General features: G+C 31.7%; 11 protein-coding genes across 11 annotated transcripts; 7 read left to right on the top strand and 4 right to left on the bottom strand.

Moving 5' to 3' along the window:
* Window positions 1–1,562: 1,562 nt before the first annotated feature.
* On the top strand, window positions 1,563–14,607 carry LOTGIDRAFT_172917 (hypothetical protein; the record flags this gene model as incomplete). The annotated part of the gene is made up of 5 exons (XM_009050100.1): window positions 1,563–1,774; window positions 10,732–10,814; window positions 11,451–11,533; window positions 12,364–12,499; window positions 14,522–14,607. The coding sequence occupies 5 exons, from the start codon at window positions 1,563–1,565 to the stop codon at window positions 14,605–14,607; spliced, it is 600 nt and encodes a 199-aa protein (XP_009048348.1).
* A 3,891-nt stretch (window positions 14,608–18,498) lies between these two features.
* LOTGIDRAFT_140112 (hypothetical protein) lies at window positions 18,499–18,861 on the top strand (the record flags this gene model as incomplete). The annotated part of the gene is made up of 1 exon (XM_009050099.1): window positions 18,499–18,861. One exon carries the CDS (start codon window positions 18,499–18,501, stop codon window positions 18,859–18,861), a length of 363 nt encoding a protein of 120 aa, XP_009048347.1.
* Window positions 18,862–20,174: 1,313 nt separating this feature from the next.
* On the bottom strand, window positions 20,175–24,131 carry LOTGIDRAFT_140110 (hypothetical protein; the record flags this gene model as incomplete). The annotated part of the gene is made up of 6 exons (XM_009050098.1): window positions 20,175–20,630; window positions 21,050–21,306; window positions 21,605–21,825; window positions 23,085–23,349; window positions 23,597–23,706; window positions 23,923–24,131. The coding sequence occupies 6 exons, from the start codon at window positions 24,129–24,131 to the stop codon at window positions 20,175–20,177; spliced, it is 1,518 nt and encodes a 505-aa protein (XP_009048346.1).
* Window positions 24,132–25,653: 1,522 nt separating this feature from the next.
* LOTGIDRAFT_172913 (hypothetical protein) lies at window positions 25,654–28,096 on the top strand (the record flags this gene model as incomplete). Its single annotated transcript, XM_009050097.1, has 5 exons — window positions 25,654–25,757; window positions 26,215–26,320; window positions 26,957–27,046; window positions 27,242–27,304; window positions 27,992–28,096. 5 exons carry the CDS (start codon window positions 25,654–25,656, stop codon window positions 28,094–28,096), a joined length of 468 nt encoding a protein of 155 aa, XP_009048345.1.
* A 1,621-nt stretch (window positions 28,097–29,717) lies between these two features.
* Window positions 29,718–40,176, top strand: LOTGIDRAFT_238397 (hypothetical protein; the record flags this gene model as incomplete). The annotated part of the gene is made up of 16 exons (XM_009050096.1): window positions 29,718–29,765; window positions 30,158–30,336; window positions 31,667–31,739; window positions 33,386–33,608; window positions 34,001–34,109; window positions 34,522–34,654; window positions 34,940–35,110; window positions 35,509–35,691; window positions 35,926–36,643; window positions 37,403–37,447; window positions 37,513–37,641; window positions 37,970–38,122; window positions 38,391–38,483; window positions 39,027–39,109; window positions 39,346–39,576; window positions 39,961–40,176. 16 exons carry the CDS (start codon window positions 29,718–29,720, stop codon window positions 40,174–40,176), a joined length of 2,787 nt encoding a protein of 928 aa, XP_009048344.1.
* Window positions 40,177–48,574: 8,398 nt separating this feature from the next.
* Window positions 48,575–52,713, bottom strand: LOTGIDRAFT_238396 (hypothetical protein; the record flags this gene model as incomplete). Its single annotated transcript, XM_009050095.1, has 3 exons — window positions 48,575–48,663; window positions 48,819–48,851; window positions 49,608–52,713. The coding sequence occupies 3 exons, from the start codon at window positions 52,711–52,713 to the stop codon at window positions 48,575–48,577; spliced, it is 3,228 nt and encodes a 1,075-aa protein (XP_009048343.1).
* An 18,645-nt stretch (window positions 52,714–71,358) lies between these two features.
* Window positions 71,359–76,240, bottom strand: LOTGIDRAFT_238395 (hypothetical protein; the record flags this gene model as incomplete). Its single annotated transcript, XM_009050094.1, has 3 exons — window positions 76,079–76,240; window positions 72,021–72,864; window positions 71,359–71,480 (listed from the first exon to the last, which is right to left on the bottom strand). Exons 1-3 carry the CDS (start codon window positions 76,220–76,222, stop codon window positions 71,359–71,361), a joined length of 1,110 nt encoding a protein of 369 aa, XP_009048342.1. The 5' UTR covers window positions 76,223–76,240.
* Window positions 76,241–76,999: 759 nt separating this feature from the next.
* On the top strand, window positions 77,000–79,656 carry LOTGIDRAFT_225546 (hypothetical protein; the record flags this gene model as incomplete). The annotated part of the gene is made up of 6 exons (XM_009050093.1): window positions 77,000–77,042; window positions 77,371–77,505; window positions 78,002–78,155; window positions 78,411–78,492; window positions 78,894–78,975; window positions 79,390–79,656. 6 exons carry the CDS (start codon window positions 77,000–77,002, stop codon window positions 79,563–79,565), a joined length of 672 nt encoding a protein of 223 aa, XP_009048341.1. The 3' UTR covers window positions 79,566–79,656.
* Window positions 79,657–82,016: 2,360 nt separating this feature from the next.
* Window positions 82,017–83,869, bottom strand: LOTGIDRAFT_172907 (hypothetical protein; the record flags this gene model as incomplete). Its single annotated transcript, XM_009050092.1, has 5 exons — window positions 82,017–82,034; window positions 82,429–82,475; window positions 82,829–82,993; window positions 83,392–83,546; window positions 83,835–83,869. 5 exons carry the CDS (start codon window positions 83,867–83,869, stop codon window positions 82,017–82,019), a joined length of 420 nt encoding a protein of 139 aa, XP_009048340.1.
* Window positions 83,870–86,587: 2,718 nt separating this feature from the next.
* On the top strand, window positions 86,588–89,780 carry LOTGIDRAFT_140139 (hypothetical protein; the record flags this gene model as incomplete). The annotated part of the gene is made up of 8 exons (XM_009050091.1): window positions 86,588–86,870; window positions 87,274–87,318; window positions 87,626–87,767; window positions 88,102–88,202; window positions 88,402–88,454; window positions 88,676–88,820; window positions 89,221–89,318; window positions 89,598–89,780. The coding sequence occupies 8 exons, from the start codon at window positions 86,588–86,590 to the stop codon at window positions 89,778–89,780; spliced, it is 1,050 nt and encodes a 349-aa protein (XP_009048339.1).
* A 3,962-nt stretch (window positions 89,781–93,742) lies between these two features.
* On the top strand, window positions 93,743–95,807 carry LOTGIDRAFT_172905 (hypothetical protein; the record flags this gene model as incomplete). Its single annotated transcript, XM_009050090.1, has 2 exons — window positions 93,743–94,732; window positions 95,757–95,807. 2 exons carry the CDS (start codon window positions 93,743–93,745, stop codon window positions 95,805–95,807), a joined length of 1,041 nt encoding a protein of 346 aa, XP_009048338.1.
* Between the last annotated feature and the right edge of the window lie 11,968 nt (window positions 95,808–107,775).

Genomic DNA, 107,775 nt, shown 5'->3' with positions numbered 1-107,775 from the left:
GAAACGCGGCATAATTATTGTAATCTTATTAATTATTAATTATGTTTGATTGGTTGTTTTGAATCCAAATTAGCCAATTAGGTATTTGTATTTTTGTAGGTCAAAATTGTTTTTTGCTCAAATTTGTGAAATCTAAACACATAAATCTAGAGAAATGTGTCCCTCAACATATCTGAAATGTTTTAATGCCAAAACTATTTAAAAACTTGATTTAAGTTTACTTAAACTTTTAGAGTAGAGAAATTTGTCTCCTACGTAGTCTAAAACAAATTGAGTTTGATCAAGTAGATACATAGATTTACATAGCATACTTTAGAAATATTTTCAGGTATAATTTACAACGTTTTTGAAAAATGGAAAATGTTTTACAAAAAAAAGTGGAATGCCCCTTTAAAACAACATGGTGTTATTCACTCTCTGTGCTCTATTTTGCTTTTATTTTTGCCTTGGAAATGGCCTGCTTTGAGAAAGATTGATGGTTATAGTGTTGAATTCATGTGAAGTTGACTTCCAGAATTCATACAACAGGAAAGGGACGGGTTCACCAATTTCCGGGTGTTGATTTGGTTTTGAATATATGTTGTTTTCAAAACTACTAGAACTGCTGGTAAATCACATAATTCCTTCAAATATGCTTCAACTTAAAAATATCACTTTTTTTCCAATGTGTTTCTGTATGGTGGAGTAGCATATCGAGAAAAGACAAGTGGTCATTTTACCTTTCAAATCCTGATAACACATGGATTTGAAAGCTTAAATTTCGATGGTGAGCTGTGAAGTTATTAGTGATCATCTTAGCCAAAAAAAAAATTCCCCTTTCTGAAACTAAAGTACAATTATTCGGAGAACTGTCACTTTAACTTATGAATAAGACAAGGTGAGCTTAATTGAATCTATGCAAGCAATTATCTTTCCATTATAATTTAAAATTGTTACCTTTCCCCATATTACAAATATTCTTCATTAATTTTATGTAAGCATGGAGTAAGAAACCAGCACAAGCCCTTTGAACCAAGGACCTCCCCCAAAACTTACCGATTGACCACAATTTCTCATTGGTTTTTTGCTTGTATTACATTTTTCAGAATGTTCAAATTTTAATGGTTCTTTTTATAACTCATTGGTTCTACCCCTTTGTTCACACCTGTATTAAAAAGTAGGACAAGTTGGAAGTGTATCTATTCAATTACTATTATTAGTAAGGACAGCTGAATTGCATGAGGATGAGGCAAATATCTACTATCAATCTTTTCTGTCATTCATTCAATAATTATTAGCCCTTCTTAGTTTATTTTGTCTCAAACAAGTTGTCAATCTAAATTAAGGGCTACATATTTGAATAAAATGCTATAATGCATTATGATATTGTTACTAAGGACAACAATATTAGACTTGATAAATTCCAAACATTGTAAGACAGCTGATCTTGTGACAGGATAATCGAGACTAGATAACGGTTCACGTAAATGTTGGGTCACGTGACTAAGAAACTGTAGATTTACCGGTATTTTGATGTACTCTAAATGGCAATGCAAAATGAAAATATAGGCTTAAAACTCGAGATGGAAAAGATTGAAAACCTAAATAGTAGTCCAACAAACTTTTGGCACGGACAATATGTGATGTTTGGATCCATCGTGTTCTTCCAAATAGTGAATATAGTTGTTCAAAAAATCGGTAAACCAAAATCTGTGAGAGAAGACAGTTGGCGATGGACGAACTTAGTTGTATCCTGGGTTCATGCAATGATTATAAGTATATGGGATATTGTTTGGTAAGTTTGAAAAATTAATCTTTTTTAAGCCGTCTGCCTTGTTGAAAAGTTAATAGCAGCCTTAAATACTTTCGAAAACAATCAATGTTATTGTAAATATTTGGGATGCTTCATGATTAATAATAGTGACCATGTGGTATAAATATTTATAACCTACAACACCCTATTTAAAGAGTTGAGTGAAAACTTTCCTCTTTATGATAGGAAATAAGATAAATAACACCCAATTATAAAACAATTCCAATTTCATTACTTGTGTCTGCTTCTCAGACAGTGAAATTTTATGTGGCTTAGGCCCTACTATCAAGTTACTTTGTGATGGATTAGCTTACTCTAGCACTTGATTAGTTTACTTATCATCACAAAAAAATATTGCTCTACTTTATTTCTATGATCTAGATATGGGTGTAATTCTGTCTCTTTCTCCACCCACACATTTGAAAATTACTCATATTGCATTAACATGATATCTGAGTAAAGTGTGTGGACAGGACCTCAAAATGTCAAATAAAAATTACGTCTCAGTTGACACCACATAACAATGGCCATCAAAATGCATTACAAGGGCTTGATATAATCTTAGATAGAATCAACCTTTCAACTCAATGCAAAGGGTAGTATGTTTGCTCAATGAATAGGTGGGTTGAAGTCCCGAAAGCACTGCTTATGGTACTGGTATTAGAATTCCTCATAGCTGGAGGAAGAATTAGAATCTGTGACTTTAAGTTAGGATCTCATATTAACTTTTTGTTTGTATCAGGGACACTGATAGCATAGATATGAGATGAACCACTCCAATTTTCAGTCAGACATGTGGATCTTGGTCTTTGAATCATGCAGAATGGTCATATTACACATTAAAAAGCTAGAAAACCTGTTTTATTTCATCATGGTATCTAGTAGCAGACCATTAAGCATACTATCCTAAGGTATTCAATCCATGGTTGTATCAAAACAATGTAAGGAACAATATGACCATGATAGTAATAGGTTAATATTTCAATGCTGTAATTATTATAGGGTCAATATTTCAATGCTGTAATCATAATAGGGTCAATGTTTCAATGCTGTAATCATTAGTAGGTCAATGGTTCATTGCCATAATCATTAATACGGTACTTCAGTATTTAAATGCTGTAATCATTTTTGGTTAATATTTCAATGCTGTATGTGATTATTAGAATCAATATTTCATTACTGTAATCATAGAATAGGGTCAATGTTACAATGCTGTTATCATCAATAGGTCATTGGTTAATGCTGTAAAGATTAATACTGTAATCATAGAATAGGGTGAATGTTTCAATGCTGTAATCACTAATAGATCAATATTTCAATGAACATTGAAACTACATGTATTTGTAATCATAGAATAGAGTCACCCTTTCAATCCTGTAGACCTAATTACCAATAGGTCATTACTTCAGTGTTGTAATCATAGAAAAGGGTCAATGTTTTAATGATGTAATCTTATGAACTCATGTTTTCCTGTCTGGTGGGTATCAGTTCATTGCTCTATTCTTAGATAAGGTCAGAGATACAACTGATAATAATACAATGTGAATAAGGATAGCTAAACCTTCTGAACTCTAGAATATGCATTTAAGGCTTAAATTGTATGTTCTCTTTGTGTTCTCTCCTCTTATTAGATGGCTAATGAACTCACTCCATGTCTACCTCAGTATTTTTACAAACTCCTGGACTTTGACTTAAGGATGGATTGGCACAATCAGTTTTTTTCATCTGATCAACTTTTATCTTGGTATCATTAATTTTTGAATCATTCAGACTGAATTTTAACTATCATCATCAACTTTTATAAACATATTAATGCTTGAGTGGACAGTTTTAAACTGAAAGTCCAGGGTTCAATCCCGCCTGTGGCAGAACTGATTTTCAACTGCTTGCCCAAATTGAAGGTTGGAGAAGCTGACAGTGAAAAAGTGTTCATTTGGTTAGATGGTTAAAAAATATATATAGAGAACTAATCTGGCTCAGGATGCCCAGAAGTTCCTTGACAGTTTGAACTAAAGAAATTTCGGATGTCATTAACATTGCTGGTCATGCTAACTTTTTTGGAACACCTGATAACACTGTGTGATTTGAGTTTATCAACTCGGCATCCTTTCCATAGACTTCACAAAGCTAATAAGCCATTGTTCTTTTATAACACATAAATAATATTGTTATAAGCTTACTGTATTTATTATAAAAACACTTATTTGAACTTATAAATGTATATGTAAGCTTCTATCAAGTTCCATGCCAGAAACCCAATAAGCTTTTATAAATTTGATATCATTGACAAGTCAAGGTGATCATAACAAAATTGAGACACAAATTGCTAGTGTGAGATTGTCAAACAACATTTAATCTTCAGATTAATATTCTAATTTAAGTACCTTATTGTTAGTTCACAGTAATATTATGTATCCAGGGACACTTTCAGCTTGTATCTGCACCATTCTTGACTCCAAGGTAAGCCACCTCATCTCCAACTCAATGAACTCATTAAACGTCTGATCAACAGCGAGGATTTGGACTTAAAAATCACCTTTCTCAGAAGCATGTGACGATTAACTTCATCGGAATGAATCTTTAAATAGCTTAATCAATTATAATGATGAAAAATATGATTAGTTTTGAGCTAGTGGGGTTTGAGTAGGAAACGTCGAGGTGGTAATTTTATGCAGTGCAGTGTGTTATGAGCCTTGTTCTGGATTCAATCAGCCGATGCGTGAATAAGTTTGATTGAATCCAATTTAATATAGTGATTTAGTCATTTTGACTTTCAGACAGCCTAGTTGTTTGTCCATTTGTGATATTTGAGCTATGTAGATAAGTTGCTAAGCAAGCCATTGATAGAAATTGTGTAAACTATGAGGAAAGAACTGTTCCGACTAGTAAACAACTATGACCTTTTCAACATTTTGAACTTTCACCTGTTTTGAGTTCAATTATTATATTGTTGCTACCTCTGATGGTCATAAGATGCACTTTTTTTATTTAATGTCCTTCAAACATTTGAAGTAAGCTCATCCTCCTGAGGATGTTTTACCTAATTATAGACATACCCAAAGCCAGACTTTCATTCTTGAAAGTGAGAGGTTGTTCATAAATTTGTAGATATTTAGATGATTATTTCATTGTAATCTAGTTAAGGACACACTTTGATGAATGTAGTGAATTTATGACTTGGGGCTAATAATTTCTTTTTGACATTTAGTCTGCTTTGGGCTGCCATAATCAATCATTTTTGGTCTGCATTAAGTTTATACTGTGTAGTAATGAAGACACAAATAGCTATAGGCTGGTGTACACTTTTTATAGAAACTAAACCAATAGATGAATAACATTATTCAAAATTCTGTTACTGGAACACCATAGGCCAGTGCTTTCATTGAGACTCAAAACACCCTAGAACAAATTTATTGCTGGTGGTCTGAAAGGCAGATATGAGTGCCACACCTTCAATTTTAAGTACTTAAAAAATGTGTTTGAAAGATGTCATGGTTACTTGCCTCAGTAATTCTGTTAAACAGAATTATGAATTATTCATGAGACTAGTAATTTTAACGAGTCAATTAAAGTATGCAATAGAGCATTACTTGTTATCCAAGTATTTATTGTTTATTTACGTTTGTTTTAAAATGTTTGTGTCAGCTTATTTGAATATTTGATTTGTTGACAAAAAATCATGTTGAGGTCAACACTAAGAATTCCTATAGTGTTGTTGTGTTTTGGTGTGCACGATGGTGTCCATTGTTGATATTTTTATATTTATTCATGATTTATTTTGGTTACTGAATATTTGGTTACCCATAACCATTCAAACTAATAATGATTATATGCTTGAATGATCTTCAATATCTATCTAAAGAGTACATGTATACTCAGTATAAGCTTAGTCAAAGGAAATATATAATGAATTCAAAATCATAGAAATTTATCCAATAAAGTCTGATATCTCTACCACTTGGCCCTCTTGAACCATATTTTATTTCGTAAGGATATAATGTGCCTGTTAAAAAAAGACCCTAGTTCCAGCCCTGAAATAACATAACATACCAAAAACACACAGAGTGCTTATTAATAACTTGTAGTAAATTGATATTTTAGTCTGTGATTTCCTTTCTTTTCATGCTCTCTTCTACAAGATGGTAACTGTTGATCTAGTTCATGGTTTACAGGTCTAGGCTACATTTGTTTAAAAGTTGAAAAGGGAAGCCAAGAATGTGATATTCATTATAAGGTCATACAGTCTAATGGGGTTGTCCATTTATTAGATAAAAAGAGGGTATGTGGACCCCTTTGATTTTAACCAACAATCAACTTCATTCATTCTTGCAAATTAGTTTATTTGTGCACATAATAAATATTTCTTTAATTTGACTTCAGTTTAATCTTAAAAGTCATGTCAAAATTCATCTCAAAAGTGATCAACAAATTCAGGTCGTTTGCATTTCTGGTACAACTAATACACAATACAAAAGAGTCTAATTGATGAAGTGTACCCCACCCCCATGTATGTAGTCTGCATCATCATGACACTATAAGTTCTGTTAAACTTGACATGATTTAGCTATCTATAACTTTTATCTCATTTTTCCTTTAGAGTTTGAGAACTTTAGACCTTGGCTAAAATATATTTTTAAGTTGCTAGTAAAAATCTGATTTGATGGCCTACTAAACTTGATTCAGATTTTATGATTTATAGCAATCTATTAAGTTATATTAAAGATGGGTTCCCCATTGAGTTTAATGTGATAGAAATGTAGTTATGTTCTGATACATTGTAAAATAATCAGCTTCTATTTTCCAAGATTTTTTTTTGTCAAACATGTTAATTTATGTAAAAAGGATTGATATATTTCGTTTTGAAGTGTTTCAAAGTTTTGAACTTAAAACAACCTTTGCGTGGGCCAGAAGCAAGTTGGTAATTGGTACAGCTAACAACAAGGCCTATTGAGTTAAAAGTTATTGATGACTTCAGAGCAGTTCAAACCTAGCAGAGATTTTGGTAGCTCTTTAAATATGTATTGCTATTACTGCCATCCATTCCTGTTTTAACATTATCTACATAGTTTCAAGTCAGTAGCCAGACTCAATTGTTTGGAGGGGCAAGTTATATAAATATATCCAAAGGGGCAATAGTGTATGGTATTTAGTTTCTGTAATGGAATTGCTTGGTTGTTAGAATTTTTTAGGGTGGTGGAGGGGTCTAGTTTATTTACGGAAGAGCATTGCTCCCCTTGTTCCCTGTAACTATGGGCCTGGTAGTGTTGCTGCAGTCTCTGCAAGGATATTTGGTTGGGTTTAATTTCCTATGCCCAGGAGTATTTAGGTAGAATTGTGATACAGTTCAAGATAATGTTATATGTTAGTATTTTCTAAATGATAACTAAATTGGTGAAATAAAATAGTTTTAGATATCATGTTAGTATTTTTACTATCTAGTCAGAAAGTTTTGTTAACGGAAAGCCATCTTTAATGTAACAATGAAGATTGTCAATAAAGTAATAGGTGTGGACTATGACATTATTAATCTAACAACTAGTTACCTAGCAAATGTAATCAGACCTGTACACAAACTCATAAGATCAATCTGACCTTCAAAAAATACTTATATATTATACAGTTCATCTATTTAGTTTTTGACCTACTTTTCCTCTCTGTAATACTGTGTCAACTAATTGCGCTTTCATATTTATTTCAATATCTCATACAAACAAAGGAAAATATAGTATGTAGTATAATAAGTGGAAGTAGACCAATTGAAATTGAAAATGATATTCCATTGTCATATAAGCTTGTAAACTGAATATCCATAACAATGCAAGATAAAGTTCAAAGTGTAGAAAAAAAAATTTTAATTACAGATATGGGAGAGATCAGTTGTGTGTTATTTAGCCAATCTAAAGTAGAATGTTTCCTTTCATATTTTGCTGAAGTTGACTCAACCTGCTACCATGATCTGAAGAAATTGTTAGCAACCATGAGTTCCATCCTATTGGGTATTAGCTTTGTTATTTAAGGTTCTTCTTTATGCAAATTTAATATCATCTTTCAGTTATCTAATTTTTCAAGAAATTTATAAAACCGCGCAAATTTTCATATAGGCTTACAGTTGGTGCTATTATAAAGCTGATATACTAATTCTTATGAATATAATCTGTAAAATTTGATACAGCAATGACCTTGGGAAAACAATAGTATCTGGTGTTGGCTAAAAATGTTCAAAGTAAACGAAACCTAAATGAGTTGTTTTGCTGTGGTTGAAGAAAAAAGAAAACAGACACAACTATCATCAAAGAATCTAGTGTTTATGTTGGAATAGTTAATCAACAAAGTCGCCAGAATAATGAGATTTTTTCAAAACAAAACATTTAAGATGTTATCCCCTTGTTTTCTTTTGCATTTCTTTTTTGTCATTAAATTTTCATCATGTAATTTTAGATCTTGTGTTTTTTTTTTAAATTTTCTTCTGCGCTGGCTTAAGGCAGATTAAGACAAACAAATTTGAATGTTATAATTGCAGACAGTTCTACTTTGAGGATACAATTTTATGGATAACAATTACCTGTATAATGACCATAATAGCTTGATAAGACATGGCAAGTCATTTATCAGAGTAATTGTTATTGACATTTTGTCCAGTTATTTACTCTTCAATTAGCATCTAAGATTGACTCAAACCTTTTCCTTTATATAACACTTAAACACTAAAATTCAATGTTGGGTTTGTCTGTCAATGTAAACTATTGAACGTAACTATGGACAAATTCAAACAACAACAATTAAACTTGATCTCCAACCTGCGTACCAACAGGGGGTGCAGAATAGACCTTGTTCATGCCTAGTTATTTAAGCACTGAAAATGAGTCATCCATTAAAAAGATGCTGAGGTCATAAGGTTGAATGAATCGCCTATATCAACAGGGTGAAAATGGGCTTAAAACTGCCCATGTGTGAAAATAGCTTAATCAATTCGATATTTAATGATATAAAATAGAAACTGATGAAGGTTAAAGGACAGTAATTTGTGAATCACATGACAGTTCCGACTGTTAAAAACTGTTTTATACATACTCTACTCACACAAATTAATCAGAGACTTTTAAATTTAATTAAAAAGAACAATAACAAAGTTATGTTCATCAAGTGAATTATAAGAAGAAATTGTAAATTTATTTTTGATCTAGGTCACATTTCTTCAGTTAGTTGTTCAAACTCTGAATCAGGTTTTCATAGGCATAGTGCCAGAGTATCAGGAATGCCATTCACAGAAAACAAATGTTCTTAGAAACATATGTAATATGTCTAACTATATGTAATACAGAAAATCTTAGATAAGTTTCATTTTGATGATGATAGTGTTTTTTTAACAAGTTTTGTATAGTGAGTAAAACCTTAAAGGAATGTTAGTAAGACTTATTTAGAATGACAAATTTGTTGGTCATGGTTAAAAAATTTAATTTTTAACACAGGTTACACAGGGTTATTAAGTTTCCTTAGGATATTTCAATTTCAAAACAATTTCATTTTTACTTTAACAAAATATTTTCTCTTTATTAAAAAAAAAGATAGTTCTGAATACAGGTATTGAAGAGCGATTTAGAAATAGTAAAACAGAACCTGAAACATGTTTTTTCTCAGAGTTTCACGCTGTGCGATATTATTCAACTTTGGCATTTACCGTACTAAAATAAAAATTATGGGAAATCGAAAATATATTTTTAAAGCATAATTGCTGATTTAATAAGTTTATGTCAAAAAATCATTAGATATCTAAGATAGCTTCACCCAACTCTAGCCCTCCAGCAATAATAATAATAATCATTGTCTTCATTATGAAAATACACAGCGAGGGGGCCAATGTTATCTAAGTGTGTTATATAGCTGAAGGGTATTTTGAAAAGCAGACTATAAGTTATCAAATACTTACTATTTGAGGAAGCTTAATTTCAGTTATTTGCTGATTCAAAATTAATGCAGAGCTGAAATTTGATTTTTTTTATTGATAGATCTCAATTTCATCTATCTTGATAAAATTTTCGAGTTGAAAAAGGACTTAAATTTGATATTAAGCTCTGTCAGCTGGTTATGCCAATATAAAGCAACTATAATCTTTCATGAGTAAATGGATGGTTCTTTCTATAGAAAGTTGTGTTGTCCTTTGTTGTTGCTTTTGTAAAGATTGCATCCAAAGTAAATTCTAAAACTATGGTCAACCAATGGTCCAAACCATCTCAAAATCTTCAATGACTAAACATATGCCACATAATGAAATTAAAGTTTTCTTCATTTGTCAATGAACAGTTAGATGTACAGATGTTATAAAGAAAGACTGTGTTTAAAACAAGATTTCTGACAAAATGAATCATTTTTATGCCATATGGTTTGATGATAAATTCTCTTTTTACAGTCATGAATACTATTATGTATTTCTGATTTAGACTCAAACAAGTGAATTACATGTGAACAAAGAAAATATAATTTTGTTTCATTCTCTAATGCAGTCCTAATCTAAAGATGTTATTTAGAATTAACATTTATTAATTTTTTCGATTTTAAACCAATCAAAGCATGCCATGTAGAACCAGTTTCTTCAAACAATAATGACCCAAAGAGGCTGTCATATTTCTCTACTTTTGGTTTGAAATCTTAGCTTAATTTCCATTTTTCTAAACCACTTTGCAGAGGTGGCATTAGGTGTTCAGGTTACTCAAATTACTTGAGCTTAAATTCAATAATGTTGCAATTATTGGAGCTGTAATTAATATAAGCTTGATTACATCAACCACATCCATTTTTGATAGAAAGTAGGAGCAACTGATAGCAGTAGATTAGTTGGTAGTTTGCTCAATGAAATCTTCAGATTCTCAGTTGCTAGCAGTATTTAAAAATCAGCTACTTTCACAAAAGTATTCACCACTTAATTAATTTGTATTTTTCAGTTTTATTTTATATCCTGAGTTGATGAATGATCTATTATATTATAAAAATAACTTTATATATTTCATGGTGGCTGCAACTACAGGTAATATGGTTTAATTATATATTTTATATCTTATATGTTAACTGTATCTATGGAAATGAAGATTACAAAATTGATAATGATTAATTCATAATGACTTTAAAGGTGTAGAAGAGAAGTTAACATTGAATAAATTTTGTACAATGTTTACATATAAGCCTATGTAAATTAAAGTTGGGGAATACACGATGTATCATCACTCATTGGTATCTGCGTTATGCCAACTGGTTCATTTTTGCATCCGTAAGGTGTTATATATACTATATTCCATGAAACAGGACTGATTATACTTAAGATGATAATTAAAATGTTCCTGAAATGAATTATTAATTAAACTTTTAATATATCACTTTGGTGGGTTTTTATTGTGTTATATTTCTCAAAAAACCATTGGTGGAAGTGTTTTAATGTTTTTATTACCAGCTAATAGACCTGAATTTTAGCAATTTGTATCACTTGTCAGACCTAAAATCTGAGTTTGGGTGGTCCTACCATTAAGGCTAAAACTTTTTTTTAACTAATGAATAATAATTTGATGGTTGTGACGTAGAACCATATAGAAATTGATCATTAATGAACGCCACTGCAAATGTTCTTTACTTCCAAGTTGTTATAATGATTGTTTTATGTTTATTTCAGGGTATTTTGTTTATGATTTTATTGATATGATAATCAATAATAAAATATTTAAATTATGGGAAATAACGTTACATCATATAGCTGTAAGTAGTTAATATGTATATTCAAGAGAGTAGACTTGCTTATGCTCATATGTTTCAATACAACCTGCAAGTCTATGATAAATTGAAATTCAAACTTTTATTCTAAATCTAATCTAAATTCATAGTTGAGCTATATGGACTAGACTCACACTAAGTGATAATTTCAATAGTAATAAAACCTCTATTATCACTATTGTATATCTCAGTAATAATGTACTAGTAGTTATCAGATTTGGCAATGGTTAATCATTTATCAGGTTATAGTTAACATTGTTTCTTCTATCAGGACACAGACAACAAATTCTTCTTGTTCAATAATATAAAGATCCCTATCAAATTTCAAACTTAATGCATTGTTTTTTGTTTTTGAGTAATTGCTCTTGTCTTGCCATCGGTTTGACATTAGTCTCAGAAACAGAAATTTTTTATCCAAGCTCATCAATAATAGTGTTCACAGTTCACCTTTGAAATTTCAACCTGTAAATTCATGTTTGTTCAGAATTATCTGTGTTAAACGTTAAAAAGACAACTGTCTTTCTTTGAAACTCTATATAGAAAAGACCTACCAGGCATATAGAAATAGAAAGTGAAATTCCTAATTTGAGATATTTTTGAAGAAATTATGCAAATGTACATTTCTAATACTTCTAAAGACTATTTACATATATCTAAGTCCCAAATCAACGTCCGAAAATATAATCCATTTTCTAGTATGGATATTCATATTTATGAAGATATGGAAAATTGTTGATGCTCTCTTTGCTCTGACATAGATGATGAGTTATTTCCCTTGAACCATAGATACATAATATTATTTGGTCTCATTTCAGGTTATTTCAATGTTTGGTTTAAATGTTTATGAAGGATCATACTTAGCCTTTACTTGTGTGGCCTTACTAGCAGAACTCAATTCCTTTTTCCTTCATTCAAGAAAACTCTTGCAGATGATGCAGTTTCAATATGATAGTAAATTTTACAAACTTGTGTGCTTTTTAAATCTTATGTCATTTTTCGTCTTTCGTGGAATTTCTGTCATATCCATAGATTTGTCCCTGTATTACTGGAGAGAAAAAGCGAAAGCAACAAATGTTTATTATTATTCCTTGTGTACTTCCATGATTTTTATGAATATCATGTCACCAATATTCTTTTGGCGTCTGCTGAAAAACGACTTTTTACGGAAACCTAAGAATGTCAATAGTGTGAATAATAGTGAAAAGATAAAAGTTAATGGTAACAACAATGTACTTCATTTAAATGATTTACATTTAAAAAACCAATGAAATGATATATATTGGTCAGCATGCGCACAAACTGTTTCATTGTTTACTGTTACATTTTTCTCAAGTTAGAATTTAAACACAATTCATTTTGTTATCATTCTAAGGATCATAACTAAGAAATGAACTAAGAACTTTGAATTGCCACATGTTAGTTATACACCCATTTAATGATATAAAAAAATGGTTTAGTTTATTTTAAAAGTTACAATATATTCGTAAATGATCACAAATGGTTTGTAAACATGTTTATATAGCCACACTTTACACCATTTTTCATTTTTCATGTCCAGGGGGAATTGTTTAACTGATATTGTGAATGCTCCAAAATTAAGCTTTAATTATTTATAATATTTAAGCCATAAATATCTAGTGCCATGGAAAGAACACAAACAAAACTCGGCAAAGTTCTGTTGAAACATCGGTGATTTCCTCTAAATATTATCTATCATAGACCAGAAAAAATCTGGGCATTGTTCAAAAGAAATTGGTTTATATTTATTGCTTTGGAATATGACAACTGCTGATTTTACTCATATCAGTTTCCCACAACTGGATCTAAATCTACCAAAGACACAATTGTAAAGTTTATATATTTATATCTTTTTTTGATTAAGGCATTAACATGTTTAGCCTAGACATAATTACGGGAGACTAAGCCACCCTAACTCCTTGACTCCTCAGGATCAGTTGTAGAAAAATTTATAGAATCACATAGAATTGAAAGGTTATCACAATCAAGTACTTCTGTATGCTTTGTAATTTGATAGGAAATGGGGTATGATAACCATTTGTATTTCATTAAATTTTGCAAAAGCATTTTGTTTGTATACAACATAATGCCAATTCTTCATAATTTTGTTTTGCCTTGTGCTATTAAGCTACATATTGTACATCATTGATTTAAATAAGCATTTTAATTTATTCATCAACTTCATCTCAGTAAGCTTAAAGAAATACTTCCTCTTACGATGACGGAAAATTTAAAAATTTTACACTTAGAGGAAATGAGCCTATATGAGACTTATTTGGTGTCATAACAATACAACAGAGTCCCTCTATAATACAATAAATCCATAAAACTTAAGTAATTATTCATAAAAATGCAGGTGATTATTGAAAATATTTTTTAAGTTTTAATCAATAATTACTTAGTTTAATGGATTTATTATCTGCAAAAACACATATAGGGATTCTGTTGTTTAGTTAACTTCACTGATAAATATACACTTATTGACCAAGTTTAAAATTGGAAATTTTATGTTCATTCTAAGAGGTTGTACATAAATTTTGAATTTTATGTTGGGATTGTTCCTACCTGGATTCAAGAAGATACAATTTAGTCATCTATAATATCTGTACAGTTCTTGTGTAAGATAGTATGATCATTAAAAGTCAGCCCTCATCATTGTAATCTTTCATTGGCACACAGTTGCTATATATATAAAAAATATCTATGTAAGATGGAGAGATAAGTTCCTTACAGTACATGTGACACAATTAATGCCATATTTGGTAGTACTTTATGTATATTGTTGAAGTACTTGACTGGCACAATGATATACACTTGGTAATTTATTTTTAAGTCTTTAGTTTATAGTTGTAGAAAATTATCCGGTAGCTTAGTTTTAGCAATCTTTTTTACTGTTTTATTTCGTAATTTATTCCCCTTTTTTTAATTTTTTTTTTCTATTTTTATTTTTTTTAGTTGATTTTAGAAAGACAATTTGTTTATTTTTATCTATTTTATTTTTAAAGTTGAATAACGCAAAGGAAGCGTACTCCTCAGAATAGCTCTGCTAAGCGATATGAAATACAATCAAGTAAATTGATGCATAATCCCACATGAAGTTAGCAGAAATATTTTTATGGTTTTTGATTTATCATTATAACATAATATACTCCAAAAAAGATATTTACTGTATGATTAAAACAAAAACTCGAGCAGTCCATTTTAATTTTAGGTAGTAAATAGTAAAAGAAACAATGCAGACTAAACTTACATTGTGTTGACTAATACTAAAACTACCTAACAATAAAATGGACTGTTCGTGTTATGTTTTGAATCACCTGGATGAGCAGAAATATCTCTGTTTAACTACACCGTCAAATTTAGACAAATCAAAATATTAGGTTCTTTATTGTTTTAGCAAAAGAATTGTTAATTGTTCACAATTAAATATATTAAAGTATTCACACATTTCTTTAAATCAAAATATTTGCTAATTGTTTTATTGTTACCATAGTTGTTACTTAAGAGTAACACTGAAGATTTTCAGGTTACTGAACTGTTTCAGCCTGTGTCCCTGCTGAATTTTTTACATTGTCAGGTTGTTGAATTAGTATTTAACCCTTTGAACCCTGAGTGCAAATGAAATAAAACGTCATATACCTTGAACTTCAATTGATATTAAAAAAGTGCATGACGTTATCGTTGTGTGACGTCACTTAGTAACGGCCGGTTTACCAGCTACTCAGATATTTATTGTGGTAGTGTCTGGCTGGTAAACCGGCTGTTGGGGTTGTAAGGGTTAAGAGTTAAAACTTTTATCTTATTTGAAAAATTGTTATGAACTGGTTGAACCACTTGTTTGAGTTAAAGACAATTTTGAGTCCTGTAGGTAGAGGTTTTCTCTGTTTTTAGTATCAATTTTCCATCAGATGTCTGCTGTTCATGTAGAAATACTTAATTGCACATGATGTCACTATCACAGCAGAAAATATAAGGGTCTTAGTGATTGCAATGTCAATAAAACGCTTACTTGTAGTGGGATTGCAAGAACCATAGAAATCTGATTGAAAATTGTAACTTTTTGACAATCCCTTTTTACCTTGCAGTTGATAAGTTGCTTTGATTGTTATAATTTTTGCTCAATGTAATCCCGCTGTATTTTTTAGCTTAATGAATTTGGTATGACATTTTTTAAATCACTGTATGTATACTGAATAACGTACATGCACTGCTGGTCAAGATTTTCTATTAGTATCTATAGTTATAAAAATATTTTTGATAAGATTTACTGAAACAGCAGTAGAAACTAGTTAGATATTGTCATCAATATTCACTTCTTGCCTTGTCTATTGCCTTATATTCATCTTGGATCTCCAAAGTCAATAAGCTATACCTTACTGTCTAATTGGTGAGGTAGTTTTACAAACCAACAATCTAAATAAAAAAGCATTGAATCTTTATAATGTTTATATGATATTAATGTTATTTTGGAAATATAGAATATATCATACTTTTTTACTCTTCTTGTCGAACAAGAAAGTTAAATTTTGTACAAAATATTATCTTAATATATTCTGAGTATAAACATATCTGTAATATAAAGTACCCACTGAAAGTGCCAACATGGAATGTTAGAAAGCCTAATTTGGTATTAAGCATACATATATTTTTCCCTCTGTCTTACTTTTTTGTATTTTTTTTACATCAGTTGGTTTGTAAATCTACTACTCTATATTTATTATATAATTTGTGTAAAATGTCATACCAGAGTTGTGTACTGAATTGAATTGTTTTGCCTTATATAATGTTTGTATAAGATCTGTTATATATTAATATTTTGTTTACATGTTTATTTACATGACAATAATGAACATTATTTATCATGAATCTGTCTGTTTAATTTCAATGGCGTTAAAATGTCCCAGAAAAGTCTCGGATCTGTTGTTAGTTTATTGCCTAATTATGAACTTATAGAACTTTGAACAATGATTGGTTGGTATTTTAGCAGGGAGGATATAGACCAATCAGATTTTATCTAGTTTTGACCTCAACACATTTCACAACCAGGACATCTTGATCTCAACACATTTCAGGACATCTTGATCTCAACACATTTCACAGCCAGGACATCTTGATCTCAACACATTTCACAACCTCAGGACATTTCACAACCATAGCATCTTCATCTCAACACATTTTACAACCAGAGCATCTTGATCTCAACACATTTCACAACCAGAGCATCTTGATCTCAACACATTTCACAACCTCAGGACATTTCACAACCAGAGCATCTTCATCTCAACACATTTTACAACCAGGGTCTTAATCTAAAAAAAATAAGCATTTGAACCCAAAATATCAAAATTTCGATCCTTTTCACAAAGTTATGCAGAGATTTTATCCTCTGGTTTTGCAGTCAAAAATACTTTTGACCAATGTTTTATATCCTGCATGTCTGAAAGGATAAATGATGAAACCGAATCTGACACAATGGTGTTTTTCCAAAATTATCTTATGTAAACGAATACCTTGGTGTAATCAAATTATAAGAGATGTGGTCTTCACCTGGTATTCAAGAAGGTTAACGCTCGTGACTTGATTGTGTTAACCTTCCAATACTTTGAACTCATTATTTTACTGGATTAGCACCAACTTGCTACATGTTGACAGTCACTTTAAAGTTATTCTCCATACCAATAATACTATTTTAGTAATGTCCAGTTAATGCCTAATTAAAGTTAAAAACCATCGTCTAAAACTACTCGGACCAAATACCTTCTGAGTGGGTTTGTTTATGATATTATACACCGAGCGACAAGAACTAATAATTCTGGTTTCTTCAACGTATCGCCATACCTTGAAGGAAAGTGTTTTAGGTAGATAGCTATTTATTAACTGGAAAATTACAAAATACCGCTGAGGTAGGCTACGTATTGTTTTTAAATATGTGAATTCGTTGCATTGTCAAATTCAGACGAGATTTCTGGAGCGAGGAATGTCCGAAATTAATGAAGTGACATAATCATTTAGCGAATGCTCATTTGCACCTGGACGCCAGATTAAGAAGACATGATTTACTTGTCATAATTAATCAGTTCCATAGAATCATTAATAAAACCTGGATAACCCAATATGACATCGTGTTATGTAGCAGGCCAAATTGTGTCAAAGTTGGCACTTATGACAATTTATCAAATTCCAAACTTGTGCCCCTCATTATCTACTGCTCAAGCCTTTTCTATTCTGAAGGACACGGGTAAGGTAAGGTTTTCCAGGTTCATAAAGCGTTTCATAAGTTGTAATTTTTTTTAATTTTTTGTCGGATTTTGTAACAATTCTAGAAAATCAAAAGAAGAGATTTCATCGACAACTTCGAATATTAGTTATAAGTTCTTTTCTGAATTTAAATTCTTTATATGCACATGTTTTAAATAAATGATACTGTTGGTCTGGTCTGCTCACCTTTGACGTAGATTTGTTAAAACATGGAGCGGGCCCTAACTGTTCATTATTTTTCAGGATCGTCGAAAACCAGTAAAATGAATTCTCTATTTTTGATTTTGAAACTATTAGTCACTGCAGGTAAGTCGGGTCTGATCAATTGAACATTATCGTATCTATACTGTCCGACCACTATCTTTCTGATTTGAATAATGACGTTTTTGAGTACCTATAGTGTCAGACCACTATCATACTTTCTGAATGCCAGTTACTCTCAAATGAATTGTAATTTCAACTCTATAAAATCAATATTGTGAGTCTAAGGGGTTGATGAAAAACTTATTTTCGTTCATTTTCAATCTAAAATATGTTCTATTTTTAATTATACAAAGTGTGTTTCAGATGTAACATTATCAAACCTTAACAGTAACCCTGGGTATAATAAGACTTCTAGTTCTAGGCATCTTGAACAAATCTTTATCTTTTCTTTTCTTACAGGTTGTATTGAGATGATCAACTCACAGTTTTACTGTCAGTCATCAAATGGTTTTTATCCGGATTCCAACGATTGTGCCTACTATTATCTGTGTTCTGGTGGAATACCACACCATATCATGTGTCCAACTGGAACTTTATGGGATCAAAGTGTCCTGACGTGTAACCATGCTTCGGTAGCAGAATGTTACACCAGATATTCCTGTCCAGAACCAGAAGGTTTATTTCCAGTAGATGATGATTGTGGGAAATATCTCAACTGTTATGAAAATATACCCTACATTCAGGAATGTCCAGTAGGTCTTCACTTTAACCCTGATGCTTTACTTTGTGATTATCCTATGGAAGCAAATTGTCAAAGCAATTACCGTAAATAAATTAATGTGATTTCTTTTCTAGTAGTCTTATTTCGCGGAGGTACACATAGGCGTGCAAGAAAGATTTTGAATCGCGGGAAAGTACATGCCCAAGGGCGGACTGAGTAGCTCTGAGACCTCATCCAGTTGCCAAACAACACAATCAGCCATTGTTCATGATGCCAGGGTCACATCATACTTTCCATATCACGTTAATTGCTGCAGGATAAGGCATTTCAGATAGCAAACCAAACTTTGAAATGATATAACAGAATGACTATGTCAGTAGACAAAAGCCTATTAGTACTATGTTCTGTAGACCTTGCATGGCTGTAGAAAAATGAAAACATACTAGATCAAAATTAAAACTTAGCCTTCTGATAGTTGAGTTCCATGAAACATGATATATATAGTAAGAACAAGATGTATTAAATAACATTTATTACTTAGGATTAACAATGACAAAAGAGGCCCTATATTGGTTCTCAAATGTTAGGTTACATTGTGTCTTACTGAATCATTACTATTATGACATAGGAATGTTGGTTTTACAATTGTCCATTGATCAGTATTTTCAATATTATTTTATGACTTTTCTTTTGAGACAATTAACATGTGTATAATTATTGACAAATATTTCACATCAAATGCACATCAAAGTTATACTAATATGTACCCAAAGGCTTAAATTCGATAGAATAGTTTCAATTATCTTTTTCTTAAATTTCACACTTAAAATTCCATAAACAATATTGTACACCATGAGGTGTTCACAGATATCCCTGGTTTGGATCCATAGACTGATGGTATATACTATAATTATACTGAAACATTTTACAAATTACTTGCAGTTTCTATTTGCTTAGATACACATGTATATAATTAATTTTCACGTCTAAAAAGCTAGAAATAAGTTAGCATTAGACTTGACCTTTTCCTTCAATACATAGTTCAGAGTAATTTTGATAACAGAACAAATAGATAATATCAATTGTAGATCTAGCTGTTTTTTTTATGTTCCGTGTTTACAGAGGATTATTGATCATACCGTGGATAGCTAGTGCAGTAACTCACAGAAAAAACATGAAACAAAGCAAAACATCTTCATCTGCATTTCAATTAGATTTCATATTAAATTCACTACCTCCAATAATCAGAATAATATAAACTTCTACAAAAATATAAAAATATTCCCTCTCCCAAATAAATTAGAACCATAATATATTCACATGAACCTGTAGCCTGGGACTTGATGATCTCGGATAGATGTAGTCTATGATGATTATCAACATCCAGACTAGTCAACCCCCAAAATTTTCAAAATATGATTAGGTTTATTGCACTGTCATTTGACCAGTTGAAGTGTCCATCATATTCTCTCCTCCCATAGCTGAAGAGTTCGCATCAAGAGGAGTAACTTGTTGTGGAAGTAAAGGTGAAGGAAGATTTAAATTCTTAGTGTCATCTGTTTCATCCAGGTCTGCTTTTGTTTTCCTTGGCTTTACAATTAATGGGTTACTCATGACAACCCTATGGATTTCTTTAATAAAGTTTTCTTTAAATTCCACCATATCTTGTTGTAGTTGCAGGGTTTCTGCCATCATTTTTTCTTGCCTTGTTCTCATGTCGGATAGGGAGCGTAAATTCTCATGCATTAATCGTAGTCCTTCACACATATATTGAGTATCTGATGATGGAGTTAGTTCCCCTGACATATATCTATCATATTCTTGTTGAGACAGGCTTAGAGAGTCAGCTGTAAGATTTTCAATAAATGCAACAACACAACACTGAAATTAAAACCAAAATTCTTTTTGAAATATAACGCCTTCAAGAAATACAACATATGTTCAAATTACAATATTCTATGGAAATTTTGGATGTACAAAGTAAAAGGCTTATTAAGGCAACCGATCTCATTTAGTGGGCAATGGCATTAGTCTGCTCTTTTTTAATTTTCATTAGGGCCCTCCAAACAACAGACACTTTTTCAAATTCTATGTAAATTTTTCATGTAAAGTCCAATTTTTATGTACCCGAAAAAATGTAATGAAGACAACCACAGCCATACAATGGAAAATAAGGACAGTTTTGCAGGAACACATCAAAGTAGCCTATGATGTTTCCACACAGCTTCCACATTTGAAATCTCAACACCAACAATAAGTCCCCCAATTAAATAAGTCTGTCCTTTTATGAATAAACTTACCAAATTGGTAAAATAATATCCAGCCTCACCACTCATTAATCTACTAGGGTTAGCAAATCTTGTGATATACTGTATATTGGATTGTAATAATGGTGGATTAGCTTTTAATACAATATAGATCAGAGCTGGTAAAAACTCATCTGCACTAGCTGGTCCTTGTTTAGTCTGACGTAAAGCCTCAAATATATGTTTACTACATTTGACTACACTTTCTAACTTGTCTTGAGTGGCTCTTTTAGAATCCATTTCTATTATATCTATAATAACAGACAGAAAAGATATTTTTAAATCTTAAGATGAAAAATGTATGCTTTTATGGAACAAAATTAGTCATGTAAACTAAAAAATAAGAATCTTGCCTCTTAGAACTTTAAGCTATTAGCTCATGCTTTTTATACTTTTGGCTCTTACCCCATGCAAAAAACTTCTTAAATATACCCCAGCTTCAAGCCCAATGACTCTTGCAATACTTTATGCTATAGATTTTTATAAAACTATTAGATTTTGGGTCCCAAACATATTTTGATTTACAATTCACATTAATAAAATAATTACCTGTGATAGCTTTGTCTACTTCAAGTCTAATATCAGAATCTTTTTCATTGATCATAGCATCTAGTTGTTGAGCTGTCACCCAGTGTAAACTACGTATTTTAGACTGAATAGCTAAATCTTTTTCTTCATCATTAGTGGTAGGGGGACAAAATAATATCCTATACAGTCTAGTTAATATATATCTTTCTGTAAAATCCATTATCTTCTCTATAGCATCATGACTTAAACCTACAAATAGATCAGTTCTCTATAGCATCATGACTTAAACCTACAAATACATGTAGATCAATTCTCTATAGCATCATGACTTAAACCTACAAATAGATCAATTCTCTATAGCATCATGACTTAAACCTACAAATAGATCAATTCTCTATAGGATCATGACCTAAACCTACAAATAGATCAATTCTCTATAGCATCATGACTTAAACCTACAAATACATGTAGATCAATTCTCTATAGCATCATGACTTAAACCTACAAATAGATCAATTCTCTATAGCATCATGACTCAAACCTACAAATAGATCAATTCTCTATAGCATCATTACTTAAACCTACAAAAAGATCAATTCTCTATAGGATCATGACTTAAACCTACAAATAGATCAATTCTCTATAGGATCATGACCTAAACCTACAAATAGATCAATTCTCTATAGGATCAAGATTAAACCTACAAATAGATCAATTCTCTATAGCATCATGACTTAAAACCTACAAATAGATCAATTCTCTATAGCATCATGACTTAAACCTACAAATAGATCAATTCTCTATAGCTTCATGACTTAAACCTACAAATAGATCAATTCTAAGGTGACGTGGAATTTAACTCAAATTGTGATTTGGATATGCACACATTAACATAGATAAACTACAAATTTCTTTATTTCTGTCTCATTGTAATCTAACAAGTTTTCTACTGCAGTTCCTTTCTAAGGACATATTTTTAACCAACCAAGCGTTTCATGTAGGACCTGTTTCTAGATAATGATGACAAATTGTGGTATATCAAGGCTCTCATTTTACTTTACTATGGGTTCTAAATTAGATTGAGGCAGTATAAAATATATCTAGTTAGTAAGACTAAAAAGACTAAAAAACAAACAAGACATTTTCGTTAATCAAAATCTCATCCAAAGTATCAAGAGTAGTGTACTCTACCAAAGAGCAGTACCATCAGGTGTTTTGAAAAGAGTTAGCATGATCTGCTTCACCCACCACTAATATATAGAAAGTAAGTAAGATAAAAATCAGTATCTGACATTCCAGGAATGCTCTGAAACAATTGCATTATGTGTTTTAGATTTTTGTATTATCTGTAAGCATTGTATAATTTCAGAATTTACAATGTTGTAATTTCTCTTTGCACGCAGCAAAGTATATTATTGTGCACTTTCAAATTGATACTTAATGTAAAAGAAGTATGTTCTCTTCTTGTGACCTTGGCCAGTGCTTCTATAACACACAACACTCACCCTTGAATACTGACATGGAATGTAATTTATCATTTAATGTTTGGTAGAAATCTTGCACCATCTCTGATACATCATCTATAGGATAATCACCATACTGTGGCATCCTCTCAATAAAACCTCTCACTTGTTTCGAGATTTCTAATGCTGCTGGTTTTCTCAATGATTTCAGAAAATCTGTGAAATCTTGTCCCACTTTTTGGCTTTCTATACTTGACCTGCGAGTTTCTTTCTTCACATGACCTGACTGGTCTGAAGATGTGTCTAAAAATAAATAACATAACATTTTGGATAAAAATTCCTGGTGGCTAAGTCTAATAGTGCCTCAGATTTATAATAATTACCGTACTTGAGGCATATAGGAGGGACAAAATGGGAAAAGTCTCTCATTTTATGCATGGGACCATAAAAAGCCTTCTGTGACAAGATGCCTACACAATTGGAAAATGGAAGGCAAATTGGTGCAAATGATTTTATCAACTTTTAACATAAGGTACAGTAGAAAACTAACCTTTGGTTGGTGTTTTCCTAAAAATAGCTTTAACAGTATTGGTTCTTTTATTACTCTGTTGAGTTTTCTTTTCAGCAAATTTATTGAATGATGCTGGTAGATCTATTTTTCTGCAAAAAAAAGACCACAAGTAAGTACAGGTTGTATCATAAAGTAAAGAGTTCTAATTAATTCTACAGGGCAGATTTTTACTCCAAAACAAGAAACAGGCATTGATTTCACTTTAATTCAAAGTCACCAAACTATCATCACATGCCGACTGAGGTAAAAACCTACAACCACCATTTGTTTGAATTTTTCAACAGAACCCCTCAAATGGAACTCACTTTGTTTTGGCTTCTTGTTGATATTGATCATGTTGTAGTTGAGCTTGTTTAGCACTTTGATAAACTTCTCTGTAACATTTGGAACAAAACCCCTGCCAGGCTGGATTACCATAAAATCCACAACCATTTTTACATAATAAATCTGACTTATCAAGATGTATCTTCTTTCCCTTTTTATCTTCTTTACTTTGTTTCTCTGCTGAACTCATCTTTGTATCTGGAATAAGGTAATACTAAAACTTTCAGCAACGTTTAGTGTTTATTTTTACCAGTTAATGTCTCACTCCAATCTCCAGATGACACCATTAAACTTAAGCTGCCTGTTAAATGTATGATGTTTGTCTACAATTACATAACATTATTGTTGCCAACACTATACAAAACAGTTCGCTTTTATATAAATTTTGGACCTTCTCTAGACAAAATATCTGAACAAAACATAATATTAAATTGAAATTAAAATCAGTTACACAGATTATACAAAACTCCTCAGTTCTCAAATATTATATAGCAATTTCAACATAATCCATTAAAACTGAATAGATTCTACTCTCATTGCCTTTGGCAGCAGCTGGCTCTAACTCTGATGTAAAATAGCCTATATATAGACATAAAATACAAAATGGACTAGGCCTATGGCTACACATAGTTCAGTAGCTGATAAAGTATTTGGTTTACACTAGCTGAAAAAGCAGTAGATGTTGTTCATTCTTCTCATAATTCATACATATTTAATAATGTTCAATGAATATATAAATGTGATTATGCCTAAGCTAGGATGCAAATGCTGATATTACAATACGCCTAGGCCTAGTGAACAATGTCAATCTGTTGTTGATGTTGTATAATAATAATAAAAGCCAAGGTATGAGTCTGAGTACTGACGTGTAGGCCAGACAGGAAAAACAATTTGGTCCCAAACTGTCAACTCAGCTAAATGATTTAAAAAACATTACCACTGATGCTATTCCAACACAGCCTCTGAACACGACCAAAGTAAAAGAGCTGGATATATTTGTTATTTCATTTAATCAATTCATCGTCTTGTGATCTGATCGACTTCCATTAGTAGGTCACTGTGACATTATATTTCTGACCTGATTTGGTTTCGTACTTTTAAATATTTCTGACATGATTTGGTTTCGTACTTTTAAATTTTCTCTTCATAAAAGTGTTACTTTCGATAGAAAAGTTGTATATTAAGAAATTCGTGCAAATTTTCTTTTTGATGTTTAAAGATTTAAATACTGGTTGTTAACTCTCAAGAAAGATTCCCCTTTTTTCTTCAATAGAGCGGTGAATGTAATTTGCCGACTTGCCGTCCAATGAAAATTAAATAACTTCCTAGGAATATCATCATCATATTCATAGGATGTATTTCATAACACGATAGTACAAAGAGAGATGAGCGCAACCCATATTTACTTTGAAATAGTCCATCAAAGCTTGCAAAGTCTAGACTATGAGCTTTGAATACAAGGGCAATTGAACATTCATTATATAATATAGTACTTTATCGGATCGATCCAGATATTCCTGTTCAGTGTTGAACACGTAATTTCGGTTTCTTGATGGCTACACAACTGGCTATCAAGTTAACATGGTCAGTTGGTTACTTTATAAAGTCAGCTCCAAACTGAATAGTTATCAATGTGATAATGACTCATCAAATCAACAAATTGTATAGTTCTATATAGATAGATAAAACTAATTGATAGACCTGGTTGAGAAATGGCGCGGTTATCTTTCAGTTGTATCTTTCAATCCGGAATACAAAATTTCATACGGCCTGGATGGTGTCCTGGGATACGATCTTTACATGGTCATCAAGAAACGTAAGCATATTTTGTCAAAAAGGGTAGTGCATCTTTAATAGGCCTATGTAACTTAGTCACAACTGAGTCACATTAGGCATATGTGTCTGCACTATGTCAATTTCAATACACTTTATTTCATATGGGCGTGAATTAGATAGACCAAAGGTCAGCCACAATACCAAGTGGTTTTATATATCCATGATAAAATCACATGTTTTGCAAGTACAAAAAAAAACAATCTTTTAAGCTTGTGATAGGGTGAAATCTGTTGAACGTCGCTGCAAGATCCTACATCCCTTATTTAGTAGCGAGTCAATACCCTTCATCACTTTTTAATTGAAATTTCAACGTACCGTCGTCGTTTATAATGATACATAACATGCAGCCGACAATGTCTTGAGAAATAGTGTAAAGTTTATAATTCCAATCACAAATCTTTATTGATTAAAAACTTTCACCTATGTGTTTATTTTAGTTGGAAATGTATTGAGAATACAGAAGAGAGGATGAGAGAAATATTGAATGGTTTATATAGATTGGTACAAGATGACGATACAGGTTCATTCTATGATGTTCATTTAGTAAGTATATCGATAATTTATAATGTTCATTTAGTATGTATAGTTAGTTTATGATTAATGATGTTCATTTAGTAATTATATCAAAAATTTATGATGATCATTTAGTATGTATATCTATAATTTATGATTTATGATGTTCATTTAGTAAGTATATCGATAATTTATGATGTTCATTAAGTAAATTTATCGTTAATTCATGATAATTTATGATTTTGATTTAGTAAGTGTATCGAAAATTTATGATTTATGCTCGTCATTTTTTAAGTAGCGGTATCTCATTTTTTATGTTCATTTGTTGCTCATTTCGTCAATATATCTATAATAATTCATGATTTATTGTATTCATTTAGTATGTTTCTATAATTTATGATGTTCATTCAGGAAGTAGGCATGGATAATCATAGAGGTATACAAAACACTTTCTATTCAGTAAGCAAGTGGTATTGTATGTATGTCACACCATTCCGATTTCCTGTCTAATGTCTGTGGTTCCCGTGTAATGCCAGAAAATGGTAGTGCGACTAAGGCATAGATATTCTGGTTGTACAAAGAGTGCTGTGCTATTTGAAGACATGTGGGTTTGCTATGCCGAACCTTCTGAGATTTCTAGTATTAAATCAGCTTTTTTTTTTTCAGATTACCAATGATTTTATACGTATTTTGGTGTTTACTTGGGCAGAATGGTTAGATGTAATAGAAATTAAATTACACCCAGAAATCACCTATGTATGTAAAATGTTTGTATAAAAGTTGTATTTGTTTTTGTTTTTTTGGTAATTTGGAATAATTTTGCCTCAAATTCATCTTCGTCCTTTTATGACAATGTTAACTAAAATATGAGCCTACTGAAAGTCAGAATATAAGGTTTTGAAATTATTTTTGAAGCGTATATAAAAATTAACATTTTACATTACCTTTCAGGTAAAATCATTTTCAACGGGGCTGTTTCCTCTCAGTATACCATTCGCCTGCCTTTTAAATGTGGTAGGCATACATATCGTAATTATATTGCATGTCGTTCTTTACACTTTCTCATTGAACAGTGGAAACGCTCCGAGAACAACACCCAGATAGGCTACAGGTTTTTCAAAAAGATGGAAGTAATTCATCGGTAACGTTGGATCCGCACCGTCACTTGCAGGGCGTTATAATATTACGACGTAGTAATTGTAAGAATATTAAATGGGCTCTTAAGAGATTTTCTAGCTTTTTTATGTGTAGGCCTATTGGAACTTCGTCTATTTGCATCATTCCAATTCCGCTCGATGTCTGTTGGTCCTGTAATATAGCATGTTGATTATATTTAAGGGCCGTTGCAAAGGCAACGTCTGAAAGCGTTCAGTTTTAACAGAATTACAAAATTCAGATATCTGAATGGTGCAAATCGATTCTATCAAAATCACCGATACCAAAAAATAATTTTACAAAACCACTTCACAATCCCTTTATTAATAAAAGTCTGGAATTCCTAATGGTGGTAGGCCAAACTATCACTGAACGTTATTGTTTTTATGCGGTCTTGAAAAGGTAACGATTTAGATTTTCTTTACTAGCAGATAGTGCATGGGAAATGCAATTTCTGCTTTTTCTCCGGATTCCATTTCATTCCTTAAATTTTTCGTTAAAAAATCTCTCTATAGGATTCCTGTTATTATGTTTTGTTCGTTACAGATATTTTTCTGGGTGCCATTCTTAGATAAAGGATTAAATAAAGAAAGAATTGAAAAACTGCGCCACAGAATGGCACTTCAGTTAGAAGTTGGTGGTATTAACTGATCAACAACTGAAAACCAATCACTACTTTTTTTTATGGTAAATGAGATGAGGCATCAACTCAGACTTTTCTTGTCTTCTATTAATGGTTTTTCAGACCATTCCATAATATGAAGATCAGTTTTACTGACAATGCATATGAATTTTTTAGTCAAGAAAGACAAAATAAATTTCTTTCACGTATTTGTTTGCATATAAATGTTACCTCAATATTTGTGTAAATGGATTAATGGATTATCTTTTTTTTAATAAAACAATTGCCTTATTTTCTTGATTTCCATTTCCCAATTATGTATTCTTCATACCCATAACGATCTATATCGTGGTATAGTACCTCTTAGTAAAAAAAAGTTTTGTGTTACCTGAAACTTATAGAACCGAAGATCTGCAATGAAATTGAATAGGAACTTTTAATGGTCAGAAATATCACATTAGGATATAAAAACCCTGTTGAACACTTAATGGGATGAAAGAATGAGGAAATGCTTAGGAGCGTGGAGCGTCTGAGCCGCTTCTCCCTCAAATATATTTTTTGGAAATATAGAATTGATTTGGAGCAATTTGACACATATTTCAGGACTAAAACGTATCTAAATCAAATTAAGATTATTTTAAGGTATGAACAACTACAAACCATTTTTCTACACAATGTAATACACGAAGAATTCTTCTACTTGGAGGAACATTCTAGTTTCTATTGAGCTTAATCTTCATAAGTAGGCCATAATGAACTGTTTAAATGAGTTGTTACTGTCAGTGCCAGTGGCAGTGGAGTTGCCAGAGAATTGTTGACACCGGTAACAGGATATCCATATATGGCATCTCAAATTCTCGAAAGTGTAGGGAAACTATTGATACATCGGATAGATCTGACGTAATCAAACTTCCGTTGGTATCAGCCCCGTCGCCAGGAATGAATTGGTGCTGGGGCTCAGATTTTGTACTAAAAAAATTTGAAGAATTAAGGGCCCAGAGAACTCATAATATGTGACATTTTTGAGCTGCCAAAAACGTATCAAAAACGATATCTTTTTGATTTTGTACAAATACACTGTAAATGAATCAATCTCTGTTGAACTGAAAAGGGTTTTGCTGGGGCTTAATTCTCACTTGCTGGGGCCCAGCCCCCATGGGCCCCACCCTAACGACGTGACTGGTTGGTATTTTCTGTGTATGATGAAAGGTTTGAAATGACAGCTATTCCCGCCATGTTAGGTAAAATCGTCCTTCACCCTTTCACTTCCGCTGTCGAAAATCATATGAAATGCGCAAGCGCACCAAAAACTAGCCCGGATGAACGCATGCGCTTTAACGCTGTCCGACATTTTTGCGCCAAGTTTTCTTGATTTCTTGCTTAAAAATTGAAAAAAATTAATATATCTCTGAAAATGTTCAATCAATTGAAAAATGTCGATGCGTAAGCTTTAGTGGATTACTTCATACGTCTAGATCATCAACAATTGTTCGGCAAGCTTATTTATCTTTTGGATAAATCGCATCTGAAGGAAGGTTCAGTGAAGAAAATTTTGTTCTCAAAGAGAAAAAAGAATGGATTTTCTTCATCTATGAACAGTTTGAATTATTTCTCAGATTTATATGGCTTACATTTTGATATAAATGTAAGATGACTACTATAGAGTATGATCTTGATCACTCAGGAGGGCTCATGGAGGTAAAATTGTGTAAACAAATATTTTTATGATCATAAAATGGTTTGGATTCTTTCCCCTTTCTTTCTTTCACAGATAAAGCCATTTTGTTTGTTTGATTCTTAAAGTTCTAGCTGTCAGCCATGACAGTTCGAGTGTAACCTCAAAAGAGTGTCAGTATTTCTGACTGATTTTGAATGTACTTTATCTTACAATGGTAGAAATATGGCAAGTCTTAAAGTCTGTACAGAACACATCAGCTGAATGACTTTTTTGTATAAAAAATGGCTGAAGAATCTTACAGACATGTAAACATATCACTAAGTAGATCTTGTCTGTGTGCTGATGATCTGATATATGCTTATGGTAGTATGCTTTTTTTGCTGATATTTTAATGTTCATTTTATTCTTTCAGCAAATCCAAAGTCTCGTTGCTCCACCTGTCAGTGATGAAAGGAGGAGGAGAAGAGATAGAGTAAGGGAACATAGAAGACATGGTCGAGCTATTAACCACGATTCTTGTGATAGTTGTAAAGAAGGTGGTGATTTACTTTGTTGTGATCGATGTCCAGCTTCTTTTCATCTTCAATGCCAGTATGTATTCATATTCCTAAGTATCAATATAAATTGCACAAACAATATATTGTGCTTAAATGCCTGTCTGTGGCTGTGATTTCGTAGCATTTCTTAACTGCAATGTTACATCCTCTGATTCGTAAATATACTGAAATATTTTTGGCTATATGTTTGCCATATCTGAGTCACAAACCATATTTCACATCAAAAGCTTGTAGACTATTTTGTATTCATTTACTAGGTACAACATTTTTTTTGTAGATATTACATTTTGGGAACAATTAATAGAATAGCTGCAAGACATTTTATCTTCAAGACTTTTAACGTGAATATCTAATACATCCTCTAAAAAATTATGAGTGTAAAAAATATGATCATCTCAATATTAGAGTCATCAGCTATTAATAAAAGTTAAATTTCAGCTATCCATAATACTTCCTGGCCATTATTAACTTTCTCACGTATGCAGTTATTAGCGATATCGTGAAGTCACTTGGTGAGAAAGTTAGTAGGGATTGATATTAATGGGTGCAGCATGCTATATTGATATTCACTTACCACGATATCCTCAGTCAGCATTTTGGGACAAAAATTAAGATAGGAAGTCCTAGATAGAATAAAGAGTGTATGGTTTAAATCATTCATAGTTGTAACTATTTTGTTATTTGATAATGTTTTCAAAATGTCTCTGAAATTGAAATGAAGGTGAATTCTTTCTGTTCTTATGAGAATGCATTACAATATTCATACAATATAGGAAGAAAGTAATGTATTACTACGGTATTATCTACCGCATGTTACAGCAGATCAAGTAGTAGAGTTTCTTAATCTTCTTTCAAGTTAGTATCTGACGTTACAAAGGATTTTTTAAATTGTGACCTGAAGGTTTGAGCTGTTGATGTTTAGGTGAAGTTTTCACATAAGCTCTGTCCAACTAATCTGACCTAGATTATTATAGTACATTGAAATTTATGTATGAAATTCGTCTCTTCAATGGCTTATATAGTAGATGTAATAATTGAAAAGTTTTAATTGTGATCTTACAATTGACAGGTGGAATTAGAGTGTTTGTACATAACAGCTGCACTGCAGATTTGATTTTATTATACCCTCTTCCAATTTATTTTATATTATGGTGTTTGCAATTTGAGGACTGTAGTCTGCAGTTTATTTAAGTGGGAGAGTTCATTTTAAGGGGGGATAATAAATTAGATTTTATTGTTGGTAATGAATCAAAATATTTGATATTTAGGTAAACAAAGCAACCTCAGGTGCAGAATTTCTTGAAATGTTTTCATTTCTTACACCTGATGCCACTCTGTAATTTGGTTTTTGAATTGTATTGTAGTGATCCACCATTAGAAGAAGACGAGTTACCACCAGGAGAATGGTTATGTCATAGATGTCAACTATCTCCAGAGGTAAGGAACTGTTTTTACCATAACCCATCTTGCTTCAATCTATCTATTTTGGCTGGTGATAAAGAGTGGAATTAGGATTATTATATTTGTATATCAGTAGTGGGTGATACTGACTTGTTATAAGACCAAGATTCAAACCATTTTAGAGATGTGAGTATTTTAATTCAGGTTCATTTTAAGGATTATCTAGGATGGAAAAAAGTTTGCAACTAAAGTCGAGCAAAGATATTTCTATTCATCCAGTTCAAAACACAAACACCATCTGTCAATTATATATTTAAGTTGTTTAAGTAGTAATCAACATGATGTAAGTTAAGTCTGCATATTAAATTTTACCCAAATATAAAGTGTATTGCCTGTGTTTATGTTTTGAGTCAGTACAGGATGAGCAAAAATATCCTTGTTTGATTACAGCAACATTTATGAATTTTACAGAATGCATTCTGGACCTCCTCTTGATTTATTCAGTTATAATATATATATTTATTAAATATAAGGATTAGAGTTTAAAAATTTGACAGGTAGATGAACTTATGAAAAGAATTTTTTGTTTGTTTTCATGAGTCTCAAGTAACTCGACCTAAAAATTGAGTTAATGCGTTATTAGATTGACTTGAATTGTTGGCCTGAGGGTCTTGAATCCCTGTTTTCTATTAAAACTGATCGTCATGTCATGATTTGTTCTTTTTGCTTTATGGAAAATTGGCATCTGTATCAAATGGCTATAAACTCAGCAACCATTATAACATTTATTCACACAAAGGAGCATGTTTATTTGCTCCAATTTATAATGTCAGTGAAAATATTGGCACAATGCCAGAAGAAGAGTCCATTAATGTTAAAAGGGATATTTTGTGAAGAATTAAATTGAGATATTGATTTATTTCCCTTGAAAACTTGAGTGGAGATTTTTTGTTTCATTGTACAAGATTTTAGTTTGAGTTTAATAACAAGTTATACTCCATTTTGAATTAAATTTCATCGTTACATTATACATTAGATTGCTGATCATTAGATTCTATAAGATGAATTGCTTGATCTAGGTGTATCTAATACATTTCATTGAGTTCAAAAAAGCGTGGCATTTATTTTTGTTTTTAGGTGTGTCAAATCCATTAATGTCCCTCCAAATAGCAATTATTACATGTGGCCTTGAAATGCCAAAATCTCTTTGATGGCTCAGTAATGTTATATAAGTCTTATTTACTTTCTCGAATTTCCTTTGAGGCCACAAAATATCTGTTAATTGAATCATTGAAACTAGACTGATCTACTGAGGCTTCTATTATGCTTTAATGTAAATACTAAAAAGATAGAAACAATATTTGGAGAACAAAGTGCATGATATAGTATTTATAGATTTTTTTTATCATTTATAAATGTGAATGCTTCTGCCAGTAATTGTGCTCTCAAAGACTGGCAACAAACTACTGTGTGCATTGAGGATAATTTTGGCGACACTGTGGTAGCCAACTCGATTGTTAAGGGATTTTACAAGTATATTGGTTTGGCCTCAGTTTATTCCAATTTATGTATGACTGAACACATTTTTCATGTCTGCACCTCTGACCTGCGACCTTTCTTGCTGACAGAGTTTACGGAAATTTGGTTAAGCCTTAAAATTATTGTTAGTATTTTTTTTCCAGAGCAAAGATGATGAAACTGCTTCTAATTGTTCTAATGCATCCTCAAGATCTTCAAAATCATCCACCAAAAACCGTTTAAAAAGGCAATATTCTGAAGAGGATACTTCACCTATATTTACAGAAAATGAGCATCCATTATTATCACTAGCTAAAGCTGCCAGATTAATGAACCCTGTACAGTTTGAACTACCTAAAGATATAGCATGTACCATACCCTTACCAGGTAATGTTTATTGTACATGGGTATTTTAGGGATTGTATAAAGGTTGTCAACTTTTTATGTGTATAGATAACACTTATAACATCTGCTACTATAACTTAACTGAAACCAAAGACAGAAAATTGGAATGGTGCACATATAGAAGCCATAGATACCCCCAATGCATACACAAATTTAGAATTCCCTTCACAATCCCTAAATAGATCATATTTGTCGTTCGTGTCTTGTTACATCCTAGATATAGTTTACAAACAAAATGTAATAAAAAAAAAGATAAAACAATTTTAAATGCCTATTTATTCAAAATGTAAATGGTTGGACCAAACAAGTTTTTGGTAGCAAGAAATCTTTAACATGTTTGTGGTAATATTATATAATTTTTTTTAACTGTGTAGGCTCTAGTAAAAGAAGGGTATCAACCCGAGGACCCCAGAAGAAAGTTCCTCATGAACTAGATAATGGTATAGTTCCATTACCTGCCAAGTTATGTTTTACATGTAGCAAGTAGGTATTTTATAATATTTAACTGATAACATGGTATCATCTTATGATCTAAGATGTATCAAAACCTGTTTTAAAGGAAAGACGACCTTGCTTCAAAGTACAAAAGCAATTTCAACAAGTCATATGTAACGGAGTAGGAGCAGTATCATTTCATTTATTTTTGATTATGGTAGGCCTATGTATCAAATTGTTCAGAAACTATTGACTACATATGACTCTTGTAACAATATCCCCCTGTGTTTCATTAAGAGTAGTATGAAATGACATCTAATAAATAACTTTGATGGAGAGACATGGTATGATATATTCCTTGTTGATTTGGTACATAATTGTACTATACTCATATAAAAATGTATTTATAGAAAGTGTATTTTGTGTTTGTATTTATAGAAAATGTATCATGTATTTTCAGGAGTTGTAGAGTGGCACCATTACTTCAGTGTGATTTCTGTCCATTGTTATTTCATATGGATTGTTTAACTCCACCAATGACATCATTTCCTACAGGAAGATGGATGTGTCCTAATCATGTTGAAAACGTTACTGTAAGTCTTGACAGGCAATTGCATCTGCTTATTAGATATGTGAAAACATAATATCCAGTTTTCAAAAACACATACTGGTCTTAGAACTTTTCTAAACTCTGTTTCTTAGATGAGATTGGAATTCTTGGTATCTTATGGCCAGAGAGATGATATTACCATTTTTCTAAATAAAAGAAAATTCTGTTATTCCATACGTTATGGCCGTACCAATCTTCATTCACCTAACAGGAGCAGCATAAGATGAAATAAAACACTATTATATTTCATGACTCTTTGAATTTTCAGGATGAAAAGTTATTGAAGTCAGTAAGTCTAGTAGAAAGAGTTAAATTGTGGGATAAATACTCAGGCCGAATAGATCAACATGCTGTCAAACTCAAATTTTTACAGAAAATTCACCAGAAAAATCCACCTTTTAGAAGGAAGTACACACATCCTCAAAGAAAAACAATAGCTGTAAGTGTTATTTTAGAAATTTGGATGATCTTGTTAATTGGAATTGCATGAGATATTACCTGAATACATTGGAATTGTAACTTGACAGACTGAAAGGATTTCTGTGTTTTAGAGAATTACAGTCGTGAACAAAACATGAAACATTAGACACTGAATGCACCTTTAATCACGTCAAAAAATGGCAGTGTTGGAGAGGGCAGAAATTTAATTGTCTGGCAGTATCATCAAACGAATGAATGTCTTACCTGTTTATTAGAACCTAACTGAAGTGGCTATATTGAAAATTAAAGCTAATAAAAAACAAAACAAAAGTTTGGTTAAATCTTAATTAAAACAGACAGAGTTAGACTGTCATTGGTCAAATGGTTATTTTGAAATTTTTTGAATTTTTTCTCCAGGTACCTCAAGCAATCATAGATCATTATGAAAGTCCACCGTACTTATTACCAGCACCTAGGGGTATAGTGGATCCATTTCCCCCAGATCTCCCCTCCCAGTCTACCACTACCCTTTTAACTAATAGTAATAATAATAACACTGATGAAGATATACATGAAGCTACATTAGAAGAACAAGAAGAGGTAAGGTTTTAATTCAATATTCAGAAATGCTAAAACTAGGCTTCACAACTAGCAGAGCCTTCTGATTTGCAGCATGGAAATGGTACAAACAAATGATGTTAATTAACAAATTTTACCTCAAAAACAGACTTTTTGTGGAACAATTCTGTTATTTGCCATACTCTTCCTTTAGAATATTTACATTTGTTAATATGTGTATAAAATTATATGTGATATTTTTTGTCTCTATTTCAGTGGTTAGCTGGTGTGGTAGCATTACAAACAAGTATTGCGAAATTATTAGCTCAAAAACAATTACATAAATCATCTGGTGATCTCAGCAAACCCGAGACACTTCTTACATCAAAACCTACAGCTTCAGTAGCACCTGTTGTTCAAAAAGACAGTGAATTCTCAGATAATGTGCCAAATAAAAAATCGACAGATATATCAGACTGTGAAAAGATCTTATTAAATGGTGCACCTGCTTGTGACAATCTGTTAAATGGACCGTACGGTGCTGTGTCTTTATTAAACAATTCAAGTTCAGTGAATGGTGACATTGACACCACTTCTAGTCCACGAATCAAAACTGATCCGGTTATTATTCGGACTCGTAGTAATAGTACGGATAGTATAAAAGGAACACTGCCTAACGAGCGAGGATCGTCAAGTAGTGCTTTATCAATACCAACTTCTTCTGGCAAAAACATCTTAATCAGTGCTATCAATAAAAACAATAACACAGTTGTCACCAAAGTTGTGCAAAGTTCAAGTCAGGGTAAAGTTGTGTTGCCCTCAAACTTTACAAATAAAAATGTTAGTGGTAATAATGCTACATCAATATTATCACCGAGAAGTGGACAATCTGTTATTAAAATACCTTCTACTGGTAATAATACTAGGTTATCATCTATATCAAATACCGGAACTTCTTCACCTAAAGTTATTACAGTTAGTGCTTCATCATTAGGTAGGCTCATTTCCAATTGAAAATTCTCTTATACCCAGAGGGGGTAGACTTACTTGTATTTATTAATCCAGTCTTGTTGTTGGGTTGTTTTTAAAACATCGTTAGATGATGTAATATACGCCACATACTTTGTATTTTTTTGTGTCTACTTATCTAGCAATATCAATTGGAGGATCTGAGGTGAATGAGTGACCTTGTGTGTTCGTTAATCTTAAGGTCAGGGGTTCAAACCTGCTATTGGTCGAGTTTTCATTCTAGTTATCTGAAGTTAGGTGAACAACACAAAAATATCTGGTCGTTCAGGATCAGCCATTAAACTGCCAATTGGAAATCAAATAAGAGTAGTCTAATGCTAAAGTTCTGGCAAAAATTCACTCATTGCACACTGCCTGTTTTCATTAACCTAAACAACTTCAGATAAGTAGGATATAGAAATTGATTAATTTCATTATCAATTGTAATAGAATGAATATTAATAAGCTGATGATTTTATATTGTATATATACAGGCAATCAGGTATCACAGCACAATTAAAGTGGCCCTCACACCATAGCAATCACCAGTTGTGAATAAAAATTGATAACAGACAACTGAGTTGTGAGTTGCGTTTGGAACTCATGATCACTATCATTATTCGCAACCATGCACAACCCAGAGTAATTGCTATGGTGAGAGGGCACCTTATAACTAGCAACAATAATATACTTGATATCACATCACAACCAGCTATTATTAAATTTAAATATTAATATATTCTAGGTAATAAAGGTGGTATAACAGGCCGCAGTAATACAATGAAAACAAGTAATATTAATAATAATATCACATCACAACCAGCCATTATTAATTTAAATATTAATATATTCTAGGTAATAAAGGTGGTATAACAGGCAGCAGTAATACAATGAAAACAAGTAATATTAATAATAATATCACATCACAACCAGCCATTATTAATTTAAATAATAATTTACAGCAATGTATAGACAGTAATACAGGTATAGTAAAAGTTATGCCTTCGTTAAGTTGACTAGACAGTTAGTCCTAATCTAATAAAAATTCAATTTCTGATAACAGTTGACAGCTGCCTACTGGAATTGTTCCATTGTTAAGCCAAATTTGAGCTTTCAGTCCATGTGTGTGCAGAATTATTCGCTCATTAAAAATTAGATTTTGGGTTATAAGTAATAAAACAGAACCTGAAATATGTTGTTTCTTAGACTGAAATCGACCAGTTGTATAGATTCTGTGCTAATATTTCTGTCTTGTCTTGTTATAAATGCATTAAGTTTACTTGTTTTAGAGTATTTTTTTTTGTTATTGTAGAGTTTGAGTTGAGTAAAATAGATGAAAAGCTTGTACAGATATTAGCTTGGCAAAGATTACAACATTTACTATCACCTAAACGACTATCATCACCATCTCCTACTAGTTCTAGTAATTGTAAAGGTGTCTTAAATACCATCTTAACATCATCAGGTATGTATTTATAAATTGGGCAGTTTAGCTGTATATACACTATACACTGTCCATTATAAGTAATAGCAAAATCATTAGATTTTTACTCACTAAGATTAGAACCTACAACCACCATATGATTGACGTAACCAAGCAAATTATGTCACTGTTTTTAAATTCTAATGGACGCACGTTTTTGCCCTTATAAAGGGGTTGAAAATATTGTCTTATTGATTGTATTAGAAGAGCTGGGTTATTAAAGACGTGTTTATTTATATTGGTTATATAGGTAATGAAGTAAGAGCTAGAGCTGTTTTATGTCCTTTAACTGGTAAAGGTCAAGCTGTACCAATGTCCTTTAGGTCACTCAGTATAGGAACAGGTAATTATACCCTTTTATCTGTGTTGAACTATAATAACTGTGTTTCCACCAAGAAAAAAAGCTGGTTTTAAGCTAGCTTACATGTGTTTCCACTAGGCAAATTGCCAAACTGTTACTGTTCAGGAACTGAAAACCTCTTTTTTTGCGTTCTGCAATTTATTAGAGCCAACTGAAAGCCACTTAACCAGTGGAAAGCCAACTTCTCGTTCGGCAATAGGGGGGGTACTGGTCTTTCCAGTCTATTGCATTTCTTACTGGTCTAAACGGTAGTCTTGTACATCATGAGTTGTCAATAATGTGCGATTTTGCCATCTAGGCTAAAGACGTTTGGCAATAAAGCTGGCTCTAAGCTTTACTTAGATTCTCAGTGGAGACACTGATGATGATGCTGACAAGTTTTTTTTCATTTGTTGACAATTGTCTAAGATGTATACATATTAAAGCCCTCACGGGATAGTCTGATACTTCTCTCTCTTTTGCCGATATCACCTACACCATTAGAGCAAGTGTTGATAAATTTGGGTTATATTTGTTAATTTATAGGAGCAGATATGGATGTGTGTTTAGGCCAGTTTGGTTTCTGTAATTTTATATCATCAAAACATGCTTGTATCTTCTATGATGAGGTTGGTACACATTTTACACTTTACAAATTTTCAAGCACTATATTGTTGTTTATTGCTGATGTTTGAAGTATTGACATCATCTAAACATTTTTCAGAAAAATTGCGAGCAAGTATTACAAAATGAAAACAACAGAATTCAGAAAATGTGATTTTGGGACTTCTGGATAATCTTATACAGAGCCAAAAATCAATTGTGATATTACACTTGTAGTAATTTAAAATTTGTTATTTTATAGATGACGAGGCATTATGAATTACTGAACTACAGTGAACATGGTACTACAGTTGATAACGTTCTGTATTCTTGTGATTTCTCTGATAAACCATCAACCACACCCCAACCATCCTCTATGGTGGCTGCTGTACGAGAGGTTATAGGTCGAGGTCGGAAGAAAAAACAGAAACCCGTTGAAATTAAACCACCAGTAGAAGAAAAAGATAAAATGTCAGCTAAAGCTACATGTGAGGTTAGTATAGATGGATTTGCCGAACATGTCTTTGGTACAAAAAGAGTCCAAAATTAGGAACAAAGTGTCTTAAAGTGATGCTGTCGGCAATCCTATGACATTTTGTCATCAAGTTAGTCCATAAAACTTTTACCAAGGAGTAAAGAGACACAATCAGGATAAGGTTAGCTTTATTGTTAACATGATGTTAGAAAATATAGTTCATTTAATTTTTAATTTTGCTACTGTAGGCAATTATATGTGATAGTTTTTAGGTCTGCAGTAATTTGAAATCTCACTAAAAAGGTAATTCCCAGCAAGAACTTCTTCAATATTTTCATTGATAAAGGTTTAAAGTTGCTTTTTCAACCAAATGACATTTATGTTCAAAAAAATTTTTTCTAGTTTCATCGTCCATGTGGTTGTAAAGTGAGTAGTTCCAGTTTAATAGGTGGTAGTGGTGCAGGCTGGGAAGGTACAGCACTACTTCATCATGGCAGCTATATAAAAGTGGGGTGTCTTCAGTTTGTCTTTAGTATTGTTGACCAAGCCACTGAGAGTGTCACTGAGAAAAAAGAACCCATGTCATTACTTAAAACTCATTTAAAAGCAGCACAGTGATTTTAACTCTTGCATTTTACTTAAAATATTGTTTCTATTTTCATGTTTTTGTATTGTTTAATAACAGAAAATTATTGTTTTTTTTTATATTTGTCTAATAGTATGTGTCTCATACATAGAATATTGTTATTACCAAATTTCTTTGATTATTGTAAATGAAAGCAGCTTAATTTAAAAGGGATGATTTTAATTGAGCCATTCATATTAAGAGATGAGATAAAATTTACAGCAGATTTTCATTCTGCACTATTCGCTTTTGTAAAAAACCATATCAAATTTTAAAGAAAAATCTTAAAATGGTGCAAATAATACTACTCAAATTAAAACATAAAGTATATTTTAGGGAATCCACAAGATATTTCTTTCTTATTTCATGTGCATTTAGGATAATTGTAGTGTCTGTGCACTGTTTTGATTTCCTAGTCAATGTTTGTGGTTCTTGCAATTCCAAATACTTGTCCAAATTATTTTGCCAATAAATATAACACTATTCAAGCCAAATGGTTAATGCTATAGTGAAGTCATCAGGCCATATTTTTTTCTGAAATTGCAGAATTCACAGACATTGAAATGGAGTTTTATAGTTAAAGTATAGGCATGAATATCCCTGAAACATGTACTTATCATTTGGTTTTTAAAAAATGTAATTAAAAGGACAATTAGTAACTGTTATTAAATTATAGAAAAATACATGAAATATAAGAAACTATTTTTTATCTATAAGAATATTGTTATTGTTATTATTTTTTCAATATGACTTAATGAGAATAGATTTTTAAATTGTGTTAAAATGTTGAATATAGAAGATAATCATGTTATTAATGTAATAATATTGTAAACGTTAGAGTATGTTATGGAATATCAAATAGCTTCATTTTCTGTTGCCACAATTCTCATTATTTAAGGGATATAGTCATCTAGTTATTTATTTCACTGATATACCTTAATTACCTTTATTACTTTTCAGTGTAGAAAATTCGGCATATAGTTTCACAACAATTAAATACTAGTTTTGCTTTGTCCTTGGTCAAAGATGTAAATTGAAAGAACTCGAACTTCACAGCTGGTTTCTATTTAATTTCTGTTGATTCTTAAAAAGGGATACAGATTATAATTAAAAGTTTTATCAGTGGTTGAAGAAAGTAACTAGGTGACTTAATCCCTCTACAGAATGCACTGATATAAACTTGTTTAATTTTACCCATAGTGTGTCAAGTGGGTTCTATTTAGGATAGATATTTTTTTACATTTCTAACAACCAATATGCCAAGAATTTGATAAATGAAAGAAAACATCTATTTTTGTTTTCTCTTCAAGTGAAATAAATTTTGAGTTGTCTAATCTTAGGAATATTTACTTACTGAAAGCATGATTCAAACAAATGCTGCATTAGAGATTTGAGCAATTAGCTATAGCCATTATAAATTTTTTTGGAAATTATTTATTTTGAATTTAAAGACACCAATCCTAATGGACACAATTTCTTCATGGAGAGAAGTAAACTGACATACTGAACCTTCTCATAAAACCATATTGATCGGACATCAAAATTGATTGAGAGTCAATAAATTCAATCACCAACTGATTATCATGCACTTTACAATTCTCTTTTTATTTTTTAAACAATATTCTATTCATATATAAGGATTGGGGAACAGGCTTTCGCCTATATAACCCCTCTCCTAAACAATTCTCTTTCATTGCCTGTGATTATCCCCAAGTGTTTCAATACCTTTCCTTTACCACATTTTTTGATAAAATATTTTGTGCATGAAACAAAAACGAAAAATTGATTGTGTGTCTTTTGAGGAAATCATTTTATGTTCATCATGTCTATTTTTTCACATTAGCTGCTGTTTTATCTCTTAACTACGCAATTCTAGAAATGCACAAGAAGGAACCCTTTGCAAAAATAATATGGGAAGTGCATAGTTTAACCATTTAATAACATCTTCAAATAAACCTTGTTGCAAGTTTTAACAGCATTTGATATAATAAATCTACATGTAATCTATGTGTTATTAAGTAATGTTAGGCAAGCATTTAAATATCCGTATGAATTTCTTGAAGTCAATTAGTACATTTAATTAAACTTGATACTTTCTTTGACGTTTTGTTTTGATGGACTATATTTCTTAAAGAAAATAGCAAAGTTTATTTGCTTCTATCATTTACATCCCAAGTAATATTTTTTATTGTAATCTGGGAAAATAATCTTAAGTTCAAACCAGCAATTAGAGATGTTCTAATCAAGGACTATTTGCCTTTAAGAAAATTAGCATTAGCATATTAGTTAGGCAAGTCTAGCAGAGATATTTTGGTCATTTGGGTCTGATTATACACAAACGGTATACTTTATTTTAAGGTATTTTTAGTAATCAACACAATGTTACTTTTGTTTCAATTACTATTTATTCTACCTACCAGTCAGCTGTGTTTGTGTTTTGAGTCAAACTCTGATGAGCATAAAAAAATTTCTAGACTAGAGTATTTAGGATTTTTCATTCACCTTAAATATTTAAAGAATAATTATATTTGCGTTACAATAAATGATAATAAACACTACTTATCAGCTGATCTATTTACCTGGTTTCTATTTTATATTCTTTGGAATATTTCTGCATATTATTTCCCCAACTAGCAGAAAGATCGAAAAAGTTTTTCTTCACAAGAGAAATCACTTTCTCCTTTAAACCTTGCAGACCCAATCAAAATCTTTACCTTCAAAATTGTTCATATTAATGAAAGTTATTTAAGAATTTTTTGTATATAAGATTTAAGCTAGATTTTAATTCTGTTTTTGGATTGTTTAGTTTGTTATCAGTTATTCACTTTTTAGAGCGAACTAGGAGTATTAATGAAGATTCAAACATTCATCTATTAAAGATTAGATCTTTTTTCATCACATTTGTGCCAAAAAGTACATGTAGTTTGAAAAATTAAGAACTGTAGTAAAGAAATCATTGTAGAAAAATTCTTTCATAAGACAGAGCCATGCACCGGAAAATGACTTAAGTTGTGAGAATTCAAGTTATTTCAAAATTAAGAAATTAGCTTCTAATATCTAGATTTCATGTTCTTTGAAACTCATTATTTTCAAAAGTATACTAAGATATTTTATGTAGAAATTCATTGTTTATAGTATATTTAAAATGTATATTTTGTAAATAGAAGAATAAATGTATACCAGTCTTAAAATCATTGTTGTTACCAGACATCTTGAGGCACAAGTCCCAATAGACCAATGACATCAGGTTTGTCTGCCCTTTTTTCACCTAGTTGAGATGTATATATATCTGTACTATTTCTACTTACTGTCAGACATTGCAAGGACTGTTAAGCTTCAATGATTTTTGTAGCAGTTGTAATATTACTAATATTTTAATACTGCATGAAGATCAAACACACCAGAAAACCTTTCCATTCCCAGTAAAGCTTTCATTTGTCACCCCCCCTTACAGCATTTAAGATAATATACCAATTATTTGAAGCAAAAAATAACTACATCTTCATACATAATATTTTATTTCTTTGTTTGTGCAAACTCCTTCACAGCCACAGAAAAAGTTGGCAAAATAATTGAGCATACACATCTCAATATATGAGTCGAGATAGCTTACAATTCAAACAAGCTGGTACAAGATGATCATATTGTTAGGTTCATATTTAGATTTCTTGGGTTAAATTGAAATCTTGTCTCCAAATAATTTTTTTTTTAATTTGGCCCAAATAATGTTGTAAACCGTATCAAAGCAAGTCTTAAAACTGTCTATTTTTAGTTTTATTTATTATTTATGTTCTATAATTCAAGATTAAAAAAATTCGTTTTTGTAATTCTGACTTTATGTGATGCATTTATTCAAAATCATTCAAATTTATATCCAAAATATTGTTATAAAACATAAATGAACAAACCCAAAATATGATCATCTCTTGATTTAACAAAACCAAAATGTTACTATCTTGTCAGTTTTAAAGGATATTTTTTATAATTTTTTCTGTCAACATAAGTAAACAGTTTATATCTTTTTTATAAATCTTTTTTTGGGGGAGAAGATAATGACAAATTGAATAATATCATATTGTCAATATTCACACACATTTCACACATTCTTTCTTACACACACAACAGAATAAACACAAATTATAGACTTCAAGGAAAGGAAAAACACAAAGAGATAAATACAGAAGCCTATTTCAAACCAAAACATTTAATTCTTTGTATTTGAAATCGAAAGAATGAAAATTATATTTAAAGTGCTCATTCTAGGGTCAGAATTTTTTTTAAGTTTTGAGACTCTAGTTGTCTTATTTTAAAAGTGACATTCTTGGTTGACATTTAAAACAACAATTTTTACCCTTAATTCATGTTATACTGCATTGGTTGAAGCTGAGTAAAAAAAGATTTTAATATTTTCAGATGAAATAATTATGGGCAATATGATGTATAGCTGATGTCTGTATACTTCTTGGCAGTATTGTCATTTAACTAGATTCTTTTCGATCAACTTCAACTTCAGTCTGAAATGTATAAGAATAATCAACATGAGTATTGCTGTGAACATGCCATGACAGGACTTTCAGTCCACTAAACGTCACAGATAATGTAAGTTCCAGTTCAGCAAGACATGGTCAGCTCAATTAAACTCAACACCTAAATGCACAAAATGACTTGGTATGTCAACTTCCTTTTCCAAGAAGCAAAAAAGCTTAGATATCGATTGGAACATTTTCTTTTGGACCTCATATTAATGTTCCGTTCTCATTCTTCAGTTAACCTTCATTTCTGATAAATATAAATAGCGATCAACAAGGTTACTTATGAATACAGACTAGTAATGAGTTGATATTGTACATACCTTATAATGTATGATGGAATACAGTTTGGTTTTTATCTAAACCATATATTAATATCCACATACATTATCTAGACATCTTCTTAAAATAAAACATTTGTATCTGAAAATTCTTTCAAACACAGTTCATTTCATAAGAAAGCAAACATTTTCTTAAAAATTCCAATAAAAATATGAAATAAATATTCAATTTTAACTGAATAATAATTTTTTGAATAAATAAAGTTATTCATTAACACAAAAAATAACTTGCACATTACAGCTTTTTCTGAAAGCTTAAAAAAAAACAGCATTAGGATAATTTTTTTTTAAAGAAATTTTCTATAATTCAATTTAAGTCACAATAATACTTTAGATATAATTCAAGGTGTTGTTCAGTTTTAATCATACTTTCAGAATACAATTTGAGATAGTGTTAATCTCTAATCATACTTGAAACGTTTAGAAAACTTTATGACTTTTATTTCAGATCATACTCTCAAAAATATAACTGAAACAATTTATGATGTTAATTTCAAATCATACTTTTATAAAACAATAGAAGATGATGTTCAGAACAAAATCATACATTCAGAAAACAATTCATGATAATGTTCAGAAAAAAATCATACTTTCAGAGAACAATTCAAGACGATGTTCATAACAAAATCATACTTTCAGAGAACAATTCAAGATGATGTTCAGAATAAAATCATACTTGCAGAAAACAATTCAAGTTGGAGCACAGAATGTGTAAAGAAATATTTCCAAGTTATTTAGACTGATGTTTTTCAGAAACAATCTTAGGTGATGTTTAAAATCATACTTTTTAAGTTCTTTCAAGTAAGAATATGTAGTTAAATTAAATGCCCTAGGGTAACTTCTAATTGCCCATAAAAATGTCTTGGAATTTTTCTCCTTAGAAATACACAATAAACAAAACGAAAACTAAACAATTACATGACATTAATTTAGAATATGACAAGCACAAGGATTCAAACAAACAAATTTAATAAATAAACTTTTAAGACTTTTTTTTTGCAGACAAATAAAATTAAAATAAACAATTTTTTATTGAATAAATGAAAAATATATCCCACCTTTATACGTACAAAAACACATTTACAAAACTATAACATCTTTTTTTTTTACTATTTCTATTATAACCTCTCTCAAATAACAATAAGTATTATTGATCAAGAATCGAGTTATAAGGAAACTACAGACTGTTTTGTGCTATAAATAGATTCTTGGACAAGTTTGAAAGTTAAATCTTGACTGATAAAATAAATTAGTTAATATAAAATGTTTTTATATATATATATATTATACGTTAGTTTTCATTGTCCTTATCATAAAGCCAATCAAATTTAGTAAAATAATTTTCTGATATAAAAGAATTTGTCATATAGCAAATATTAGTGCTATTGGAATCTATTATTAAGTATTAATTTATAGAAGATTCTGATGTATAATGAACAGAAGATGTGTTAATTCACATTAGATATGTTTGGTATCCAGTAGACAATGAACGATATTTAAAAAGTTTAGATTTAACTAACAAGCAATGTATCTAAGAAAGATATAAAACAAAAACAACATATTACAGAGTTTGTTAATTAATAGTTCTATATCATTATCTTTAACAAAGTTTGCTCTGATGACAGTGTTTCTACTGTATTGGACTTGAAAAAATCCTGGGTGAAATAAGGAAATCAAATGACCAATGAACTAGTTACTTTTAAATAAGAAAAGTAAAAATAATTAACATGGCCATAATTAGGTCTGATACACCAAATTAACATTCAGAAGTGGTATATAATATACAGATGTCAATACCAGTAATGCATTGCCAATGAGACAAAAAGTGCCATACAATCTGTGTTTTCAGAACTTGGAATTCAGATAATATCAGTCAGAATCAACCAATTTTTTTGACATTTTTACAGTTAACTTCAAGAATCAAAGAATTCCAGAGCAAACTTAGTAAGGATAAGAATATAGAATTATATACATAATGAGGTTGTTGAAGTAAAGGAATTTTGTTGGCAGTTATATCACAGTTTGATTATAATGTAGAAATTTTTACTTCAATACACACACAAAAACCTAAATTTATTAATAAATCCTTTTAGTAAGCATGTATAGGCTATTATAAGCCATGAATCTCTTTTAATTCAAATATAACAAAACACACAGCCTGTAGCAGCATTGAGAAAAATAAATTTTTTGTTGACCACAACATTTTGTGAAACTGAAAATAAAGGCACATGGTAGGCAGGACAAACACAAAATGTCACAGAATTATTCAATACGTTCATACCAATGAAACAGTTTTTCACATACTGATGTAATTATGCCAAAATAACGAACTGTGTTCATTATTTATTACGATGACTTAATAGTGATTTTGTCTTTAGCCTTTCATATCGTGATAATAATGTTCACACACTCATAATCACTTATCACGAAGAGTTTGTAAACAATCGCTAAACTTAAAAATCCTGTTAAGAATAGGGATTTTAGAGGGTTGGAAAAGTATATAAGGTGTTGTTAAGCATTTACAATAATTTTAATGCTATTGGAAAATGAATGCCACAAAAGGGTTTCTTGTTTTCCACAGAATATTGTTCTGCTATCCCTTTTCTTTGTCCACAAATAACATTTCAAAAAACCTTTCAAATTGAAAATCATTCACTCCATGAGGTCACAATAGAGTTTTAATAAAAGCAGCAAATTTTATTATATGGAATCCTTGATCACTAAAATGATAGAAAATAAGTTTAGCGTTCAGGGCAAAACCATGTCAATGTTGTCATCAAGGATGAGCCAGTTTGGTGTTGTATTAAGTTGTTAACAATACCACAGACAGTTTTGTCACTTATTATTCAATTTCCACCTTTCAGATAGTAAATGAGCAGAAACATAATACACTGAGAAACTATTGGTTGATAATTTATGGCTGCCATGGTAACAAAGATCACACACTAAATAACATTATTAGAAATGTCAAGTTTGTCTCCTGAATACAAGAATTTGTCTAGGAAACGATTGCGAAAAGTTTTCATTTCTAAACAAAACTAGGAGAGTTCATAGCTGTCTTCAAATTATTTATAACAAAAAAAAGCTAGGCTCCAAGCTTTTTATAGTTACACTGTACAAATAAAAATTCACAATTCTGTTTGTAGCTTGTTAAATAATGGCAACAAATAATGAAAAAAACAAACAATTAAACATCCCATTGTTGATATCAATATATATAAGATACCACTATTTATTGACTCGAGTAAACCTGAACACTTCCAGGATCTGAAAAATATCAATATTAAATATCAATGTTTCTGCTCCAAGTTGGGCTAATGAATATGGAAACATCATGTCTGCGGTGTACAAAACAAGATCTCAATTCAACGGCTAAGTGCCTTTCCTTCCATGTCAGTTCGTCTGACCTGATCTGAAGGAAGAATTATTTTATTGTTTTTGTCTTTGTCCAGGTTAATTACCTCTTTCCTGAAGAGTTCCATCAGAATGCGTCTGACAACAGCAGATCGTTAGCATTAATATTATGGAACTGTTCTTGTGATTTTATCACGTCCAGACTGACAACAGATCACTTCATAGCGTCCTAATGACAACGAGGATATAGGGACAGCTACAATGACAACACTATAATATAGTCTGTTATTTTAACTATATATTTAGAAGGAAATCAATCTAGGAAGAAGATGCCTTGTTTATCTCTTGATAGATTTTTACAAACAAGAATGGCAAATTATTATCATTCTTACAACAAAGAAAAACACTTACTTTTTGACTTTAATTCCATAACTCTATCCCATTCTGAAAATACAAATATAATGAAATTAAAAAAATATTTGCTTTTGTTAAAGGAACACTTCCTACACTTAAAATGAATATAAAATATAAATTCTCAAGTTTGGCAATTTTACCATAAAAATAGTAACTAATAATACTCTTAGATACTATTTTAACACTCTACCGGTACAAGAAATCTTGTTCAGAATTTGCTAGAGACCAATCAGAAATTACAAATAGTTTTGAGTTAAGAAGTTTTTTGCTATGAGCCTTTAGAGAACACAAGTGTAAAGAAGTGAAAATTGTCATTTGTCAGTCACCTTTCACTAAGAATAAGAAATAGAAGAAATTGATAGGGCTTTAAACACATAACACCCAGTTTGTGATTTTTGACTACCCAGCAATTGGCCCCTAATTTTTAATGTAGAAATAACTCAACATTTCACTAAGACACCTGGTCCATGTCAAATCACAGGGACAGGCCATTTTTTTTATGGTGAAGTTTTTCCTGTTTGTAATATATGGATGTTTTAAAGTCTTTATGACATCTAATGTCTGAAAACTAGCATCTTTAAATTAATTAGACTAAAGTTAAATTTTCATCATTAGATTTCTAGTGAAAATGTGATTACAATTGACTTCTATTAGATATATGTATCAAAAAATGAAATGAAATGAATGGAGTTCTACGTCCTACTTTTCAGCATACATGTATCAAAATCTACATGTTTACAAATTTGTTTACATTAAGAAAATCAGAAATTGAATTGAAAAACTCACCTTTCTTCAACTGTGTAACAGCTTCATTATGATTAAACTTTCCACAATTGATATTTTTAGAAGAGAATACAAATTGAATAGATTTGGTATTATTGTCACCTCCACTATGTACACAATCATCATTATTTACCATAGCATCACCATAATAAATCACCATTTTCTTATCCTCTACAACCACAGTAGAAGATGGGCCATTATTTTCTACTACTGGGCTACACATGATTTTTTCCTTCCCAACAATAGGCTGATTGTCATGAGATATTGGGACATTACCTTCATTTGGATTTGTTTGAAGAGTGCTAACAGTTGAACGATTTCCGTTTGGTGTTTCGTTTGTCAATGTTTGTTGTTGATTGCCAACTCTCTGGCCTACATTTTTCACTACACCATTTAAGAGGTTCACATGATCTTTTAATGATTTGACAGTGTTGTAATTTGGCACAAATTGGCCACCTTGTTTATCGTTCTCCAGTAAAGTTTGAGTAAAAACATGGCCTGGTTGTAAATCACTAGGGTTAACAACATAAGTTGGTGTAGTAACAGTTTCTCTATTTCTGTTATTTGGTTGACTAACAGACACATTGGTTGAAACGACCTCAGGGTCATTCTTAGGAGTACTTTTATTTTTTACACTAGTTGTATTATTTTTAGCAGACATATTCTCTATATTATTAGTCAAAGTTGGCCTTGATTCAGTAATGTCATCAAAACCAAATGTAATATCAAGGTTGGAAGGAACATCACGCTTGTCAAGGAAGACCACAGACTTATTTTTTCGGCCATTTGTGGGAATTTTAGGAACTAGAGTCTTATTTTTCACTGATTTTAAACTAACGACACTTTGAGATCGCATATCATTAGAAGAGAGTGGACTGGAACTTTTGATATTAACACTAGAAACACTAGTCTCAACCTGTTCATTACGACCAGGACTTTGTCTCATGTTCACAACACTATTACCTGTAAACGATACAGGACTACGATTTACCACAGCGTGAGCAGAACTTGAGGCAGTTGTTTTGTTGGTAGATTTCCTGTCAAATCGTGAAACATCAAAAGGTTGTATAGGTAAATCATATTTACTCGGACTAACTGAAGATGATGACATAGTAGATTGAGATAATTCAGACTGATTATTAGGTTCTGCTGGCTGGTGTGGTACACTACCCTCTCTAACATTAGTAGTCTCTGTTTCAGTGTTCACAAGTTTATCACACATTTGGTTTTTACTATTCTCAATATCCTGGTGATAAGGTTTTTGCTTAGAAACACCCGACGACGGACTTAAATTGATATTAGCAGTATCACTGGTTTTAGAAGTGGGATTATTTTCAGTTTTTATCACTTCTTGGCTTCCACTCTTTTGGCGAGAACTGTCAGTCAAACCACTAGAGCTTTCAAGTAACTTCCCATCATCTGGACTAGAACCGATTGAATGACGACGTTCAGTTAGACTTCCCTTCCAAACAGTTTGCTTTGGTTTTTCAGGAGACTCCCCGCTACATTCCTCGTAAGATGTATCAGGTGAACTTTGGCCAACTGGTTTAGAACTTGCAGCTATATTTGCATAAGATTTCTGGAATCTAGAAGAGGCTAGTTCTAAAAGTCTGCCAGCCTGAGCAGCAGGTAATGATCTAACTGAAGCAATATCACTGTCATCTAGAGAACTAGTTTCTCCTGCTAGTGGCAAGTCACCTATAGAACTACGCCGTGCTTCCAATGGATTAGATTTGTCCTTTGAAACTAAACTATTACTAAGAGCAGGGAATGCAGAAAGGCTGAAATCTTGACTTTTATCCCTCGACTTTGTGGGAGGGGGTGTAACGGAACGAGGCACAGATTGAGAATAATTTTCGCGATATTTTGGTCTAGTCACTGGAAATTCACGTGAGATACCAGCCATAAATGGCAATTGGTCTTTAGATTGTATAACATGGGCGATTGGTTTCTTTTTCTTTTTATTCACTATGGTAAATTCGGGTTCCACATGGGAGACAGGGATATCTGTAAAAATATAATTTCCACTGTCGAAATCATTCGCTTCACTCTTTGTGGACACAGGCGAGGTAGGTAGGGGTGATTTGATTTCACCAGGGGATTTGGAACAATTTACCATCTGTTTATCATTTGTTACTGTATCTATTTGCAACTTGTTTGCTTTTTTCTTGTCGTTCACTGATTCCGGGGTTTTATTAGCAGCACTAGTTTTCTTAGTACTCTCCTTCACTTTTTTATCATGCTCCTTTGTAACTCCAGCATCTAAACTCTCTATCCCATGATTGAAACCATTCACTTTGGCTTCTTTCACCTCCTTCTTGCCAGGTGTAGTGTTTTTAGGTTTCTTATCACTAGGTGTAGTTTCATTTTTAGTGCTGGTTTTATTTTTGCTTTTTACATCATTTTCTATGAAAGCTTTATTCTTCTGAGTAACAGATTTTTCACAATCTTGTGGTTTGACATTTTTCTCTATCTTCTCATTAGGTATTTCATCATTTGGGGGCAATTTCTCACTCGAATTTCCCATGACATCAGTGGGAGGGGGAGGTAACTCTAGTTCAATATCAATAACAATGTGATCACCAGGTTTAGGAACACTAGGAACAATGCCAACTGTCTGTTTGCTTTTCTTGTCCTTGGCTTTTTTCACCAATTTATCGTTAAGTTTGACATCCGATGAACCATTGGATTTTTTCACTTGATTTTCTTTAATGTCATTCTGTTCAATAAATTTAACAAGTTCCTCCAAATCCTTATGACCTTGGTAATTTTCAACGTTTTCGGCTAAAACAACGGGCTCTTCCCTCTTTTGTTTGCCTTTCTTGTTTCCAATCTTAGCTTTATTCTCCGTGGCATGTGAAGGCTCCTGTGGACTAATGGGGTTCGATAAAGTGTTATCACTTGAGGTGGCGCCATAACTTTTATAACCAGAATTACCGCTATTGAAGGCGCTTGCTTCTTGATTCAAGGGACGTTCTCTCATCTGACTATAAAGTTTCTCTATTGGATTACCATTAACATCGAATCCTGAAAATACACCATCATCTGAAAATATAAAATACAAGACTATATTAGGAGAATCTACCATTAAACTTTTTATCATAACCATTTTCATGTTTTAACAATTTATATCAAGCATATTTATAGAATATTTCGGCATAAGAAGAAATTATAATTTTTACGACAGTTTTTACAAAGTTTCTCAGGGAATCAATAAAAGTTGAGGTCCCATAAATATATAAATATAATTTAACATACTATTATGGCCAGTTAATTAATATTAATTAGTGCTCAAACTAGTACTGATATTGGATATCATTTACTATATTAATGATATCTTGTAAGAGAAAATATTTGTTATCATATACACTGTATATTAAATTATACAAATGCTACAATTAATCTTATATAAAATATTCACGCGTAAATAATGATTTTTGGTAAAAATGTCTTAGTAGTTATAAACAAATTTCTATATTACAAATTATCACCATGCTTTAATCTAGTAAATTTAATTTTCAGTCATAAGACATTTTTAATTAAAACTAATCTAAACAGTTTGAGCACTAATATCATTAAAAGTGAAGGGACCTAACCTAAGAGTGTAATCTACTGTGCTTAGTAAGATGCTTAAAAGATTTATCTTTAAAGTACAGGCTGATCTTTCTTATATGAAAAGTTTAATGCCAAGATATTCTTAAGATGTTTTAACAATGAAACAAGTACAAATACCAGATTCTCAGGTTTGTTTTTTTGTTTCAAAAAAGGCCAAATCCTTCGTTTCAAGCAAATAGAAACCACAAATTGTCAAACAAGGAAAGAAAAGAAAGATTTGCTTGGTTACATAGATGTAATTCACACTTACTCTTACATAAACAAGATCAGATAAAATAAATTTTGAAAAAAAAAAAAAAAATGGAGGACAAATATCTAGATTCTAAACACTAAAGTTTACATGTACTTCCAATATTCAACATTAGCAAAACCAAAAGATCAATTAACTTTGCCCCATCTAACAAACTGCTGAAATTAAATTTAACTGCCTGAAGGCTTGGTTAATAACATTGATAAACTTCCTATATAAAAACGTATCAAATAACAATGTCTTATCCTGTGTCAACTTTACTTCTTGAAATATGTTATTTTTTGTTGTATACACATAGCAATATCTTAACTTCCATACCTTAATGTTGACCAAAAAATACATCCTGGACTGACAAACATCAAAATGTTGAAGACATAAACAGTCAAAATCAAATCTTTAGAGAAAGAATGCCATTAACCCTTCCTATATCATTAGTCCCAGTCCTAGTGTCAAATTCACTCTTAAATATGTCAACCCGACTTAAAGTTCAACATCTTCAAGACTTTAAAAAACGTCCTTGACCTTGATATTCAAATTACATAGGCTTTCAACGTAAACAAATATCATGCTTTTCTGAATGTGACATAAGTACGACAATATAACTTTACAATTGAAACTCACAATAATTCAATGATATATATTTTAAGTCTTCTAATCTAAGGCTCAGTTATAAAGTATTGGTGTAAATGTCATAAGCCAGCCCCTATAAGGTTAATATCAAGGCCTATTGTATTGTATAACATTTTAGTTTTATAATCACTGAGTCTATAAAAATAACTATGAAAGTAGTGATATCCATAATTATCAGGTTATTTTTTAACACATTCAAGCAAACAGCATCTGTGTCAATAACATCATCTTTAATGCACCGTCATGACGCAAAACATCTTTGTTTTTCATCTTATCTGTACTGTTTATAGCAGCCAATGGCCTGGGTGCTCTTAATTTTTTTTTTTGAAGCCTGAAACCATTTGGATTGTCAAGAATGCAGTTAAGTGACTTAATTAGGGTAAGGATGGCTCATTGTCTTTAAACCAATGTATGAGGATGTATATGTGTTACATTTATCTTTTATTTTGGTAATTTGTGCATATTCACATATAATAAGCTAATAAACCAGTTTTATTTATGAAAAAATACTCCAAAATCTGAATTAAAATATCAACGCAATACACCTGGGGCCAATTTCTAAATATCAATCTCATAAAATAAAGATTTAAATGTTGTATGTTTCATGTTTTTCTGAGGTTACTTCAATCCCTCTCCATAATCAAACTATTTCAATTTCTAACTTAATGTTGGCCTGATAGCAGCAACTTTATGTTACTCTATCAGAAATGCTGTTAAAAGTTGGCTCATAACAAATTTTATGTCCAAATAGAATTTGTCTGGTTAGATACATAAGTGACCTAGAACATGTCTTGTATAATAGTTGTGTCAGATCATGACCACCATCAAAATTTTGTTTTTCTCTTAGATTGTCATTTCTTTCATGATTTTAGTGTATTGTTCATATGAATGAAACAGGGCCCAGGTTCAATGTCCAAGTGAACCTCCCAAGTATGACTGTAGTCTATAATATAAACAATTACGCATTATTTTCTAATGTTACATTGACATTGTATTCATTTTTTTATTTTTTTTTAAATTTTATTTCCCTTAAGAGTCTGTCACAAGTTCACTTAAACTTTATTTCGCAATATTAACAACTAGATAAAATAAAAAGAACTCGAATTACATCTATAAATCAAAAAATATATCTAGCACACATATCAGCACTCTTACCAACAAGACTTTCTACATACACCTTCTATAAGCAATGATAAAATCCCTTGAGAATTAATTATATTAATTATATGACTAGTAATACCCAATTTCCAACTGTCGAGAAATCTTTAACGAACATCTAGTCTTTAGCAATATCAATTGTTAACATATCCATTGTTGGCATTAACCATTGCCTACATCCATAGATAAATTAGCCATAGTTAACATCAGCCATATTCATAGATGTCAATAACCATAACCATATTAACATTAGCCATATTCATAGTTAACATTAGCCATATTCATAGTTAACATTAGCCATATTCATAGTTAACATTAGCCATAACCATAGTTAACATTAGCCATATTCATAAATGTCAATAGAAAAATTCCATCAGCCATTCTCATAAATGTCAATAACCATAACCATAGTTAACATTACCCATAACCATAGTTAACATTAGCCATATTCATAGTTAACATTAGCCATATTCATAGATGTCAATAGACAAATTCCATCAGCCATTCCCATGTCAAAAGCCATAACCATAGTTAACATTAGCCATATTCATAGTTAACATTAGCCATATTCATAGATGTCATCAACCACATAATCCACATATATAGTTGGCATTAACAATATCCATAAATGTCATTAAGCTATGTATAAATGTCATTAAGCTATGCATAGATGTCACTAACCATATTCATAGATGCCATTAGTAATATTATTTGCAACTGAGAAAAGATAGTCTTGAGAAGGATTGAAAAGTAAATTATAATCTAAACTAGGCTATAAATTATACATATATAAATCATCTCATATTAATATCAACTTAACTTGCTAAATAAACAAACTGACACTTGTAACCAACTTCCTTACAGAGATTATACTTTCATTACATATAGACTAATCAAATACAGCTACGTTTTTTATAAACTGACAGCCCAATTTATAATATACTTCTTAAAGGCCATTGTTGGCCATTTACAGGGGTTAATTTGGGTCTTGAATATATGTAAATATTCTTCAGAACTACCAGAACTGCACAAAAACAGCATAATCTCTTCAAATATACTTCAAACTAGAAATTTCACTTTTTTCCTTATATATAATGTCTTTTGTATTGTCTTTCTGTATAATAAGAAATTAAGAAATGACCAGATGTCATTTTAATATGGATTATTCTTAATTAACTGACCTCAAAAATTTTAGTTTCTGAGTTTCAATATGTCGAACGGACGGCAAAAGTGTCCCTTTAACAAAAAAAAATAAGTTATTCAGAAGAACTTGTATGATTAATTTAGGAATGGTAATTCTTTCATAGTAAAAGAAAATTTACTTGTGTATTTATGATAATAACCTCAAAATCTGACATAGTTTTTCTGGTATAACAGAAACCACAATCGTTGAAAAAGAATTTGCTATGGCCAAGATAAAACCACAAGTGCCCCCATTGCATAAACATAGTCTATAAATCTTCCTTTCATCCAATGTCGGTGGCTTCTGAAGGGCACCTGTTACTTTTCAATCACTCAACATCTTAATCATACATTAGATATAACAATATTTTTTACCTCCATTGTCTGTTATTGTCACATTGTAACCTTTATATTTTCTCCTGATGTCCTATCCTGTCTAGACTATACATACATATAAAATATTACATAAACACAAGCTACAGGGTATATCAGGATAAATTTGCTATATCATAGTTTAGTCAACACAATACAATCACGATTTATTTAAGTAGTTAACATATAATATTTTAACACAATATAATATCATTATGTTATAAGATATTTCATATATTCATCACAACTTAATATCTTTACATTGCTAAATTTATCAAGGTTTGAAAAATCAGGTTTCATTCTAAACATGAACAGTAATAAAAGTGAGAAAGTAAGGACATTTTGAAAATGATTGAATCTTGAGACATTCTTCTGAATAATAAGTTCAGTTTTCAAATACTTTTCAACCAATCAAATGCTCTGTGTTCAGGCAATCAGCCACCTCCACAGAAAGACTGGAAACAATATTGCTTGGGGAACTAAAGGGAAGCAATAGTTCTTTCTGACAAGGTATTCAACTTTCACAATGGAGATAAATTTTATAAAATCGTATGCCTTTCAATCAGTCAGAGTGTCTAATGATGTTAAGGCATTAGACAGAGTTTGTAATAGCTTGACGTTGCGAGGATATTTCAATGCAATAATGAACAGTTTTAATGAATCTGAAATCTATAAGTGAACATATATATATTCCATGGCAAAACTGCAGAATGTGTCAAATCCAGTGTTCCAAAAAACAACTATCACAGCAGGACCATTCCTACCTCCTGTTCAACAAAATGACCATACAGTTAGATGAAGTAGCCTACTGGGAGAGGAAATAGAGATAGACAGTGTCAGTTGAACTATGGACTATAATAATATATAGTCTATTTCTACCACTGTGTTATTGGGGTCACTTGAGGTTAGAATAGCATTATTAAATGTTGACCACAGTATATTTGATGGTGAATAATCAAAAGGACAAAGTGAAAGGGTGGCCATTATTATCCAGTATAGCTTATGAATATGGGAAACTGATATTGGTATTGAAATAACCACATTATATGCATCACTGACCCTTAAAAAGCCAGAACTATTTGATCTCTCCATCACTTTCTCACAAGCTTGTTAAAGTTGGTTTGTCAAAACAAGGCCATTGCAGTGAGAATATAAATGCAATAAATGTTTTCATATTCGCTTCAACTTTAAAAATGCCTTGGAAAATGATTGCTTTTTGAGATAAAATTAAATCAAATTTGGTATAAGCTTACCATAATTAATTTCCACATGTGTAAATACAAGAACTTTTTTTCAGTTTGGCAATCCAATTCCAAACAATTCTGTCAATAGTAAGTTCAATGACAAAAGAGGTCTTTGGCTGCAACTCAAAGAAGTCAGTAATTGAAAGAGGTGATATGAATGAAAGTGTAAGAAAGATTAATGTCAATTTCTGTTTGTGGAATAAGGTACTGATGAACTAATAGTCTGGCATGGTGCCAACTGATACCAATTATTCTAAGACTACTAATTATCTGACTATTCTCTTTCAACCAAGGTGTAGAGAAGTACTAAATCATCTAGTATACTGGTATACAAAATGGCATGACTTTCAAGCTCTTCAACCTTTTAGCTTTAAGCTTTTGATTCCATAATTCAATGATTCTGAGATCAACACCAACAACCTTGTGGTGTGAGTCAGTGGGCTGTACAGATATTTACTTAATTACCATGAAAAAAAATCTGTAAAAATCAGGTTGATGAGTGGTTTCCAAAATGACTCAAACCAAATCAACATAAATTCACATTCTTAGAACCACCACCTACACAACACATGTTCAATGTTGTGAAATACTTTCAAATTTTATCTTCAATTATTCAGAATGACTCAAACTCTATTCCCAGCCAAAATATATCATAAATCTCTTTCAATCAGATTATTTAAGGTAGGAGTTAACGAAATCGCCACTATCATTTAAGCTTATCAGTGTAAAAAAGCGATAATTGGAATGAAATGAAACTGTGCGAATCTCTCTCGTTGCTTTGAGCCTTTCAAAATATTGTTGCCAATTTCAACCTTTTTCTTGACAGGTGTCCACAGCTAGGTCTCTTTAACATTAAAGTTAAAATTCTAGAAAATTCTATCTTCACCTCTATGACCAGAAAATCACATGCCTAATTTCCAGCACTTACATGTTTAATAGCACTGATTCTCAAAGACATTTAAAGTGTTCAAGTGAGTTGTTATATGTTGTGATAGAACTTAAGACATTTCATCTTTAATTATTGACACTAAAATGACCAATATTTCTTAATGTTCCCATTACATAAAGATTTTCATGCCTTTATAAAAGTTTGTCTAGACAGGTTTTGAAATTCTGTATTTGATCTGGGCCATGATATACCCAAGCATGAAGTTTCTTATTTGATATGAACCACTGAAAATGTGGGAAAAATCTGTATTTGATATGAACATAAAGAAATAATGGCTGATGTAGTGCCAAAAAGTTGGCATTGATGATTTTTATGTTCCATAGTGGCCCATATCAATAATGAATTTCATGATTTTTTTATTGAGGCTCATCTCAAATAAATAAAGAATTTCATGACTTTTTTCTCAAGACTCATATAAAATTAAGAATGATAAAGTAAAGTGAAATTTTGTCTAGACAAGAAAGTCTGTACACAGCAAGTGGGTCTAGTTTGACATAGATGTAGATGTTAATAAGAAGAGTTGAAAGAATGTGAAATATTTGACAAGTTAAAATGAAATGATAATATAGTGTAACTGTGATATGGCAAGTATCACTGAGTGACATAACAAACTAACTATCTACATGACATCATTCTTATGACATAGATTATGACATCAGACACTAACTTTTAAACCTCTCTCATAACATGTTAACTATCCCTTCAGCTATTTAAAATATGTACAATGGGTGTCACTGGGGCTTGTGTTTGACAACCATATCAAATGGACACCAAAATTGTTCTTATATTAATGATATCAAAAATAATTTGCCATAATCATGTTGAGTGCATTTTGGTCAACCATAATATGTTAAGATCAATAGCTTAATTATATAAGTTGCACGAGCATGAACTGAATGATTACTTACAACAACATAGACTGACTAAAATATTGAAAATAAATGTTTTTTGTATATCTTGAATGATCTCATGATCTAGAACATTTTTTTTTAGATCTAAAGCTTTCTTTACATCTGTGACAAACTGTTCATCTAACACTGAATTCATTACAGTGAGTGTTTGTTTAGATCAAAATATTTAAAGGGATAAGAATCATTTTATTTGACACTTTTTATGATGTTAAGATTTTACTTGACAGATTTCAGTAATAGGTTGTTTAAAAACATTACTTGACAGATCTGAATGAAGACTGTTTAAAAAGCATTACTTGACAGACTTGAGTAAAAGACTGTTCTGATGTTATATAATTATTCAACAGATTTGAGCAAAAGGCTGTTAAAAAAACATTACTTGACATATTTGAGTAAAATCTGTTTATGATGCTATTCATTACTTGACAGATTTGAGCAAAAGGCTGTTTGAAACACATTACCTGACAGATTTGAGTTAAGGGCCGTTTAAAAACATTACTTGACAGACTTAGAGTATTAGAGTAAAAGGCTGTTTAAGATACTAACTTGACAGATCTGAGCTAAAGGTTGTTTATATAATGCGTAACTGGACAGATTTTAATTCCTTCATAAAAATCAATTAAAAATATTTAAGATCTCTCTTGAGAAGAAGAGGTGTGCATTATAAATGCAATTATATAGTATTTTCCACATGAGAATGAAACAAAATCAACCATCATATATATATTGGTTTCAATATGTCTCATAAGAAGACTTGGGCTAAATGTGAATGGTTATGTAACTCTACTACAGATTAGTTAATGAGTAATATTTTAGCAAATGTCAATTGGCGCCATGAACCAATACCTTAATAGTACTATCCTGCAACTGTTAAGTATTTTGCTATTGAGATATTATGCTATTTACTACAGTAATTGCTCACATCTATTATACAAGACATTAGAATGACTAAATAGTAGTGCTTCTCTGAACCTGTTTTCTTAGTTATGTAACATTAGAGTCTTCCAGAGATTAACAAATGTCCAATGGTGCCATTATCAAATGCTTCAATAGTACTACGCTGTCACTGTTAAACATTTTACTATTTTGAGATGCTATTTTCTATAACTGGTCACACTCATTACATGAGACATTAGAATGATAATGACCAAATAATAGTGATCATGGTTATCTTAACACTTCTAGAGATAAGTTGATGAATATATCAATAAGCATAGTCCAATGTTTAAATACTTTCCTGCAAACGATTTGAAAACTTGTAACTGGGCACACTTATTACATTAGACCAGAGAATGACCAAAAAGTAGTGAATAATGAGATAAAATGTTATGGGGCAGGTCAGGTCATAGTCTATAGAAACTAGATAGGGGTAGACAATATCTCCATTCTAGTCTTATACTTACATTATAGTATAAACAATATAAAAATATCCACAGCTACTGTTTAATAAGATAGATGTATAAACAACATGTCATTAAAATAATAAATAACACCAGTCTCCTATAGGACACATTGGATAGTATTCCAAGGTTATTTAGCTTTTAATATAACGATCAATAAGACAACTCCATGGCCCGTCAAGGCAAATACACACGTCAATATTGATGCTAGCTTATCACTGTTTGAAAGTCACCAATATCCAGTCACATTCCACAACTGGCTATAGTGAATCACAAGTCCAGATTTTTCTAGTGAACTATGAGATTAGACAAGGTGTATAAAAGTTGTATTATATTGTATATTTACACTGAATAGGATGGAGTAAGTTAAAACCAGTGAAGACCATGTGACCACATCAACGAGACTATACGAGATGAGATGAGATTGAGGGTGAGGCTGACAGTGTTAAATCAATAAACAGCAGACTATAATATATATATATAGTATAACAGTATAAAGTCCACTGGTAGTTGGTCAATAACTCACTGTACACTATATAGTATTAACCCAGCAGATCAAAGAGATGGCATACCTTGATTATTAAAGATATACATACATGAAGCATATAAACATATTCAACCGGGACATCTTAGAGATAGTGAGCTCACAAGAGCTATATTTGGTAACACGAGTTAGAAGAGCTTTAAAGAAAACTCGAAAACAAGCAAGTTGATCATGTGATTTCACCAGTTCACCATGTGTTCCCTGTACTTTGTCATCCTTTATGTATCTCACATGACATAGTAATAAGTTAGTTATAAATACTAACACCTCCCTCTCACACTCTACTATCAAAGTTATTAGTTTAACAGACCTACAGCTAGAATAAATACTAACTCCACTAACAATATGATATAGTACAGGACTGACCACACTATAGTCAGTTAACAGTAACACAATCAAACTGGCCCATCATATTATGACCCTGGGCAACAGGCTCAGTTAAATGTCTTTATCATAGAAAATCTTAATGACACATGAAAATAATATGTTAAAAGTGTTTGAAAACATATCAAAACAACAAATATATGAGATTTTGACATTTTAAGTCTATTGGTTGTTAACCACCCAACAATTATATAAGCTATAGATAATTTTTGAGCATAATATTGTTTACAAACCAATGTGGATAAATGAAGGACAGAATTGACATACACAGTTTTAGAGGATGGCATTTATTAATATTTCCATTAAATTGAAAAATATTAGATATAATTGCAATTTACATCTTGCTGCTATGAAAGTGTGCCCTCCTTAATACGGAATAGGCCACGATAAAATGGACTCATTTACATTAAAGTACATCAAAGTTATCCTAGAAGAGAAGTTGAAGAAGTTACTTGTAGTAGTCACCTAGATGTAATCAACAATGGCACTTGATTAAGACATAATTCCCACTTCCCAGGTAAAAAAAATGATGGTAGTTTTTGTGAATGGTTACATTTTACAAGTCCTTTTTTGAAAACTGTCCCGAGACCACATCATGAAGGTTGGCAAGAACTATAATGGTTCTTAGAAAACTTACCTGGTTAATTACATAATATTCATCCACTTTGTTCTGAGAACGGGTAATATTTGTAATGTAATAGGGATAATGTCTACTGTCTACTAACTTTAATTTGTACAATAAGAATATTTAGTTAAGTGAATAATGAAATAATAGCAAACGGAAGACATTTCCATCTATCATATTAGTCTAGACAGTAGAATGTAGTTACATATTGACCCTGATTATCATTCTATTACAGGTTATTTATACATTATTATCAACATGCAACTCTGCATTCAAGTCAGTGGAAAAGATTTACAAGGAGCATTAAAATGCTGAGATTTATTGACCATCTTCACTTGCTTGGTAAAGGCCAGAACACCCAGATTTTTTTGGAAAATCAGCCAGTGTATACTGTTCCATGACAGCTCTACAACAAAGTTGCCATAAAAAAAAGTCGGTAAGTGTGTGCTCTATGCACGCCTCAATAATCCTCAATAATCGTCAGGAAATAGGTCAGCAAGTCATTTGTACCAGCTCTAAGAAAGGACATTTGACTCTATTTCATTCATTTTCAAATGGTCAGTTTTACACTAAATACAGGCAAAGCATACCTTATAATTAGAAAGTCACAGAAAAGAATCTGTATCCTATGGAAAATGTATGTTCAGATTCAGTAACACTATCAGCTAATTGAAAATAATAGAAAAAGGTGTGTCTAAGTTGGAATATGTCAATAAGAAGAGACTAGTAAGAAATTAATTAGTTTAAGATAGAGTGATAATATTGACAGTCACATTCTCTCATCATCTCTATATCTTCATTTATTCTATTTCTACTGTACAGTCCGTCTGCTAACTTTAGACTTTTACTTTCCCTGTCAAATATTCTAGTTTAAACATTCCAAAATTAATCAATTTCCAACCATCATTTGCCTGTAGATCAGTAAACTAGGATAGTTTTGTTGATCACCTCAGTATCCCATATACGGTACCAAGATTGGTGAAATCAATAATAGTTGAATACTTTAGGATAATTTTCAAGTTAAAATTATTGAGGCACTGTTTAAATGAAATGGAGTCTTACACACTACTTTACTGCTTTTCTTTTGGGCCCATGAAGACATTTTGCCATGCAGAGTGCAATGAAGGACAGCGGTATTAGCGTTTTGTTCATTGATTTCCAACTGTCAGGGGATCTTGAACGTGCACAGTCGTTTTTATTTTCCCATCTTAATGATTAGACTCTTTTGCCATGTCAGCCCATTCCACTTGATAAAAACTATACACTATATAGCTTATATTTCAGATCTTCCTTTAAGATTGAAATATACAAGTACTAAAACAGAATTTCTCCAATTTTAACTTTTGTAGTTCAACAGCTTGTGATATACAATTAAAGGGAGGTAACCTGCTGAAAGAGAAAATAGCTACAAATTGCCGTTCACTTCTTTACATATTAGAATTTTTAACGGAGGCTATTTCATGGCAAATATGACACATCATTTAAACCAGCAGAGAAAGTATAAAGGTTTCTGGGTTATTGAGCTAATGAAGATCTACAAATGTGATAGGAATATGGATTTGTAATGCACTGGTAGTGTCTAGATGTCAACTTCAATCCTGGAGAAAATGAAAGAATTGGGTTTTACATCCTACTTTTCCTCATCATGTGGACTAAGGAGGAAGGGACGCCATGCAGTATACAATGACGAAAATTTGGCCAGGATAGTGGCATTGACCTGCTCTTTATATCAAGGAAAAGGCTCATCATCTAAAGAAAATGGTTAAAAATCACCCCGTCATACACACTCATACCCTACATTATCACATGGGTCTACGACACTGACAACCTTATCTCCGTTTGTGATAATAAAGAATTGATTTTACTTGGTCTAGAATATAATCTCGTTTTATATACTCCTATTTCAGATCATGTCACTTTGACTTTTGTTTAGTAATATGTCTGTGAATTTTTTGTTATAAGATTATGATATCGGAAAACATTAATTCAGATAATCCAATTTGAGCTGTCACTACTCATTTGATGTCTGTAAAAATAAGCTGGATAGAAATAGGAGGTTGAAAGCCAACTAAGAGCACAAATAGACAAAATGGGTTATGTATCACATTATGAATTACCAAGCTTGCAACCAAGAGAAACGTTCAATTTTTGGAATGGACAATAACCTTGATATTACAAATTGAAGAAATAACTTTTGAAAATATTTTTCACAAAAGGAAGGAACTACAAATGTTTTAGAACATACAATAGACTGACAAAATCGAGAAACCTGTAAGCATAACTAACTTTATGAAAATATTTTTTTCTAGCTACAGTACGTTACTTCTACAGTCCTTCGAAGTTTCATTATACCCAAATTAAAACAAAAAAACGAAAATGCTTAATCTTCACAACGCATAATGTAATGTAAAGGCATTTTGAATGTTTTTCTATAAGGAAATAACCAGATAGCAATAAATTTTGACACAAAAAAAAATCAAATATGACAAGAAAACATATTCTTGATAATAAAACTCAGTAAGATTACATAAAATCTGCGTAATCAACATCTTTATATAAGTGCATCTAACACGGATGTTAATGTATATCTGTTAATGTATATTTGTTAATGTATATTTGCGACAGAAGAACTGTTGTAAAAACAATACAATATTGAAAGCAGACGCTAAGGAAAACATTATCTCATCAATATAATGATATTTCCTGTGGAACTTCCTTTTTTCTAAAAAAAAATAAATGGCAGTAACCTTTCGATATGCAAATTAAGCCTTTATGAACTTTATTAGAATGATAATATCTAAACTATCAGTATTAAAAGATATATGACTTAAAAGTAGGTATAAAACTGGGGGCACACATAAGATTTTTGTCATGATTTTGAGTAAAATCTACTGTGTGCCCACACTTTCACAATAAGAATATAGCGTCATAATCAGGATTCGGAACATCTAGCTAGATTGCTAATGTTGGCGATTTTGATGTCATCTGCGATTTCTTTATCTGTGTAAAAAGAGCAAGAGACAAAACTCCACAAGGCGTCATCATCCAATCAGAGTCATTCCATATTTATTTTATCCAAAGTAAAAAATGGTGAAGAAAACGTGCAAAATGACTGGCTTGAATTTCCTGTGTCCCATGGTCGTTGATGAAACTCTTCAGAAGACTAGTTTTAAACAAAAATCAGTGGCAAAAGTCCTCTGTATGCCCATAGCTGAATATTTCCTTGATTACATGTACTTAGAAATAGGTAAATAGGTACATTTCCTTCATCACATAAAATAGACTGAATATATTTCCTTCAGTCACTCATAAATCCAATATGGCTTACCTTGATCAGCATTAGCAAATAGAATAGGTGCCAACAGATCGTTTATTCGTATCTGAGACAGAAGTGTTGGTTGAGATGTGGTGTTAAACCACATGGTGTTCAAACCACCCAGAGTGTTAGCTCAGTGTTCGTTTCAGGCTACATCCAAAGATAATTGGATACTAGTTCAACGATTCAAAATCACATGTTCACAAATATCAATTTCAAATATCACTTATTTTCAATCACAATGTCATTCAAGTTCTGCACTCAATCACTTTGAAACTAGCTTTGGGTACACCTTATATCCTCTATATCAAAATCTTTAATTTGCTATATCACTGATAAGGGTAGAGAAAGACGGGTAGAGAAATCACTATGTTCAAGGTCCTAAGAAGAAAATTTTATCTCTAAAATTGTGACTCTTTATCAACACAGATTATGGTCTTGAATTAATGTTATACAATTTCAAAATGGCTTCTCACACTGAACAATGGCTTTATCAACATGTTTTGTTTTAATCAAAGCAGTCACAAATACATGTATCTTTAAGCTACCACTAAGAGTTTTTGTTTATTTGTGTTCAGTTTTTTTTTTATTTATCAAACACAATGTAAATAGTGAACAGTTGGGGTCCATAGTCTAAATAATCCATAAATGATTCATTTTGTTTTACTAACAAAATATATAGTAAATGTTCAAATCAAACCAAATACCCTTTTAAAAAAAAATTATTGAAGATTTTTGAATAACGCACATTTACTTTAAGTATATACTACAAGCAATGTTGCATCAGACAAGAGTATTTCAGGGTCAATGACTAACATGTGACGCGGGTCGAGATAGCATGCCCTAAAATATAAATCATGTACTTATCAAGACTATATCCAGAAATTAATAATACAATTAAATAGTTCACAAAGGTTTGATGAACACTATCACTATGTCACAGCAAAATGATCAGACTATATTCACACAAAGCAGACCACGCTTACTCTTTTTAAAACACCTGATGGTACTTCTCTTTGGAGGAGTCCACTACAATACAACTTTTACTCTCGATTTGGTCATACTTTGGACAAGATTTTAAGTTTCAACAAAACTGATCTGAATAACAGTGTCAACATTTCTTTGAAGTAATGCCAAGCCTTTTTCAGTATCCAATTTCACAGTGACAGAAGGCTGCACAGAGGCAAGGACCAATCACAATAACTTTTTCACATCCGCAGAGCATCAATTAAAACACACCCTTTCACATTTGCTGACTCTATATATCAATTGTACATATATCAATTGTACAAGGTTTGAAACATTCATTCCTCGACAACAGCTGGTGACACATACAAAAATATTGCTTATATTATATTATACAGAATAAACATCAAAAATATTGTGTAGTAATTTGACAACTTTTACGCAGCAATAGGACATCATTATTCATTCATCTGAAAATCTTAATTGCAAGCTTAAAACATTTGCATAATTAATGTGGTTTGATTTTTGGACCCTTAGAAGCAGAAGCTATGACCTCAGTGCGTTTGAACTGAATTGAAGCTGCAGTTCCTATTGTTTAATAGATAGATCTCTTATAATCTTACCATATTTCATTAACAACCATTCAACAAACTCTACAATTCAATACCTAACAGCTCCAAATGCACAGAAAATAAGTACAACGACTTCAATGATCTAAAATGGATGTTATTGTAAATTTCAGCTTTTTAAACTGATAGAGCTCAATCACAGTTATCTGTATCACTTTTCAGTAAAAAAAATCTTGCGTGCAATTACCTTGCAGTTATCTGCTAATAATGCAAATATCTTAACAACAATATCCCTTTGACATATCTGAATTCAAAATATGCTTTACTATTAATATTCAGAATAATTAATACGGTTCACAAAATTCAGTATAAGAACATTTTGGAATATTTGGGAGTTGAAATGTAAATTGATCAGTAAATAATATATGTTGATGGGTGGGAGTATAATGAAGTTTTAATTATATTACTAGATGGTATCAATAATACATGGTTAGAATAAATGGCAACATGTGTGTTTAAAGAGAACTTTACAAATTTCAATATTTTGTCAGCTTTTACACTGATTAGTGTAACGCTGGGGGTAGACAAGCATATTTTATCGACCAATCACAAAAGGGCACACATAGCCATTCTGCGATTTGTGCAGGCATAAAAAACCACTGTCAACAAGTGAAAAGCGGATTTTTCAAGCAATTTTTAAATTTGCTCGTCTGCCCCCAGTATAAGAGGTAAAACATGTGCCCAGGGCTTAAGAAATACTAACAGATGTATGAAGTTCCTGTAATTCCAATTCTCGAATTGCCTTACTCTGATCTTAACTCTCAAGGAAATACAAAAATATATATATCACATATGTCAGATGAAATTCAGCATAAAAAAAATGCTATGCACATATGTAAATTTATGCAGAAAATTTTACTTTTTAAAAATAATTTCATAATGATAAAGTGTGTCACTAACAATGTTATTTTGAGAGCTGATGTTCCACTTATCACAAAACTATTTGGTAAAATCTGACTGGGGAAAGAGAGTGTGAAAAAAAGCTCTTGAAATTCCATTTTTATGATACCATACCATGTTGGCTGGATCTTGCCCCTCAGATTGTAGCTGATGCAAAGAAAAATGAAAGGTAACAGTATGGACATTAAGTTAACAAAATGTTATTACTGGAAGCACACCTGCATAATTCTTTTCATAGTAAAAGCAAACAAATGAAATGGGATCATCACTTGCAAACACAGCATGCACATTAATGTGGTTCCAGTCTACAAGTACATAAATTTCTCTACATCTTCAATGTCTGTTTTATGAAGGCAAGAAGAATATTAACAACTTCTCACTACAAATGCTGAATAATTAATCTTTTCATGCTGAAACTTGTTATCTCTTCCAATGTATTCCTGCAACTCTTTTAATGATAGAAAACCTGGAGAAACTAAATAGAGAACTCTATTTTAAGAAAAAAATTCCTGATTTTAAGATTAATTCAATCAATGAGACTGATGGATGTAACTGACTCTTTAATCAATTGACTACTATCTTATTATAGGACAGAAAGAAATCACTTTCATAATTTCAGTGTAAGAATTAAAGTATCAGTTTTTTCGTTTTTTAGGTCTTTGGACTACGAGTACGAATTTCCATTTTAACACATCAAAATTCTCTTTTACTTTTTTGCACTGGTTGAGGCTAATGAAAATGGGCAACACTTAGCAGTGTACAATTATGGAAATTATACCAGGAAAGTGGTATTTGCCTTTGTATTTTCGATTTCCATCTGTTCACGTGAACAATTTGTAGCACATGGGAAAATTAGCATATTTCCATTTCAGCCTTTCCAACTTGCATCAGTGAACGGTAAACCAGGTTGAAAAATCAGAAAGTATTATCTCCTCCCATGCCAGGCGTGAAACCTTGACTAGGCTAGAGAGCAAGTGTCTAAATTAATGCGCCAATGCGGTTTCTTATAATGCAACAACAACAGAATACTGATTGAAAGTAATTGAAAATATTGCCTTACAGTTTACGAAGGAAGTTGACATTAACCTGTTGGGAATCTAGATTGTGTAGTCTCCTCTTCCACATCGATAGATCAAGAACGGAATATTAGCAGACTTCATCCTATCAACGTGACAACATAATTCACATAGAGAGAAATCAATAGCATTACAACACACTGATTCAATCATACCATTCATATTCTGATTTCAAACTACCTAAGATTGGAAGACATAACCAACAAGGTTTATTAAACCATAGACCATGTAGAGTTATACATTTGTTTCCTGCCCTGCTACAAAAAACGAGGACCTGTCCAAAACATCTGGCTCTACCTCTATTCAAGAATACAAGATATTTTGTAAGTTATTGCCTGGGGTAGAGCAGACTCTGATTTTCAAGAAAATGTGAAAAAGACATTTGAAATAGTTTTGTTCAGAATTGCTTAAACTAGTCATTAACAAGTTCTTTCATTAGTACTAATTAATTATTTATTAGTACTTCACTACAACTCAACATGTCTTTACTTTAACTACAATCAATAAGATATCTATTTAATCAAGACCAATAGCAGACCTGTCAGATACATCCACTTTAGAGTAACTTTCTTCAATCCTCATAGTGTGCATTTCTAACCAATAAAAACACTTGATAATTGTTAGCAGCAACATGACAAATATGATACACAAAATCAAACTATCAGGAAACATCTTTATTCATAAAAGTTCAAAAACATAACCTCCCGTGCAAGGTACATCAAATAATCACTTTCATCAATCATGACCTATATATCAATTTGCAGTCATGTTGTCCATTTATGATGGTCTATTGGAATATTAGTCAAAGGTGTGAAATTTTTAAAGGTGTGAATATTATCGTGTCCAATGCACACCCCAATTCCTCATACTTCGAGTCCATTGTAATTCTGGTCAGGGAAATTTTATATTCACAGCTAAATATTTTCCAATCAAAATTGGCCTTGAAATCTTTCTAGGAACTCTCAGCCAATCAAATCACTAGTGAAATATGCTTCGTTCGAAAACGTCAACAAAACAAAAGCAGCGTGACACTTAAAAGTTTTGATTAATGGACAATACAGAATTACGTAAGAGTTTCGTTAAAGAATTGAAGCTGACAGAAAATAACTGTAGATGTGTTTTGTTTACATGACCTTTCTTCATTTCTGTTCTAACTTAACCATAAATAACACAATCTCATTTCAGAACCCACAAAACTTAGTCTAATGTTAAATACGGGTTAAAAAGACTGTGTCAAAACCCGTATTCAAGATATGATGGTATGAATATAGGAATGAATTGAGAGATGACTAATGTGTACTTTAATATATCTTTTTTTCCTTGGATTTTGACTGATCATTAAATTTTCCAAATTTTCAACAATAATGGCTTATTGTTTATTTCCAAATTCGGTCTTGAACCAAAATGTATTGGAGTAATTTACTAAATTTCGATATATGTTTATCAAAGACCTGATATAAAATAAGCAAAAATGCCTAACCATGAAGAAATAAGGTTGTGAGTTTCAAAAATTGACATTAGTCAAAATACTTTTCTCACCAAATAGTATAGGGACAATTTGTTCAGTAAAAATCCATGTTCATTAGCATTGTATTATAGTTTGTTATGGATGGATTATATTTGGACAAAAAACATGAACCTTACTTTGTAGGACGCAATCTGAATAATGAGGTTGTGAAAATGATTTATTCGTAGATGGACCGTACACCATATCCAACATGCGACCTACCAATAAATGATATTTAACAGAACTCTTTCAATGAACATAGTTTTGTTTTTTATATCCTGTCTAGGACAAAAGGTAAGTCTTGTATAAAAGTGAAAATTAGAATTTTACAAAATCAACTCCTGTATCACAATTCAGAGCAAATGACAATTGACTAAAGAATGAAGGGGTAAATTATTTTGAATTACCTCCCTTTAACTTTAATGATAACAATAATCGTAAAGAAATTTAAATAAAATTTTCAAATTTATATCTTTTTTAAGTATGTCTGCTGAAGTGAAAGAATGTCATTATGTAATTCAACAAGTGGAATGGTTTTCTTTGTCAAATTAGTTCATGTAAGGTCTCATTTGCAAAGAATTTAAAAACGTTTGCACGTAAAATCTAGAACCATCTTAAAAGCAGAATTCAAACACTCTTCTAAGGATAAGGTATCTTCTTAACTAGCCAAGATTTAATGTAGAGAAAAAAAAAAGGGCAAAAAAGAAGACAAAACAGTTCAAAGATTTTATTTCAAGACAAAATAAAAGACAACTTACCTATAGCTCTGGATCTCTTCTGTTTCAAGTTCCATTCTTCTGTTCTTGAACCAGTGCTGTATGATTTACTTAAAGATGGTTCTGTACGGGACAAGGGAAACGATGTACCGGCATCTACAGCAGTTACTTTACGATTCTTATCAACTTCGAATCTGGGAAAGATTTGAGACGACTGGTCAAAACTAGTGGCCCTCTCATACTCTTCTTTATCCTCTTCCGGACGCTTGTAGCCATATTGTGCCTGGCTACGAGAACCGTATAATTTTTTATGTGGATGACAGTTTCCATCGCTATCCTCGTCACTGGCATGATAACCTTGCCTGTGAAATGTTTTTAATTCGATTCCATACTCATCTAGTTGGGTAACATTATATTCACCCTTTCCAGAATCTTCACTTCGAGGTGATTCCACAGAACTTTTGTCAGATTCCACATCTATGGCTTCGTCATATTCGGGAGATGTTACATCCTGAATTTTGACAGAATCAATGACAGAATCACTACGCTTGGGATAATAATCATAGGCTCCACGAGCCTCCTCACTCATTTCTGATGATAAACTGTTTTTTCGGCTAACGGTTGCTGGTCTTCCAGAATCAGTTAGACTACCGTGCTTGTGTAATCGTGATGATGATGACATTGAGTGATAAGGACCTGAAGTCTCATCATCATCATCACTCAAGGCACCCACACTGACAGTAGCAGTAACTCTAGTAGGTTTAGATCTACTCATCTTAGATTTTCCCGGTGCTAAACTAAACGACCGGGCATCTACCACCCACTCATTAAACTCTCCTTCTGGCAACTCAGCAATAAAACGAGCTCTCTCTTTTATCCAATGCAACTGAAAGTAGAAAGGATATAACTTATTTAAAAGGTAACCATGTTAAATTAAACGACGAAATTATCACAGCAATTCTGATGTATCCCATCATGTCAATGGAAATCTCCATGCAAAACCAAATCAGTGATATATCATCATGCAATTCAATTTCAAATCCTCAATTGGTCATATCTATTCCATCAAAACAATGTTGTGGTAGTGCATTTCAGTATATTAAAGGTGTTACAATTCACGAATTCTATGGTTTATTTTGTATATTTCACTTTGTCTCTAAAAACTATATCATGATTCGGATGTGAAAGTCAACCCAGATTGGCTTTCAGAGATTTTTTTATTCTGTTTGGAGCTGGATACTTATAAAGCAATCTAATTTCAGAACAGATAAGAAGTAATTATCCCTTTTTCTCCTACATTGAAAAAAAAAAAATTACTCAAATGGGTAACAAAACATTATCCACCTACATTATTGTAAAAATCAAGTCTTATTGGAACAGGTCAACTAAAAACATAAAATATTCAACTTTGTAGCTTTGTAGGATGAACCATTTGAAACAAGAGAAATTATAAAATCTATTTAAAACAAAAGGAGAAGCTTCACTTTCTAAAATAATATCTCAGTATAATAAAAATTTCACAACAATATTGTCAAGTAAAAAAGAGCAAAGAGGTTACATTTCAATGGCTTATTCATATATTTACTCTTTTTCTACACCTACATACAAATGATTTGAACTTTAACCTATGGTTTAACCAATGAAATTAACTGGTTTTAAGCTTTTATGTCTATTATGGTAACATTAGGTATAAGGTGACCTAATTCTAGTTTGACTTTTACAAGTCTTACTAGTAAATTTACTCACTGCTTTACACAAGGTTGACTGATACTCTAAACTAAAAATCAGTCTTGTTGAATTGCATTCAAATTGGAATAAAATGGAGCTTAAAGGAATTTTCAACCTTTGGTGTGCATTGGGAACACAGATAGCATCAATTTGCACCATTACCTTTCAGCCAGACATATGTAGTCTTCACAATCCCACTACCATAAGCGTTTTATGCGTACAAAGGCCCTGACATACTATTATCAGCACAGAGTGATAATGACGTCGCATGCATTGCAATCAAGCATTTCTAAAATTATGTATATACCACTCACATCCAACACAAAATTAGAATAAAGCAAATGTACACTTTAGAAGCTAGAAACCTTTTCATAACCCATTCAATGAAATGATAATCAACAATGTTTAGCAGCATTCAAGTCTTTTCTGATTTTCATCTGTTCAAATTCTCTATCCCTTGCCATAAACATCTACGTGGTAGACAACATATCGGAATTAAGGCAATTCAAATAGAATAGACTAATAGAGATTTTATGGATGTTTAACTATTTAAGTGGGTGTAATAAGAATTTACAGGATGTGGATGCAAATGAAACTTGTAATGCTTGCATACATGCAACACAACAAGGCCCAGATCCTTCAATAGCAGAAAAAAAATTTAATTTTTCAAATAGTGAAGTCAGCCATAATACTTCACAAATTGGTGTCCCAGGTTCACTAAAACGGACATCAAATTATAATCTTATAGAAATCTGAATTCTACTTTCTATAGCCAGATCTAATTCAGAACATGAACATTACTAAGAAAGCTGGTCCAAGCCACGCTCATGGAGATAAAGGTAGAGAATGAAAAAATTTGTTTATTGTTTGTTGTTTGTACTATCCATATATTTATGGACCACACCTTTAATAAAATACCAGAAATAAAATCTTTGACCTATCAGGCATCACATTTTTACATTAAAGTAGAGATAAGCTTATATATGATAAGCAGAAAAATCATATCTGGTCTATAATATGACATAGTAAACCAAATATTTACAGGCCTAAATCAAGACATTCTCTGAAAAATGATAAAATATAGAAGGACATGCATCAGTAAATCCTAATAAGTTTTGAAACTTCTTGGTCAATAGTAAAAATGACATTTATAATAAGTAATGTTATGTTATTGCTGAAATTGTTTATAGAAAAGAAAACAACTGTTCGACCAAATCTAGAAGAGAATTTATTTCAAATGTTGAATAACCAATCCTTAAGCTTACATTAAAAGGGTTTCAATGCATTGCAAGACAAAAAACATATGACATGTAATTACAAATTGGATTTTGGATTATTTGTGAAATGAATGAAAAAATTTGATGCCGACATATCAGTGTTCCCTGTTATTTGTGAGTACTGACCCTAAATCTGTCAAACCAAATGAAAAGAATAAGATTGATAGGAATGAAAGGATAGAATTATTATTTCCCTCTGCGAAATATGTCATGATGAACACAGCCTATGCTGTAAATATTATGATGTCTATGCTGCAATATTCAAACCATAAAAACAATTCAATTAATTTTAGATCAAAATGTTGCCAGTCATCACTGTCAGAAAAAGGTCTTTCCCACAGTAACCTTATTATTGTGTTAGATTAAAGTGATCAGCTTTAAACTATTTGTAATCTCTATAGGGGTGTGTGCTCTGTGTTTTCTCCATTTTAGGACACGATGTAGTGTGATTGTAATGGTAGACCGAGAGTGAAGGACGTATGCTATACACCAGCAGGCCTACCTGTACTTCTAATTTCTTTCATTTTCCACCATGTTTCAGCTATAATTTTGGGTTGGGCATCAGAAAATGGCTTCTGACAATCATAGATTGGTTGAAGAATGGGATATGTCGAATAATAGCCAAAAAGAGAAGCAAGACACGTCATAAAGTACAACGCGGCTAGCTACAGTGTCGGTCGAGAAATGATTAATAAATGTATGCAAATATGCAAGGCCAAGGTCATGGTTAACATCAGCCTTCGACATGGACATCCAGACCCAAACACACGCACATTTTTCTAAAACGTCTGGACGTCAGAAAATATTACCCGGAAGTACTTATTGTATTAAGAGAAGATAACTCCAATAATCACACTGAATATTTTGAAAAAAAATATATATTGTTTCAACATAAGGTTTTTTTTTAAATTTATGACTAAGATTTTTGACCATGAACTATTCTAAAATCAACCAAATATGTCTAGAGACATTACCTAGGAGCAATTTTAAACACGCCTTAAAAATTTGCGGGTCAAGACGGGTCAATTTCAAAACAAAACACATCAAAAGTTTTGATAGTTACCAACTTCGTAGAACTTATGTCAAGCTACTTACTTGTGATTTCGGGATATTTTGGGGTAATATTGAATCATAGACAGTGAAAAAATTTTCTTGATCCGAATTTCGAAGGGCAGATCCTAGTAAGAATGCGTATTTATCACATTCAACCGGTCCACATTCTTCCATCTCGTTAAGCATCCATTTTGGGACCGTCTCCAGGCAAGCGAAATGCCCACAAGGTGGCGCCCAATGATTTCGGCTTTCACGCCTCGATAAACACTGAAAACGTTTTGGGCGTGTAGTAATTTAAATGGCGCCCCATTCACTCATTTGCAAACGAATACCAATATCGACTTACAATATAAATTTATAAAATCTGTGCTTTAGCCTAGTACCTATATTTCTTTTCTGTGGACTTCAACAAGGGGTTCGACATTCAGTTCCATATCGGACTAAATGTTCGAGAATTAATCATATGGAAAATTCTTTCGGTAAAAAAATATCTTCTTTCTAGTTTTACCAATTGTGTAGAACTACCTCAGTTTTACTGGAATTGCAAGAACTACAGACGTTTATAGTTTATAGAGTAATTAAAGATGACAGCTTCTTCACATTGCAGACAAAATTTCTTAAAACAACTCATGAAATAAACTTATAGATATCTGTGCCTTAGTTCCTATTTTTCTTTTTTGTGAAGGGTTTAGGCTAGTGAGACTAAAAACTTGAAAGTATGCATTGATTAGACCTTAGTAGATCGCATTCTAAACTTCCAAGAATCGGAAAAATCATTTTGACTATATTTCTATCGTTTTCCATTCAGATTGTTGAGATGTAAAAGTATCCCACCCGAATTACTCCATTATACTGAGTCCAAAAAAATGCGCTTCGGTTCTGGATAATCTGGACTTGTTATTGATTTGAGAGGAAAATCATAATAAGTCTTCATCTACCTTTTTGCAGATAAAGCCATTAAAGATGACTGAAAACGTATTTTTGTTTGTACCAAATATCATAGGTAGTTTTACATTGACTTGTAGATATTATTATATATCAAAATGTAAATTTTTGCATGGTAACTGGTAAGAAATTAGGAAAAAAATCATTTTCAACTTCCACATCACCAATGTCAATGACATCATGATGATACTCCTTTTTATTCCCAAAGACACCAGAGAATAAGTGTTCCAGCCTATTACTATTTAGTTGAGTCTAAATCTGGAATTTACAAAATTATTAGCAGACACTAGTCTAAAAGATAAAGGGTAAATAAAACCCATATTTTGTAGAAGTAGATCTACACTTATCACATGAATGATGAAATGAATAACTTCCTTATCTACTTTAAGATTATTTCAGAATAATATGTGCATTTGTATCATTTTACTACATGCCATTTGACCATTACCGAGCTGCATTCTTTTACTTATTAAGTGGTTTTCTTGATGCATTTGATGGTCATTTTGCTAGAATGCTGAATCAGAGTAAGTATGATAACTAGCCTAGGCCGGTAGCCAGACTTGATTGTTCGGGGGTGCATATAATAATATATATATCCAGAGAAGCAATGGGATATGGTGTTTAGTGGCAGTTATGAAATTTGTCGGTTGTGAGAATTTTCTCAGAGGGGCAAACCATTTTTTCAGTCCCCCAACCCCCCCCACCAGTAGCTACGGGCCTGAACTAGCCTAGCACAATTACCCTATAAGCAGTTAACTATAATATTCCTGGTCATATTTCTACTAATTATTTTGTCCATGAAGCAGAATTTATTTTGAATATTTTTTGATGCTGTGAAAAAAGAAATAATTGAATAAGTCAGTATTTGATTAACGACAGTTTTACTACTTTCTGGAATAAATTGAAAGTTTTTGTCATTATCTTGTTAAAAGAAGTGCACAAAATTGTAAGAGTTAAATAAATATTCATGCATATATTGTTATTTTAGTAATAAAGTATAGTAATTGATATTTATTACAGCGAGTAAACTAGGAGCTATGTTAGATCAGTTAACAGACCGTATTAGTACTATGTGTTTGTGTGGTGTACTATGTTATTTCTACCCCAAGTACATCATATTCTTTCAATTCAGTATGGCTTTAGATATCTTTAGTCACTGGATTCATCTTCATAGGTAAGATATTTTTCACTTCAATAAAACTTAACAGGCGAACAGGCTCAGTAAAATCTGCTGCTGCCGTTCAATTTATTGGTAGTTTGAATTTGAGAGCAATTTGCTTGTTTCATCAAAAATAGATTGGTTTATACAACTATATTTAAAAACAATTTAGTGATTGGTCAATCTGAGGATGAGAATAATTAATATGAGCATCTAGGATACCTATCTGGTTCAAATTTGATTTGTATTTCAAGATTGATTTTATTTCAGCTCTCTTATGATTGGTAAAGAGAATCATAAACATATAGATCTATCTGAGAATTTTATATTGAGACATTACTATACCAACAGGGTAAGTGCATGTGCAGGATTTTTATCAGAGATAGTAAAGTCCTTTCTTAATTTTATATGCATACCAGTACTTTTTTTTATTCATAAAATCACACTAATGCATCATTTTCCTGGCTTTGAGAATAGACTGTGGGTGTTGGAATCTTTATATCATTTGCCTGACGTTACAAATGTCCTGGGTTCTAGTTCTAATCTTGTTCTGTGTGTGTCATCCTATCCCATTATTCCAGTCGTCTCAGCTGTAAATGGGTACAGATACTCTAGGAAAGATGAAAGAGATTGGGCAATAGATCAATAGGTAGATCAGATCAAACTTTACCAGTGGGCCAAGATTTCAAGGAAGTGAAAGCATAACAAATTGACAATAAAATATGTCAACTGAATCTGTAAATCTTTTTTCAGCAACTACTATTTGTGTTTTGTGCTGCTAATGAGTTGTTCTTTTGCTTGCTGTATCTACGTTACTTTACTATTGGACCAGTCTGTAAGTAACTACATTGAAATGTTGAAAGTAATAAATACATGTATTGTAGAAGTTTTTAGCAATGATAATTACCTTATTTATAACTGTGCATCTAATATGCCATTGAAAGATTATGTTCTGTAATGTTATTATGACAATTTACAGAACAATAATAGAGGAAAATGGGGAAATGACCACTTTTACCAACATTTTTTTCATTTTGAAGACAATTTTTAACATTCAGGAAAATGTGAAATTTTGAATACCCTAAATGAAAATAAAACCTGTATGAAATATCAGAATGGTGCATCAAAGTACCCTTTTGTACCTGTTTAGATTTTTGCTAATCTTTGTAACTTCGTATCTATTTGGATACTGTAACCATGTTAAAAATTGATCATAAATTTAATTTATTTTCAATTCTGTATTTTTCAGTACCTTTGGGACCTCTATCTATTGGTTTATGGACATTGATCTTATGTATAACGGCACCAATAGCCTTTGCCAAAATGGTTATCAGTGGAGTTCATCTTGTAGTAGCTTGCCAGAATATAGCTTCTATTGATGTTACTGAACGGGAAAGGGCTTTCAGACATGGTAAAAGTAAATGAGAATGTTTTCAGGGTTAGATTAGGCCCTAGTCTCTCAAAAGAAATCTTATGATATGATTTTCTTGCAAGTGTGTACATTTTCACACCTGCCATAAGACAAGAGTTTTGAGAAACATGGTCTGGGGCTGTTTATTTGCCTGCCCTGTCTCATTTATTGTGGCTACCATGTTGATCTCAATATATTTTGAAATGGGATGGTAATCAGCCCTGATTAGATCAAAATTAATTTTATAATATTCTTTAGCTTTAACTGTTCACAAATCATATTGAACATGTGAACCGATGATTAGCTTGAGATATAGGACTGTTATATAGTTTAACTAAAAGTTACTCCAAAAAGGAGTGGTATTTGAACAACTTTGACGTTGAGAGTATATCTATGCTTATTTTTTGTTGTACACACAATGTAGGTGTTAGTATATTAAAATATTTAAGTGTTATAAGCACATACGAAACTATGTATGGTTCTTAAATAACAATTTTGAATCTCTTCCTTAACATAAGTCTAATTTTGAAAAGGATACAATGTTTCAAAAAAGCCTTCAAGTCACATTTTAACCATTCTTTAACCTTTAAATGTGATTTGAAGATTAAGTTGAAATATTAAATTCAACTTTTTGATACAAGTCGAGGAAGAGATTCAAAATGGCTGTGAACTATTTGTGTGTATTATTACCATGTAAGAACCATACATAGTTTAATATGGTCATAAATACTGATATATTTTACCGAAAAAATTAGGTTAGTTTAAATTTTGAATAATGACAATTTTGCCCTATAAATCTAGTCTGTTTTGAATGAATTCTGATAAAAGAAATAGAAATTGAAATATATTTTTGCAAAAGAAGCTATATGTAGGCTACAAATCAAATTTTGTTGTTTTGTTATTATCTTCTGGTATAATATACCTTTATATAATGTCCCTAATGATATCAGGTGTTAATCAATAACAATGTATTTACAAATTGCATTTTTTTATTGTTATATTAGCTTATTCTTATCTTTTTGTTAAAAATAAATTGTGATTCAACCCACTTGTCAACATTAGATACAGCTTCAAAAATTTTGGTCCATATGATGTGATGACAACTCATGTAAATTGGTTTTTTTTTTTTCGTAATATTGCATTGTATTTGTGATCTATCATTTCTTATGTGATAGAATCACCTTTTCACCTCTGAAATTGTAGTCTCATATGTGATGCTCACAGATACTTTTTACACAATCTTGGTATTACAGTGTATTAAGAAAAGTCATGTTAGCACAAACTGTGCATCTAATGAGTGCTCTTTTTCAATAAAAGAATATAACATATTTATTCAAAAAAGGCTGGTCCTTTATAGTGCTGGCACAATATATCGGTGAAGCAATGTATTGCAATATGACATGCCAGGTTGTGTATGGATACTTACTTTTATAATTTGGTGAATGGAATCATAATTCTTTATTTCACTGACTTGACTGAAATTGTTGGAAATTATAAGACAATGGATGTTAACCACTCGTATCAACTACATTACCAAATCACAGTTATAAACTTTTAAGATAATATATTTTTATCCCATTGCCCAAAATCGCTATATGTATTGTATCATGACACACACTAACAATATGTATTGTATTGTGACATGATTTGCGATACCCAGCACTTGTCCTGTATAAAAGGTCATCAATTCTATCACAATCATTTAATGTACGCCAACTGTCTTTTGTTTTTGTTTATTTTTTTTGATCCATTTTTTTAATTTTTAATAGCTGTATATTTTATTTACCTTGTTAATTTATTTTTGTTGAAAGTAATTGACGTGTATAAATGATATATAGATTATGTTTCAAGTGAATATACATAGTCTTTAGCACCCTACAATTAATTTAATTTTAAAATAGGCATAAATATAAGTATCTGTTATATACTATATGTTTGATGCTTCAATAAAATTATAGACCACACTCTTAATTTCATGTTAACCTCATATTAATGTAATAACTTGATAAGCCCAATCAATAAAGCTGAGCTTATTAAATATTTTGTTGTTTTTAATATTTGATCTTTTAGATGGGGACATTTCTATATTTGTTACCTTCATAGGGTTTATATGCTGCTATGTAGATCTGTCCACAACTCTGTTGGTCAGTCCCCACCAATTTCAGAGTGAAAGCCTTTGTCTGGCTGAATTTCCATTAACTGCTTTTCAGTGTTCAGTGACTAGAATGTACAGTATTGCCTTGCCAGAATATTCATGCCTCTCCCTAGATGTATGGAAACGCAGAGATCATCTACCAGCAGATTGATGCCATCATAAAGTGGTCTGATAAATGTTCTAGTTGTTTAGGAAGATTTTACAGTTCTATCTATATCTATATCAAGGTGTTGCAGATTCAAACAATAAAAGAACATTTACATCAGACAGGGACCAAATTTTAAAAAAGATTCCCTGGTTAATAATTTATTTAACAGGCATTGTAAATCTGAAAATAAAGAAGAGAAGTAAATAAATGCCACATATACATGTATCTCCCGCGTTTGCCATCCAGATTGTTCAGAAGCAATGAGGTTTAATAATCATCTAAACCCTACAACATTGTCCCCGTGCTGGTAAAGATCAATATTATGAGATGCTCGTCGAAATTGGCGCTCGCTCACTACCCTGAATGTCGAAGGTTCTATCCCACTATAGGTCGTGGTGAAATCGGAATTTAAACCCAGTGGCTTTCTGTCAGTGATGCAGATCCGACATTCTATACTGCATTCCTCGGAAAACTTTCCCTCATAACAAACTATTCAGCATAGAGCGGGCGAGCGGCACATCCTCTCGCTTTTTTTTTTAACCCGAACTGGATCCCAACAGCTAAAAGAACTTACGGCCTTGAGGTAAGCTTTGAATTCATTGACTTGAACTAAACCATCGCCTGTTTAAAAGACATAAAAATTATTCGTAATTTACCAAGCCTTATGACTACATTCACCAATGATCCCATGAAGACATGTTCCATTTAAGTGGTAGCCCAACAACCCTCGCCCTACACAGTTCCTCAGATGAAAAATACCGATATTTTGAGATATCGCAAATCTTGCACGCTTCATAACGTGTTCATTCTGTGTCACACAAACTGGTGCAAAACAAAACCTTTGACAGGAAAAATATGATCATATTATTTGATATCCGGTCCTCGTCTAGATACCAACATGACCAGTTGTTTGTCTTCGATAAGCTTCATTTGACTCCGGTTTCCCGCAAAACTTTAGAAGCACGATCACTTACCACTAGTATCAACTCTAGCGATAAGGGGAGCAATATCATCAGTATCCAAACTACCAGAAGAATCCATATCTAAATGCTGGAAGATGTGGGTAGCTAGGGCTACTTCATCATGGTAAGTCTTAACCCATTGTTTGGTGAATTCGTGTAATTCCACACCATTTCTGACTGAAAAGAATTTACAGAATGAATTATGATTGACAGTAACAATCACCAATGGAATCATCATTTTTGTGGAAAAGACAAAAAGGGCCCATGTGCTACCATGTTCCTAAAGCAACGATACGATGGTGGATAATCATCGAACCGTTGCTAATTGAACTCGATGTGTAGATGCTCTGCCAGTTGGAAATCGCAAAGAAGAAGGTCGTGCCCACTGTTTTGTCAAAGTGTTTCCCGTAACACACGTATGGCTGACCGTCATTGGCGCTATCTGTAGCAGAAAAGCGGATGCATAGACTTAGAGCTATAATCTGGGGACTTGAACTGTTGGAACCCTTCTGAACTGTTTTTCGTTCCTGAATAGGCTTGTGACGTATGAATACGATACTTTGTGGACTACTCACAGTTATGGTCGTACTTCAAGACGAATTCAATACCAATGTTGAGTTCACTGATGACGTTATCGCCATCCCTGTTCATGTGAGAAGTTACCAAGTCAATGACTTGGGTCTCAGTCCATGTTGTGTGGTCGTCGTGTCTGCATGATGCAGCAAATGCACTGGAACAAACAAGTTGAATAGAATTGGGATCTACTATAAATTTAACCGAATAATTTTAGCAAAGTTTATGCAGCATGATTTTCAATCAATTGTGTTTCGTTCATCCAATTAATATATTTATTCCATGGTGTTGATCACGAAAGCTTCAAACCGGAATTTCGACGTTTTGCTTCTACCTAAGCCAAAATCTCGAGCTGTTGATATTCTTCAGCCGATTACCAAAATAAATGAATACAGATATAAAAAGCAAACTGCAGAGAAGAATCATTAGTTGATTTTGCACTTACCCAGCCACAAGGGTCAACAAGAGAAAGGCGTTCATCTTCTTGAATCTAAGTGGAGAAATAAATAGGTTTCAGTCATTTTATAGTGTGGATAAAATTGGGGCAAAAAAATAGGCTACAGGCAGTCCTACGCTTTCGAACTTTTCTATATGTTGCTAAAATGAAGTGACAATGTGAGGATATCGTCTGAATATGTTGCTCTCTGAGTTGCTATATAGCTCGACCTCACATATTAATCACATTTCAGATTGAAAATCCAACATTTGGCTCGTTTGCAATAGAAAAATGCAATAGGTTTGTCAATAGCGTGCTAATTCACATTTGCATTTATCAAGATAAATATCCGCAAAGGTGAAATTTCTATTTATGTGGCAACTTCAACAATCAGCACTTCCGCCTATGTTACCGGTTTTTCAATCTTAAAGCGACACCAATTAATCTTATTCAGCTGGCAAACGGTAGACGATTGCATCCATTTAAGTAACCTGAAGTTAGCTGAATTCCTCTGGACTAGATTTCCCCGACAATTCTATAGTTCCTCATTATTGCCTCTGCTGATAATTTCTCTTTATGATGGCAAATAGACGTCTTGGTATATTGGAGTTTATATGACTCCGCATTTGATAATGTGTAGTTGTATTTCAATCTGTCCTTTTCAGCCGATCAGGTAATCAAAACAGGTAAGCAAGACCTACCTGACGTCAATGACAGAACTTCAAGACACAATGAAACTTTAAACCAGATCTCTTATAAACCTTCCCATGGCCTTATCTGACCTTTGTTCTACATCCAATTGATAAACTGCTGACTTTTTTCAGAAAATCATGACATTTTCTGATAACCTAAAAATAAGTAAATAAGTACATAAAGATTTAAGCTTTATTTGAGAGGTATCATAATATATATTGATTAAAAACGGTGGGGGTGTCAAGGCGGCTGCCGGCATTTCATCGGGTTAAATTATACGTGCTTTTATCGACTAATTAGACTGTTGGCAACTTAATTTTTTCTTGAAAAAGTAGCACATAAGTAACCGATAGCAACTGTTCACGTCGATCAGATATTCCGTCAGATGCTAACAGCCGTTTCAATAACCCAGATGTTCCCAGATTCTACCAGGCGCAGGTTTATCCAAGCTCGACCCATGAAGTTGGTGAGGCTTGCTTCAGCCCTTTTTCTTGGACCTTCTGCGGCGGACGACGGGCCATCCGCGACGGGTCGACGGGTCTTGTAGAACTACCTCTTGCCCTGGTGTTCGTCTTCGTAAAATATTAGGTGCCGGTCCCACTTATTCATCATAAAGTGTACCCCCTTTGGCTTTTCAACCTTCTTATCTCGACTTACTCACTTAAAATGAAACCTTGCTTCACTATTTTAATTAAAAGATTTCAAACAAAGCGTTGAAATATATATCCTCTGAAATTAAATTATGGTCGGCGTTATGATGGAACGTCGTGATTTTCACAAGTTATTCGATACATTTTTCAAAGTGGAGGAAAAGTTCTGCCAAAGTTAATAGACATTTCGGCTTATTATGGTTGACAGTTCTATCCCAGCGAAAACATTTTTATATTTACTTGAGAGGTTTTGAATAACATTTGTATTAAAATGTAGATGACGGTTTTCCCGATGTTAGAACACATATTGATCGATATTATATTAGCGATTATACTGTAAGTGATCATTTCAGTCATGAAAGCTTCAAAAGTTTGAGTGGAGTTTTCGGGCTTATGCCTACACATTTCAAAGGCTGGTTGATCGAGAATTTTACAAAATGGCTGCGCCCATGTTGAAGGGCATGAAAGAGTGAAAATGACGAAAATATTACAATACTGCAAATTTCTTCGAATTCTGAACACCGTTTCAAAAGGTTCTTTTTCTGAGTTGAATTTTAATCGGCACATCTCAATAAGTTGTAGATGTCACTCAGCTAACGACGATTTCTTGGGCATTGAAGAGTATGCTGAAAGGACAAGAGACAATAAACACAAATATGATAAACAAACAATAGGAAATTATGATAAACAAACTGAAGAAAAGAGACAGCAGTATGATTATAACTCAGATTTTACAAAATCCAATTTAGATCCTGGGGGCTATTCAAAACTCTATCCTGAAAGAAATCAAAACCGACCATCATCCATAAATGAAGGAAGTCAAAGAAAAAGACTTAAAAAATCAAACATTGAGAAATCAGTAGAAAACAGTTATGATAATGACAATTTTAGGAATGAATCAACAAGATACGGATCTGACTTTATTGATGATCAATATTTTAATGTTAAGAGCCGAGCAGAAGTTGCAAATAAAGATTCTGGAGCAATTTCTTCCGTTGAATTGAATCAGAATCGCACTAAAAGTCGACGAGATTTAGATTTTATTGATAAGCAATACTTTGGAAATTCTGAAAAGAAAAAACATAACTCTCCTGAAACTGATTATGAACCCAAGCAATATGATAGAAAAGATATGGACTACATAGATGACCAGTACTTTGGACAACAGGATAAGACACAATCTGGTGGACCATCTGATTCAAAGAATGAAAACAAACCTAAATCAAAATCAGCTTATGATACTGCAATGGAAATAAGGAAGAAATTGAAGCTTGAAATAAAGAATTTAGGATCTGGAGGTATTTTAATGATTTTTCAAAATGAAAATTTTTTTTAGGAAATTTTATGAAGGCAATAAAATGTCAAGTACCATATTATCTGATAAAAGACAACTGTTAAGCAACTTTTGTGCTGTTTTACATGATCTATGTCAAGTATATTTGGCATTTACACCTTTCGATTTGCACAAACAATGTCACTCCACCAGGTGATTCACAAAAACAAAAAAATATCATCTGTATTATTCTCTTACATTTTGTGATTTCAGATAAAGAAAAAGAAACTAATAAAGTTAAAAGTAGATTTGATGGCCCGGTAGATAGTAAGGGCTTTAGAATATTGAAATACCAAACACAAGATTTGACGAAGGAACCAGAAGGAATTGTGGTTGATATTCTCAAGAAAAATATTATTTATAATGAAGGTAACTTGTGAAATCAAGATTGGATTTTGTTGATAAATTTGCTGATGAATCCAAATCAAGCTATCTGTAGCAGTAAGTTTGGAAAATGTGATGTTAACCTTTTCTTTTTCTTGATAAAAGACCAACCTTATTTTCAAATCCCTTTCCAGTTAATTCAGGTAAATATTACCTGCATTAAGCCTATCAAAATCAATTTTTCTCTCAGAGGCTGTTTCTAAAAGATTTTTTTTTGTAATGGTATGATTAAGGCTTTGCTTACTTTCTTATGTCTGTGAAAATTAATCCATTATCACAAAAAGTTGTCTTTCTTTATAATCGTTTGTCAAACATTTATTACATTGAGGTTGTAATATTTGAAAATATAAGTATGCTAATGATTTTATAAAATTTGGATCTGTTTCAGGTGATATTATTGCTATTAATAAACCATACGGTTTGCCATCACACGGTAAGGTACTTTCAATTCTTATTTATATCAAAACACTTTCTCATTCTTTTTGGTGCTTGCTCTATAACAGCGAGTTTGGGGATTTGATCTGACAAAGAAGGAATTCATCAGTGTACAACTACAACAACAAAGTGGCGTTGCAGGAATATCAAATGCATAATTGGAAATAATGAATTTCTTTTTGTTCAGTTTATCTTCTTACTTTACCAATCTTCATTATGCAGGAAAACTTTTTTAAGTGTCTAATGTTATAATTGCCAGAGAAGTCTTTTGATAAAACTGCCATCTTGAATTTTAATAATTGTAGGTGGACCAGGAGTGAAATTTAGTGTTGGTGGTTTATTACATCAGTTAGCTGAATCACTCAATGATCGTGATAACAGTTTACAGACACTTCATCTTATTCATAGACTAGATAAAGAAACTACTGGTGTTATGTTGTTAGCCAAGTAAGTAGTCATTAGGTCTTACGTTTTGTGGCAAGATCTCAAGAGTGTCTTAAAGGGATAATAATAAGGGTTTCTTCACTTTTATTGGTATTAAGAACCACTGAATCCCAATCAGTTTGCACCATTTCTATTTTGGGTTAGTAATTCCACTTTTAAAACTAACTTTTATGACGTCACTATCATAAAAGCTGTTAATGATATCTTAGGCCCTTTGTGATAGTGACATACAAATACGCAGTTTACAACCTTTTATTATACGGTATTCAGAGTTGTTGCCCATGAATTACTTATTCATTGATAGATTATATTAATTCATATCCATGTCTTATTTTAGGCGAGCTGCAGTAGCAGAAGAGTTGAGAGAATATTTTGTTAAAAGAAAAGTAGTCAAGAAGTATTGGGTAATAACAAAAGGTATTCCTGATCCTTTAGAAGGTAAAATTTTTGACTTGTTTGTCATAATTGTTGCTTGTTATCTTACTTGGGTCATTCTAAAAAATGATATGCAGTAATTTATCTCAGCTGTTATAGCTAAAATTACAATTAATGTTTCAAGTATTTCTTAAAAAAAAAATTGTTTTGTCACATAAGAGAAAGTTCTGAACTGAAAAAAGTTTTTATTTTGATATTATAGGTGTAATAAAAATACCAATAACAGAAGGTTCATTACCAAATGGTATACATAGAGTAAGTTGAAGTTTTTAATTATTTTATCTTATTTATATGCTGATTACATGTTGTAGAGATATCAAATTTTATTCTAAAAAGAATAAAGATAATTTTTTACATTTACAATATTAACAAAATTTTTAGTAATTTACCATTATTTTACACCCACATGAAATGTGTAGTGTATATTGGCATCACCAATTGCTAAAGGGACATAAACATGAACTACAATCTTATAGATGATATTAAAGCCAGAATATAATAAGAAATATTGGGAAGTTATGAAGAAGAGAAATGTAGAGGAAGCTCAGGATGCTATTACACAGTATAAAGTATTCAAACATCATCAGTCAGCTGCATTGATAGAATGTCAACCCATTTCTGGTCAGTATGAATTGTTTCAGAAATATCAACTGAGTTGAAGTGGCATCTAGGATTTGTGTTGTGAATGTTGATACTCAATGGAAAAATTTTGCCAAGCTTCGGATGTAAAGATGTATTAGGACAGCTGATCTGGAAGTTCAGATGTTTTTGAAACCTTTTATGTGAATTGTGGACACTGATAGCATCTATTCACACCATTCCAATTTGCAGTCAGACATCTGTGGTTCTTTACTGAAACTGGGAGTTTTGTGAAGTCTTATTTTTGAGATGTTTGGCAAGAAGTTAGAATGATGCAAATAGAAGCAATAATTGGCCCCAATACATATAAAAAAGCTAGACATCCTCTTTACAATCACTAGTATTAAAGCTTGCAGTTTTTTTATATCTCTAACAATTTCAGGTATCAAACATCAAATAAGATGCCATCTTGGTTTTGGGTTAAATACACCAATATTAGGAGACCATAAATATTCTCATTTTAGTAAACTAGCCCCACAGGTTGGTAATAGTTTTATTTAGGATTCAGTTTTAAATGATGCTATCCACATCTGAGATATACTTAAGCCAAATGAAACTATGTATTTTACATGATAAAGATTTTACTTAATTGTTAAGTGGTACACTGGAGAAAATTTAACTGTGACATTCAATCGGTTATGGAATTTGATAATTGAAATTTGAAATTTATAACAACAATAATCGATTATTCACCCAGCCTGATAAAGAATCCCTTGATATTTGTGTCCCTTTAATTATGAATTTTCTATCTTGTTTCAGCGATTACCACCTGATATGCTGACATCACTTGGTATCAGAGCGAGTAAAGTACGCCATGTTCCAATGCACCTTCATGCCAAGAGTATAGTGATTCCAGAATTTCAAAATGGACAAAATTTAATGGTATCTGCCAAATTACCCAAACATTTTCTGATCAATTTGAGACGCTTAAAATTGAATTAACATATAGTGCTTTGTTTTATTTTCATTGAACAAAAATTCCTCATTGGCTATGGATGGTACTGTCACTGCAAAAAACTGGAAGGGAAGTATTTTCAATATTTAGAAAGCTGTGCCATAGTGTGTAAAAATGATATCAAAACATATATGTATTGAAATAAAAGCAGACTTTAAAGGATATACACATCAGTACGAGCAGACATAGCAAAATGATCAGAAAAATACTCTTATTGAAGTGTGGCAAAAGTATTTTATTCCAGTTCTTAAGCCTTTCACTCCCAAAAAGCTGTATAGAAGACATGGTTAGTTTCATATCCTTTATAGTGAGTTACAATTATTTCATAAATTGTACAATTATCATAGTGAAATATGTTATAGTGCGATGAGACGCGATGTTCCTAAAATATTTGTTCCATGAACATGAACGATGACAACATGGCGATGACAAATGATGATGTGGCAGTGTCGAGCAGGCGGAAGTCCACTTTCGTTGTCTTGGACAACCTAGTAATGTTTCGTGTTCAGTCGAGTCATTCGCATCATCGTTCACGAACATTACAGGTAGTCTGAAACACCGATCTCAAACATTATATGTCATGTCTTTCAAATACATGTACCATGAAATGATTTTAGTAGCAGTCTGGCGTCAGGTTTTCAAAAACTTGACTTGTCCATCAATTCGATTTATCAACAAATAAACTTCAGATTTCAGTTTTTGTGTAATTGTTGATTTAATTCAGTTCAGTTTTTGAGAAATTGACCCAATTCAATTTTAATAAAATGGAGAATGTAGATTTGCTAGATTTTGGTTTAGTATTTTGTCTGTTTAAAACTGATTTTGTATCAGGTTCTAGCCAAATAAATCCTATCACAAAGAAGTCTATCTATTTTTTTTTCTTAAATACACATGAACAGTCTATATTTTTCGAATATGTGATGAATATGTGATGTGTGTTCAATGGCATCCCTTCAGATTTGCATCACTGACAAGGTCAACTTGAGATCAAATTAATAAGCCTATGTATGTAGTCAACTCCCTAAGTGATAGCAAGGACTTTGATGGAGAAGGGCAGTTTTGCTTGGTAAAAAATTGCAGACTTAAATTGCACGATTTTTGTTTCAAACTTAAAATATAACTTTACGTTCTATATGTCCTGCACCGTCTGTAGTTTATCTGTCAAAGTTACAGGTGAAAAGGATGTGTACATCACGTGACTTCAAAGGGTAACGAAATAGCCTCGATTGTCACTTACTCTTTGATGCAATGCATAAATCAAAATATGTCATGACAATCGTGACTTTATAACTTGGGAAAACTCCAAGATTTGCCTTTAAACCGTTTGATATTCATGGGAATTAACGGTTAATCCTAAAAAATAACAATAGAAGATTAACAGATCCCGTAAGGTGAGTTGAACATTGTTTATCCTTTGCCCAGATACATTCCAACCCACCTGTCAGTTCCACATCGTGATGATAAATCACCTTTAACACGGTAAATATTACACCAAAAGGAAGATATGTCGACACGTGCTGTTGGGTAAAGTTTTTAAGCTTGCAGGTACATGTTTCCATAAAGTAAACATTGACAAATTTTTGTTTCGCTTTGGACACTTTGGTCCGAGAAGAGGTTCTTCAGTAAGTTTTTAATAATTTTTTGAATTGTTATAAACTCTGTATGAATTTGTAACTTTTCTATAGCTGTAACTTTAGTTTAATAACATTTAACCAATTTTTAGGTGTTCATGCTTTGATATGTGCTTTTTGCCTTCATAAGGACAGATATTTTGATTGGCTTGCATAATAATGCCAACTTAAATTTTGAAAGAAGTGATCTTAGACAGGCTCTTTCACAGTGGCTGGGGATACAAATAGGGAACTTAATGGGGGGAAGGGAAGGCCTTCAACTGTCAAGGTTGAGATTCAGCATGAGGTAGCTCCATCAATATACCCCTAGTTGCAAACTACAATTATGCATTCTGACAAATTCTGATTAAAAATAAGAATTGTGCTAATTGATTCTATCAGTGTTCCCAATACACATAAAACTGTTTTTTTTTTTTATGAAAACCTCTTAACACTCCCTTTAAATGTAAATATGATTATGTATAATTGACCTATAGATAAATTATAAAAATCTTTATAAAGCTTTATAATAAAAATGTCAATAAAATAGCCATATATAATAAATCAAAGTATTAAATAATACTCTATGTAGAGAAATAAGGTCAGAAATATAGAAGCCTTTTTATCACCTAGCATTATATTCATATAATAATATATTATATTACATTACAACCTACTGTCACTACCCAAAACAATACAAACTCTAAACTTCTGAATAGTCATGTCAAATAGGTCTCAACTTGAATACAGATTGGTGGCTTATCAAAATTCAAATATTGATTTTACTAATATTTTACATGATTTGAATTACTAGAAGGACTTTCATTTTGCCGATATTTGACTGTCTTATTTGGCTTGTGCATTTTATGACCAGTTTTTATAGTATTTTGAATGGAGATTCTAACTAATACGGGTTCTTTCTAGAACGTTTTTAGACACCTGACCGTTTTTTAGAGGAGCACTGGCCTTGGCATGTTACTTATTACCTAGAGGAGAATTCCAACCTAGTATTAGCAAAACGAAGGCTGGTTGTGAATATGAATAAGTTGGTTCCAAGAAAGAACAGAATAGGTTTTTAAATCTAATCCAAATTTTTTAATTTGTATTTCAGATCTTTGAAGTCAATCTGCAAAGGGGATACAAAAGTATTTGGGAAATGTGAAAGAGTGAGTGAAAAAGATTTTGATACAGAATTACAGATGAATATCAGATGTTTTAGAAGGATACACCAAATTTATCTCACTGGCCACATTTCTTCAAGCTTTTGGATTTCAGTAGATTAAAATAGGTGAAATGTAATTGACAAAAGCTCATCTTGATTTTAAGATAACTTGAATAGTTGCTGTTTGAGAAGAACAAAATCCAACACTTATAAGGATTACTCCTCAGATGGAGCATATCATTTGACAAGCTTTATATGGAGCACATCAGTTGACAAGATTTTTTATGGGGCACATCAATTGACAAGATATTTATGGAGCACATCATTTGACAAGATTTTTTATAGAGCACATCATTTGACAAGATTTTTTATAGAGCACATCAATTGACAAGATTTTTATTGTGCACATCATCTTTCGAGAATTGTAGAACTTTAGTCATTTGACAAGATTTTTTTATGGACTACTTTATTTGAATTGTATAGAGCACATTATTTGACAAGATTTTATGGAGCACATCATTTGACAAGAATTTGAAAAAGATATTCATGAAGCACATTATTTGACAAGATTTTTATGGAGAGCATCATTTTACCATTTCTTTGGTCTTCAACATTTGACAAGATTGTAGAACTAAATTGAAGAACTGGCACATTCTTTGACAGACATTTTTGGGGATTGGTTGATTTTCTGTACGGCATGCCATTTAATTACTTCACAACAATATAAATGTATATTGACATGTATACCAACAAGACCACCCATTCAAATAAATAGATGTATTATTTATTCTCCATTAATACTCAAAAATAATACATAGAGTACAATATACTATTGTGAATCTGTGACCCATGAACTATGAATGTATAGAGGACATCAATTAAAAATCACTTGATCAACTAACTAAGTATAATATAGTCTAGATCAATGGGTATGCCCCCCTTTATTATGCCGCTTGGTGTACATGTTGAAGCAGTGGGATCAAAATAATATAGTATGAGCTTGATTTATCACAGAATGACTAACTTTTGTCCAAATTTTACCCATTAGTGCCTCTTCAAGTGTACGAAATTTATTCTTTCAATTGAGAAAAAAGAATTTGTGTGAGAAACTAACATGTGGTATTTGTTGCTATTATATATATAACTAGAAAAAAATCTTTTGTGTTGAAGTTAGAAAATGGAGACGTTTCTTACCAGACGCTATATCAATGACAGTCACACAAGTCTTCGAGACGATTTTGATTGGGATCTAAATGAAATCAGCCGATCATCCAGTCCCTTGAGTGCTAGATCTGAAGGTCCACGCCATCATCATCATCATCATCAATCATCTCGCAGCAGACATGAATCCAGACGCAAATTGGCTAAACTTGAAAATGAGTCCAAAACGAACTGGTCAAAATTACGTAATGAGTTGGAAATTGAGAAAGTCAAAAATCGTGAAATGCAAAAAGAAAAAGATGAGTTGAGAAAATGGAAAGAAAATTATGAACAGGAAAGAAAAAAAGAATTGATTTCATTAGAGGATAAATTGAAAAAGGAAAACAAAAAACTAGTTCATAAAATCAAATCTGAACTTGAGAAAGAAAAGGATGAAGAACTTCAAAAAGTATTGAAATATAAAGATGATGAAATCAAACAACTACGTGCTTCCATGTCACAAGATGAACTGTCCTGCAGCGAATCAGTAAGCAGCAGACTCAATATAAGTATGTCTACAACAGACGGTCGAGATACTGCCTCTAACATTTTAGAGAAAACGGAAGACCAGTCAATTCTCTTAAGAAAAATGGAAGAAGAAATACAAAGATTGAAAGATGAAAAATTAAAATTAGAGGAAAAATATGGGAGAAAATGTAAAGAAAATCGGCGCAAGGATAAAGAGTTTTTAAAAATGAAGGATCAGTATGATAAAGAACTTCGCAAAATATTAGCAGAATCAAAAAAATTGGCAGAATGCAATCTGAAGAAATTGAAAATAGCAGAATTGGCTTTAAGTGAGAATTTTGTGTCTGATGATGAAAGTGTGTCTTTAAAATCTCTCCTGTCACCAGACAATGAATCTAGTAAATTAGGATTGATAGCTGAGAAGATTGAAAATCCTAAACTTGAAGACAATGAACCAAGTCCACCTGATATTTTACAACAAACTGGAAACATTCAAGAGGTAAGATACTTTTAGTTATTTGTCATTTTTTAGCTATTAGAACTTTCAAAATCTGATCACTGTTTCAAAATTTTATATCGAAATTTTCTTGTGTTAAAAATCTGTCTTAGATTGTCTTTGAGTCAAGTGAAATATTTGAAAAAATTTTGGTCAAATCCAAGATATTTTTAATCCTTTAGCGACATTTAGGGGTATAAGGGCACAATTTTATACTACACAATGGTATACTACTCCTTAGTTTTATTACACACTATGTTTGAACAACCTACATTACATGCTTTTTTTTTCTAATCTTTGAAATTGATATATTTTAATTAAAAAGAAACAGTTGTCAAGCAGGAATTCATAATTCCTTGAAGTATAATACAGAATTCAATGACTGCTGTCGATAAAAAGATTTTGAAACAAGTCCAACTATTGATAATACATAGAAATCGACTTAGCATTGACAAAGTAATCAAAAGAAATAGAAAACACGAATATGCAATAGTACATAACAACTGATAAATTCACCATGTTATGATCATAAAATAACTATGTTACCAATAAAAAACCTATTTATATAATGATCTTTAGTTATTACGATCCTTAAAAAAGAGAATTTTACATTCTACTGGATTAAATATCTTTTGAAGTACCTGAATATTACATCTTGCATTAACCTTAGCATGTAATTTTGACAGTAAATAGTAACTCCTGACTTAGTTACCTATAGAACTCTCACTTAGTTACTTATAGTAACCTATAGTAACCTATAGAACTTCCATTTAGTTACCTTTAGTTCAAAGTTATGTCTTTCAGAAGCACTAGCAGTGGCATCATAATTTCTCATTCGTTAACAAAGTTTAAGGAAAAATTTAATGATTTACAGCATGGTTATGGATTTCTGAATTAACTTTGTCATATTTAGTGCTAGAAATATAAGGCTTGACTAATCACCTTTGAAAACAAGAAAATTAAGAATTCATTAAAAAAAATTGCCAAATATATAACATAATGTAGAATACTCTCTCTTTAATTTTAGAACTCCAACTCTAAGAAGAGATATTTAAATATGTTATCACCTGGCAATTAAAATAGAAAGGGACATAACTCCATCTAGACAAAAAGAGGTACTTACCACTAAAAGCAGTTTTGTTAGTTTCACAAGACATAATCTTATGATCTATAGAGCTATATATATCTTTAACTATTCCACATTGGCATTGTGAAATTCATATGAAGTTGAGATCAGTCTGTAGTGACTTTTTGTTCTGAAATGGGAGCAGAGATCACAATTAGTTATTTTACTGAGCAGTCCTTGTATTTGTAAACTATGAACAATAAACCATTAAACAATGTTCAAATTGACAGTTACTGGATAGAACACAGCTCATGTCTATGTCATACTTTGTTTACAAAATTTGAATTAAGCTCACTTAGTTGTGTTCACATGAAGTAAGTTGATAAAGAATTCGTGCTGAGTGATATTATTATAAATATTGACTAGCTCAGTCTTCCTGGTGAATAAAAGATTTGTCTTCTGATATATTTCAAAATGATATTTATGAATAAAAAATGAGAGAGACTCAAAAAATAGCAATCAAGTTTACCCCTTATCAGATTAATGCTGTGAACTCTTTTGAGGGACCTCATCCTTTGAATTTGACCTTTGACATAAGAAGATGTCATCAACTATCCAGGAAAGGAAGTGATGTTTATTTCTTTTAATTCTGCACACAGTATTTACAAGTCATTTTTTCAAACTAACCTGAAAATTGACTTTGTCCATGAGGTGAGCCCACTTCTGCTTACATTTTACAATTACTCCATTTTGAAGACAGAAACTTGAAGACTATATTTCTTTGCAATTCATTATCAGAAATGACTTTGAATTGGCTAATACTTTTAAAAACAAATTCCACTAATGATGTTAATTTTTAGTGTGATTATTTTATTTGTACTGATTTTTGTAAAGTTGCTATGCTATGATGGTGAGAGTTTTGACCTGGTCCACAATTCTTTACTCTTTCCATCTTGAATTATCCTGGGAAGCTAATGGACTCATTTCATACCTATATTATTGCTTTGTCATTTTTTGGGCTTTAACATGTGGATGGTGTTACTGGATATGTACTGTATACCTTTTTATTTTTTCTGAATTCTGTTGGAAAATTCCTTGTAAAATCATGAAATTCAACCTTCAATGTCACACTCAATACTGAGCAAAACCTAGTATTTGGTCAAAAGTAACCATGAAAAGATCATTCACACTTATTCTTCAGGTCCTAATAGTACCTATAGAACTCTGACTTAGTTTCTAATAGAACTCTGACGTTACTTATAAAACTCTGATGTAGTGTCTTATAGAACTCTGATACCTATAGACCTCTGACTTAGTTACCTATAGAACGCCCACTAAGTTACCTATAGAACTCTCACTAAGTTACCTATAGAACTCTCACTAAGTTACCTATAGAACTCTGACTTAGTTACCTATTGAATTCCCACTAAGTTACCTATAGAACTCTCACTAAGTTACCTATAGAACTCTCACTAAGTTACCTATAGAACTCTGACTTAGTTACCTATTGAACTCCCACTAAGTTACCTATAGAACTCTGACTTAGTTCTAAAATCTGAATCTGACAATTTCAGACAATATTAATGCCAATGCATATTTTGTTTTCTGTGAAGAGAATGTTCAGATAAAAAATCAACCCATAGAAAAGAACATTTCATAAATTCATTCAAAAAGGTATTGCATTCATTCATTCATTTATTCATCTATCTATTTATCTATTGGTATTGCATCTGTAGATATGATTCATTCATTCAGTTAAAAAGGTAATGCATTTGCAGACATTATGTAATGTGTACTCTAACAGAAAGATCAAATTAGTTCTTGGTGCCAGTATGATTGATGCCTGTAGTAGATAGACTGTTCAGTATTAAAAACATACAATAACATCTGTTACAGACTAGTCAGGCAGGGTTCTATATCAGCCAGATGGTAATAACTAGTCTTTTTACTTCTGTCTTAAATTGGCAGACGCCTCAGGAATATGGAAGTTCAGTCAGTCAGCATGGTGTAGTTTATGATGGTTTTACCTTTACAGTTCTTACATTGATAGTTTAATACTCTTATGCCTACACTTTGATGTGATAATTCTTTGTGAATGGATATATGAAGAACTTGGCAACAATGCAATAAGTTCTACCTCTTTTTCTCTGTTCTTGTAAAGACATATTGTGTTGTTTTTCAAATGTTCAGGATATTTTATGTTTACAGGTGTGTAATTTTATAATATTCAATATATTTCTTTCGCCAAATTCGAAGTTTTTTTTTAAGAAATTAAAAGACTATATATTTATTAATAGCTATATTAGAGTTTGTTCATGGATTCATAGAATTATTCTTTTTTAAGGTGCATTGTCTCATTTCTTCTAATAACACCAAATCAAAGTTCATTTTGATACAATAAAATTTTCACTGATTTTACAGAATTTGTTATCTGATTTAAAGCCATGATGTTTTGAGGATGTCAACTCATGGTTTCTATTGGATAGAGTTAGCTGAACATGGTCAAGGCATTGAAGGTCCATTTGAAATTGGAGATGAGGTATTTAGCATGAAAATGTGCATGCAAGCTTATATGTTTGAAATTATGTGGAATCCCCTTGATTCCACGTATGTTTTCTATTGGTCAAATAAACTGATATGATTTTTTTCTGACCGATTGCAACTGCCTGGTAGTTATTGTTTTTGCCATGGGATATAATAGTGATAATTAGTTAGATTAGCATGCATCCTGCAATTTATCACTCTACAATAGGATTATATCTGAAAAACTTCATGAGCAGCTAAAAATCAGTTCAGTTGAGCCTTAAAATACTTTAAGGGTTTTAGATTAAGTACTTAGTTTTATTGATTTAAACAGGGATTCTGTTGTATGGATATAACACTAGGTATGCATAAATACTCTTATTAGCTAAGCTTGATCAAAGTTTAATTTTTAGATTTATTCTAAGAGGAAGAACTCCTTTAAGGAGCTGTAAAAAAATAGCTGTAATATAAGGAGTTTCAAGGATGATTTATTAATGTCTTTGAAATTGTGCATACTTTCTTAGATTACCTTTAAAATTGAAAGTCTAGAGATAAGATATGAAAAGCTGATTGCAATTTAAAATTGTTTTTATCTGTTGTGCACCTGGTCTAAGGTTGAAGTTTGAATTGCCAGGAACTATGTAATCTGATAGTTTGATAGAATTTTAAACAGTATAGAGTATTATGAATTCTTATTAACTTATGTAATTGATTTACCTTGATGAAAAATACTTGTACACTTTCATGTTGTTTATTTATTAAGAATGAATTACTAGTAATTATTTCTTGGTTTATAATAGTTTCAGATTCTCATGTTATAATCTACAATCTACATATTTTATGTCAGTGGAAACACAGTTATAATCTACAACCTATAGATTCTTAGGTTATAATCTACAATTTGCAGATTCTCATATTATAATCTACAATCTACAGACTCTTATGTTATAATCTACAATCTTCAAATTCTTATGTTATAATCTACAACCTATGGACTCATATGTTATAATCTATAGATTCTAATATTGGTGTCTACAGATTTTCTATTATTATTTACAGAATCTATATAATCTTCAAATGGCTAGAGTAGTAACGACAGAAAGAAAATGAAGCAAAAGATCTAGATCTACTTTTAAATCAGTTGTCAAAAATTTTCAAAAGGATCATATCCTTGTGTATTGTGCATGGATACATAACTATATAAGTCATACATTCTTACTTATCATTAAATATCTTGGCCTCTCTATTAAAATTGATAACCATTCAACATGAAGTGAAATCTCTGAATTGACTGTTGATTTGGTATGTATAGTAAAGTAGTTGTCTATTGATTGAATATTGACACTACAATTCTAAATGAACTTAAGTGATACTCTATGTATTGCATTGTTGAGGCCCAGTAAAAAGTAAGTGTCAAGATGTATAAGCAGGGTAAGGTTCAGTGATTATGTAAGGGATTGGTAACCTCAATAGGTCAGATATCGTGCTCCTTTATAATTTTCTTCTGAAGATGGACTCCCCCTTCTTCATTATCAAAGAAAAGCATTTGAACATTCAGTGAGTTATAGTTCATTCTTATTAAATCTACATATAAATGTTTGGTCTAAAGAACTTGCCCTTTATCTATATTGTGGACAGTGGTTTGGTCCAGTAGTCCCATCTGAAAGAGTTTTTATTTTAAAAATGATTGATCCAACCGCATCACTTTGGCCACTTTTTTTTTTTTATACTTTTTCCTGCTTTATCTGTATATCTGCAAATGATGGTAAAGAGAGCTTCATCAGAATTGTTATGTTTTTCTGGTGATTCAGGTTAAAGAACTTGGCATGTGTTAGTATCTCAAGCAGTGAGATGTGCAGCAGTAAAACATTGTACAATTTAAAACATAGCGCAAATCTAAATGATAATTAGTCATTAAAAGTGTATTAAAGATTTAATTGTGAGATTTGTTAAGAATGTTTTAACAATTGTCTTCGTCAATTTAATCTTTTCAAAATTGAATAACAAACATGGTTGGGAGAGTTGACCAGATTTGAATTTCACCTCTCACCTTTCTTCAACCTTGTTGACTTTTGGTGTAGAAAGCCTGAAATGAATAATGGATGGTTGAAAAGTAACGTCTAGCCATGACAGGGATAGATTATCTCTGTACACTTACAGATAATCCCTTGTCGGTCTGCCATGTCACAATTCACTCCTCACCTACACGTCCTAATGTGGAAAACAGTTGTGAATTGTGTATCAATTGCACATGTCTAATCAGGGGTGGTCTTTTTTTCTTTTAAAAATGAGAAGTAGGTAAAAGAAAAATGCCATTAATGCAACAATGGATGATTCATACTTGCTGAAGTTTTTGAGAAAATGAAAAATTGTCTCTATGTGAAGGAAGACTTGGTATCCTTCCAGCATAGAAGCATTAAGTGTGATCACAACAAAGTTTTTTATTCTTCCTCAATATCTGGGTAAAAAAAAGCCAAAAGAAGTTATTATTTATGAGAGGCATATTCAAAATCATCATTGAGCATTCTTAGACATTTTTTCACTTGGAAACTCATTACAACTTATGAAAATTGAACTACCAAATTGATGAGTTAAGATGACACTTGTCGAAAATTTTGAAGGTAATTGCTTAGATGAACCATTGTTCACATGCAAATTTGAAATTTTTTCTTAGAGTTTCTAATGAATTCATGAACTCAGTTGAAGTTTCAAAGAATACGATTTGAAAATAGATCCTAAAGAGGTTGAAGATCTTTCACCACAAAGTTTCATTAGATCTGTGAATAAGGATATAGTTCAAATTAGTGCATTCTCATTTACTTACATTTAGAGTTACCTCAACTTGGATTGCTCTTTCTACATTCACTTTAATTGAGTAACAACCATGAGGTGTTCCAACTGTGCACTTCATACAATACAATGACATACTTAGAATTATATAATGAAGGTCAAAACAAACAATAGTGAAATACAAAAAAGAGGTCAAGTTCACAAAAACTTAACATGGTTAAAGTAAATATTGACATTTCATGGTGACCTTCTTTTCTACTGAAATTACTGCATTTGTTAAAGGTAATTAGTATGAGTTTTTTGTTGAAAATGGTGAAGGTAGTATAATTGCATAATTGTAAATTATTATGAATTTAAAAGGATTATAAAGAGATTTGTTAAAGGTATAAGATATGATATCAGATACTGATGACTTTTGCAAATGTAGCTCTAGCAAAAGTCCCATGATATTATTAGTAGTTTTTGTGATAGTGACATCATGCAGGTTAGGCAGTCCTATAATTGCAGGATTCACAGACATCTGAATGAAAATTATGATTCAAACAAATAAGCAATAAATGGCCCCCAATACTAAAAAACCCTAAAACTCCTCTTAACAACTCCTAGAAACATAAAAAAGAGAATTTGTCAGCAAAATTGGTGCTCACGAAGGGCTGATTCAGTAATTGATTAGGAGATTGTAACCTAAAGAGTTTTTCAATGGGGCCAATTGTGCTGATTAATCAAATTTGATTTTGCGGAGATGTATAATTTGTCAACTAAAACTCAAATGCAAAAGTTGCAAAGATAAATCTTAAGTTTGGGTTGAGACACATTTGAAATTTATGTATGTTAAATAGTACAAATTTTGATGTCTCCTTGTCAGTGACATTTAAAGTGCATTTTACTGTAGTCTAAGCAAATAGTATGTTTGAAGTTTTTAAAAATTTTATACATGTTTAAACAGAGATATAAACAGTCAATATGGTGATCTCATAAAAAGGAGGTGTGACGCATGTAGATCATGTTCAAAATGTTTGAAATACCATTAACTAAGATCAGGTATTAATCTACCTATAATGACTGAAATTTGATTATACAAAAATGATCAAATTTAATATACCATTTGATTGAAGTTTTATATTTAACAATGAAAAACATATATGAATGTGTGAGTAAGCCCAGGGTGATATTTAAGTATACAAAATACAAACACTGAAACACTGAATAAGAAATGGTGTTTTACATCCTATTTTTCTGCACCTTTTAAAGTTAATGTTGACTGGCAACATCAAGCAGAGTGCAATGAGAGATATTTTGCCATAACAGCAGCCATTGAGGAAAGAAAAGATTGAATTTTGTGAAGTGGACTTGTTGACCTTACTTAATGACATCTTAAAATTAATGATCAAATTTTGCAGTTCAGTAAAGGTCAAAGGTAATTAAATTAACCTGTAATTGATCTGTACATGATTCAGAAATAACAGATAAGATAGTGGTAATGAGAGAGATTATCCTAATCCAAAGATATAACATTGAAACAAGTTGATTTAGTTGACTGTAAAGTGACACATTGGTCCTCAACTATAAAACAAGTTCAACATTTAATGAAGAATTTTCTGACAGGTATCGTGTGTTTGAAGGACTAACTTTATTTGCTATTGTTGTTGCCTCTATTAGCTGTCCATCACATTTGTCTCATTTCACTACATTCCTGTAGCTTAAAGATCTGTGGCCAAAATCTGGAAAATACCTTTTCAGCAAACTTTTTGATGAGATATTTTTTTTTAGCAGAAGTTGATTAACAGAGAATTTGTATACCAGTTGCAGACGAACGTATTTTGTATACAAGTAAACTCTACTCTCCAAAACCAATCTGAGATAAGGCGAGCACAATAGGAATCCTTTTTTTTAGTTTTCTGCTTCAAATGGGAAAGATTTTTACTCAACTGTAGCAGACAATCCACAAAAAAGAAGAAACTCTAAAAGCTTATTAATTGAAATCTGTAAATGTTAAACTAAGGAGTGTTCTGATATAAATATTCATGTAAACTTCATCATACTAAATATTGTACATTACTAAAACAAGATGGACATGAATACACTCTTAAACTGACCATCCAGCAGAGTAAGACAGCAAGGTTCAGATTTGTTAAGGGACACGTTTAACTGATTTATATATGGAAGTAGTGTGGGTACAAAAAAGTTTGACCTGTGCATCACCTGTCTCAATAAAAGAGTTTGGACTATTGTTCGGATGATCACTGAAGCAAGCAAATTCTGTTGTGCGTCTAACTGCTAAGTGTTTTTTGTGACTATCAAATTGACGACTTTTATGCACCAAAATTAGTTTCTTTACTGTAATTATTTTGCCTATTTCTAGTGGTCAAATATTTAAGTCCAAAAGTTTGAATTTTAGAAATGACGCAAACAAATCTTTAAGTAATGTTTTTTGTTTTGTTAGGAAATGGAGCCCCAGGGAGTCCTTTCATTTTATGTTAGTCTCTAATTTTGTTTGACATGTATGTATTTGACCAGAAAATGTATCCTTGTGTCATGTCCAAAGATAATTTAAATTGACATTATCACAATCTGGTGTGCACCATGAATTTGTCATTTGGATTAAAAAGACCACGTCTAGTTCAGATTATCAGCCTAACCGAACAGTGAACACGAACAATAAAGTCCTTAATGTAAATAGTCAAACGACTCAGTAAGGTATGATCTTCAATGAAGTGAATACAATTAAATGAGACAGCCTGTAGTTAGTAGGTGATAAACTAACTGAGTTAGGGTTGTTACTTGGGGACATTGTTACACGCAATTGTTTACTCTTACCTACTGTTTGATTTATGATATGGACAAGTTCAATTAATTATTACTTCACCTTATACCATATACCAGTGACCAATTAACACCAAACTATCAACTTGATTTACTCCATTCCAGCCTAGGGGCAACATAACTTTAAGTGGAGTAATCATTTGTCTGTTGGTATTTGGGGTTACTTGATACATGATATGTACACATTGCTGACTTTCAAAATGATATCAAAGAGGTGGTGAATGGAGGATCTCTCAAGAACGGATATAAATGCTGGATTTACTGTAGACATTTTTTCCAAAATCTTACTGAATATTGACCAGATTTGATTTGAAATGATTTAAAGCCCAGGGCTTTAAAGTAAAGTTTGTCATTCATTCCAGTGGATTAAGGACCCTATATAAGTTTGCGTTGTTAGGAATACCCTACTTTGTGACCATTGTTATCTGTGTATTTGAAGATATCAAATTTTTAAGTGGTGATCGCTACAAATCTCTGGTCATTGGACAGTAAATACCTGATTAGAGAAGAAGATTTGAAAGATTAGACTTTGTTTGAACTCAAATTTCCAAGTAACTTTCGTCATGTGTTTGGTGTAAAGTGGTCTCCTTTGTGATGAAGAGTTTTTTTTTTATGAGAATATACATCATGTTTTGAATATTTTCATCATGAATAACCTCCCTTACTTATTGGGATATACTGGGAAGTTTGATGTCACAAAGTCAAACAGTTTTGAGTGAAAGTTTGTTTTTGATGATGAGTGATTTAGACAGGATTAAATAGAGAGGGTTAAATCACTCATACAGTATTAATTGTGTCATTGGATGAGTTCGTAGTGTCGCCTGATTATAGGTTATATTATTGACATTCATAAAAAAGTTTTATGTTCGTTCACTGGGGTTGTGTATCAAGATAAACTCTTAGTTTTATAAGAGGATTTATGAGATACTCTTCAATGTGGAGGAAATAATAAGGGGACGTTTGCTGAAAGTGAAATATTTGTGACCAGGTAGTTAATATTCAACATTACATTGAATGTCAAGAATGTGTGACACAATTTTAACAATGGTTATTCTACTTTTTATGTGACCGTTATTGAAAAGTTTTGTTGAAGGGCAAAATAAGCTTAGATAGTTTTATTGCCTCTTGTGTGATCTTATTCGTGACGTTTGGTGCATTTATTTTTGGAGTGTGATATGTAATGTAGAGAATTCTGTATCTAAGAGAGCAGTCCTAAATTTGGAAATTATCTAAAAAAATTTGTGGTATAGTTTATAATTCAGGCACATAGTAGAATCTAAAATCTAAATCAGCTGACATAAAGAAACAGTGCAACACAGTTTTAATAAGTGTAAAGAAATAATATATAAATTATTCATCTGCTTTGTAAACAAGGATTAATTGTGAAATATTTGTAATTTTAGTACGAAATTTGTAATTTTAGTTACTAGAACTATAATACTAAATAATGTAATAATAAGTAATATTATGGTTGATTTCCCCCTGGTATTTCATTCTGATATCATATCTCTGATATTTTGATAAAACCTAAATTTAATTACTTTGATAAAGGATCTTGTTCATTTGCCAGATTTGATATTATTTCTAATGTATTTGAACTTCGTACGTGTTACTTCTCGGAGTGTTATGTTTCTGAGTGTGACTTCTAAATGTGACTTCTTAGTGTTACTTCTTTGAGTGTGACTTCTTTGAGTGTTATTTCTCTTAGTGAGACTTCTCTAAGCTAAGTGTTTATTTCTCCAAGTGATTCTTCTATGAGTTACTACCAATATGGATATGTTATTAGACCGTCCAGTTCGTGAAGAACAAGTTGAAAGGCCACGATCTCGGCCTATCATTAGTCAGGAATTTACCGTCCATCACCGTCCAGTTTACGTTCAGGAAGAAAAAAGAACCAATGTTGTAGTTAAGGTATGTTAATGTCTAATTATTTGTATCTGAAACAGTTGCTTTATGATTTATGCCATTACAGATGTCTGTTTCTGTATAGTTTAAAGGGAAGTAATTTATCTTCAAAGATTGTATCAGTCTTCAAGAAAATATTCCTTTAAAGACTGATAAACACATACTTAACTTAGTACAACCACAGTATTTCAGACCAGACTTTTACCAATTCTGTCTGACCACAGAACGAAAACACTTTTTAGCCTAAGTTGAATACATGAATAAGTTTTATGAATTAATTGTAGGTTAGTTGAATTTGACACTCTTTGAAAGGACAAGATGGTTCTTGATCATTAATATGTTATTATTCATGAGAGGGGTAATATCTAATGACAAGGTTTATATTATAATGAATAAATAATGATTATTATTATTACACATTTTGTATGCTTCATCAATCAATCATATGCTTCAATAATGACTTGTCTCAAATATCATACCTTTAACCTACTTAAATTTCTATATATATTTAAACTACAGCAATTTTATCATATATTTGATATAAGCACCTGTTTTTTGGGGACAAGAAGACTTTCCTGGTCATTCTTCTTCAAGCTTTAGATATTTTTTTCTATGATTCTCCAAAATCTAGGAGGCGTATGTAGAACATGGTCACAATATTCTCACACCTTATATGACTAGGAGGCGTTTTGGACAATCCATGATGATCCATGATGAAAGTCAGGATGTTTGACTGGAATAGAAGGAACCCAATGATGGAAGTCAAGGTGTCTGCAAGGACATGAAGACAAGTTATCAAGATGGATTTTTAGAGCAAATCTAATTGGAATAGCAGGGAAATTCCATGATGGAAGTCAGGGTGTCTGAAAAACATGAATATAAATATCATGATGGATTTCAGCTCAAATCTAATTGAAATAGCAGGGAAATTTCATGATGGAAGTCAGGGCGTCTGGAAAACATGAATATTAATATCATGATGGATTTCAGAGCAAATCTAAATCAAAATAGCAGGGAAATTTCATAATGGAAGCAGGAGCAATCTGATAAGTCTTACAGTTCTGATATGAAATATCATAATATCACAGAGACATTAATCCAATGTCCAATATTCCCTATTCATGTATATGTGTTGTCCATTTTTATTTGCCCTATGTAATGTAGTAGTTATAGGTCATAAGATATCCTTTCATTTATACAAAGGTGGATAAACAGGTTCATAGTGTCAACTTCACTGTAACAAGGACTGACTAATAAAAAGTCATGACTTATCTCTATATATTAGTTATGGTAAAAAACATTATTATCATAAAATATAAGTTGACTATGTCAATACTTTATATATACTAAGTAACTACTATGACTTATTATTTATATTAAAGTGGCTTGACAAAGAAGAAATCATCTGGTATAATTGCTTCCTTTAAGAAAAATAGGAAACAAACATCTTTATAAGGATAGCAACCGAGGTTTTCGAGGACCTTGTCTACCAATTAGTCCATGGCCAAGCCTCTTAATAATGATCTTTCCTGGATTATCCGTACCCATTTACACATATATAAGCCTACCTAGAAAGAATGGAATAATAAGGAAAGAAGACATTCATTTGGAGAGCAAAGGTTCATTTCATATCAATAAAATGATCTACACATGGCATCTTCAATCATATTTTATCATTATAAATTACAGAGTTCAGGTTGAATGAAATTGATTAAAGTTAAGTGGTAATTAATTAACTTAGATAATGAGATATTAATAGATTTTTAATTACAATTCATGATTTCATTCAAAGTCATAAAAACTTACAAAAGCAAGGATTGACCTGAATTTTCTTACTTTCTTAGTATTGATTTCATCAAAAATTATATATTGATAATTGAAGTTTCTGATCATCAGGAATGGAGGGAGGGTGTTTTTTGACAAAGAAGAAAAGATTCTT

Source organism: Lottia gigantea (genome assembly GCF_000327385.1).
Source record: "Lottia gigantea unplaced genomic scaffold LOTGIsca_144, whole genome shotgun sequence".
NCBI lineage: Eukaryota > Metazoa > Mollusca > Gastropoda > Lottiidae > Lottia > Lottia gigantea.
Note: the sequence above shows the minus strand (reverse complement) of the source record. Positions and strands in the feature narration are given on the sequence as shown.